This window comes from Moschus berezovskii, chromosome X (assembly GCF_049115385.1).
Source record: "Moschus berezovskii isolate FMDL1 chromosome X, NW_MosBer_1.0, whole genome shotgun sequence".
In the NCBI taxonomy this organism is placed as follows: Eukaryota; Metazoa; Chordata; class Mammalia; order Artiodactyla; family Moschidae; genus Moschus; species Moschus berezovskii.
The window spans coordinates 46,262,337-46,406,515 of NC_142488.1; the positions used below are offsets into that span (position 1 = coordinate 46,262,337).

At 40.5% G+C, this 144,179-nt stretch overlaps 1 protein-coding gene across 2 annotated transcripts; it reads right to left on the reverse strand.

The window, feature by feature from the left end:
* Nucleotides 1-15,928: 15,928 nt before the first annotated feature.
* ZC4H2 (zinc finger C4H2-type containing) lies at nucleotides 15,929-95,345 on the reverse strand. Of its 2 annotated transcripts, XM_055393533.2 has the most exons (5): nucleotides 95,193-95,345; nucleotides 40,528-40,699; nucleotides 38,504-38,676; nucleotides 37,522-37,684; nucleotides 15,929-17,359 (listed from the first exon to the last, which is right to left on the reverse strand). In XM_055393533.2, exons 1-5 carry the CDS (start codon nucleotides 95,243-95,245, stop codon nucleotides 17,246-17,248), a joined length of 675 nt encoding a protein of 224 aa, XP_055249508.1. In that variant the 5' UTR covers nucleotides 95,246-95,345; the 3' UTR covers nucleotides 15,929-17,245. The 2 variants fall into 2 exon arrangements, with proteins under 2 accessions (XP_055249508.1, XP_088690037.1); XM_088833911.1 differs by lacking the exon at nucleotides 37,522-37,684.
* Between the last annotated feature and the right edge of the window lie 48,834 nt (nucleotides 95,346-144,179).

The window sequence follows — 144,179 nt, forward strand, 5'->3', positions numbered from 1 at the left end:
ACACTGCCTATAAAAGCTCCAGAGAAATTCCTAGATATATTTCTATTATTATCATTTTCTATTTATTTTTTATTTTTTAATTTTAAGTCCTCTATTACTCCTTTAATTTTTATTTTTATAACCTACTGTTACCTTGCAAAAAAAAGACTCTGTTTTTAAAACAAATTTCATATATATATATATATATTATAATCTTTGTGATTTTGTATTGTTTATTTTTCTAATATTGTATTTTTGAGAGTCTAACCTCTACTCTGGATTTTTAATCTTTGCTTTTTGGTATTTGTTATCTATTTTGAACCATTAAGAATCCAATCTTCAGACCCATTTTTACTTGGGAGTGTGATTACTGGCTTGATTGCCCTCTCCCCCTTTTGAATCTCCTTTTCCTCCCATAGGTCACCTCTATCTCCTCCCTCCCCCTTCTCTTCTCTACCCAACACTGTGAATCTCTTTGGGTATTCCAGACTGTAGAGAACACTTAGGGAACTGACTACTGGCTAGATCTGTCTCTCTTCTTTTGAGTTCCACTTTTCTCCTCCTGGTCACCTCTATCTCCTTCCTCCCTTTTCTCTTCTCTATGTAACTCTGTGAACCTCTCTGAGTGTTCCAGGCTGTGTAGAGCACACAGGGAATTGATTACTGGCTAGATTGCTCTCTCCCATTTTGACTCCCCCTCTTCTCCTCCTGGTCACCTCTATCTCGCTCCTCCCTCTTCTCTTCTCCATGTGAAACAGCAAACCTTTCTGGGTGTCCCTCATTGTGGAGAATCTTTTCTCTATTAACCTAGATATTTTATCATTGGTGCTGTATGGATAGAGAAGTCTTGAGGCTACTGTAAGAATAAGACTGAAAACCAGAGGCAGGAGGCTTAAGTCTAAAACCTGAGAACACCAGAAAACTCCTGACTCCAGGTAACATTAATCAATGAGAGCTCATCCAAAGGCCTCCATACCTACCCTGAAACTAAGCTCCACCCAAGTTCCAACAAGTTCCAGAGCAAGACATACCATGCATATTCTCCTACAACACAGCAACATAGACATGAGCTTTAATATACAGGCTGCCCAAAGTCACACCAAACCCACAGACATCTCAAAACCCACTACCAGACACTTCAATGCACTCCAGAGAGAAGAAATGCAGCTCCACCCACCAGAATAACAACACAAGCTTCCCTAACCAGGAAACACTGAAAAACAACTCGTCCAACCCCACCCACAGGGAGGAACCTCCACAATAACGAGGAACCACAAACTGCCAGAATACAGAAAGGCCACCCCAAACACAGCAATCTAAACAAGATGAAAAGGCAAAGAAATACTCAGGAGGTAAAGGAACAGGATAAATGCCCACCAAACCAAACAAAACAGGAGGAGATAGGGAGTCTACCTGAAAAATAATCCCGAATAATGATAGTGAAAATGATCCAAAATCGTGAAAACACATTGGCATTACAGACAAATAACCTGGAGACAAGGATTGAGAAAATGCAAGAAATGTTTAACAAGGACCAAGAAGAAATAAAAAAGAGTCAATCAATAATGAATAATGCAATAACTGATATAAAAAACACTCCGGAGGGAACCAGCAGTAGAATAACGGAGGCAGAAGGTAGGAGAAGTGAGGTAGAAGACAGAATGGTGGAAATAAATGAAGTAGAGAGGAAAAAGAAAAAGAATGAAAAGAAATGAACAACTCCAGAGACTTCTGGGACAATGGCAAACGTCCCAACATTCGAATCATAGGAGTCCCAGAAGAAGAAGATAAAAAGAAATGAATGAGGAAATCCTTGAGGAGATAATAGTTGAAGTCTTCCCTAAAATGGGGAAGGAAATAGTCACCCAAGTCCCAGAAATCTAGAGTCCCAAACAGGATAAACCCAAAGCTAAACACCACAAGACACATATTAATCATATTAACAAAGATCAAATACAAAGAACACATGTTAAAAGCAGCAAGGGAAAAGCAACAAATAAAACACCAGGGAATTCCCAAAAGGATAACAGCTGATCTTTCAATAGAAACTCTTCAGGCCAGAAGGGAATGGCAGGACATACTTAAAGTGATGAAAGAAAATAACCTACAGCCTAGATTACTGTACCCAGCAAGGATCTCATTCAAATATGAAGGAGAAATCAAAAGCTTTACAGACAAGAAAAAGCTGAGAGAATTCAGCACTAGCAAACCAGCTCTTCAATAAATGCTAAAGGATCTACTCTAGAAAGGAAACACAGAAAGATGTTTAAACTTGAACCCCAAACAACAAAGTAAATGGCAACGGGATCATACTTATCATTAATTACCTTAAATATAAATGGGTTCAGTGCCCCAACCAAAAGACAAAGACGGGCTGAATGGATACAAAAATAAGACCCCTATATATGTTGTCTACAAGAGACCCACCTCAAAACAAGGGACACATACAGACTAAAAGTGAAGGACTGGAAAAAGATATTTCACACAAACGGAGACCAAAAGAAAGCAGGAGTAGCAATACTCATAGCAAATAAAATAGACTTGGAAATAAAGGCTGTGAAGAGACAAAGGACACTACATAATGATCAAAGGATCACTCCAAGAAGAAGATATAACAATTATGAATATATATGCATCCAACATAGGAGCACCGCAATATGTAAGGCAAATGCTAACAAGTATGAAAGGGGAAATTAACAATAACACAGTAAGACTGGGAGACTTTAATACCCCACTCACACGTATGGATAGATCAATTAAACAGAAAATTAGCCAAGGAAAAATAAACTTTAAATGATACAATGGACCAGTTAGACCTCATTGATATCTATAGGACATCTCACCCCCAAAAATAAATTTCACCTTTTTCTCACGTGCACATGGAACCTTCTCCAGAATAGATCACATCCTGGGCCATAAATCAAGTCTTGGTAAATTTAAAAAAATTGAAATCATTCCAAGCTTCATTTCTGATCACAATGCAGTAAGATTAGATGTCAATTACAGGAAAAAAAACTATTAAAAATTCCAACATATGGAGGCTAAACAAGATGCTTCTGAATAACCAACAAATCACAGAAGAAATCAAAAAAGAAATCAGAATATGCATAGAAATGAATGAAAACGAAAACACAACAACAGAAAACCTATGGGGCACTGTAAAAGCAGTGCTAAGGGGAAGGTTCATAGAAATACAGGCTTACCTCAAGAAACAAGAAGAAAGTCAAATAACCTACCTCTCTACCTAAAGCAACTAGAAAAGTAAGAAATGAAGAATCCCAGGGTTTGTAGAAAGAAAGAAATAATAAAAATTAGGGCAGAAATAAATGTAAAAGAAGCAAAAGAGATCATAGCAAAGATCAACAAAGCTAAAACCTGGTTCTTTGAGAAGATAAATAAAATTGACAAACCATTAGCAAGACTCATCCAGAAACAAAGGGAGAAGAATAAAATCAACAAAATTAGAAATGAAAATGGAGAAATCACAACAGACAACACAGAAATACAAAGGATCATGAGAGACTACTATCAGCAACTATATTCCAATAAAATGGACAACTTGGAAGAAATGAACAAATTCTTAGAAAAGTATAACCTTCCAAAACTGAACCAGGAAGAAATAGAAAATCTTAATAGAACCATCACAAGCATGGAAATCGAAAGTGTAATCAGAAATCTTCCAGCAAACAAAAGCCCAGGACCAGACAGCTTCACAGCTGAATCCTACCAAAAATGTAGAGAAGAGCTAACACCTATCCTACTCAAACTCTTCCAGAAAATTTCAGAGGAAGGGAAATTTCCAAACTCATTCTATGAGGCCACCATCACCCTAATACCAAAACCAGACGAAGATGCCACACAAAAAAGAAATCTTTCACTTGCTTTCTCACTGGGATCCCTCCTTCTTATGGGATGGTTGGAGCAATCACATACTTGGAGCCTACAGGAGTGAAATAAAAGCAAGAAACAATGTCTTTCCTCTCTGAGTTTATAATCCACACGCAGCCTTTATAAAACCAGCCCTTACATCGGGGGCTTTATTTCATGCCAGTGAGTGAAAATCTGGAATGTTTTGACACATGGCTGATGATTTTTACTTAACAACCTGTTGTGTGGGGTTTGACCCGGGCCAAGCATATCTGCACCAGGGCTGGCACTATCCTCTGACCTTTATACTTTCATACCTTTCTGTGTGGAGGCTGATGACAAGACTTGTTCTAAGAAATCCTTTTGTCTCCTTCTTGAGAAAGTGGCACCAGTTAAGAGCACGTGGGTTATTGCTTTCCGTGGGTTTCCTTCTCCATCTTACCAGCAACCTCAAACATGGAGCCCATGTATTAAATTTTGCATTTTAGACGTTGTGCATTCCATCGGCATGATTCTTAGCACATTAAGGATCTTTACTCACTAACTCAAAACAGATACTATTCTTGAGTGTTTCTTTGCTGTGAATAGAATATCAATGTGCTGAAAGAAATTTTAAAAGGAAGCTTTTGCAGAAGATGTACTCTCTTCTACCTCCCCTAAAACTTGGACAGGATAGAAGAATATCCTATAATGAACTGGGTGCATGCTTAGTCTGTCTGTTTGCATTAAAATGACGGCTTCATACAGCCACACTCAGTCCCTACACTTTTCTGCTTCCCTTTGTGATGGTGAAACTTCAGAGTTTCTCCCAGGAATGAGACTTGCCTTGCAGTCACTCATGTGCAATTCTCTGTCGACATCATTGGGGATTGCCTGCCATATGGCTGAAAGCACACTTTGGCCCTTTGCTGGAAAAAAAAAAAGAAAACTACAAGCCAATATCACTGATGAACATAGATGCAAAAGTCCTTAACAAAATCCTAACAAACAGATTCCAACAACATATTTAAAAGATCATACATCATGATCAAGTGGGCCTTATCCCAGGGATGCAATATCCACAAATCAATCAATGTAATAACCACATTAACAAATTGAAAGATAAAACCCATATGATTATCTCAACAGATGAAGAAAAAGTCTTTAACAAAATTCAACTTCCATTTATGATAAAAACTCTCCAGAAAGCAGGAATAGAAGGAACATACCTCAACATAATAAAAGCTACATATGACAAACCCACAGCAAACATTATCCTCCATGGTGAAAAATTGAAAGCATTTCCCCTAAAGTCAGGAATAAGAAAAGGGTGCCCATGCTCAGCACTACTATTCAACATAGTGTTGCAAATTTTAGCCACAATAGTCAGAGCAGAAAAAGAAATAGAAGGAATCCAGATTGGAAAAGGAGAAATAAAACTCTCACTGTTCGCTGATTACATGATTCTCTACATAGAAAACCCTACAGACTCCACCAGAAATTACTAGAGCTACTCAGTGAAGATAGTAAAGTTGTAGGATATAAAATCAACACAGAGAAATCCCTTGCATTCCTACACACTAACAATGAGAAAACAGAAAGAGAAATTAAGGAAATAATCCCATTCACCCATTGCAACTTACCTTGGGTAAGAAATTTAACCACTTTGTGCCTCAGGTTTTTTAACGTGGGGATAATAATAACACATATATTTTAGGACTTCTGTGAAGGTTAAATGTGAGCATTATGTGAAGCACATAGTTCAATGCCTAGACCATAGTAAATGCTCACTCAATAAAGAGAAGCTATTATACTGTGGCTGTTTCAGGTCTGTCTTCACCCCAATGCATGTGTCACAGAGGGATATATATATTAGAAGGCATCAGGCCAAAAGCAGAGCTGTTGAGGATAATGGCAAGCCATGCTTTTTTAAAGGGATGTGGTGCCCTGCCAGAATAGCATTAGGCAGAAGGAATGCACTTCTATGTAAGCTTTTTTCTTGGGAGCACATTTATATTTGGGACCCCTAGGCTGCCTCTTTACTTTTTTCCTGGTGCTGCCATGTATGGACATCTATACCTTGCACCTTTTCAATGAATATAACCACCTGCCTGCTGTGGACACATCCCCTCTGCTTTCTGGATGGAACACAGACATCTCCTGGTGAGCAATGTGGTTAATTGCTCAGGATGTGAAAGAATGTCTGGAGTCAGGCTTGCCTGTAGGACCCAGAGGTCAAAAGCAGTGTCTCAGGCTCTTGGAGTTGTCAGGGTTATGGAATTTCAAGCCCAGAAACCTAGGATTAAGGTGATGTATGGAGGAGAAGGGTGGAGGCATAATTGCTGCTGCCCTGAATGTGCAAAGCAATGTGATGGAAGGTTCTGTAACAGGTGCACCACATCACCAGCAGTGGAGGCAGCTTCTGGCCTGATGGCAGAGTAAGTGGGTCAGGGCCAGATCTGATACTTCCCAGAGCCCCTGAGCATACTGTGAATTAGAAACAATAGGTGACATCTTCCCTTAGCACTACCAGAAAGAAAGAAGGCTTGTAGCACAGCTTGGCACAAAGGTTCAATAGGACGACTAACCATTCCAGCTTGCCTCGGTCTGAGGAATTTCCTGATTTGTGTTCGTTTATCACAGACCAGGAAATGTCACAGTAATCCAAGTCTATGCCCCAACCACTAATGCTGAAGAAGCTGAAGTTGAGTAGTTCTGTGAAGACATACAAGAGCTTCTAGAACGAAAACAAACAAACAAAAAAAGATGTCCTTTTCATCACCACCCTTATGGCAGAAATTGAAGAGAAAGTGATGATGAAAGTGAAAGAGGAGAGTGAAAAAGCTGACTTAAAATTCAACATTCAGAAAACTAAGATCATGGCATTTGGTCCCATCACTTTATGGCAAATAGATGGGGAAACAATGGAAAGAGTGACAGACGTTATTTTCTTGGGCTCCAAAATCACTGCAGATGGTGACTGCAGCAATGAAATTAAAATATGCTTGCTCCTTGGGAGAAAAGCTATGACCAACCTAGACAGCATATTAAAAACAGAGTCATTACTTCATCAACACAGAACTTTCTAGTCAAAGCTTTGGTTTTTCCCATAGTCATGTATGGATATGAGTTGGACCATAAAGAAAGTTGAACACCAAATAATTGATGCTTTTTAACTATGGTGTTGAAGAAGACTCTTGAGAGTCCCTTGAACTGCAAGGAGATCAAATCAGTCAATCCTAAATGAAATCAGTCCTGAATATTCATTGGAAGGACTGATGCTGAAGATGAAACTCCAATACTTTGACCACCTGAGGCAAAGAAATGACTCATTGAAAAGACCCTGATGCTGGGAAAGATTGAAGGCAGGAAGAGAAAGGCTGACAGAGGATGAGATGGCTGGACATCATCACCGACTCAATGGACATGAGTTTGAGCAAGCTCTGGAAGTTGGAGATGGACAAGGAAGCCTGGCATACTGCAGTCCATTAGGTCGCAAAAAGTCGGACATGACTGAGTGACTGAACTGAACTGAGGGATTTACCAGGAGGTAGGACATTCAGTTTTAAAACCAGAACAGTCATGGGCAAATTAGGACAAGTTGGTCACCCTAAGTAGAAGTGCAAAGCTGCCTCTCTCTCTGCATTATCATCTGTTCTACCTGGTGGTCTGCCAATTCGGCATAGGTAGGGAGATTAGTGAGAGCTATGCTGATGATTCAAGAGGTCAAATTATGCAGTGGGAATGCTAGGGAAGAAATCAAGGCTTTTAGGCAGAGAAGTAACATTACCAGGTAGATGTTTTATTGCCCCAATATTTTATTATGAAAAAAATTGCAGACACAGCAAATTTTACAGGTAGCACCCTATGTCCCCCCTACCTAAATCCTACAATTAACATTTTCCTGGACTTATTTTATCATATATCTATTCTTCTATCCATCCACCAATATGCTAAATTTCAATGCATTTAAAAATAAATTGTAGACATCAGTATGCTCTTCCAAGCATTTTTATGGTTTAATGGAGTCAGACAGACCCAAATTTGAAGGCACTTGACTTCTACCAGCTTAAAATTTTTCATCTCTAAGCTTTGACACTGAGTGTTGGTAGGAAGATTTGATTTGTTTACTTTATGAAACACTCAGATAATGCTTTCTATGTGCAATTCATAAACATTGTCTTATCTAATCCTAGGAACAATACAATAAGGAAAATTCTATTATTACCTCCGTTGTAATTATGAGGTTTCAAGAAGTTAATGAGCTCACTGAAAGTCACACAGTCAGCAAATAGCTTTGCTAAGAGCTGAATCCAGACTCTCTGACTTTGGTATCCATGCTCTTAGCCACTACACTATGCTGCCTCCCACAGTGACCAGTAAATTATGGACATACTATAAATGGTGACCCTTGCCTCTCCCTGCAACCTCATACAGTAGGTATTGTCTCCAGTTTACAGATGAAGAAACTGGAGGTTGGAAAATTTGTTCAAGAATGCACTGCTAATAAATAAAGGATTGGGGATATGAACTCAGGAACAATTGGCTCCTGGGTCAGTGTAATTTGCCTGTACTGCACAGTACAGAAATCACTGAACTGTACCTGAGCCTAGACTACTTACGGGGAATTTTTGTTTAGGGATGGCCTTCCTTCCTCAGTGATAGCAGAAAAGATTTTGGTGAAAAGAGGGGCTTCTGCCTAGTTCCCATGAGGGGCCTCTGTCTTTTTACAACCATGAAATAGACTCAGTGGCAAGTGGCAACAGAAACTTGGAATTTCATCAAGCTCCAGGAAAGGAACAATGACTCTCAGCTATCTGCTTTCCATCTGTGGGAAACCCTACATGGGGGTAATCCCTTCCCTACTGTGCCTTGTCTCCTCTTCCCTTTCTCTCCCTCCCTTCTCCTCCCCTTCCCTTTCTCTTCTTTTTTCCTTTCCTCTTCTTCCTCCCCCTCCTCCTCCCCATCTTCCTCTTCCTCCTCATCGTTGTCATCTTTGGCCTCTCAGGAAGCCAGTCATAATCATCATAATTTTCTTCCTCATCATTTACTAAGTGCTTCTCAAGTTCTGTTCTAAGCACTTTACATATATTATTAGCTCATTTAATCTTCACAACAATGCCATGAAGAGAGGACTACTACATGAGATATTGGAGGCCCAGAGAGGTTAAGTACCTAACCTAAGGGCACCTGGCCTTGAGTTAACAGACTTTCCAGAGTTCACCCTGGGAGATGTTGATCATTGCAAAGATGCTGATAATTGCTATGGGAAAGCTGAGGGCATAATATTAACAGTGAAATAAACTTTTAAGAACAGAATTGCTAAAATTGCATGGCCTTCTCCTGTGGAGTGAGCACCTATCCTCAGTGTAAAAGCAACCCATCTGGCACAAAGCATGTATACAATTCATCCTCATTGTGTCAAACATGTAAAGAGGGCCCCAAATCAGGTTATTTCCAGACTGGAAGGCCTGGGTTCTAGTTGTGGCTTTGCTCCTAACTTGCTAAGTGACTTCAGGTGAGTCAGTTCCCTTCTCTGGGTCTCATCTATAAAATATAATTCTACATGCTCTCCCAAACACTTCAATTCAGTTCAGTCGATCAGTCGTGTCCGACTCTTTGCGACCCCGTGAATCACAGCACGCCAGGACTCCCTTTCCATCACCAACTTCCAGAGTTCACTCAAACTCATGTCCATCGAGTCGGTGATGACATCCAGCCATCTCATTCTCTGTCGTCCCCTTCTCCTCCTGCCCCCAATCCCTCCCAGGATCAGAGTCTTTTCCAGTGAGTCAACTGTTCGCATGAGGTGGCCAAAGTACTGGCGTTTCAGCTTTAGCATCAGTCCTTCCAATGAACACCCAGGACTAATCTCCTTTAGAATGGACTGGTTGGATCTCCTTGCAGTCCAAGGGACTCTCTTTTTTATTTTTATTTTCATTGGAGGCTAATTACTTTACATTATTGTATTGGTTTTGCCATACATTGACATGAATCTGCACCGGGTGTACATATGTTCCCCATCTTGAACCCCCCTCCTCCCTCCCTCCCCATCTCATCCCTCTGGTTCATCCCAGTACACCAGCTCCGAGCATCCTGTATCATGCATCAAACTTGGACTGGCGATTCGTTTCACATATGACAATGCACATGTTTTAATACCATTCTCCCAAATCATCCCACCCTTGCCTTCTTCCACAGAGTCCAAAAAGACTGTTCTATACATCTGTGTCTCTTTTGCTGTCTTGTATACAGGGTTATCATTACATTCTTTCTAAATTCCATATATATGCATTAGTATACTGTATTGTTTTTCTTTCTGGCTGACTTCACTCTGTATAATAGACTCCAGTTTCATCCACCTCATTAGAACTGATTCAAATGTATTCTTTTTAATGGCTGAATATTACTCCATTGTGTAAATGTACCACAGCTTTCTTATCCATTCGTCTGCAGATGGACATCTAGGTTGCTTCTATGTCTTGGCTATTATAAACAGTGCTGCGATGAACATTGGAGTACATGTGTCTCTTTCAATTCTGGTTTCCACGGTGTGTATGCCTAGCAGTGGGATTGCTGGGTCATATGGCAGTTCTATTCCCAGGTTTTTGAGGAATCTCCACACTGTTCTCAATAGTGGTTGTACTAGTTTGCATTCCCACAAACAGTGTAAGAGGGTTCCCTTTTCTCCACACCCTCTCCAGCATTTATTGCTCGTAGACTTTTGGATAGCAGCCATTCTGACTGGTGTGAAATGGTACCTCATTGTGGTTTTGATTTACATTTCTCTGATTATGAGGGATGTTGAGCATTTTTTCATGTGTTTGTTAGCCATCTGTATGTCTTCTTTGGAGAAATGTCTGTTTAGTTCTTTGGCCCATTTTTTGAGTGGGTCGTTTATTTTTCTGGAATTGAGCTGCAGGAGCTGCTTGTATATTTTGGAGATTAATCCTTTGTCAGTTGCTTCATTAGCTACTATTTTCTCCCATTCAGAAGGCTGCCTTTTCACCTTGCTTATAGTTTCCTTTGCTGTGCAGAAGCTTTTCATTTTAATTAGGTCCCATTTGTTTATTTTTTGCTTTTATTTCCAATATTCTGGGAGGTGGGTCATGGAGGATCCTACTGTGATTTATGTCGGAGAGTGTTTTGCCTATGTTCTCCTCTAGGAGTTTTATAGTTTCTGGTCTTACATTTAGATCTTTAATCCATTTTGAGTTTATTTTTGTGTATGGTGTTAGGGAGTGTTCTAGTTTCATTCTTTTACAAGTGGTTGACCAGTTTCCCAACACCACTTGTTAAAGAGATTGTCTTTTCTCCGTCGAATATTCTTGCCTCCCTTGTCAAAGATAAGGTGTCCAAAGGTGCATGGATTTATCCCTGGGCTTCCTATTTTGTTCCATTGATCTATATTTCTGTCTTTATGCTAGTACCATACTGTCTTGATGACTGTGGCTTTGTAGTAGAGCCTGAAGTCCGGCAGGTTGATTCTCCCAGTTCCATTCTTCTTTCTTAAGATTGCTTTGGCTATTCGAGGTTTTTTGTATTTCCATGCAAATTGTGAAATTATTTGTTCTAGCTCTGTGAAAAACACCATTGGTATCTTGATAGGGATTGCATTTAACTTATAAATTACTTTGGGTAATATATTCATTTTCACAATATTGATTCTTCCAATCCGTGAACACAGTATATTTCTCCATCTATTAGTGTTCTCTCTGATGTCTTTCACCAGTGTTTTATAGTTTATTATATATAGGTCTTTTGTTTCTTTAGGTAGATATATTCCTAAGTATTTTATTATTTTTGTTTCAACGGTGAATGGAATTGTTTCCTTAATTTCTATTTCTATTTTCTCATTATTAGTGTATAGGAATGCAAGGGATTTCTGTGTTTTGATTTTATATCCGGCAACATTACTATATTCATTGCTTAACTCTAGTAATTTTCTTGTAGAGTCTTAATGGTTTTCTGTGTAGAGGATCATGTAATACACCACATTAACAAAATGAAAAATAAAAACCATATGATTATCTCAATAGATGCAGAGAAAGCCTTTGACAAAATTCAACATCCATTTATGATCAAAACCCTCCAGAAGGTGGGAATAGAAGGAACATTCCTCAACATAATAAAAGCTATATATGACAAATCCACAGCAAACATTTTCACCTCAATGGTGAAAAATTGAAAGTGTTTCCCCTAAAGTCAGGAACAAGACAAGGGTGCCCACTCTCACCACTACTCTTCAACATAGTTTCGGAAGTTTTGGCCGCAGCAATCAGAGCAGAAAAAGACATAAAAGGAATCCAAATTGGGAAAGAAGAAGTAAAACTCTCACTGTTTGCAGATGACAAGGGACTCTCCAGAGTCTTCTCCAACACCACAGTTCAAAAGCATCAGTTCTTCGATGATTAGCTTTCTTCACAGTCCAATCTCACATCCATACATGACCACGGGAAAAACCATAGCCTTGACTAGACGGACCTTTGTTGGCAAAGTAATGTCTCTGCTTTCTAATATACTATCAAGGTTGATCATAATTTTCCTTCCAAGGAGTAAGCGTCTTTTAATTTCATGGCTGCAATCAGCATCTGCAGTGATTTTGGAGCACAAAAAAATAAAGTCTGACACTGTTTCCACTGTTTTTCCATCTATTTCCCATGAAGTGATGGGACCAGATGCCATGATCTTTGTTTTCTGAATGTTGAGCTTCAAGCCAACCTTTTCACTCTCCTCTTTCACTTTCATCAAGAGGCTTTTTAGTTCCTCTTCACTTTCTGCCATAAGGGTGGTGTCATCTGCATATCCGAGTTTATTGATATTTCTCCCGGCAATCTTAATTTCAGCTTTTGCTTTTTCCAGCCCAGCATTCCTCATGATGTACTCTGCATATAAGTTAAATAAGCAGGGTGACAATATACAGCCTTGACGTACTCCTAGTCTGTTGTTCCATGTCCAGTTCTAACTGTTGCTTCCTGACCTTCATACAGGGCTATTAATGTGATAATTAAATGAGAATGTTGAAGAAGGTGCTTTAAGTATAAAGCATTTTACCAGTATAAGAACTAATTTCTTACTCTCTTCCTGTTCCTTCTCTCTCCTTCACCCACATCGTCTTTGTCTTTTACTCCATTTTGTTCCTTCTCTTCGTTTCTTTAGTCTCCTCTAACCAGGTCTCAGACCTGTCTAAATAACTGCTTTTAGGTAGAAGAAACACAGACTTTAAAGGCAGAGAGACCTAGGTTTGCCTCTTCCTAGTTTTTTGTTGGGCAACTACTTTCCCCTTTATTTGAGCCTCAGTTTTATCATCTGTAAAAAAGGACACACATAATGTAAGGTTGTTGTTGGATGATGTGGTAAGTTATTTGCAAATATGAACAACAATTCCTCCCATCTTTGACATGAATGCAGCTCCTCCTGTCAAGAGGTAGAGTCTCTTTTCCCTACTCCTTAAATCTGGGTTGGTTTTGTGACTTGCTTTGACCAGTAGATTACAGCAGCAGTTTTGCTGTATGACTTCTGGGTTTATGCAACAAAAGGCCTTGCAGTTTTGGTTCTCACCCTCTGGGAAGACTGCAGCCACATAAGAAAAAAAAAAAAACCCTCACTGTTCTACCTCGAAAGGGAGGCCCAATGAAGAAAGAAAGGAGGATAAAATGCTACAGAGGGAGTTGGGACGCCCAGGTAGCCCACAGCTGTTTCAGCCACTACAACTGAGGTACCAGATATGAGGGGGCATACATCTTTGTTCCTTCAGCCCCAGCCAAGCTGTCTGAGGTAACGCCACATGGAATAGAAATGAACCATTCACAGCAAGTCCTGCTCCAATTGGAGAATCACAAGCAAACAAATGATAGCTATTTTAACTTGCTAAGTTTTGGTTGATTGCTTTGCAACAAAAGATAGATGAGTTAGAAAAATTAAATGAAATAGTAACACCCCACCCAGTGGCTGGAAGATATAGGTGCTCAACATTTGATTATTCCCTTCTCATTCAGAGACTCTTGAGAGTCCCTTGGACTGCAAGGAGATCCAACCAGTCCATTCTAAAGGAGATCAATCCTGGGTGTTCATTGGAAGGACTTATGCTAAAGCTGAAGCTCCAATACTTTGGCCACCTCATGCGACGAGTTGACTCACTGGAAAAGTGTCTGATGCTGGGAGGGATTGGGGGTGGGAGGAGACGGGGACGACAAAGAATGAGATGGCTGGATGGCATCACCAACTCGATGGAGATGAGTTTGAGTGAACTCCAGGAATTGGTGATGGACAGGGAGGCCTGGCGTGCTGTGATTCATGGGGTTGCAAGGTGTTGGACATGACTGAGTGACTGAACTGAACTGATCTAAACTGAACTTCTCATTCAGAAGTGTTCCCTGGGAAATGGCTGATCTAACTATTTGTGCTACTACTGAATTGACAGATCTGACCTCCAGTGTGCCAAAGATGCAGAGCAATAACCACTTCTATACTTTACAGGGACCTACTCTGGCCAATATAGGTTAAGGTGTACTTCAAGTCACACAGCCAAGTGTCCTCCACTTGCACAGAGTGAGTTTAAGCCACCTAAATAGCAGTCTTATACCTGAACAAAATCTGAGATGGTGATGTCAGCTAAGACAAATGGTCTTTCTTTTTTTCTTTTAAATTATTTTTATTTATTTATTTTTGGCTGCACTGGGACTTTGCTGCACATGGGCTTTCTCGAATTGTGGAAAGCAGGGTTACCCTCTAGTTTTGGTTTGTGGGCTTCTCATTGCAGGGGCTTCTCTTGCCACAGAGCACAGGCTTTAGGGTGCCTGGGTTTCAGTAGTCATGGAACATGGACTTAGTTGCACCACGGCATGTGGAATCTTTCTGGACCAGGGATTGAATTCATGTCCCCTGAATTGCTAGGCAGACACTAACTGAACCACCAGGGAAATCCCAAATATTATTTTTTTGTGTGGCCATCCAATCAACCTGATGCCAGAGTTGCAAGGGGAAGAAGTACTTGCTATATGCCTGGCATTGAGTGCTTACTCCATGCCTGGCATTGCTCTCAACAATGCCAGAAATGGGTACTATTATTTTTTCCATTTTTCCAGATGACAACACTGAAACCAGAGAAATTTATGTCAACTGTTGGGTTTCTGGAAAGAACTGGGACAGTTTAATGTACAGAGTATTAACTAGGGTGACAATGGAATCAACACTTGTAGAAGAAAGGGGAAGAGAAGGAGGCAGTGCTTGACAGAAGGAGCTATTGAACTTCTGTGTGTGTGCTTAGTTGCTCAGTCATGTCTGACTCTTTGTGATCCCATGGACTGTAGCCCGCCAGGCTCCTCTGTCCATGGGGATTCTCCTGGCAAGAATACTGGAGTGGGTTGTCATGCCCTCCTCCAGGGGATCTTCCCAACCTAGGGATCAAACCCAGGTGTCCCGCATTGCAGGCAGATTCTTTACCAGCTGAGCTACCAACTCAGTCTTAATGGAAACCACAGTCCACCCATGGGGAGCTCTGAAGCTGGGATAGTGCTTCAGAGGTGTTCCCTATTATATCCCCATAGGGGACCAGGCCTTTATACTCCTGCATCAGTCACTGAATGCGCAGTTTCTGACTTCTAGTTCAGAGTTATTTCAACTTCTTCTTTGATAAAGCCATCCCAAAAGGGAGAAAAGTTTTTAAAAAATGACCATGGAGAAAAAGTAGGGGAAAGAATGGACTATGGAACCAGACAAATCTGAGCTCAAATCCTGAAATTTATCTTACTAGCTGTCTGTTTAACTCTGTACAAGTTACCTCTTTGAGCTTCAGTTTACATTTTTGGAAAATGGCAATAAGAATACTTAGCTTGAAATGTTGTTTTGAAAATCAAATACAAATCGTTTATACAAAGCATCTTACATAGAGACCTGACACAGAGTAGGCACTGAATAAATGGAAATTATTATAAAAAATAGCGTAAATTATTATGCAGTGATGTTCCTGATTTTCTTATTTATAGGATGTGATAAAAAAAAGAGTGAAGAAGATCTACCTAGAAGGGGAAAGGGCATTACATCTTCTCTATTACCTGGCACTAGTATGCACTGAGTCAGCATTTATTCCAATGAACAAATGTTTATTTAAAAGAATTTGTACAGACATAATGCTCTTACTTTCAAAGAGCAGAGGAAACTTCTATATATTATGAACACACAGACAATGTGGTAACTTAAAAATACAGTTAAGAAAAGAAGGAAAAATATCCTCCCATCCCCAGGCAGGGCCTGATACCTGAAGCCAACATTTTTTCAGTCAGTCCCAATCCCATCCCTTAAGTTTGAGAGGAAGAGCTATAGGGCTTAGGGGAAACTGGAATCTTTTCTTCTCAGAGGGAAAGTCACCTGCACTATTCACTGGAAAGGGAGTCACCAAAAGCTGACCTGTGCTGAGGTTGCCTTAGAGAAGAGAGCCAACCCAAGAGAGGGAGAGATGACTGAAGTAGAGGTCTCACCTACCTGCAAGGTAAAGTGACTGGCATTCACTTGAATCACAATCCATTACTCTGAACTCTAAGATACACCATTGGAGTAAAGTGCTAGAGTAATGATTTTGAACAAAAAGTAACACAAATGTCATCCTGGAGTCTCTCCAGCCTAACGCAGCCCCTATAGCAGAGCCCTCAGACCAACGACTTAGGAAACGAATTAGGCAGGACTTGCAGAGTAGGTCTGGCTCCTTGATTTCACTGTGGAGAATATCTACTAATAATTTTCAAAAGCTAGGGTTATTATTGGAGAAAAGTCCACAGATTTTAGGGTCCTCAGACACATAACCTGGTACCTGAGAACTTTAGTATATCTGGGAAACTGTCAGGGTAAGGGGTAATGGGGTGGTAAACTCTAATAAAACAGCTAGGCCTCCCAAATTAATACAAAAAGGAGAGCTTGTCCAAGCTACCTCTGGGCCTTGAGGATGAGATGAGGGTAGGAGTGGAGATGTAGGCACCAAACCTACTGGAAAGTTCAGAAAAAAGAATGTTTTCCCTTCAGAGCCTAAGGTAAAAGTACAGGGAGGGGGAACACGAACCTTCATCTGAAACAAGATATGGGACTACTCAGCCCTCAGGTCTTAGGCACTAGGCCTCAGAAGCAAGAGACAGAGAATCACATCTGGGATTTCTGCCCTTCCCTTGTCTCCTAACAAGGGCAGGGGTTAAAATGTGTGTGAGAGAGAAGAGATCTTCAAACACAACTCTCATTAGCACCTGAACAGCATCTCTTCCTAAACCAGAAACTCTGACAGCAAAAAGAAATAAAAGCAAAGTGAGAGGGGGGGTTGTGCTTCTATCACATTAAATAGAGGTGGGGAAGGGTTCTTTCACATGGAGACATCAATCACTCTGGTCAAAGAGAGGGGTTATGAGCAGCAGAGCTCTAAGTGTTCTCCCTCTCTTCATTCATCCTGCTTCCGTTTTGGCTTTTTGGGATTCCTGGACCGACTCTTGGCTTTGCACAGAGGGCATATAGGTGCATTCCGGTGAATTTGCTGATGACATGACAGGCAGGCCTGGTGGGAGACACAAGACAAAGAAAGTTAGTGGTTGGATTCTTTGAGGCCATGGTTCATCCTTCTGATCTCCAGGGGCTCCAAAAGCAGTTGTGATTTCCTGTTAGAAAGGAGCAGAAATCAACTAAGTGAGACCCAGGTAGGGAGATCTGTGATGGATGTAAGGGATGTAATGGATATAAGGGAGTGAGATTCAAAGAGGGGTATTTAGGAAGAATATCCAAAACTTGGCAATAAGGCAAAATGTGAATTGCATACCCATTAAGCATTATATTGAAGCATGGTCTATCAGGCCCACTCAAAGCTTATTTAATTCTCTAGGAAAGGTATCAGTAAACTTTTTTTGTAAAGGCCAAGATAATAAATATTTTAGACTTTCTTTTCAGGTCACATGATTTTAATTGCAACTACTCAGCTCTAACTGTTTCACATAAAGGAAGATATAGACAATATATAAACAAACAGGCATGTGTGAGGGCCAATAAAATTTTATTTATAAAAACAGGGAACAGGTCACACTTGACTTGTGGGTTCTGGTTTGCTGACTCTTGCTCCCTTTGAATATTTACTATTTTTTTTTTAATGCAGTTGATTTATAATGTTGTGTCAATTTCTGGTGTACAACAAAGTGATATATATATATATGTATATATATGATATGTATATATGCATATATATATATGTATGTGTGTATATATATACACGTTTCATGTTATTTTCCATTATGGTTTATTACAGGATATTGGATATAGTTCCCTGTGCTATGCAGTAGGACTTGGTTGTTTACCTATTTTATAGACAGTAGTTTGTGTCTGCTAATCCCAAACTCTTAATTTATCCCTGCCCCATCCCCTTGCCACTTTGGTAACCATGATTTTGTTTTCTATGTCTATGAGTCTGTTTCTGTTTTGAAAGTAAGTTCATTTGCTATCATATTTTAGATTCCACATATAAGTGATATCATATGGTATTTGTCTTTGTCTGACTTCACTTAGTATGTTAATCTCTAGGTCCATCCATGTGGCTGCAAGTAGCATTAAGTTCAGTTCAGTTCAGTTGCTCAGTTGTGTCGGACTCTCTGCAACCCCATGGACTGCAGCATGCCAGGCTTCCCTGTTCATCACCAACTCCCAGAGCTTGCTCAAACTCATGTCCATCGAGTCAGTGATACCATCCAACCATTTCATCCTCTGTTGCCCCCCTTTTCTTCCTGCCTTGAATCTTTCCCAGCATTAGAGTCTTTTCCAATGAGTTGGCCAAAGGATTGGAGTTTCAGCTTCAGCATCAGTCCTTCTAATGAATATTCAGGACTGATTTCCTTTAGGATTGACTGGTTTGATCTCCTTGAAGTCCAAGTAGCATTACTTCTGGCTGATAGTATTCTACTGTGTACATATACCACATCTTCTTTATCCATTCATCTGTCAATGTACACCTAGGTTGCTTTCATGTCTTAGCTATTGTAAATTGTGCTGCCATTAACATTGTAGGGCATGCATCTTTTCGAATTAGAGCTTTCTCTGGATATATGCCCCAGAGTCATATTGCAGGATAATATGGTAACTCAAATTTTAGTTTTTTTAAGGAATATCCATACTGTTCTACATATAGGCTGTGCCAATTTACATTCCCACCAATATTTCAGGAGGGTTCCCTTTTCTCCATACACTTTTGAGCATTTGTTACCTGTAGAAATTTTTAATTTTTTTTATTGAAGGATAATTGCTTTACAGAATTTTGTTTTCTGTCAAACCTCAACATGAATCAGCCATAAGTATACATATATCCCCTCCCTTTTGAACCTCCCTCCCATCTCCCGCCCCATCCCACAGCTCTAGATTGATACAGAACCCATGTTTGACTTTCCTGAGACACACAGAAAATTCCCATTGGCTATCTTTTTTACATATGGTAATGTAAGTTTCCAGGTAACTCTTTCCACACATCTCACTCTCTCCTCCCCACTCCCCAAGTCCATAAGTCTATTCTTGATGTCTGTTTTTCTGTTGTTGCCCTGAAAATAAATTCTTTAGTGTCTTTTTTTCTAGATTCCATATATATGGGTTAGAATGCGGAATTTATCACTTTGTGACACACTTCACTCTGTGTAATAGGCTCTAGGTTCATCCACCTCATCAGAACTGACTCAAATGTGTTCATTTTTATGGCTGGGCATTGTGTATATGTACCACAACTTATTTATCCATTCATCTGTCAATGGACATCTAGGTTGCTTCCATGTTCTAGCTACTGCAAATAGTGCCGCAATGAACAATGGTATACATGTGTCTTTTTCAATTCTGGTTGCATTAGGGCATATGCCTAGGAGTGGGTTGCTGGGTCATATGGTGGTTTTATTTCTAGTTTTTAAAGGAATCTCCATACCGTCTTCCATAGTGCCTGTATCAATTTACATTCCCACCAAAAGTGCAAGAGCGTTCCCTTTTCTTCACACCCTCTTCAGCATTTATTGTTTGTAGAATTTTTGATGATGGCTATTCTGACCGGTGAGAGGTGATACCTCGTTGTAGTTTCGATTTTCATTTCTCTAATAATGAGCGATATAGAGAATCTTTTCATGTGTTAGCCATTGGTATGTCTTCTTTGGAGAAATGTCTGTTTAGGTCTTTTCCCCACTTTTTGATTGGGTTCTTTGTTTTTTTGGCATTCAGTTGTATGAGCTGCTTGTATATTTTGGAAATTAATCATTTGTCAGCTGTTTCATTTGCTATTATTTTCTCTGATTCTGAGGGCTGTCTTTTCACCTTGCTTATAGTTTACTTTGTTGTGCAAAAGATTTTAAGTTTAATCAGGTCCAAATTGTTTACTTTTGTTTTTATTCCCACTATTCTAAGAGGTGGTTCTTAGAGTAATGGAACCTCTTGTGAAACCTGTATGCAGGTCAGGAAGCAACAGTTAGAACTGGACATGGAACAACAGACTGGTTCAAAATAGGAAAAAGAGTATGTCAAGGATGTATATTGAAACCCTGCTTTTTTAACTTATATGAAAAGTACATCACGAGAAATGCTGGGCTGGAGGAAGTACAAGCTGGAATCAAGATTGCCAGGAGAAATATCAATAACCTCAGATATACAGATGACACCACCCTTATGGCAGAAAGTGAAGAAGAACTGAAGAGCCTCTTGACGAAAGTGAAAGAGGAGAGTGAAAAAGTTGGCTTAAAGCTCAACATTCAGAAAACTAAGATCATGGCATCCTTTCCCATCACTTCATGGCAAACAGATGGGGAAACAGTGACTGACTTTATTTTTCTAGGCTCCAAAATCACTGTGGATGGCGATTGCATCCATGATATTAAAAGACACTTGCTCCTTGGAAGGAAAGTTATGACCAACCTCGACAGCATATTAAAAAGCAGAGACATTACTTTGCCAACAAAGGCTATGGTTGACTAAGTGACTGAACTGAAGAAGTGGTTCATAGAGGATAGTGCCTTGATTTATTTCATTGAGTGATCTGCCTGTGTTTTCCTCTAGGAGTTTTATAGTTTCTGGTCTTACATTTAGGTCTTTAACCCATTTTGAGTTTATCTTTGTGGATGGTGTTAGGAAGTGTTCTAATTTCATTCTTTTACATATCAGTTCAGTTCAGTCACTCAGTCGTGTCCAACTCTTTGAAACCCCATGAATCACAGCACGGCAGGCTTCCCTGTACATCACCAACACCCGGAGTTCACACAAACTCATGTCCTTCGAGTCAGTGATGGCATCCAGCCATCTCATTCTCTGTCAGCCCCTTCTCCTCCTGCCCTCAATCCTTCCCAGCATCAGAGTCTTTTCCAATGAGTCAACCCTTTGCATGAGGTGGCCAAAATATTGGCGTTTCAGCTTTAGCATCAGTCCTTCCAGTGAACACCCAGGACTAATCTCCTTTAGAATGGACTAGATGGATCTCCTTGCAGTCCAAGGGACTCTCAAGAGTCTTCTCCAACACCACAGTTCAAAAGTTCTATTCTTCGGCGATCAGCTTTCCTCACAGTCCAACTCTCACATCCATACATGACCACTGGAAAAACCATAGCCTTGACTAGAGGAATCATTGTTGGCAAAGTAATGTCTCTTCTTTTTAATATGCTATATAGGTTGGTCATAAGTTTCCTTCCAAGGAGTAGGCGTCTTTTAATTTCATGGCTGCAATCAGCATCTGCAGTGATTTTGGAGCCACAAAAAATAAAGTCTGACACTGTTTCCACTGTTTTCTCATCTATTTCTCATGAAGTAATGGGACCAGATGCCATGATCTTAGTTTTCTGAATGTTGAGCTTCAAGCCAACTTTCTCACTGTCCTCTTTCACTTTCATCAAGAGGCTTTTTATTTCCTCTTCACTTTCTACCATAAGGGTGGTGTCATCTGCATATCTGAGGTTATTGATATTTCTCCCGGCAATCTTGATTCCAGCTTGTGCTTCTTCCAGCCCAGCATTCCTCATGATGTACTCTGCATATAAGTTAAGTAAGCAGGGTGACAATATACAAACTTGATGTACTCCTTTTCCTACAACAACAGTCTGTTGTTCCATGTCCAGTTCTAACTGTTGCTTCCTGACCTGCATACAGGTTTCTCAAGAGGGAGGTCAGGTGGTCTGGTATTCCCATCTCTTTCAGAATTTTCCACAGTTTATTGTGATCCACACAGTCAAAGGCTTTGGCATAGTCAATGAAGCAGAAATAGATGTTTTTCTGGAACTCTCTTGCTTTCTCCATGATCCAGCAGATGTTGGCAATTTGATCTCTGGTTCCTCTGCCTTTTCTAAAACCTGCTTGAACACCTGGAAGTTCATGCTTCATGTATTGCTGAAGCCTGACTTGGAGAATTTTGAGCATGACTTTACTAGCGTGTGAGATGAGTGCAATTGTGCGGTAGTTTGACCATTCTTTGGCATTGCCTTTCTTTGGGATTGGAATGAAGACTGACCTTTTCCAGTCCTGTGACCATGCTGAGTTTTCCAAATTTGCTGGCATATTGAGTGCAGCACTTTCACAACATCATCTTTCAGGATTTGAAATAGCTCCCCTGGAATTCCATCACCTCCACTAGCTTTGTTCCTGGTGAAGCTTTCTAAGGCCCACTTGACTTCACATTCCAAGATGTCTGGCTCTAGGTGAGTGATCACACCATCGTGATTATGTTGGTCGTGAAGATCTTTTCTGTACAGTTCTTCTGTGTATTCTTGCCACCTCTTCTTAATATCTTCTGCTTCTGTTAGGTCCATACCATTTCTGTCCTTTATCGAGCCCATCTTTGCATGAAATGCTCCCTTGGTATCTCTAATTTTCTTGAAGAGATCTCTAGTCTTTCCTATTCTGCTGTTTTCCTCTATTTCTTTGCATTGATCACTGAGAAAGGCTTTCTTATCTCTCCTTGCTATTCTTTGGATCTCTGTATTCAGATGCATATATCTTTCTTTTTCTCCTTTGCTTTTCGCTTCTCTTGTTTTCAAAGCTATTTGTAAGATCTCTCCAGTTATTTTGCTTTTTTGCATTTCTTTTCCAAGCGTCTGGTCTTGATCCCTGTCTCCTGTACAATGTCACAGAAAAAGACAGTTTTCTTCCAGCAATCCCACGTCCAAGTAGAGGCGTCTGTGCGGGCGCAGGAGGGCCAAGAGGAGCTACTCCACGTTCAAGGTCAGGAGGGGCAGCTGTGAGGAGTTACCCCTCATCCAAGGTAAGGAGCAGCGGCTGTGCTTTGCTGGAGCAGCCGTGAAGAGATACCCCATGACCAAGGTAAGAGAAACCCAAGTAAGATGGTAGGTATTGCGAGAGGGCATCAGAGGGCAGACACACTGAAATCATAATCACAAAAAACTAGCCAATCTGATCACACGGATCATAGCCTTGTCTAACTCAATGAAACTAAGCCATGCCGTGTGGGGCCACCCAAGACAGGTGGGTCATGGTGGAGAGGTCTGACAGAATGTGGTCCACTGGAGAAGGGAATGGCAAACCACTTCAGTATTCTTGCCTTGAGAACCCCATGAACAGTAGGGAAAGGCAAAATGATAGGATACTGAATGAGGAACTCCCCAGGTCGGTAGATGCCCAATATGCTACTGGAGATCAGTGGAGAAGTAAATCCAGAACGAATGAAGGGATGGAGCCAAAGCAAAAACTATACCCAGTTGTGGATGGAACTGGTGATAGAAGCAAGGTCCAATGCTGTAAAGAGCAATATTGCATAGGAACCTGGAATGATATGTCCATGAATCAAGGCAAATTGGTAGCGGTCAAACAGGAGATGGCAAGAGTGAATGTCGACATTCTAGGAATCAGTGAACTAAAATGGACTGGACTGTGTGGATTTAACTCAGATGACCATTATATCTACTACTGTGGGCAGGAATCCCTCAGAAGAAATGGAGTAGCCATCATGGTCAACAAAACGTTCCGAAATGCAGTATTTAATGCAATCTTGTAGCTGTCCAGTTTTCCCAGCACCATTTATTGAAGAGGTTATCTTTGCCCCATTGTATATTTTCCTCCTTTGTCGAAAATAAGGTACCCATAGGTGTATGGGTTTATTTCTGGGCTTTCAATCTTATTCCATTGGTCAATATTTCTGTTCTTGTGCCAGTACCATACTGTCTTGATGACCATAACTTTGTGGTATAATCTGAAGTCAGGAATGTTGATTCCCCCAGCTCCATTCTTCTTTCTTGAGACTGATTTGGTTTTTCGGGGTCTTTTGTGTTTCCATATGAATTGTGAAATATTCTGTTCTAGTTCTGTGAAAAATGCCACTGGTCATTTGAGAGGGGTCACACTGAATCTGTAGAATGCATTTGGTAGTATAGTCATTTTCACAATATTGATTCTTCCTACCCAGGAAAATGGAATATCTATTTATGTCATCTTTGATTTATTTCATTAGTGTCTTATAATTTTCTGTGTACAGTTCTTTTTTCTCCATAGGTAAGTTTATTTCTAGATATTTAATTCTTTTTGTTGCAATGGTGAACAGGATTGATTCCTGAGTTTTTCTTTCTGATTTTCCATTGTTAGTATATAGAAATCCAAGTGATTTCTGTGTATTGATTTTGTATCCTGCAGCTTTGCTAAATTCACTGATTAGCTCTAGTAATTTTCTGATACTATCTTTAGGGTTTTCTATGTACAGAATCATGTCATCTGCACACAGTGAGAGCTTTATTTCTTCTTTTCTGATCTGGATTCCCTTTATTTCTTTTTCTTCTCTGATTGCTGTAGCTAGGTCTTCCAGAATTATGTTGACCAATAGTGTTGGAGTGGACACTCTTGTCTTGTTTTCCTGATCTTAGGCGGAATGCTTTCAGTTATTCACCATTGCGAATAATGTTTGCTGTAGGCTTATCATAAATGGCTTTTACTGTGTTGAAGTAGGTTCCTTCTATGCCCAGATTTTGAGGAGTTTTAATCACAAATGGGTGCTGAATTTTGTCAAAGGCTTTTTCTTCATCTATTGAGATTATCATACGGTTTTTATCTTTCAGTTTTTTAATATAGTGTATCACACTGTTTGATTTACATATATTGAATAATCCTTGCATTCCAGAAATAAACCCAACTTGATCATGGTGTTTGAATTTTTTGATGTGCTACTGAATTATGTTTGCTAAAATTTTGTTGAGAATTTTTGCATCTATGTTCATCAGTGATATTGGCCTATAGTTTTTTTTTTGTGTGTGGCATCTTTGTCTGGTTTTGGTATCAGGGTGATGGTGGCTTCATACAATGGGTTTGGAAGTGTTCCTTCCTCTGCGATTTTTTGAAATAGCTTTAGAAGGATAGGCATTAGCTCTTCTCTAAATGTTTGATAGAAGTCTCCTGTGAAGCCATCTGGCCCTGGGCTTTTGTTTTCTGGGAGATTTTTTTTATCACAGCTCCATTTTCAGTGCTTGTAATTGGGTTATTCATAATTTCTATTTCTTCCTGGTTCAGTCTTGGCAGATTGAACTTTGCTAAGGATCTGTGCATTTCTTCCAGGTTATCCATTTTATTGCCATATAGTTGTTCATAATAGTCTCTTATAATTCTTTGTATTTCTGCGTGGTCTGTTGTAACTTCTCCTTTTTCATTTCTAATTTTGTTGATTTGATTCTTCTCTCTTTTTTCTTGATGAGTCTGTCTAAAGGCTTGTCAATTTTGTTTTTTTTATCAAAGAACCAGCTTTTAGTTTTATTAATCTTTACTACTGTTTCTGTCATTTCTTTTTCATTTATATCTGCTTGGATCTTTTTTATTTCTTTCCTTCTACTATTTTTTTTTCTTCTTCTTCTTTTTCCAGTTTTTTCAGGTGCAAAGTTACATTATCTATTCAATGTTTTTGTTTGCTTGTTTGTTTCTTGAGGTAGGATTTTATTGCTATAAACTTTCCTGTTAGAACTGCTTTTGCTGTATTCCATGAGTTTTGAATTGTGTGTTTTCATTGTCATTTGATTCTAGAAATTTTTTGATTTCCCTTTTGATTTCTTCAGTAAACTATTGGTTATTTAGAAACATGTTGTTTAATCTCCATGTGTTTGTGTTTCTTACAGTGTTTTTTCTCTTGTAATTGATATCCAGTCTCATAGCATTGTGGTCAGAGAAGATGCTTGATATGATTTCAATTTTCTTATTTACTGAGACTTGATTTGTGACCCAATATGTGGTCTATCCTGGGGAATGTTCCATGTGCACTTGAGAAGTTGTATTCTTTTGCATTTGGATGGAAAGTCCTGAAGATATCAATGAGATCTATCTCATCTAATGTATCATATAAGACTTGAGTTTCCTTATTAGTTTTCTGTTTTCATGATCTGCCTATTGGTGTGAATGGGGTGTTAAAGTCTCCTACTATTATTGTGTCACTGTCAGTTTCTCCTATTATGTCTTTTAGTGTTTAAATTTTTATGTATTGAGGTGCTCTTATTTTGGATGCATGCTGCTGCTGCTGCTGCTGCTAAGTCACGTCAGTCTTGTCCGACTGTGTGACCCCATTAACGGCAGCCCACCAGGCTCCCCTGTCCCTGGGATTCTCCAGGCAAGAACACTGGAGTGCGTTGCCATTTCCTTCGCTAATGCATGAAAGTGAAAAGTGAAAGTGAAATCACTCAGTCATGTCCAACTCTTCACAACCTCATGAACTGCAGCCTACCTCCATGCAGGCTCCTCCATCCATGGGATTTTCCAGGCTAGAGTACTTGAGTGGGGTGCCATCGCTTTCTCAATTCGTTTTGTCTTCCTTTTGGATTGATCCCTTGATCATTATGTAGTGTCCTTCATTAATTCTTGTAATCTTCTTTATTTTAATGTCTATTTTATCTGATATGAGGATTGCTACTCCAGCTTTGTTTCGCTTCCCATTTGCATGAAATATATTTTTCCATCATCTCACTTTCATTCTATATGTGTCTTTAGGTCTCAAGTGGGTTTCTTATAGACAGTATATATATTGGTCTTGTTTTTTTTTATCCATTCAGCCAGTCTGTGTCTTTGGTTGAAGCATTTAATCTATTTACATTTGTAGTAATTATTGATATATATATGTTCCTATTGTCATTTTCTTAATTGTTTGGGGTCGATTTTGTAGATGTTTCTTCTTCCCATGTATTTCTTGGTTATATAATTCCCTTTAACATTTGTTGTAAACCTGGTTTGGTGATACTGAATTCTCATAACTTTTACTTATCTGAAAACCTTTTAATTTCGCCACCAATTTTTAAAAGTTAATTAATTTATTTTAATTGGAGGGTGATTACTTTAAAATACTGTAGCAGTTTTTGCCACATACTGACATGAATCAGTCATGGGTGTACATGTGTTCCCCATCCTAAACTTCCTCCTACTTCCCTCCCCATCCCATCCCTCAGGGTCATCCCAGTGCACCAAACCCTGAGCACTTTGTCTCATGCATCGAACCTGGACTGGCAATCTTTTTCACATATGATAATATACATGTTTCAGTGCTATTCTCTCAAATCATCCCACCCTCACCTTCTCCCACAGAGTCCAAAAGACTGTTCTTTACATCTGAGTCTCTTTTGCTGTCTCGCATATAGGGTCATCGTTACCATCTTTCTAAATTCCATATATATGCATTAATATACTCTATTGGTGTTTTTCTTTCTGACTTACTTCACTATGTATAATAGGCTCCAGTTTCATCCACCTCATTAGAACTTATTCAAATGCATTCTTTTTAAATAGCTAAGTAATATTTCATTGTGTATATGCACCACAGCTTTCTTATCCATTCGTCTGCTGATGGACATCTAGGTTGCTTTCATGTCTGACTGTTGAAAACAGTGCTGTGATGAACATTGGGATACACGTGTCTCTTTCAAGTCGTTTCCCCAGGGTGTATGCCCAGCAGTGGGATTGCTGGGTCATATGGCAGTTCTACTTCTAGTTTTTTAAGGAATCTCCACACTGTTCTCCATAGTGGTTGTACTAGTTTGCATTCCCATCAACAGTGTAAGAGGGATCCCTTTTCTCCACATCCTCTCCAGCATTTATTGTTTGTAGACTTTTTTGATAGCAGACATTCCTCCCTCATAGCTCAGATGGTAAAGCGTCTGCCTACAATGCAGGAGACCCAGGTTCGATCCCTGGATCGGGAAGATCCCCTGTAGAAGGAAGTGGCAACCCACTCCAGTATGCTTGCCTGGAAAATCCCAGAATTCAGTTGCAAAGAGTCAGACACTACTGAGCGATTTCATATACATACATACATACATTCTTCCCTGCATGAGATGGTACCTCATTGAGATTTTGATTTGCATTTCTCTAATAATGAGTGATGTTGAGCATCTTCTCATGTGTTTGTTAGCCATCTGTATGTCTTTGGAGAAATGTCTGTTTAGTTCTTTGGCCCATTTTTGATTGGGTCATTTGTTTTTCTGGAATTGAGCTGCATAAGCTGCTTGTATACTTTTGAGATTAATTATCTGTCAGTTGTGTCATTTGTTATTATTTTCTCCCATTCTGAAGGCTGTCTTTTCACCTTGATTAGAGTTTCCTTCGTTATGCAAAATCTTATAAGCTTAATTTGGTCCCATTTGTATATTTTTGCTTTTATTTCCATTACTCTGGGAGGTGGGTCATAGAGGATCCTGCTGTGGTTTATGTCAGAGAGTGTTTTGCTATGATTTTCTCTAGGAATTTATAGTTTCTGGTCTTACGTTTAGATCTCTAATCCATTTTGAGTTTATTTTTGTGTATGGTGTTACAAAGTGTTCTAGTTTCATTATTTTACAAGTGGTTGACCACTTTTCCCAGCAGCACTTGTTAAAGAGATTGTCGTTTCTCCACTGTATATTCTTGCCTCCTTTGTCAAAGATAAGGTGTCCATAGGTGCGTGGATTCATCTCTGGGCTTTCTATTTTGTCCCATTGATCTATATTTCTGTCTTTGTGCCAGTACCATACTGCCTTGATGACTGTAGCTTTGTAGGATAGTCTGAAGTCACGCAGGTTGATTCCTCCAGTTCCATTCTTCTCTCTCAAGATTGCTTTGGATATTTTAAGTTTTTTGTATTTCCAAACAAATTTTGAAATTGTTTGTTCTAGTTCTCTGAAAAATATTGTTCGTAGATTGACAGAGATTCCACTGAATGTATAGACTGCTTTGTGTAATATACTCATTTTCACTATATTGATTCTCTCAATCCATGAACATGGTGTATTTCTCCGTCTACTTGTGTTCTCTTTGATTTATTTCGCAGTGTTTTATAGTTTTCTACATATAGGTCTTTTGTTTCTTTAGATAGATTTATTCCTAGGTATTTTATTCTTTTCGTTGCAATGGTGAATGGAATTGTTTCATTAATTTCTCTTTCTGTTATCTCATTGTTAGTATATAGGAATGCAAGGGATTTCTGTGTGTCAATTTTATATCCTGCACCTTTACTATATTCATTGAGTAGCTCTAGTAATTCTCTGGTGGAGTCTTTAGGGGTTTCTATATAGAGGATCATGTCATCTGCAAACAGAGAGTTTTACTTCTTTTCCAATTTGGATTCCTTTTATTTCTTTTTCTTCTCTGATTGCTGTGACTAAAACTTCCAAAAACTATGTTGAATAATGCTGGGAAATGTTGGGGGCGGGAGGAGAAGGGGACGACCGAGAATGAGATGGCTGGATGGCATCACCGACTCTGTGGACATGAGTTTGAGTGACCTCTGGGAGTTGGTGATGGATAGGGAGGCCTGGCGTGCTGTGATTCATGGGGTCGCGGAGAGTCGGACATGACTGAGCGACTGAACTGAACTGAACTGAATGCTGAGGGTGGGCATCCTTCTCTTGTTCCTGACTTTAGGGGAAATGCTTTTAACCTTTCACCATTGAGGATGTTTGCTGTGGGTTTATCATATATGGCTTTTATTATGTTCAGGTATGTTCCTTCTATGCCTGCTTTCTGGAGGGTTTTTTCTTTTTATCATAAATGGATATTAAATTTTGCCAAAGGCTTTCTCTGCATCTATTGAGATAATCATATGATTTTTATCATTCAATTTGTTAATGTGGTGTATCACACTGATTGATTTGCGAATATTGAAGAATCCTTGCATCCCTGGGATGAAACCCATTTGGTCATGATGCATAATCTTTTTCATATATTGTTGGATTCTGAATGCTAGAATTTTGTTAAGGATTTTTGCACCTATGTTCATCAGTGATATTGGCCTGTAGTTTTCTTTTTTTGTGGAATCTTTGTCTGGTTTTAGTATTAGGGTGATGGTGGCCTCATAGAATGAGTTTGGAAGTTTACCTTCCTCTGCAATATTCTGGAATTGTTTGAGTAGGATAGGTGTTAGCTCTTCTCTAAATTTTTGGTACAATTCAGCTTTGAAGCCGTCTGGTCCTGGGTTTTTGTTTGTTGGAAGATTTCTGATTACAGTTTTGATTTCCGTGCTTGTGATGGGTCTGCTAAGATTTTCTATTTCTTCCTGGTTCAGTTTTGGAAAGTTATACTTTTCTAAGAATTTCTCCATTACTTCCAAGTTGCCCATTTTATTGGCATGTAGTTGTTGATAGTAGTCTCTTATGATCCGCTGCATTTCTATGTTGTCTGTTGTGCTTTCTCCATTATTATTTCTAATTTTGTTGCTTTGATTCTTCTTCCTTCTTTTCTTGATGAATCTGGCTAATGGTTTGTCAGTTTTATTTACCTCCTCAAAGAACCAGCTTTTAGCTTTGTTGATTTTTGCTATGGTCTCCTTTTTTTCTTTTTCATTTACTTCTGCCCTAAGTTTTATTATTTCTTTCCTTCTACTAACCCTGGGGTTCTTTATTTCTTCTTTTTCTAGTTGATTTAGGTGTAGAGTTAGGTTATTTATATGATTTTTTATCGTGTTTCTTGAGGTAAGCTTGTATTGCTATGAATCTTCCCCTTAGCACTGCTTTTCAGTTCAGTTCAGTTCAGTTCAGTTCACTCGCTTAGTCGTGTCCGACCCTTTGCGACCCCATGAATCACAGCACACCAGGCCTCCCTGTCCATCACCAACTTCCGAAGTTCACTCAAACTCATGTCCATCGAGCCTGTGATGCAATCCAGCCATCTCATTCTCTGTCGTCCCCTTCTCCTCCCACCCCCAATCCCTCCCAGCATCAGAGTCTTTTCCAGTGAGTCAACTCTTCACATGAGGTGGCCAAAGTATTGGAGTTTCAGCTTTTACTGAATACCATAGGTTTTGGATTGTCGTGTTTTCATTTTCATTCTTTTCTATACATATTTTGATTTCTTTTTTTATTTCTTCTGTGATTTGTTGGTTATTCAGAAGCATGTTGTTTAGCCTCCATATGATTGTATTTTAAATAGTTTTTTTCCCCCTGTAGTTGACATCTAATCTTATCACATTGTGATCAGAAAAGAGGCTGGAAATGTTTTCAGTTTTTTAAAATTTACGAAGACTAGGTTTATGGCCCAATCCTGGGCCATAACATTATCCTGAAGAATGTTCTTGGCCCAGAACATTATCCTGGAGAATGCTCCTTGTGTACTTGAGAAAAAGGTGAAACCTGTTGTTTTGGTGTGAAATTTCCTATAGATATCAAATAGGTCGAAATGGCTCATTGTATCATTTAAAGTTTGTGTTTCCTTGCTGATTTTCTTTTTAGTTGATCTATCTGTACGTGTGAGTGGGGTATGGTAGTCTTCCACTACTATTGTGTTACTGTTAATTTCCGGTTTCATACTTTTTAGCATTTGCCTTACCTACTGCAGTGCTCCTATGTTGGGTGCATATATATTCATAATTGTTATATCTTCTTCTTAGAGTAATCCTTTGATCATTATGTAGTGTCCTTCTTTGTCTCTTTTCATGGCCTTTATTTCAAAATCTATTTTATCTGATATGAGTATTGCTACTCCTGCTTCACTTTGGTCTCCATTTGTGTGAAACATCTTTTCCCAGCCCTTCACTTTCAGTCTGTATGTGTCTCTAGGTTTGAGGTCAGTCTCTTGTAGACAGCATATATAGGGGTCTTGTTTTTGTATCCATTCAGCCAGTCTTTGTCTTTTGGTTGGGGCATTGAACCCATTTACGTTTAAGGTAATTATTGATAAGTATGAAAAGGTTGGCTTGAAGCTCAACATTCAGAAAACAAAGATCGCGGCATCTGGTCCCATTACTTCCTGGGAAATAGATGGGGAAACAGTGGAAACAGTGTCAGACTTTATTTTGGGGGGCTACAAAATCACTGCATATGCTGATTGCAGCCATGAAATTAAAAGATGCCTACTCCTTGGAAGGAAAGTTATGACCAACCCAGATAGCATATTAAAAAGCAGAGACATTACTTTGCCAACCAAGGTCCGTCTAGTCAAGGCTATGGTTTTTCCCGTGGTCATGTATGGATGTGAGAGTTGGACCGTGAAGAAAGCTGATCGCCGAAGAATTGATGCTTTTGAACTGCGGTGCTGGAGAAGACTCTTGAGAGTCCCTTGGACTGCATGGAGATCCAACCAGTCCTTTCTAAAGGAGATCAGTCCTGGGTGTTCATTGGAAGGACTGATGCTAAAGCTGAAACTCCAATACTTTGGCCACCTCATGCGACGAGTTGACTCACTGGAAAAGACTCTGATGTTGGGAAGGATTGGGGGCGGGAGAAGAAGGGGACGACAGAGAAAGAAATGGCTGGATGACATCACCAGCTCGATGGACATGAGTTTGAGTGAACTCCGGGAGTTGGTGATGGACAGGGAGGCCTGGCGTGCTGTGATTCATGGGGTCGCAAAGAGTCGGACACGACTGAGCGACTGAACTGAACTGACTGATGATCCCGTTGCCATTTACTTTGTTATTTTGGGTTCGAGTTTATACACCTTTCCTGTGTTTCCTTTCTAGAGAAGATCCTTTAGCATTTGTTGAAGAGCTGGTTTGGTGGTGCTGAATTCTCTCAGCTTTTGCTTGTCTGTAAATCTTTTGATTTCTCCTTCATATTTGAATGAGATCCTTACTGGGTACAGTAATCTGGGTTGTAGGTTTTTCTCTTTCATCACTTTAAGTATGTCCTGTCATTCCCTTCAAGGCTGAAGAGTTTCTATTGAAGATCAGCTATTATCCTTATGGGAATCCCCTGGTGTGTTATTTGTTGCTTTTCCCTTGCTGCTTTTAATTGTTGCTGTTTGTGTTTCATCTTTTAAAATTTTATTAATAAGTGTCTTTGGGTGTTACACCTTGGGTATATCCTGTTTTGGACTCTCTGTGTTTCTTGGGCTTCAGTGTCTTCTTGCTTCCCCATTTTAGGGAAGTTTTCAACTATTATGTCCTCAAGTATTTTCTCATGGCCTTTCTTTTTGTCTTCTTCTGGGACTCCTATGATTCAAATTTTGGGACATTTAAGATTGTCCCAGAAATCTCTGAGGTTGTCTTCATTTCTTTTAATTCTTTTTTTCTTTTTTCCTCTCTGCTTCATTTATTTCCACCATTCTATCTTCCACCTTACTTATCCTATCTTCTGCTTCATTTATTCTACTGTTCTTTCCCTCCAGAGTGCTTTTGATGTCAGTTATTGCATTATTACGGCAACCCACTCCAATATTATTGCCTGGAGAATCCCATGGACAGAGGAGCCTGGCGGCCTACAGTCCATGGGATCACAAAGAGTCGGACACGACTGAGCGACTTCACTTTCACTTTCTTTCTATTGACTTTTTTAGTTCTTCTAGGTCCTTATTAGACATTTGCATCTTCTAAATCCTTGTTTCCAGACTATTTATCTGTAACTCCATTTCATTTTGAAGATTTTTGATCATTTTCCTATCATTATTGAGAATTCTTTTTCAAGTAGACTCCCTATCTCCTCTTTGGTTTGGTTTGTTGGACATTTGTCATGTTCCTTTACCTGCTGAATATTTCTCTGTCTTTTCATCTTGTTTAGATTACTGTGTTTGGGGTGGCCTTTCTGTATGCTGGAAGTATGTGGTTCCTCTTTATTGTGGAGGTTACTCCCTTGTGAGTGGGGTTTGATGAGTATCTTGCCAAGGTTTCCTGGTTAGGGGAGCCTGGATTGGTGTTCTGGTGGGTGGAGCTGAATCTCTTCTCTCTGAAGTGCAATGAAGTGTCCAGTAGTGAGTTTTGATGTGTCTATGAGTTTGGTGTGACTTTTGGCTGTCTGTATTTTAATGCTGAGGCAAATTAGCTTGGTATGTCTTGCTCTGAAACTTGTTGGCTATTGGGTGTAGCTTGGTTCCAGTGTAAGTATGAGGCTTTTGGATGAGCTCTTGTTGATTAATATTCCCTGGAATAAGGAGTTTTCTGGTGTTGTCAAGTTTTGTATTTAAGCCTCCTGCCTCTGGCTTTCAGTCTTATTCTTATAGTCGCCTCTAGAGTTCTGCATCCATACAGTACCGATGATAAAACATCTCCTCTCAAAGAGAATGGGCTGCCCTTCTTTGTGCCTGTTTTCCTATGCCAGCGTTCAGAAGTGGTTTTGTGGAATTTGCTCAGGGTTCATATGATCTTTTGATGATTTTGTGGGGGAGAAAGTGATCTCCCAATCCTATTCCTCTGCCATCTTAGGACTGCCCCTGGATGGGATCCATAGCACAAAGGTGATGACAAAGGGAAGATTAGTGAACTTGAAAATGGAGCAATAGAGACTATATAATCCAACCTTTGGGGCTTCCTTGCAGCCTCAGCTGGAAAAGAATCCACCTGCAATACCAGAGACCCTGGTTCGATTCCTTGGTCAGGAAGATCTGCTGGAAAAGGGATAGGCTAATCACTCCAATTCTTGGGCTTCCCTGGTGTCTCATCTGCTTGGGAGGGAGAAGATCAGCTTTTCCCAGACACGCCCACCAGTGCTGTAGCCTGTAGCCTCTCCATCAATTTTGAATGAGATCCTTGCCAGGTACTATAATCTTGGCTGTAGATTTTTCCCTTTCAATACTTTAAATATATCCTGCCATTCCCTTCTGGGCTGCAGAGTTTCTCTTGAAAGACCAGCTGTTAAGCATATGGGGTTTCCCTTGTATGTTACTTGCTGCTTCTCCCTGGCTGCATTTAATATTATTTCTGTGTGTCTTTGTCAGTTTGATTAGTATGTGTCTTGGCATGTTTCTCCTCGGGTTTATCCTGTATGGGACTTTTTGTGTCTCTTGGACTTGATTGACTATTTTCTATGTTGGGGAAATTTTCAACTATAATCTCTTCAAAGCTTTTCTCATACCCTTTCTTCTTCTGGGATCCCTATAATTCGAATGTTGGTGCATTTGTTATTGTCCCAGAAATCTCTGAGACTATTGTCAGTTCTTTTCATTCTTTTTACTTTATTCTGCTTTTTAGAAGTTATTTCCACCATTTTGTTTTCCAGCTCACCGATTTCATTCTTCTGCTTCAGCTATTCTGCTATTGATTCCTTCCATTTTTAATTTCAGTAGTAGTATTGTTTGTTTCTGTGTGTTTATTCCTTAATTCTTCTAGGTCTTTATTAATTGATTCTTGCATTTTCTCCATTCTGTTTTCAAGGTTTTTGATCATCTTTCAGTTCAGTTCAGTTCAGTCACTCAGTCGTGTCCGACTCTTTGTGACCCCATGAATCACAGCACGCCAGGCCTCCCTGTCCATCACCGACTCCTGGAGTTCACTCATCGATGGTGAACTCATCACCATCGAGTCGGTGATGCCATCCAGCCATCTCATTCTCTGTCGTCCCCTTCTCCTCCTGCCCCCAATCCATTACTCTGAATTATTTTTCAGGTAGTTTGCCTATTTCCTCTTCATTTACTTGGACTTCTGTGTTTCTAGTTTGTTCCTTCATTTGTTAGTATTTCTCTGCCTTTCCATTATTATTATTATTTTTAACTTATTGTGTTTGAGGTCTCCTTTTCCCAGGCTTTGAGGTTGAATTCTTTCTTTCTTTTTGTTTCTTTCCTCCTAAGGTTGGTCCAGTGGTTTGTGTAAGCTTCATATAGGGTGATATTGGTGCTGAATTTTTGCTTGGTTGTATTTTTTTCCTGCGATGGACAAGGCTGAGTGAGGCGGTAATCCTGTCTGCTGATGACTGGGTTTGTATTTTTGTTTAGTTTGTTATTTAGATGAGGCATCCTGCACAGGGTGCTACAGCTGGTTGGGTGATGCTTGGTTTTGTATTCAACTGGTTTCCTTTGTGTGAGTTCTCACTATTTGATACTCCCTTGTTTTATTTCTCTTGTAGTCTAGGGTCTTGGAGTCAGTGCTCCCACTCCAAAAACTCAGGGCTTGATCTCTCTCCAAAGACCAGCCTAGGTGCAATCTACCAAGAGGAATTTCACCCAAAATGAAAGGACCTTTACTTGAGTTCCAAAAGCCAGTGCGCAAGAACATAATGGAGATCTCTGACTCAGAGGAACCTCGGTATTGCCTGCCACGTGGACAGGCCTCCTTGGATTGCAACAGATAATTAGATGGTCGGTCCTTGGCAGTGGTCAGCAGAACTCTTGTAGAATATTTAATGATGGCCATTCTGGACAGTTTGTGGTGATGCCTCATTGTAGTTTTTACTTGCATTTCTCTAATAAATAGCGATGTTGAGCATCTTTCCATGTGCCTATTGGCCATCTGTATATTTTCTTTGGAGAAATGTCTACTGAGGTCTTCTGCCCATTATTTGATGGGATTGCTTGTTGTTTTGTTATTGATTGTATGAGCTATTTTTATATTTTGAGTATTAAGCCTTTGTTTGTCCCATCACTTGCAGATATTTCCTTCCAGTTCATATTTTGCCTTTTCATTTTTGTTTGTGGTTTCCTTTGTGGTACAAAAGCTTATAAGTCTGATTAGGTCCCATTTATTTTTGCTTTTACTTCTATTGCCTTGGGAGACTGACCTAAGAAAACAATGATATGACTTATGTCAAATAATTTTTTGCCTATCTTCTCATCTAGGAGTTGTATGGTATCATGCCTCATATCTAAGTCCTTAAGCCATTTTGAGTTTACTTTTGTGTGTGGTGTGAGGGAGTGCTCTAATTTCATTCTTTTACATGTTGCTGTCCAGCTTTCCCAGCACCACTTGCTGAAGAGACTGTCTTTTCTCCAGTGTGTAGTCTTGCCTCCTTGTTGAAGACATTGAACATAGGTATGTGGGTTTACTTCTGGGCTCTCTATTCTGTTCCATTGAGTATAAATACTGTTCCATTACATACTATACTATTTGACTATTTACTATTGATCAGGGTCCAGATTCTTTGACGTAATGTTGACAAGGCACAAATGATTTTGCCCAGTATAGATGTAAATTATATGTGTTCCAAAGAAAAGATAATCACAAAGATTATAGTTTTATTGTTCTATAGGACACTAACCATTTCTGGATTTAACACTGCAAACTTATTTCCACATTCCTTTCCTTTCCTGACTATATAATTATCTGTTCCTCTAATGCTTCTGGAACCAGATTTGTAATGCTCTTTGTTCCCTCATTAATGATATGCACTCACTATATATTTTCTGAGTCATGTTTCTAGCCTTTTGAAAATTATACTTTAGCAGAGCCCACTGACATTCCTGAATTCTAACTCTTCTGGGAATACAAGGCAAGACCAATGGGTCTCCTCTAGCACACACGACCCTTTCTTCTGTGTCCCAAACAAAAGCTGTTTTAGGAAGACCCCGAATAAGACCAAAGCCCCAGACCCAACTTTCTGTGGGGCTGCTTGAGGATAGCTTGCTTCCTCCACAGTCAATACACGGCTCACTCACCTTCATAGGTGGAGGCTGCTGCCTGAAGGTGGCTGTCTGTCGAGTGTCCTGCTTCCTAGCCACTTGGAGTTGTTGGGCTGCAGCGGCTGCGGCGGCCAAGGATTCAGGGATCGGGGGCTCCTGAGGCTCTGTCTGCCACTCCGCTTTCTGTTTCTCAAAGTAACTTTGGAGAAAAGAGACACTAGCTGGATCATTCTGAAAGCAAGGATAATCTTATCCCTCTTAAGGACTCCATGCTACAGAATCAAGAGGGTTGGGCTGTGGCTCACTGTAGAAAGTTCCTGCACCCTCTCCAGCACAAGGTTCTTCTCCATGCATACTAGGCCCTCTGTCTCTTGGGAAAGGTAATCTTCCTGCTCCTTGGCTCTGACAGATGCAGGAAAATCAAGAAATCACAGGGCTATCTAAGTTCTCAAAGGGCATTTGCCTACCCTCCATCCCAAGTTCCTCTGCAGCACTATTAAGTGTCCTCAGGCCTCTGGTGACATACCTGTAGAAATAAGGAGCTCATCACTTCCACAGGCAATCTGCTCTACCATAAGGAAGTTTGTTTTCTTCTACTGAACTGAACTCTGTGTCTCTTTAAAGTAAGCCTAATTCTTAACTCTGAATCTTAAGATAAAGTTCTAAGCTAGTCCCTGGAGGCCATGAAAGCCCACCCTTCTGTATTTTCAAAGGTTTCTGGACACCTCTTCTAGACCTTGACTTGACTTCTAGACCTTAAGAGCCACAGACACAGAGATACATAAAGTTCTAGACATAGTCCTATATTCTTAAAACTGCACAAAGAACTTTGAAAGCCATTTAGTAATTCTAGTCTAATCATCTGACAGTCCAACACAGAGACTTACCCAAGGTAATGCAGTAAGTCAGCCACTGACTGGCCTGGGGCTATGACAGGTTTTATGTGTGTATATATACATACATGTTTGTGTGTGCACATGTGCGTGTGTGTTGCAGGGACAGGAGGCAGGCAGCTTACTCCAAGGAGAGCTTCTCCTCCTCTTCACATAGGTCAGGGAGTCTCTGTAGGCCCAGAGTCATGCGCAGGGCATCCACATGTTCCTTCAGTGGCTTATACTCATCATGTAACCGCCGGGTAGACTCTAGCAGCTTGTTTAGGTCATTCTCAGACTGTTTGATAGTGTTTTCCATCTGGAACACAGAGTGAGGTAGGCACACAGAAAAAACTCCAAGATTCGCAGTGAGGCTTTACAGCTGAGTGTTTAAAAGCACAGGCTCCAGAGCCAGACCAATCTATGATCAACTCCTCAACCCACTACGTATTCTTTTGTGACTCTTGTCAAGCTTCAGTTTCTTCATCTATGTAATGGTGATAATAATAGTACCTACCTCATATAATCTTGGTGAAGATTCAATGATTGAACTGTTATAAGCTCTCAGTATAGGGGCTATCACAGAGTAAAGGCTCAGTTTTTTTTTGTTGGTGTTTAGTTGCTACGTCGTGTCCAACTCTTTGCTACCATATGGACTGTAGCGCACCAGGCTCCTCTGTCCATGGGATTTCCCAGCAAAAATACTGGAGTGGGTTGCCATTTCCTGCTCCAGAGGATCTTCCTGACCCAGGGATCATACCCGCACCTCCTGCATTGGCAGGCAGATTCTTTACTGCTGAGCCACCAGGAAAGCCCCCAAAGGCTCAATAAATGGTAATTATTATTCAAATATAGAACCTTAAAGGTGGAATGGTCCTTAGAACTCATGTAGTACACACACCACCACCATTTTACAGGTCAAAGAATTGAGACTCAGAGAGAAGAAGGAAGTTCCTCAGAGAAATGCTTCTCAGGAGCAAAGTCTAGAAATAGCCTCAGGGCTTCTCTCTCCCAGGCCAGTGGCTCTTCTCCTAGATTAGTGTTTCCCGAAATTCAGTTAACAGATAAGCAGCATCAGCTGGGAACTCATTAGGAATGCAAGTTCTCAGGTACCACTCCAGATATAAGCAATCAGAGATTCTGGGGTGGAGTCAAACAACCTGTGTTTTAATAGGACCTCTAGGTGACTTATGAGGCATGTTCAAGTTTGAGATCCACTGGTCCGATTATCAGCCCCTTTGTGACCCATATCTTGTTTTTTCTCTATCCTTGGTTAGCTGGTAGCAGAACTACCAACTCTCAATAAGCCCCTCATATCCTGTGATCTCGTGACACAGAAATCTCAAGTAACTATTATCCAAATTGCATTCATATTCCCTTTAAGATCCTACGCCTGGCAATATCAGGAAATAAATATTGCCAGATAAAAGAGTTTCCCAAGAATGGAAACTTAGTTCCTTCAAATGTAATTTAAAAACAAAACAGAACTATTTCTCATTATCATAGGCTCTAAGGGTTGGAAAGAGCCTTGCAGATCAGCACCTGCAATCTCCCTCCTGGTGAAGGAATCACCAATACCATTGCCCAAACAGGTGATCATCCACACTGTGCTTTAATAACTCTAAAGAGTGGGAAACCTATCACCTTAGCTGGCAGTTCATTCCTCACATTCTAAGAGTCTCCAAAAGAGAGACTCAAATGAGGGAGCTCCAGCTTGGTAGGCTGACAAAGATGATTCGTTTGGATAGTTGAAAGCTTTGGAGCCCTAAATTTAAGTTAGAGCCCAGAGGCATCTGCCTGCTCAGTCCCCCCCCCCCTCCAACCCCACCACCAGAGGCATCTGCCTGCTCTGCTTTTCCCCAAGGCTAGCTCTCATCTCCCAGACTCCCAGAATCAGAGCACGTCAGGGCTGAATAAGACCTCAGAAGTGACTGAATCCCTCTCATGACACAGAGAGGGAAAATGAGGCCCAGAGAGAAGGAACTTGTCCAGTCAGAGACACAACCAGGGCTGGATCTCACAACTCCTAGATTCTTCCATTTCACCACAGCCTAATGTCTACTCTTCTAAGTTGGCCACAGTCACATCTTGAGGAGAGGTCACAGCACTCACTACAGCCTATTCTTCCTCAAAGTGCCCAGAAATAGGCTTCAGGCAGCCAGTCACATACCACATTGATATCAGCGTGGATGAGTCGGAGTTCCTCCACATGGGCCATCTTCTCCTGTAGCAGGAGGTCCATCTCCTGCTTGTATTCCTTCAGGTGCCTCTCCTCTGATTCAAGGGCCTCAAACTCAGCCTTCAAACGGGTTTTGATCTTTTCCATCTGCAGGGTCTTGTTCCTGCAGTCCCGCAAATGGAGGAAAGAGATCAGCAGGAGGAGGAAGGAAAGGGGGGAATGGAGTACAGAGTTAGGCCCTGAGCCAGGGCTATCTTGTTAAGTCATCTTTCTAAGTTTCCCTCTCTTTAGGCAGAAGCAACCTGAAGATAACCCCACAAAGGTAGGGGATTCTTCTAACATAAAAGCTCAGTGAGTCTCAAAAATGGGTAATTGAGTTCCCTGATGGAGAATTTGCAAATGTGAGGCAGGTTTAGCTGTTAGATTGATTGAAGGGAGAGCATTTAGGGGACATGAGACAGAAATGCTAAACAGTCCCAATGAACAGGAAAGTCTCATACAGCAACATCCAGAAAAAAAAAAAAAAAAACAACTCTAGATAAGCATTACCCAATACATTTTCTACAATGAAGGAAATCTTCTGTAACTATGCTTTATAATACAGTAGCCACCAGGCACATGTAGCTTTGTTATTGTTCAGTCCCTCAGCCAGGTCTGACACCTTATGACCCCATGGACTGCAGCATGACAGGTTTCCATCTCCTTCACGATTTCCTGGAGATTGCTCAAACTCATGTCTATTGAATCGGTGATGCCACCCAACCATCTCATCCTCTGTCGTCCCCTTCTCCTCCTGCCTTCAATCTTTACCAGCATCAGGGTCTTTTCCAATGAGTAAAATCGCATTATGTGGCCAAAGTATTGGAGCTTCAGCTTCACCATCAGTCCTTGCAATGAATATTCAAGGTTGATTTCCTTTAGGATTGACTGGTTTGATCTCCTTGCAGTCAAAGGGACTCTCAAGAGTCTTCTCCAGCACCACAGTTCAAAAGCATCAATTCTTCGGCGATCAGCTTTCTTCACAGTCCAACTCTCACATCCATACATGACTACTGGAAAACCATAGCTTTGACTATACGGATATTTGTTGGCAAAGTAATGTCTGCTTTTTAATACACTGACAAGGTTTGGCATAGCTTTCCTTCTAAAAGGCAAGTGTCATTTAATTTCAGTCACCATCTACAGTGATTTTGGAGCCCAAGTAAATAAAACCTGCCACTGCTTCCACTTTTCCCCCTTCTATATTCCATGAAGTGGCAGATGCCATAATCATAGTCTTATGAATGTTGAGATTTTAGCCAGCTTTTTCATTTTCCTCTTTCACTTTCATCAAGAGGCTCTTTAGTTCTTCTTTGCTTTCTGCCATTAGGATGGTGTCATCTGCATATCTGAGGTTGTTGGTATTTTTCCTGGCAATCTTGACTCCAGCTTGAGCTTCATCCATTCTGGCATCTCCCATGACATACTCTGCATGTAAGTAAGTTAAATAAGCAGGGTGACAACATATAGCCTTGACCTACTCCTTTCCCAATCAGGAACCAGTCCATTGTTCCATGTCCAGTTCTAAATGCTGTCTCTTCTCCTCACACAGTTTTATCAGGAGGCAGGTAAGGTGGCCTGGTATTCCCATCCCTTTAAGGATTTTCCACAGTTTCGTGTGATCTACATGGTCAAAGGCTTTAGCGTAGTCAATGAAGCAAATGTAGATGCTTTTTTTTCTGGAATTCTCTTGCTTTTTCTATGGCCCATCAGATGTTGGTAAGTTGATCTCTGGTTCCTCTGCCTTTTCTAAATTCAGCTTATACATCTGGAAATTCTTGGTTGACATACTGTTGAAGTCTGGCTTGAAGGATTTTGAACACTGCCTTGCTGGCATGTGAAATGAGTGCAATTGTGCAGTAGTTTGAACATTCTTTGGCATTACCTTTCTTTGGGATTAGAATGAAAACTGACCTTTTCCAGTAGTGTGGTCACTGCTGAGTTTTCCAAATTTGCTGGCATATTGAGTGCAGCACTTTCTCAGCATCACCTTTTAGGATTTGAAATAGCTCAGCTGGAATTCCATAATTTCCACTAGCTTTTTTTGTAGTAATGCTTCCTAAGGCCCACTTGACTTCACACTCCAAGTTGTCTGGCTCTAGGTAAGTAAACACACCATCATAGTTATCTGGGTCATTAAGATCTTTTTTATATCATTCTCCTGTGTATTCTTGCCATGTCTTCTTAATGTCTTCTGTTTCATGTAGCTACTGAGTATTCAAAGTGTGGCTAATGCAAGTGAGGAATTAAATTTTGTTTAACTTTAATTAATCGATTAAACTTAAGTTTTAACAGTCACGTGGGAATAATGGCTCTGATATTGGAGCACACAACTCTATAGCGTCTCCTCATCAGTTCCAGAAGAGGCAGGGGGTGGGAAGAACAGCAGTTCATTTCTTTCCCTAGAAAAATAAAGCCTATTTCTGGTTGTTAATTCATAGTTGCATACCATCATGCTCAGTAATCCCACTTTATTCTAAGGAAATAAGTTAAGGAAGCAAAATGCTAATACATATGGGTATGTTTTCTGGTCTACAAGTGAAACTGGACTGTTCGACAGATACTAAAAGGAATCATTATGGAGACTTGTGACACAGAAAATGTTGAAGATACTCAGTAAAAAAATTTAAAAAAGGTATAAACACTAAGATGCAATTTCAAAATACACATGCATCTGACTAAACAAAATTGGCAAGAGTACAGTTTCAAGGCTCTTTGGGACCACTGAAGCCTGCCTAAGTGAAAGAGCCTTAAAATTTTGGAAGAAAGTCACTCTAGGGCACACTGTTGTCCTCCAACTTGCTCTCTACTTTCTGGTTCTCAGATTCGTCTAACCATTATCTATTACTCAGATTAGGTATCTCCTTTATTCTACCTCTCTAGCTGGCTTTCTCATGCGCCTCAGTCAATCCAGTTCAGTTCAGTCGCTCAGTCGTGACCGACTCTTTGCAACCCCATGAATCACAGCACGCCAGGCCTCCCTGTCCATCACCAACTCCTGGAGTTCACTCAAACTCATGTCCATCGAGCCTGTGATGCCATCCAGCCATCTCATTCTCTGTCGTCCCCTTCTCCTCCCGCCCCCAATCCCTCCCAGCATCAGAGTCTTTTCCAGTGAGTCAACTCGTCGCATGAGGTGGCCAAAGTATTGCAGTTTCAGCTTTAGCATCAGTCCTTCCAACGAACACCCAGGATTGATCTCCTTTAGAATGGACTGGTTGGATCTCCTTCCAGTCCAAGGGACTCTCAAGAGTCTTCTCCAACACCACAGTTCAAAAGCCTCAATTCTTTGGCGATCAGCTTTCTTCACAGTCCAACTCTCACATCCATACATGACCACTGGAAAAACCATTGCCTTGACTAGACGGACCTTTGTTGGCAAAGTAATGCCTCTGCTTTTTAATATGTTATCTAATTTGGTCATAACTTTCCTTTGGAAAGGTTAAAAGGATGGGTATTATTATCCCATTTGTAAACAAGGAATTGGGGGTACAGGATGGTAAGTTGCCCAAGACAAGAGAGCTAGTAAATGGGATGTTGGTGTTTGAACTCAGGACTCTCTAACACCACCCACTACTCCACACGGCCTGACGGGAGTTACCAGGCTAAAGGGCATAATAAACATATTGAGTTTTCTTGTGATCTCTGCTCAACTGCCTTACAGAGGGATGATAATGGTTTTTACTGGTCGATTAATCCACTATTTGGAGCCCCTCACATCTAGACTTCTATTCTCTTCCTCTAGATTACTCAGGGCTCCCTAGAGTCTCAGTCCCTTTGCCGGAAATTCAGGTTGGAGAATCTATTGTGGACCCTACAACTTTTGCAACAGTGTGAGAACTTCTTCAACATATTTTTTCTCCAGTTTTTGGGCCATCTGCTTGGTGGCTGTAAGATGTGACTAAAGGTAACCTCCTTCAAGAAGAATTAGGCCACACGCAGCACCTCCTAGGTTTGCTACAGCCAGAGCCCCTGTCCCCATGGTGGCCACTGCTGATCCGTGCCTCTACAGGAGAGACTCAATCAAAGGCAGTTTGGCCTTGGAGTACAAAATGAAGCAGGACAGAGGCTAACAGAGTTTGGACAAGAGAACACACTGGTCATAGCAAACACCCTCTTCCAACAATACAAGAGATGACTCCACACGTGGACATCACCAGATGGTCAACACCCAAATCAGATTGATTATGTTCTTTGCATCCAAAGATGGAGAAACTCTATACAGTCAGCAAAAACAAGACCAGGTGCTAGCTATGACTCAGATCATGAATTCCTTATTGCAAAATTCAGAATTAAATTGAAGAAAGTAGGGAAAACCACTACACCATTTAGGAATGACCTAAATCAAATCCCTTATGATTATACAGTGGAAGTGACACATAGATTCCAGGGATAAGATTTGATAGAGTACTGAAGAACTATGGATGGAGGTTCATAACACTTTACAGAAGGCTGTTGTCAAAACCATCACCAAGAAAAAGAAATGCAAAAAGGCAAAATGGTTATCTGAGAAGGCCCTACAAATTGTCAAAAAAAAAAAAAAAAAAGGAGAGAGAGAGAAAGGAAGCAAAAGGCAAAGCATAAAAAGAAAGATATACCCATCTGAATGCAGAGTTCCAAAGAATAGCAAGGAGAGATAAGAAAGCCTTCCTCAGTGATCAATGCAAAGAAACAGAGGAAAACAACAGAATGGGAAAGACTAGAGATCTCTTCTAGAAAATTAGAGATACCAAAGGAACATTTCATGCAAAGATAGGCATAATAAAGGACAGAAATGGTATGGACCTATCAGAAGCAGAACAAATTAAGAAGAGGTGGCAAAAACACACAGAAAACTATACAAAAAAATCTTAATGACCCAGATAACCACGATGGTGTGATAACTCACCTAGAGCCAGACTCCTGGAGTGTGAAGTTAAGCGGGCCTTAGGAAGCATCACTATGATAAAAGGCAGTGGAGGTGATTGAATTCCAGCTGAGCTATTTCAAATCCTGAAAGAGGATGCTGAGAAAGTGCTGTACTCGACATGCCAACAAATTTGGAAAACTCAGCAATTTCCACAGGACTGTAAAAGGCCAGTTTTCATTCCAATTCCAAAGAATGTTCAAAATACTGCACAATTGCAATCATCTCACATGCTAGAAAAGTAATGCTCAAACTTCTCCAAGCAAGGCTTCAACAGTATATGAATGGAGTATTTCCAGATGTACAAGCCAGATTTATAAAAGGCAGAGGAACCAGAGATCAAATAGCCAATATCCATTGGATCATAGAAAATGCAACAGAATTCCGGAAAAAAAAAAACAACAATTTACTTTTGCTTCATTGACTATGCTAAAGCCTTTGACTATGTGGATCCCAACAAACTGGAATATTCTTTAAGAGATGGAAATACCAGACCACCTTTCTTGTCTCTTGAGAAACCTGTACGCAGGTCAAGAAGCAACAGTTAGAACCAGATATGCAGCAACGGACTGCTTCCAAATTGGGAAAGGAGTACGTCAAGGCTGTATATTGTCACTCTGCTTATTTAAGTTATATACAGAGTTCAGTTCAGTTCAGTCGCCCTGTCGTGTCTGACTCTCCGCGACCCCATGAATCACAGCACGCCAGGCCTCCCTGTACATCACCAACTCCTGGAGTTCACCAAAACTCATGTCCACAGAGTCAGTGATGCCATCCAGCCATCTCATTCTCGGTCGTCCCCTCCTCCTCCCACCCCCAACATTTCCCAGCATCAGAGTCTTTTCCAGTGAGTCAACTCGTCGCATGAGGTGGCCAAAGTATTGCAGTTTCAGCTTTAGCATCAGTCCTTCCAATGAACATCCAGGATTAATCTCCTTTAGAATGGACTGGTTGGATCTCCTGGCAGTCCAAGGGACTCTCAAGAGTCTTCTCCAACACCACAGTTCAAAAGCATCAATTCTTCGGCGATCAGCTTTCTTCACAGTCCAACTCTCACATCCATACATGACCATGGGAGAAACCATAGTACATCATGCAAAATGCCAGACTGAGGAAGCACAAGCTGGAATCAAGATTGCTGGGAGAAATATCAATAACCTCAGATATGCAGTTGACTCCACCCTTTTGTCAGAAAGCAAAAAGGAACTAAAGAGCCTCTTGATGAAAGTGAAAGGGGAGAATGAGAAAGCTGGCTTAAAACTCAACATTCAAAACATGAAGATCATGGCATCTGGTCCCAACACTTCATGGCAATATATTGGGAAACAATGGAAACAGTGACAGACTTTATTTCTTTGGGTTCCAAAATCACTGTAGATGGTGACTGCAGCCATGAGATTAAAAGGTGCTTGCTCCTCAGAAGAAAAGCTATGACAAACCTAGATTGCATATTAAAATGCAGAGACATTACTTTGTCAACAAAGGTCCATCTAGTCAAAGCTATGGTTTTTCCAGTAGTCACGTATGGATGTGAGAGTTAGTCCATAAAGTAAGCTGAATGCCAAAGAATTGATGCTTTTGAACTGTAATATTGTAGAAGACTCTTGAAAGTCCCTTGGACTTCAAGGAGATCAAACCAGTCAATCCTAAAGGAAATCAATCTTTTTTTTTTGGATGCTTTATTTTTTAATTAATTATTCATTTTAATTGGAGGCTAATTACTTTACATTATTGGCTTATTACTTTACAATGTATTGGTTTTGTCATACATTGACATGAATCTGTTCCATGTGTACATGTGCAAGGATTATTCAATATCCACAAATCAATCAATGTAATAACCACATTAACAAACTGAAAAATAAAAACTGTATGATTATCTCAATAAATGCAGAGAAAGCCTTTGACAAAATTCAACATCCATTTATGATAAAAGCCCTCCAGAAGGTGGGAATAGAAGGAACATTCTTCAACATAATAAAAGCTATATATGACAAATCCACAGCAAACATTATCCTCAATGGCGAAAAATTGAAAGCGTTTCCCCTAAAGTCATGAAATCAATCTTGAATGTTCATTGGATGAACGGAAGCTGAAACTACAATATTTTGGCCACCTGATACGAAGAATTGACTCATGGAAAAGCTCCTGATGCTGGGAAAGATTGAAGGCAGGAGGAAAAGGGATCCACAGAAGATGAGAGGGTTGGATGTCATCACTGACTCAAGAAACATGTTTGAGCAAACTCCAGGAGCTCGTGATGGACAGGGAAGCCTGGTGTGCTATAGTCCATTGGGTCATAAAGTATTGGACATGACTGAGCGACTGAACTGAACTGAGATGATACATAGAGCAGTCTAAATTTCACTTATCCTTACCTCAGTTTACAAAAGGGATAACTGAGATTCAGAGTGATAAAGTGCCTCACTCTGATTCATACAGCCAGTCTGTGGCAGTGCTGGACCTAGAACCCATTTGTGCAGAACCATATTATGAAAGGAACATTGACTTTAGATTCAGAGAGAATAATTCCTGATTCTGCCTCTGACTAGCTATTTGCCCTTAGACAATAAGAATAACAACTATATTTATAATTTAATTATATTCATTGTGTACTGATTCTGTACCAATTATAGAGGGCTTAATGATACATTCATTCAACAAATACTTATGGAACGTCTATCACATGCCAACCACTGTACTAGCTGCTAGTGATAGAGCATAGAACAGGACAGTCTGTGGAGAAGAAGCTTCCTCTAATAAGGAAAATAGACCCTGAAAACGTGTGAAACAAAGTGATGAATAATATGGATGAGATGCAGATTGCAATGGAAGGACACACCAAAGCGTTCTAACACATTCTGAGGGGCACCACAGTCAAGGGGGAAGTCAGGGGAAGCTCCCCCTGAGAACCTGAGAATGTGACATCTAAGCTAAGACCTGGAGAATGTTTAGGAGGTAGCTGGTGGGTAGAAGATAGACACTGAGTAGAGCATTTCAGGCAGAGAGAATACTATTAGCAATGGCCCTGGATCTGAAAAGGATATGACACATTAGAGGAACTGAAAAAAGGTCAGTGTGGCTGGAACATCTACTGAAAAGGTGTGTGTATAAGGGGAGAAGGTGTCTGAGATGAAGGTAGAGAAGTTGCCAGAATACAGCCCGGGGACTGAGATGAGTTAGTACATTTATCTTCCTGAGAAGGGGCAAATGTTATAGAACTTTACCCAGCAGGAGAGTAACATAATCTGATTATCTCATTTCACTTCTCTCAACCCTGGTCTCCTCATAAGTAAAACAGGAATAATATAGCACTTACCTTTCACAGGTTGCATGGTAAGGGTTAAAAGAGCTAAGATAGGAAAAGTCCCCAAGCAGAGTATATGGCACATAGTGGGTAGTCAACAAATAGTACCTCTCCCTGCCCACACTGCCCATCTCTTCTGTTATGGCTATCTCCTTTACCATAGTGGTTTAAACTTTGTTATAAAGAGCCTACAATGGGTACAATGTATGTACAATGTATGTGTATGCATATGTGCACACGTATTCGCATGAGCAGCAAGGAATATTACCACTTACTAAGATTATAATAATAATCATTAGCATAAGAATAATGGCATTTTATAGGGCTGGCTCAAGCCTTCCTAATTTGTAATCAATTCAGTTAGTTCAGATCAGTCACTCAGTCATGTCCGACTCTTTGCGACCCCATGAATCACAGCACACCAGGCCTCCCTGTCCATCACCAGTTCCCGGAGTTCACTCACACTCATGTCCATCGAGTCGGTGATGCCATCCAGCCATCTCATTCTCTGTCGTCCCCGTCTCCTCCTGCCCCCAATCCTTCCCAGCATCAGAGTCTTTTCCAGTGAGTCAACTTGTCACATGAGGTGGCCAAAGTATTGGAGTTTCAGCTTTAGCATCAGTCCTTCCAATGAACAAGATACTAGCAATTAGTACTAAAATCAGGGGTGAGAAATCAGGGGTGAGAGGTCTCTCTCATTGATACTTTGTATAAATCAACATAGTATATCTTTCCCTGCTTGGGTGAGTGTCCTTTATCTAATCCTCCCTCCCCCATCCATGTCTTCCATCCATGTCCAATATTGCTTATAGACAACCCCGAGTTGTTGGACAGGATACACTGCAATCCAAGATTAAATCAAAATAAACCAAAGCTTTTCACCTGGTAGTGTCACAGTTAAAGTGTTGCCTGGAATTGGAAAATCAAAGGCACAAAGGCTTCCTTAAAGCACCATGGTATGTTCTCTCCTTGGGGAGGAGGACTGTCACCAGCAAAATGGTAAATTTTTCCTTTGAGTATGAGGCCCAGGGTAGCCACAGTCCAAGGTGTTTGGAGCCTTTTTCTATTGTCCACTGTGGCAAGAAATGCCAAGGACTGCAGACCCCAACTAAGGAGCAGAGGGGCTGACCCCTTGTTAAGAGAGGGAAGCAGAGTTATTTACTGCTATTTCTAAAGTCATTTTCTCCGGGTTGGGGGGCGGGGAGCCTGGCCCTTCCTTTAGTGGAGGGACAGCTGTATTACTGCAGCCTTTGATGGTACTACAGTTACCTCTTAGCAGTGGTCTATCCTGCTTATGGATATGCAATGGCTTCAGCACTGTTTGTTGTGAAGACTGTCCTTCCTTTGTCGGATTACTTTTTCACCTCTGTCAAAAATCACTTGGCTATACTTCTATGGGTCGATTTCTGGCTTCTCAATTTTGTTCCAATTATTTATATGTCTGTCCCTTTTTTTATATCATAAGATTCTTTTGGCTATTCTAGTTCTTTTGTCTTGTCATACAAATTTTAGAACACTTGTCTATATCTACCAACAATCTTTCTGGGATTTTGATGGGAATTTTGTTAAAATTTGTATATTGATTTGGGAGGATTGGTGTCTTTATTACATAGACTCATCTTCTAAACCCTGGACACAGTGTCCTTCTATTCAGATCTCCTTTGATTTCCTTTATTAGCATTTTGTAGTTTTCAGCAAAAAGTGCTATACATTTTTTGTTAAATCTTTGTCACACTTAGGTATTTCATGCTTCTGAATACTTGTAAGTGGTTTCATACTTTGTAATCATAGTTTCCACATGCATATTGCTATTTATTATGCTGATCTTAATTCTGCAATCTTGTTGACTCACTTATTACACATAGGAATTTGTTTTGTTTTTGACTTATCAGGATTTCCTACATGACAAATCATGTTATCTGAAAACAAGAACAGTTTTATTTCTCTTTCCATCATGTATTCCTTTTATTTACTTTCTTGTCTAACCTCTAGAGCTATATTGACTAGCAGTGCTGAGAATGGGCATCCTTGCTTTGCTCACGATCTAAGTGGGACAGCATTCATTCTTTCACAAGTGTAATGTTAACTAGCCAAAGTCTATTCGCAGATGTATTTTATTAAGTTGAGAAAGTACTCCCACTCCCACTCATAGTGTTTTAAAAGATTTTATCATAAATATGTGCTGAATTTTGTCAAGTGTTTTATCTGTATTTCTGGACATAATCATGATATTTTTCTTCCTTAGCCTTTTAATATGATATGTAACATTGATTGATTTTTGAATAACAAACTAGCTTTGCATCTCTAGAATAAATCTCTTTTAGTCATGGGGTCAATTCTTTTTATATATAGCCTAATTCTATTTGTCAATACTTTGATGACAGTTTTTACATCTATAATCATGAAAGATTTTAATTTGTAATTTCTTTGTACTCTCTTTACCTGAAATTGGTATCAGAACATTAAGACATAAAATTAAGATGTAAAAGACATAAAATTAAGATATAAAGATTAAGACATAAAATAAATGGAAATGTGTTCTTTCCAATTCTGCTTTCTGGAGAGACTATTAAGAGTTGAGTTTATTCTGTTTAACCATTTGGTAGAATTCTCCAGTGAAAGCAAATGGACATGGAAGTGCTGGTTCGGGGAGTTTTAAAATTAAATTAAAAAAAATAATTTTCTAAATAGTTTCAGGGTTATTCAAATTATTTATTCTATATTGGATGAGTTGTGGTAGTGTTTTTTTGAGAATTGGTCCATTTCATGTAATTTGTTTAATTTACAAGACTAGAGTTGTTCAGAGTATTCCCTTGCTATTCTTTTGAAGTCTGTGGGTTTAGTAGTGATATCTTCTGTTTCATTCCTGATGTCCATAATTTGTGTCGTCTCTCTCTTCTGTTTGTTAGTTTTGTTAGAGGTTTTTCAAATGATCAGCTTTCTGTTTAATTGATGTCCCTATTGTTTTCTTCCTGTTTTGAATCATTGATACCTGCTTCTATTTGTATTATTTTCTATTTTCTGCCTGCCATAGGTTTGTTTGTCTCTTCTTTTCCAGTTAATTGAGGCGGGAGCTAAGATTATTGATTAGAAGTATTTCCTCTCTTCTAAGTATTTGGAGCTCAAATTTCCCTCTCACCACTGCTTTTGTGGCATCCCACACATTTTGATATGTTTCATTTTCATTTTTGCTCAGTTCCATGTATTTTTAGTTCCCTTGAGACTTCACCTTTGACACATGCATTATTTTAAAGTGTTTTTTATATAATTCAAATATTTATAGATTTTCCTGGTATTTTTTTCCTGATTTCTATTTTGAATTTATTAAGGTCAGAGAAAACACTCTGTATTTCCACTCTTTAAATCTGTTAACCTTTTTTTTTATATTCCAGAATAACATCTATCTATATTGGTATAGATCTATCTATATTGGTATGATCGCCAAAGAATCGATGCTTTTGAAATGTGGTGTTGGAGAAGACTCTTGAGAGTCCCTTAGATTTCAAGGAGATCCAACCAGTCCATTCTAAAGGAGATCAGTCCTGGGTGTTCATTGGAAGGGCTGATGCTAAAGCTGAAACTCCAATACTTTGGCTACCTCATGCGAAGAGTTGACTCACTGGAAAAGACTCTGATGCTGGGAGGGATTGGGGGTGGGAGGAGAAGGGGACGACAGAGAATGAGATGGCTGGATGGCATCACCGACTCAGTGGACTTGGGTTTAAGTGAACTCCGGGAGATGGTGATGGACAGGAAGGCTTGGCGTGCTATGATTCATGGGGTCGCAAAGAGTTGGACACGACTGAGCGACTGAACTGAACTGAACTAATATTGGTATACGTTCCATGAAAACTTGAAAATTATGCATATCCTGTTGTTGAATGGAGTGTTCTATAAACGTTAGTTAGATTCTGTCATTGATGATGTTGTAGAGCTCTATACCCTTGCTGATTTTCTGTCTAGTTCTGTAAAATGAGAGACGTATGTTAAAGGCTCCAGCTATAACTGTAGCTTTGTCTCTCTCCTCTTTTGGTTCTAACAGATTTGTCTCACATATTTTACAGTTCTATTGTTGGTGTATACCCATTTAGGACTGCTAGGTTTTCCTGGCAGATAGACACTTGTGTCATTACCTAATGTACCTCTTCACACGCCAGCAAAATAATGTGCAAAATTCTCCAAGCGAGGCTTCAATGGTACGTGAACCAAGAATTTCCAGATGTTCAAGCTGGATTTAGAAAAGGCAGAGGAACAAAGACCAAATTGCCAACATCCATTGGATCATAGAAAGCAAGAGAATTCCAGAGAAAGCATCTATTTTTGCTTCATTGTCTACACTAAAGTCTTTGACTGTGTGAATCACAACAAACTGTGGAAAATTCTTCAACAGGTGGGAATAGCAGACCATCTTACTTGCCTCCTGAGAAAACTGTATGCAGGTCAAGGAGCAACAGTTAGAACCAGATATGGAACAGTGGACTGCTTCCAAATTAGGAGAGGAGTATGTCAAGGCTGTATATTGTCACCCTGCTTATTTAACTTATATCCAGAGTACCTCATGTGAAATGCTGGGTTGGATGAAGCACAAGCTGGAATTGAGATTGCTGGGAGAAATATCAATAACCTCAGATATGCAGATGACACTCCCTTATGGCAGAAAGCGAAGAGGAACTGATGATCTCTGGATGAAAGTGAAAGAGGAAAGTGAAAAAGCTGCCTTAAAACTCAAGGTAAGATCGGGCCCCTCCCGAGTTCTGGTCTGGAAGCAGTTTGTCTGCACCTTATCGGGACCTTCTGTTGAGAGACAACTGATGCAGATGGTTACTATCATGCCTGATTGGGTTTGAACAAGACATATCTGTGATCTCTGTGCAGGCCTGGGAGCTGGCACTTAGGGACCTCTGATATACATGACGTGAGAAGAGGGAACACCAAGTTCTTATCTGTCCAGCTGGCTCAAAGCTGTTAGGATGAGCCCTGTAGCTAGATGAAGGTCACCTCTATCTCTTCCCTCCACTTCTCTTCTCTACCCAACAATGTGAATCTCTTTCGGTATTCCGGGCTATGTAGAACACTTAGGGAACTGATTATTGGCTAGAACTGTCTCTCTCTCCTTTTGACACCCTGTATTCTCCTGTTGGTCACCTCTATCTCCTTCCCCACTATTCTCATCCCTATGTAACTCCGTGAACCTCTCTGAGTGCTCCAGGCTGTGGAGGGCACATAGGGAATTGATTACTGACTAGATTGCTCTCTTCCCTTTTGACTCCCCCTCTTCTCCTACTGGTCACCTCTATCTCCCTTCTCCCTCTTCTCTTCTACATTTAAATCAGCGAACCTCTCTGGGTATCCCTCACTGTGGAGAATTTTTTCTCAATTAACCTAGAAGTTTTATCATCATTGCAGTATGGATGGAGAAGTCTTGAGGCTACTGAAAGAATAAGACTGAAAACCATAGGAGGAGGCTTAAATCCAAAACCTGAGAACAACAGAAATCTCTTGACTCCAGGGAACATTAATTGACAAGAGCTCATCCAAAAGCCTCCCCACCAAGACTGAAACAAAGCTCCACCCAAGAGCCAACAAGTTCCAGAGCAAGATATACCACGCTAATTCTCCAGCAATGAAGGAACATAAATATACAGGCTGCATTAACATACAGGCTGCCCAAAGTCACCCCAAACCCATAGACACCTCAAAACTCACTACTGGACACTTCATTGCACTCCAAAGAGAAGAGATCAAGCTCTACCCACCAGAACACCGATGCAACCTTCCCTAACCAGGAAACCTTGACAAGTCACTCGTCCAACTCCACCCACAGGGAGCAAGCTCCACAATAAAGAGGAACCACAAACTTCCAGCATACAAAAAGCCCACCCCAAAACACATCAATCTAAACAAGATGAAAAGGCACAGAAATATTCATCTGGTAAAGGAACATGATAAATGCCCACCAAATCAAACAAAAGAGGAGAAGATAGGGAGTCTACCTGAAAAATAATTAAAAATAATGATAGTAAAAATGATCCAAAATCTTGAGTTACAGGTAAATAATCTGGAGACAAGGATTGAGAAGATGAAAGAAATGTTTAACAAAGACCTAGAAGAAATAAAAAAGAGTCAATCAATAACAAATATGCAATAACTGAGATAAAAAACACTCAGAAGGGAACCAACAGTAGAATAACGGAGGCAGAAGATAGGATAAGTGAGGTAGAAGATAGAATGGTGGAAATAAATGAAGCAGAGAGGAAAAAAGAAAAAGAATTAAAAGAAATGAGGACAACCTCAGAGATCTCTGGGACAATGTCAAACACCCCAACATTCAAATCATAGAGCCCCAGAAAAGAATACAAAAAGAAAGGCCATGAAAAAATACTTGAGTTGATAATAGTGGAAAAATTCCATCACACGGGGAAGGAAATAGCCACCCAAGTTCAAGAAACCCAGAGAGTCCCAAACAGGATAAACCCAAGGCAAAACACCACAAGACACATATTAATCAAATTAACAAAGATCAAACACAAAGATCACATATTAAAAGCAGCAAGCAAAAGGCAACAAATAATACACCAGGGGATTCCCATAAGGATAACAGCTGATCTTTCAATAGAAACTCTTCAGCCTAGAAGGGAATGGCAGGACATACTTAAAGTGATGAAAGAAAATAACCTACAGCCCAGATTACTGTACCCAGCAAGGATCTCATTCAAATATGAAGGAGAAATCAAAAGCCTTACAGACAAGCAAAAGCTGAGAGAATTCAGCACCACCAAACAAGCTCTTCAACAAATGCTAAAGGATCTTCTCTAGAAAGGAAACACAGAAAAGGTGTATAAATTGAACCCCAAAAAACAAAGTAAATGCAATGGGATCATACTTATCAATAATTACCTTAAATGTAAATGGGTTCAATGTCCCAACCAAAAGACACAAACTGACTGAATGGATGCAAAAGCAAGACCCCTATATATGCTGTCTACAAGAGACCCACCTCAAAACAAGGGACATATACAGACTGAAAGTGAAGGGCTTGAATAAGATGTTTCACACAAATGGAGACCAAAAGAAAGCAGGAGTAGCAATACTCATATCAAATAAAATAGACTTTGAAATAAAGGCTTTGAAAGAGACAAATAAGGACACTATATAATGATCAAAGGATCATTCCAAGAAGATATAACAATTATAAATATATATGCATCCAACATGTGAGCACTGTAATATGTAAGGCAAATGTTAACAAGTATGAAAGGGGAAATTAACAATACACAGTAATAACGGGAGGATTTAATACTCCACTCACATGTATGGATAGACCAACTAAACAGAAAATTAGCAAGGGAACACAAACTTTAAATGATACAATGGAACAGTTAGATCTAACTGATATTATAGGATATTTAACCCCAAAGCAATTAATTTCACCTTTTCCACAAGTGCACATGGAATCTTCTCCAGGATAGATCAAGTCCTGGGCCATAAATCTAGCCTTGGTAAATTCAAGAAAATTGAAATCATTCCATGCCTCTTTTCTGATCACAATGCGATAAGATTAGATATCAACTACAGGGGGGAAAAAAAACCTAATAAAAATAATACATATGGAGGCTAAACAACACGCCTCTGAATAACCAAGGAATCACAGAAGAAATAAAAAAAGAAATCAGAATATGCATAGAAATAAAGGAATGAAAATGAAAACACAACAACTCAAAACCTATGGGACACTGTAAAATCAGTGCTAAGGTGAAGGTTCATAGAAATACAGGCTTACCTCAAGAACAAGAAAAAAGTAAAATAAATAACCTAACTCTTCACCTAAAGCAACTAGGAAAGTAAGAAATGAAGAACTCCAGGGTTAGTAGAAGGAAAGAAATCATAAAAATTAGGGCAGAAATAAATGCAAAAGAAACAAAAGAGACCACAGCAAAAATCAACAAAGCTAAAAGCAGGTTCTTTGAGAAGATAAATAAAATTGACAAACCATTAGACAGACTCATCAAGAAACAAAGGGAGAAGAATCAAATCAACAAAATTAGAAAAGGAAATGGAGAAATCACAGCAGACAACACAGAAATACAAAGGATCATAAGAGACTATGATTAGCAACTATATGTCAATAAAATGGACAACTTAGAAGAAATAGATACATCCTTAGAAAATTATAACTTTCCAAAACTGAACCAGGAAGAAATAGAAAACCTTAACAGACCTATCACAAGCATTGAAATTGAAACTGTAATCAGAAATCTTCCAGCAAACAAAAGCCCAGGACCAGACAGCTTCACAGCTGAATACTACCAAAAATGTAGAGAAGAGATAACACCTATCCTACTCAAACTCTTCCAGAAAACTTCAGAGGCCAAACTCATTCTATGAGGCCACCATCACCCTAATACCAAGACCAGACAAAGATGTCACAAAAAAAGAAAACTACAGGCCAATGTCACTGATGAACATAGATGCAAAAATCCTTAACAAAACTCTAGCAAACAGAATTCAACAACATATTAAAAGATCATACATCGTGTCCAAGTGGGCTTTATCCCAGGTATGCAAGGATTCTTTAATATATGGAAATCAATCAATGTAATACACCACATTAACAAATTGAAAGATAAAACCCATATGATTATCTCAATAGATGCAGAGAAAACCTTTGACAAATTTCAACATCCATTTAAGATAAAAACCCTCCAGTAAGCAGGAATAGAAGGAACATACCTCAACATAATAAAAGCTATATATAACAAACCCACAGCAAACATTATCCTCAATGGTGAAAAATTGAAAGCTTTTCCCCTAAAGTCAGGAGCAAGACAAGGGTGCCTATGCTCAGCAGTACTATTCAACAGTTTTGTAAGTTTTAGCCACAGCAATCAGAGAAGAGAAATAAATAAATGGAGTCCAGATTGAAAAAGAAGTGAAACTCTCACTGTTTACAGATAACATGATCCTCTACACAGAAAATCCTAAAGGCTCCACCAGAAAATTACTAGAGCTAAACAATGAAAGTAGTAAAGTTGTAGGATATAAAATTAACACACAGAAATCCCTTGAATTCCTATACACTAAAAATGAGAAAGAGAAATTAAGGAAACAAATCCATACACCACTGCAATGAAAAGAATAAAGTACTCAGGAATACATCAACCTACTGATGAAAGAAATAAAAGAGGACACAAATGATTGGAGAAATATACCATGTTCATGTATTGGAAGAATCAATATAGTGAAAATGAGTATACTACCCAAAGCAATCTATAGATTCAATGCAATTCTTATCAAACTACCAATGGTATTTGTCAGAGACCTAGAACAAATAATTTCACAACATGTATGGAAATACCAAAAACCTCGAATAGCCGAAGCAATCTTGAGAAAGAATGGACATGAAGAAATCAAACTGCCTGACTTCAGGGTATACTACAAAGGTACAGTCATCAAGACAGTATGGTACTAGCACAAAGACAAATATAGATCAATGGAACAAAATAGAAAGCCCAGAGATAAATCCACCACCTATGGACACCTTATCTTTGACAAAGGAGGCAAGACGATACAATGGAGAAACGACAATCTCTTTAACAAGTGGTGCTGGGAAAAGTGGTCAACTACTTGTAAAAGTATGAAACTAGAACACTTTCTAACACCATACACAAAAATAAATTCCAAATTGATTAAAGATCTAAACGTAAGACCAGAAACTATAAAACTCCTAGAGGAAAACATAGGCAAAATACTCTCTGACATAAATCACGGCAGGATCCTTTATGACCCATCTCCCAGAGTAATGGAAATAAAGGCAAAAATAAACAAATTGGACCTAGTTAAACTTAAAAGCTTCTGCACAACGATGGAAACTATAAGGTGAAATGACAGGCTTCACAATGGGAGAAAATAATAGCAAATGAAGCAACTGACAAGGAATGAATCTCAAAAATATACAAGCATCTCATGCAGCTCAATTCCAGAAAAATAAACACCCAATCAAAAAGTGGGCCAAAGAGCTAAACAGACATTTCTTTTTTTTTTTTTTAGTAATTATTTTTTATTGGAGGCAAATTATTTTACAATATTATATTGGTTGGTTTTGCCATACATTGACATGAATTCGCCCCGGGTTTACATAAGTTCCCCCTCCTGAACCCCCCTCCCACCTCCCTCCTCCCTTTATCCTTCCTCTGGGTCATCCCCGCATGCCAGCCCCGAGCATCCTATAACATGCATTGACCCTGAACTAGTGATTCATTTCACATATGACAACATACGTGTTTCAATGCCATTCTCCCAAATCATCCCACCCTCACCCTCTCCCACAGAGTCCCAAAGACTGATCTATACATCTGTGTCTCTTTTGCTGAGACATTTCTATAAGAAGATACACAGATGGCTAACAAACACATGAAAAAATGCTCAGCATCACTGATTATCAGAGAAATGCAAATCAAAACCACAATGAGGTACCACCTCAGGCCAGTCAGAATGGTTGATATCAAAAAGTCTACAAATTATAAATGCTGGAGAGGGTGTGGAGAAAGGGGAACCCTGTGACACTGTTGGTGGGAATGCAAACTAGTACAGTCACTATGGGGAACAATGTGGAGATTCCTTAAAAAAAAAAAAAACTGGAAATAGAACTGCCATCAGTTCAGTTCAGTTCAGTTCAGTCGCTCAGACGTGTCCGAATATTTGCGACCCCATGAACCACAGCACGCCAGGCCTCCCTGTCCATCACCAACTCCCGGAGTTCACTCAAACTCATTTCCATCGAGTCAGTGATGCCATCCAGCCATCTCATTCTCTGTCGTTACCGTCTCCTCCCACCACAATCCCTCCCAGCATCAGAGTCTTTTCCAGTGAGTCAACTCGTCGCATGAGGTGGCCTAAGTATTGGAGTTTCAGCTTTAGCATCAGTCCTTCCAATGAACACCCAGGATTGATCTCCCTTAGAATGGACTGGTTGGAGCTCCTTGCAGTCCAAGGGACTCTCAAGAGTCTTCTCCAGCAACACAGTTCAAAAGCATCCAATTCTTCGGCGATCAGCTTTCTTCACAGTCCAACTCACATCCATACATGACCACGGGAAAAACCATAGCCTTGACTAGACAGACCTTGGTTGGCAAAGTAATGTCTCTGCTTTTTTTTTTTTTTTTTGAACTATCTTCTTTCACAGCTTTCCATTGCCTTATATTTTATTTTATTTTTTACCTTACATTAATATATTGGTTGGTTTTGCCATACATGGACACGAATCCGCCCCGGGTGTACATGTGTTCCCTTTCTTGAACCCCCCTCCCACCTCCCTCTTCCCCATATCCTCCCTCCAGGTCATCCCCGTGCACAAGCCCCGGGCATCCTGTATCATGCGTCGAACCTGGACTGGTCACATATGATGTCTCTGCTTTTTAATATGCTATTTAGGCTGGTCATAACTTTCCTTCCAAGGAGCAAGCGTCTTTTAATTTCATGGCTGCAATCAGCATCTGCAGTGATTTTGGAGCCCAAAATATAAAGTCTGACACTGTTTCCACTGTTTCCCCATCTATTTCCCATGAAGTGATGGGACCAGATGCCATGATCTTCGTTTTCTGAATGTTGAGCTTCAAGCCAACTTTTTCACTCTCCTCTTTTACTTTCATCAAAAGGCCTTTGAGTTCCTCTTCACTTTGTGCCATAAGGGTGGTGTCATCTGCATATCTGAGGTTATTGATATTTCTCCCGGCAATCTTGATTCCAGCTTGTGCTTCTTCCAGCCCAGCGTTCCTCATGATGTACTCTGTATATAATTTAAATAAGCCGGGTGGCAATATGCAACCTTGACGTACTCCTTTTCCTCTTTGGAACCAGTCTGTTGTTCCATGTCCAGTTCTAACTGTTGCTTCCTCACCTGCATACAGGTATCTCCAGAGGCAGGTCAGGTGGTCTGGGATTCCCATCTCTTTCAGAATGTTCCACAGTTCATTGTGATCCACACAGTCAAAGGCTTTGGCATAGTCAATGAAGCAGAAATAGATGTTTTTCTGGAATTCCTGCTTTCTCAATGATCCAGCGGATGTTGGCAATTTGATCTCTGGTGCCTCTGCCTTTTCTAAAACCTGCTTGAACATCTGGGAGTTCACGGTTCACATATTGCTGAAGCCTAGCTTGGAGAATTTTGAGCATGACTTTACTAGCGTGTGAGATGAGTGCAATTGTGTAGTAGTTTGAGCATTCTTTGGCATTGCCTTTCTTTGGGATTGGAATGAAGACTGACCTTTTCCAGTCCTGTGGCCATTGCTGAGTTTTCCAAATTTGCTGGCATATTGAGTTCAGGACTTTCACAGCATCATCTTTCAGGATTTGAAATAGCTCAATTGGAATTCCATCACCTCCACTAGCTTTGTTCATAGTGATGCTCTCTAAGGAACACTTGACTTCACATTCCAAGATGTCTGGTTCCAGGTGAGTGATCACACCATCGTGATTATCTTCATCATGAAGATCTTTTTTGTACAGTACTTCTCTGTATTCATGCCATTTCTTCTTAATATCTTCTGCTTCTGTTAGGTCCATACCATTTCTGTCCTTTATCGTGCCCATCTTTGCATGAAATGTTCCCTTGATATCTCTAATTTTCTTGAAAAGATCTCTTGTTTTTCCTATTCTGTTGTTTTCCTCTATTTCTTTGCATTGATCACTGAGGAAGGCTTTCTTATATCTCCCTGCTATTCTTTGGAACTCTGCATTCACATGCTTATATCTTTCCTTTTCTCCTTTGCTTTTCACTTCTCTTAGAAGCAAGGTCCGATGCTGTAAAGAGCAATATTGCATAGGAACCTGGAATGTTAGGTCCATGAATCAAGGCAAATTGGAAGTGGTCAAACAGGAGATGACAAGAGTGAACGTAGACATTCTAGGAATCAATGAACTAAAATGGACTGGAATGGGTGAATTTAACTCAGATGACCATTATATCTACTACTGTGGGCAGAAATCCCTTAGAAGAAATGGAGTAGCCATCATGGTCAACAAAAGAGTACAAACTGCAGTACTTGGATGCAATCGTAAAAATGACAGAATGATTTCTGTTCGTTTCCAAGGCAAACCATTCAATATTACAGTAATCCAAGTCTATGCCCCAACCAATAATGCTGAAGAAGCCGAAGTTGAACGGTTCTATGAAGACCTACAAGACCTTTTAGAACTAACACCCAAAAAAGATGTGCTTTTCATTATAGGGGACTGGAATGAAAAGTAGGAAGTCAAGAAACACCTGGAGTAACAGGCAAATTTGGCCTTCGAGCACGAAATGAAGCAGGGCAAAGGAATAGAGTTTTGCCAAGAGAATACACTGTTTATAGCAAACACCCTCTTCTAACACCACAAGAGAAGACTCTACACATGGACATCACCAAATGGTCAACACCGAAATCAGACTGATTATATTCTTTGCAGCCAAAGATGGAGAAGCTCTATACAGTTAGCAAAAACAAGACCTGGAGCTGACTGTGGCTCAGATCATGAACTCCTTATTGCCAAATTCAGACTGAAATTGAAGAAAGTAGGGCAAACCACTAGACCATTGAGATATGACCCAAATCAAATCCCTTACGATTATACAGTGGAAATAAGAAATAGATTTAAGGGAGTAGATCTGATAGATAGAGTGCCTGATGAACTCTCGACGGAGGTTCATGACATTGTACAGGAGACAGGGACCAAGACCATCCCCATGGAAAAGAAATGCAAAAAAGCAAAATGGCTGTCTGAGGAGGCCTTACAAATAGAACTGCCATACCACCCAGCAATCCCACTGCTGGGCATATCCACCAAGGAAACCAGAATTGAAAGAGACAAGTATACCCCAATGTTCATCACAGTACTGTTTACAATAACTAGGACATTGAAGCAACTTAGATGTCCATCGGTAGATGAATGGATAAGAAAAGTTTCATATATATATAAAGGAATATTACTTAGCCATTAAATATAATGCATTTTAATCAGTTCTAATGAGGTGGATGAAACTGGAGCCTATTATACAGAGTGAAGTAAGTCTGAAAGAAAACCACCAATATAGTATACTAATGCATATATATGGAATTTAGAAAAATGGTAAGGGTGACCTTATATGTGAGGCAGCAAAAGAGACACACATGTAAAAAAGTCTTTTGGACTCTGTGGGAGAAGGTGAGGGTGGGATGATTTGAGAGAATAGTATCGAAACATATATATTATCATATGTGAAACAGATCACCAGTCCAGGTTCAATGCATGAGACAGGGTGCTCAGGGCTGGTGCACTGAGATGACCCTGAAGGATGGGATGGGGATGGAGGTGGGAGGGGCATTCAGGATTGGGAACAAATGTACACCCATGGGTGATTCATGTCAATGTATGGCAAAAACCACTGCAATATTGTAAAGTCATTAGCCTCCATTTTAAATAAATAAATTAATATTAAAAAACAAAAATCTAAGATCATGGCATCTGGTCTCGTTACCTCATGGCAAATAGATGGATAAACAATGGAAACCGTGACAGACTTTATTTTCTTGGGCTCCACAATCACCACAGATGGTGACTGCAGCCATGAGATTAAAAGGCACTTGCTCCTTGGAAGAAAAGCTATGACAAACTTAGACAGTGTATTAAACAGCAGAGGCATTACTTTGCTGACAAAGGTCCATCTAGTCAAAGCTATGGCTTTTCCAGTAGTCATTTATGGATGTGAGAATTGGACCATAAAACAGGCTGAGCAACGAAAGATTGATGCTTTTGAACTGTGGCATTGAAGAAGACTCTTGAGAGTCCCTTGAATTACAAGGAGATCAAACCAGTCAATTGTAAAGGATATCAATCCTGAGTATTCACTGGAAGGATCGATGATGAAGCTGAAGCCCTAATAGTTTGGCCACCTGATGCAAAGCACTGACTCATTGGAAAAAACCTGATGCTGGGAAAAATTTAAGGCACAAGGAGAAGAGGACGACAGTATGAGATAGTTGGATGGCATCACCGACTCAATGAACTTGAGTTTGAGCAAGCCCTGGGAGACGGTGAAGCTCAGGGAAGCCTGGCATGCTGCAGTCCATGGGGTTGTAAAGAGTCAGACATGACTGAGAGACTGAATAACAACAGTGTACCTCTTGTGTATACCTAGATGCTCAGATAGTAAAGAACCTGCCTGAAATGCAGGAACCTGGATTCAATCCCTGGGTTGGGAAAATGCTCTGGAGAAGGGAATGGCCAGCCACTCAAGTATTCTTGCCTAGAGAATTCCATGGACAGAGGAGCCTGGCGGGCAACAGGCCATGTTGTCACAAAGAGTCAGACACAGCTGAGCAACTAACACTTTTACTTTGGGCTTCCCCGGTGGCTCAGATGGTGAAGAATCTACCTGCAATGCAGAAGACCTGTGTTTGATCCCTGGGTCAGGAAGAAACCCTGGAGAAGGGAATGGCTACCCACTGCACTATTCTTGCCTGGACAAGAGGAGCCTGGTGGGTTACAGTCCATGGAATCCCAAAAAGTCAGACATGACTGAGTGATTAACACTTTCACTTTTCAACGTATCTTTCTGTTCTGTACCTAGTAATTTTCTTTGCTCTGAAGTCTACTTTATCTGATGTTAACAAATCCATTCCTGTTTTCCTTGGATTACTGTTTGTACAGTATATCTTCTTCCACTCTTCCAATATACCTATATCTTTATATGGAAGTGAAATCAGCATATAAACAGCATATAGATGGGCCATAGTTTTTAATCATCCTGGCTAATAAGTATTTGGATTGCATTATTTAGGCCATTTATGCCTAGTGCCCTTATTAATAAGTTAGGACTTAAGTGTATAACTTTTGTTTACTGTTTTATCTCTCTCTTAATTTAGTCTCTGTTTTTTTTTGTTATTATTTTCTTCCTATGTTTAATTGAACATTTTATGAAATTACATTTTATCTAAACTATTTTTAAGTATACCTCTTTCTATAGTATTTTAGTGGTTGGTCTAGGTATTATGGGCTTCCCAGGTAACTCAGAGGTAAAGAATCTTCCTGCCAATGCAGGAGCTACAGGAGATGTGTGTTCAATCCCTGGGTCAGGAAGATCCCCTGGAGAAGGAAATGGCAAGCCACTCCAGTATTCTTGTCTGGAGAATCCCAGGACAGAGGGGCCTGGTGGGGACCAGTCCATAGGGTTGCAAAAAGCTAGACATGACTTAGCAACTGAACAACAATAACAACATCCTTTTCGAATCAGTGGGTGTACATCTCTTGACAAATATGAAGAGTCTTCAGCCATCACTGCAAACAGTTTTTAGTTTCACCCTATTTTTCCTCTGTAGACAAGGCCTTCTTATTTTCTAATTCTTCTTCCTTTTGACTTCCTTCCCTTGTATCCCCATTCCCTACATCATGTATACCCCAGATAGCAACCACTGAAAACTATTTAATGCCTATTTGTTGTATTGCATGTGTTTTTCTAAAGTGTAAATTATTGATAAGGAGAGAACTGTCTGTTGATGTGTGGGGCTGTGCTCCCTCCCTGTTAGTTGTATGGCCTGAGGGTACCCAGTCCTGGAGTCTACAACTGCTATGGTAGGGCTACTTGGTGACCTCCAAAAGGGCTTATGTCAACACGCACCTCCCATGACTGTGGCTGTCAGTGCCCTTGTCCCTGTGGCAGGACACTGCCAACCCATGCCTCTACAGGAGACCCTCAAACACTCACAGGCAGGTCTCGTTCAGTCTCCTAAGGAGTCATGGCTTCTTTCCCCCACATCCTGGTGCTTACAAGGGTTTCTTTATGTCCTCTAAGAGTCTCTGTTTCCCCCAGACATGTGGAAGTCCTGTGATCAAATATCATTGTCCTTCAAGGTCAGATTAACTTGGAATTCCCAGTCCCTTTGCTGGATCCTCAGGCTGGGAAGGCTTATGTGGAGCCTAGAAACTTCAAAAGAGTAGGGAACCTCTTTGGTCTTATTATTGTTCTCCAGTTTGTGGGTTGCCCACCTGGAGGGTATGGCATTTGATCTTGATTGTGTCCCTCCTACTGTCTTGTTGCAGCTTCTCCTATAATCTCACAAACTCCAGAATGAAAACCACCATCACAGAAAGCTAACCAAAATAATCACATGGATCACAGCCTTGTGTAACTCAGTGAAGCTATAAACCATGCCATGCTGGGCCATGTAAGACAGACAGGTCATGATGGAGAGTTCTGACAAAACATGGTCCAAAGAAGAAGGGAATGACAAACCACTTCAGTATTCTTCCCTCAGGAATCCAATGAACAGTATGAAAAGGCAAAAAGATATGATACCAGAAGATAAGCCCTCAAGGTCAGTAGGTGTCCAGTATGCTACTAGGAAAGAATGGAGAAGAGGCTGGGCCAAAGTGGAAACAACGCTCAGTTGTGGATGTGTCTGGTGGTAAAAGTGAAGTCCAATTTTGTAAAGAACAATATTGCATAGAAACCTGGAATGTTAGGTCCACGAATCAAGGTAAATTGGATGTGGTCAAGCAGGAGATTTCAAAAACAAACATCGACATCTTAGGAATCAGTGAACTAAAATTGAAGGGGATGAGAAAATATAATTCAGACAACCATTATATCTATTACTATGGGCAAGAACCCTTTAGAAGAAATGGAGTAGTCCTCATAGTCAACAAGAGTCCAAAATCCAGAACTTTGGTGAAATCAAAAAACCAACAGAATGATCTGGTTCTTTTTTTTCCAAAGCAAGACATTCAACATCACAGTAATTCAAGTCTATACCACAAACACTGATGCTGAAGAAGTAGAGGCTGATTGGTTCTAGGAAGACCTATAACACTTTCTAAAACTAACATCAAGAAAAGATTCTTTTTCATCATAGGGGATTGGAAAGCAAAAGTAGGAAATCAAGAGGTACCTGGAATAACAGGCAAGTTTGGCCATGTTATGACCAACCTTGATAATATATTAAAAAGCAGAGACATCACTTTGCCAACAAAGGTCCGTCTAGTCAAGGCTATGGTTTTTCCCGTGGTCATGTATGGATGTGAGAGTTGGACTGTGAAGAAAGCTGATCACCGAAGAAATGATGCTTTTGAACTGTGGTGCTGGAGAAGACTCCTGAGAGTCCCTTGGACTGCAAGGAGATCCAACCAGTCCATTCTAAGGGAGATCGATCCTGGGTGTTCATTGGAAGGACTGATGCTAAAGCTGAAACTGCAATACTTCGGCCACCTCATGCGACGAGTTGACTCACTGGAAAAGACTCTGATGCTGGGAAAGGTTGGGGGCAGGAGGAGAAGGGGACGACCGAGAATGAGATGGCTGGATGGTATCACCGACTCTGTGGACATGAGTTTGAGTGAACTCTGGAAGTTGGTGATGGACAGGGAGGCCTGGCGTGCTGTGATTCATGGGGTCGCGGAGAGTAGGACACGACTGAGTGACTGAACTGAACTGAACTGAACTTGGCCATGGATCCAAAATCAAGTATGGCAAAGGCTAACAAAATTTTGCCAAGAAAACACAGTGGTCATAGCAAACACCCTCTTCAAACAACACAAGATACAGCTCTACACATGGACATCAGCACATGTGAAACTTGAAATGAGATCGATGATATTCTTTGCAGCCAAAGATGGAGAAGCTCTATACAGTCAGGAAAAAAAAAGACCTAAGGTGACTGTGGCTCAGATCATGAGCTCTTTATTGCAAAACTGAAGCTTAAATTGAAGAAAGTAGTGAAAACCACGAGACCATCCACGTACTGCTTAAATGAAATCCCATGTGACTATACAGTAGAGGTAACAAATAGATTCAAGGGATTAGATCTGATAGAGTGCCTGAAGAACTATGGATGGAGGTTCGTAACACTGTACAGGAGGTGGTGACCAAAACCATTCCCATGAGAAAGAAATGAAAGAAGGCAAAGTAGTTGTCTGAGGAGGTTATACAAGTAGCTGAGAAATGATGAGGAGCTAAAAGGGAAAAAAAAAAACACAAAAACTGAATGCAGAGTTTCAGAGAATAGCAAAGAGAGATAAGAAAGCCTTAAGTGAACAATGCAAAGAAACAGAAGAAAACAATAGAATGGGAAAGACTAGAGATGTCTTCAAGAAAATTGAAGTTACCAAGGGAATATTTCATGCAAAGATGGGCACAATAAAGAACAGAAATATCAAGTACCTAACAGAAGCAGAGGAGATTAAGTAGAGGTGGCAAGAATACACAGAAAACTGTACAAGAAAGTCTTAATGACCCAGATAAACATAATGGTGTGGTCACTCACCTTGAGCCAGACATCCTGGAGTATGAAGTCAAGTGGGCCTTGGGAAGCATCACTACAAACAAAGCTAGTGGAGGTGATGGAATTCCAGTTGAACTATTATCCTAAAGATGATGCTGAGAAAGTGCTGCACTCAATATACCAGCAAATTTGGAAAACTCAGTAGTGGCCACAGGACTGGGAAAGGTGAGTTTTCATTCCAATCCCAAAGAAAGGAAATGTAAAAGAATATACACACTATCATACAATTGTGCTCATTTCACATGCTAGCAAAGTAATATTCAAAATCCTTCAAGTTAGGCTTCAATAGTACATGAACCAAGAACTTCCAGATATACAAGCTGGATTTAGAAAAGGAAGAGGAACCAGAAATCATATATGATTGGATCATAGCGAAATCAGGGGAATTCCAAAAAATATCTATTTATGCTTTATTGACTACACTAAAGTCTTTGACTGTGTTCAGTTCAGTTCAGTTTAGTCTCTCAGTTGTGTCTGACTCCTTGTGACCCCATGCACTGCAGCACGCCAGGCTTCCCTGTCCATCACCAACTGCCAGAGCTTGATCAAACTCATGTCCATTGAGTCGGTGATGCCATCCAACCACCTCGTCTTATGTCGTCCCCTTCTTCTCCTGCCTTCAATCTTTCCCAGCATCAGGGTCTTTTCAAATGAGTCAGCTCTTCGTATCAGGTGGCCAAAGTATTGGAGTTTCAGCTTCAGCATCAGTCCTTCCAATGAGTATTCAGGACTGATTTCCTTTAGGAATGATTTATTTGATCTCCTTGCAGTCCAAGGGATCCTCAAGAGTCTTCTCCAGGACCACAGTTCAAAAGCATCCATTTTTCAGCAGTCAGCTTTCTTTATAGTCCAACTCTCATGTCCATACATGACTACTGGAAAAACCATAGCTTTGACTAGATGGACCTTTGTCAGCAAAGTAATGTTTCTGCTTTTTAATATGCTATCAAGGTCTGTCATAGCTTTTCTTCCAAGGAGCGAGTGTCTTTTAATTTCATGGCTGCAGTCACCATCTACAGTGATTTTGGAGTCCCCCCAAATAAAGTCTGTCACTGTTTCCATTGTCTCCCCAACTATTTGCCATGAGGTGATGTGACCGGATGCCATGATCTGAGTTTTTTGAATTTTGAGTTTTAAGCCAGCTTTTTAACTCTCCTCTTTCACTTTCATTAAGAGGTTCTTTAATTCTTCTTCATTTTCTGCCATAAGGGTGGTGTCATCTGTTTATCTGAGGTTATTGAAGTTTCTCCCGGCAATCTTGATTCCAGCTTGTGCTTCTTCCAGCCCGGCATTTCATATGACGCACTCTGTATATAAGCTAAATAAGCAGGGTGATGATATGCAGCCTGGATTTACTCCTTTCCCAATTTGGAACCAGTCTGTGCTCCATGTCCAGTTCTAACTGTTGCTTCTTGACCTGCATACAGGTTTCTCATGAGGCAGGTAAGGTGGTCTGTTATTCCCATCCTTGAAGAATTTTCCACAGTTTGTTGTGATCTGCAGACAAAGGCTTTGACATAATCAATAAAGCAGATGTAGATGTTTTTCTGGAACTATGTTGCTTTTCCTATGAGCCAATAGATTTTGCAATTTTGATCTCTGGTTCCTCTACCTTTTCTAAATCCAGATTGATCATCTGAAAGTTCACGGTTCATGTACTGCTGAAGCCTGGACCACATCCTTGACTGTGTGGATCACAACAAAATGTGGAGTATTCTTAAAGAGATGGGAATACCAGACCACCTAACCTGTCTGCTGAGAAATTTGTATGCAGGACAAAAAGCTACAGTTATAACTGGACATCAACAGGACTGGTTCAAAATTAGGAAAGGAGCATTTGTAGACTCTGTATCATCACCCTGCTTATTTAACTTCTATGGAGAGTACGTCATGCAAAATGCTGTGCCGGATCAGATTGCCCAGAGAAATATCAACAACTTCAGATAAGGAGACAATACCAATCTAACGACAAAAAGCAAATAATAACTAAAGAGCCTCTTGATGAAGGTGCAAGAGGAGAGTGAAAAAGCTGGCTTAGATTTCAACATTCGAAAAAACAAAGATCATGGCATCTGGTCCCATCCCTTCATGGCAAATAGTTTGGGAAAATGTGGAAACAGTGACAGACTTTATTTTCTTGGGTGCCAGAATCACTGCAGATGGTGACTGCAGCCACAAATTTAAAAATTGCTTGCTCCTTGGGGAAATAAAAATAGCTATGATGAGCCTAGATGGCATATTAAAAAGCAGAGACAACTGTTTGTTGACAAACATTTGAATAGTCAAAGCTTTGGTTTTCCAGTATTCATGTATGGATATGAGAGTTGGACCAAATAGAAGTCTGAGAAATTGATGCTTTTGAATTGTGGTGCTGGAAAAGATTCTTGAGAGTCCCTTGGTCTGAAAGGAGATCTAACCAGTCAGTCCTAAAGGAAACCAACCCTGAATAATCATTGGAAGGTCTGATGCTGAAGCTGATGCTCCAATATTTTGGCTACCTGATCCAAACACTCAACTCTTTGGAAAACGCTCTGTTGCTGGGGAATATTGAGGGTAGAAAGAGAGGGGGACGACAAAGGATGAGATGGTTGGATAGCATCACTGACTCAATGGACATGAGTTTGAGCAAACTCCAGGAGATAGTGAGGGACAGAGAAGCCTGGTGTGCTGCAGTCTATGGGGTTGCAGAGTCAGACATGACTTAGTGACTAAGCAGTGAACAACAAAGGGGAGAAAAGGAGAGGGAAAGATAAAATCTATCAGCCTATTCATCTATAGAGATCTCTAGATATTGTGAGTGTTATGGACTAAATCTTGTTCTTCCAAAATCTGTACGTTGCAGCCCTAATCCCAAACGTGGGTCAAGTTTAGAGGGAGTGCTTTAGAGAGATAATTAAGGTTAAATGTAGTCATAAATGTGGGACCTTCATCCTATTGGAGTGATGCCCTTATCAGAAGAGGAAGAGATATCAGAGGTTGCTTTCTCTCTCTACATGCACAGAAGAGAGACCATGTGGAGACATAGCAAAAACGTAGCTGACTATAAGCCAGGAAGAGAGCCCTCACAAGAAAGTAAATTTGCTGGCACTTTGACCATGGACTTCTAGCCTCCAGAGCTATGTTGTTTAAGACACCCAGTCTGTGATATTTTGTCTTGGAAGACCAAGCAGATTAACACAGATTTCAGTACCATGAAGTGAAGTACTACTTTAATAAAAATCTAAAAATGTAGAAGTGGGTTTGGAAGTAGGTGATGAGTAGATGCTGACAGAGTTTTGAGGTACATGCTAGAAAAAGCCTATATTGCCTTTCAGTGACTGTTACAAACTGGAGAAAAGTTCATCCTTATTATAAAGTGGCAAAGGATTCAGCTGAAATTTGCTCTAATGTTTTGTGAAGGTAGTAACTGTGCTCAATGAAATTAGATATTTAGTTGAGGAGATTTTTAGGCAAAGTGTGCATGTGAAGAGCAGCTGATTATAGTGAAATGCAAGAGGAGAGAGATAAATCAAAAGAATCATTAAACAAGAGGAACCAGAATTTGAATATTTGAAAAATTCTCATTCTATCCACATTGCCAAAAATATAAAGCATGTTCTGGAGAGAACACCCAGGATGTGCCTAGAAAACCACGCCCTGAGGAGACTACTCATGATTTTAATTAGGTATCTCAGCAGAAGTCAGGAATAGAGATGGGATTATGCAAACACAGACACTGTCAGCGTGGACCAGGGGAGAATAGAGGGGATGAAGTAAAGGGAAGAGTTTGGAATCTATAAGGCAGGACAATAGAGTTATTTAGCTGTAAACATGCTTCATCCTTCTAGTAAGGAATGGCACCAAAGGTGATTTAGAGGTCATCAGGGCTGCAATTCCCACCATTGGATCTAGACCTAACAGACCCTGGAGGGAAGGCTGTTGCCTCCTTAGTTTCAGTGGGCCAGGCTGCCTCTGACTAGTGCCTCAGGAGAAAAATGACAGCAAAATGCTGAGAGGGTGGGAGTGATACTGCCCAAGGCATCCAGCCAAAGATTATTCTCCAGCCTGAAAACTCTAAAGAAATTTGCCTTGTTAGGTTTTGCACTTTCTTGAGATCTATCATTCCTCTCTTCTTTCTGATTTCTCCCTTTACAAAAGGGAATGTTTTTCCTATGCCTATCTTACCATTATATTTGGGAAGCAGATCATTTGTCTGATTTCACAGCTGGAGAGGAATTTTGCCCTTTGGATGAATCAGACCTCAAGTCTCATTGAACCCTAAATTAGATAATATATAGATGAGTCTTTTGACTGGGCATATGTGCTGGAATGCATTAAGACAGTTGGGGCTGTTGGGAAGGGATGAATGGATTTTGCATGTGAGAAATACATGCATTTGGTAAAAGTCATAGGGAAGAATGTTACGGAATGTATTGAGCTCCCTGATGTACGTATGTTCAAGCCCTAAACCCCAAAGTACTTCCAGGTACTTTGAGAAAAATTTTAGGGAGGTATAAGGTTAACTTCCAAAATATTTGGAGAGAGAATTTTTAGGGAAGTATAAAATTAAATGAGGTCATCAGAGTAGTGCCCTAACCTGGTAGTATTGACATCCTTATAAGTGGAGATAGGGACACATGAGCTCTTTCTATCTCCACACAAGACCAGAGGAGTGGGTATATGAGGACACAGGGAAGAAGCAGTCATTTACAAGGAAAGGAAGAGAGCCCTTACCCCAAATCAGAATTTCTGGTATCTATATCATGAATTTCTAACCTCCAGAATTGAGAGAGATTAAAGGTCTGTTATTTAAGACACTCAGAATATCCTTTGTTTCTTTGTGGCAGAGTAAGTTGACTAATTCTCTCTCTCTCACACACACACACACACAGTATAGACTAATAATACCATATAGGTTTCACATGGCACTCTGATGTTAAGATCCAGGATTCTTTGCTTCTAATGTGGCCACTTACCACATTTTATCTGTCTACCCTTTCAAGGATAGACTCTCACTTTGCTTCCATTAGTCCCCTGTACAAGCAATACTTTGATGAATATTCTTGTACTTGTCTGATAAATTTGGGGGGGACTCTATCCAAGGAATGGCAAATCCGGGGCACAGTTAAGGTATATTCTTATTTTATCTAAGTAGCGCCAATTTGCTGTACATAATATCTACACCATTTCACACTCCTTTTAATAGTGCATAAGGGCACCTGTACCTGTGCTTGCACTCAGAAAGGAGGAGCAGTGGGGAAGCTTGGTTGGAGATCTGTAACAGAATACACCCTGAGCTGGTCTCCTTTCTCTCTTAACCTCTGCCTGACTCAGCTAGCAGCTCTATCCCACCACCATCAAGATATGATTAACCAAATTATCATGCTCTGCCCACCTCCATTCCCCATCCCTGATCTCTGGGGGTCAAACAGAAATTTATCTGAAGTTCTCTGTATCGGTTCAGTTCAGTTCAGTCACTCAGTCGTGTCTGACTCTTTGCGACCCCATGGACTGCAGCATGCCAGGCTCCCCTGTCCACAACCAACTCCTGGTGCTTGTTGAAACTCATGTCCACTGAGTCAGTGATGCCTCTCTGTATACATTTGGGCAATTGCAGTGAAGTCAAACACTCAGCACAGATAGCAGCCAAGTGATTCACATACAGCAAGTAGGATTCACAGACAAGTGTAGGTAGAACCTGAGCACATGTGAAACCCCAGGCTGGGAAGGACCTTCGAAGGCATTTGCTGTCCCTTTCCCAACCACTGCTTAAGTGTTTTCTATAATATATCACTTCCAGTGTTCAGTTAGGTCTTCCTTGAACAACTTAGCCACAGATCTCTCATCATTTCTTAAGACAATCCATTCCTTCTATAGGCAGTTCCAACAATTTGAAACCCTAGGGCCACACACAACACAAATGCTCCTTGGCCCACCAAATTCATCCTCCCCTCCCTCCATAATAATAGAACTTCTTATTGTCATCTGGGTATGTGACACCTGGACTAAGGGCTATATTTCTGTCTCTCCTTTGTAGCATTTTCTGGCCACGTGACAGTTTTCTGGCCAATGGAATGAACACACATGCAATATATGCAACGTCTAGGTTATGACCCTAAAGGGAAGGAGTATGCCATTCACTTCCCCTTTGCCCTCTTCCCATTGCCTACTATGTATACACAATATCAAACCATCTTCAACCACGTAGATGAGGGCTACACCCTGTACATGGTGATGCAACAAAATAAAAAAAAACCTGAGTCCCCAACATGGAATAACCACGGAAAACACAGGCAGCTTGTTCCAAGACTGATAATGTGAGGAAAAAATGAATGAATTTCTGTCTTGTTTTAGCCACTGTTAATCTGGAACCACATTGGGTTAGCTTTACTAATATATATCTTGATTAATTTGGATACTGTATTTAATTGATTCTAAGATGTCATTGGACATAAGGTACACATTATCTTACGGACTACCAAGAGAGAAATGATACCAATTATATTACAACAAAATGCTTGCTTTTAATTTTAATGTTCAAGACTCTGATGCTGGGAAGGATTGGGGGCGGGAGGAGAAGGGGATGACAGAGAATGAGGTGGCTGGATGGCATCACCAACTCAATGAACATGAGTTTGAGTGAACTCCGGGAGTTGGTGATGGACAGGGAGGCCTCGCGTGCTGTGATTCATGGGGTCGCAAAGAGTCGGTCACGACTGAGTGACTGAACTGAACTGAATAGTTGTTGAAAGAGCTCTGGTAGACTGATTTAAAAAAAAAAAAAATTTAAATCAGACTTTTCCAGCCTGATTCATTTCTCATATATAATAACGTTTTATTTCAAGGAAAAACCACGATAAAATCTTTTTGAAGATAATTTAATGGCAGTTAAACTCAACATACAGTCACAGTCATACATATAATTCAATTATATGAAGGGATGATAATGTGAACAGTCATGATCAAGTTCATATGTGTTTATGCATGTTCAATAACACAATTCCCTCTTGGCCATCAGCAGTTATAAAGTAGAATTGTATTTAAGACACATCCTGACTTTAGTTTCTTTTAAATATAAAATATGTTTGTAATTAATGGTAAAATCTGGTTCTCTAAAACCAAATTTAGGGGATAACATTGACTTCCACTCTATTCATGACAGAGTAACAGGAACCAGATTCTCCATCTCACCCTTGAAAAACTAAAGCAAAACAAATAAAATCACCAAGACAAAAATATATGAAAAAGTGGGGTTCAAGATACTGGACATCAGGCAAGTAAGGTCAGTGACCTCTGAGAAGTGGAAAAGCTTAGATTAACCTGAAGATTGCTGTATCCTACTGCCTAGAGAGCCTTTGACTGTGTGGATCACAATAAACTGTGGAACATTCCGAAAGAGATGGGAATACCAGACCACCGGACCTGCCTCTTGAGAAACCTGTATGCAGGTCAGGAAGCAACAGTAAGAACTGGACATGGAACAACACACTGGTTCTAAATAGGAAGAGGAGTATGTCAAGGTTGTATATTGTCACCCTGCTTATTTAACTTATATGCAGAGTACATCATGAGGAACACTGGGCTGGAAGAAGTACAAGCTGGAATCAAGATTGCTGGGAGAAATGTCAATAAGCTCAGAAATGCAGATGACACCACCCTTATGGCAGAAAGTGAAGAGGAACTCAAAAGTCTCTTGATGAAAGTGAAAGAGGAGAGTGAAAAGGTTGGCTTGAAACTCAACATTCAGAAAACAAAGATCATGGCATCTGGTCCCATCACTTCATGGGAAATAGATGGGGAAACAGTGGAGACAGTGTCAGACTTTATTTTTTTGGGCTCCAAAATCACTGCAGACGCTGATTGCAGCCAGGAAATTAAAAGACGCTTACTCCTTGGAAGGAAAGTTAATTGCCGAAGAATTGATGCTTTTGAACTGTGGTGCTGGAGAAGACTCTTGAGAGTCCCTTGGACTGCAAGGAGATCCAACCAGTCCATTCTAAGGGAGATCAATCCTGGGTGTTCATTGGAAGGACTGATGCTAAAGCTGAAACTCCAATACTTTGGCCACCTCATGCGATGAGTTGACTCACTGGACAAGTGTCTGATGCTGGGATGGATTGGGGGTGGGAGGAGACGGGGATGACAGAGAATGAGATGGCTGGATGGAATCACCGATTCGATGGACATGAGTTTGAGCCAACTCCGGGAGTTGGTAATGGACAGGGAGTCTTGGCGTGCTGTGATTCATGGGGTCGCAAAGAGTCGGACACGACTGAACGATTGAACTGAACTGAACTGAACTGCCTAGAGAAGTCCTCTAATCTGCAAGGCAGAGACAGGGAACTCAGACAGAGCCTGGCCATCTCCCTCAACAGAGAAATGGAGTTATGAGTCTGGGGATGCCAAGTCATCTGGAGTTTGCAGGAAAGAGTATTGGAGAGGGAAAACTTGTGTAGATAGAGAATGGTTACAATTTTCAGAGGATTCCCCCCCCTCCAAGTTCTCACTGAAATACTGATCAGCATATGTATGTAAGGAAACTAACTATCTGAAGACAAGGAAACAACTACCTCAAATATTAGAGGAAGCAGTGATCAGATCCCACAAAGGCCTGAGAACAGTGACTGTTCCAAACAACCAAGGTAGACAAATTCACAATTTATAAGACATTAGAATACAAAGATAAGTTCTGCCCAGAATGAGCTCTACACTAAATGCTGCTATGTGTACGTGGATGCTAAGTCACATCAGTCGTGTCTGACTCTTTGTAACCCCAAGGACTGAAGCCTGCCAGGCTCCTCTGTCCATGGGATTATCCAGGTAAGAATACTGCAGTGGGTTGCCATGCACTTCTCCAGGAGATCTTCCTGATCCAGGGATTGAACTCGAATGTGTTATGTTACCTGCACTGCCAGGTGGGTTCTTTACCAATAGTGCCACCTGGGCAGCCCTAAATGCTGCTATGGTCCCACCTAACTAAGCTGAAAAGCAAGGCCTGGAAGGATAAAACTGATTCCAAATGTCTTAATGGCATGCCAGAACAAATTTCAAGAATATTTATAGGAATGCAAATATACGCAGAGACAAAGTAAATTTCAAAATGTCTGATATCTAACCAAACTTTGCCAGGTGTGCACTTAAGCATGAATAATGCACTTCATAATGTTGAGAATAATAAGTTAAACTGACCAAGAAATAACATGGTTGATAGAATTAGTAGCTAAAAATACTAATAGTTATTATAAACGTATTTCATATATTCACAAAGTTTGAAGAAATATTAGCCACATTAAGTAGAGATGAGGGAAAGATGAAAAAATTCAAATATAAAAATATTTAAATATGAAAACTACAATGACTGCAATGAAAACTGCATTAGTCAATTTAGACAATAAAGCAGAAAAGATTAATGAACGTGAAGGCATACCAATAGAAAGTCTCCCAAATGAAATATATTAGGGGAAAAAAAGATTAAAAAAATAAACAGCATCAGCAAACTGTGGGACAACTTCAAGTGGCTAAAAGTACATGCAACTGGAGATCAAGAAGGAGAGAGAAAAGAAAAATAATTGAAGAATTAATAGCCAAAAATGTTTCAAATTTGATGAAAACAACACACGCACCAATCCAAAATGTTAAAAAATCTTGAGCATAGGAAGCAGAGAAAAATTACACCAAGTCATAACACAATGAAATTACTCATAACCAGTGATAAACAGAAAAACTTCACAGCAGCTTGAGGAAAAAAAGGCATGATAGCCACAGGGAAACGAATGATAGAAGCAAGATGGCATATTATTTTTAAAGTACTGGAGAAAAAAAAATCCTCTACCAATATACAATTTTTTACACACTGAAAATAACTTTTAAAAACAAAGGTAAAATTAAAACTTTTAAAGACATAGAATATCTGAGCTGCTATATCATCAGCAAAGCTGCTCCATGATAAATGTTGAAAGATGTCCTTCAAACAGAAGTAAAATGATAGCAGAAGAATATTGAGCACTGAACTTGAAAATAATATAATGATTCTTTTTCTTGTTACTCAAATTAATTTAAAAAGATAATCAACAGTTTAAACCAAGAAGTGCAACAATGTAAAAGCACAGAGACCAGAAAGGGAGAAACAAAAATACAACATTGTAAGCTTTTTTTACACTATATATGCAGCAGTATGAGATCACTTGAAGATAAACTGTGACAAGTAAACTACTAAAACAATTTAAGAAAAACCAAAACACAGAAATAGCTTAAAAGTCAGAAAAACAGACCAAATAAAATATACAAAAGAAGGCAGAAAGGGAGGGAAAAGGGAACAAAAAACAGATAAGATAAATGGAAAACAACAAGGTGGTAGATATCAACAAACATGTTAAATATAAATGGTCTGCTGCTGCTGCTGCTGCTAAGTCACTTCAGTCGTGTCCGACTCTGTGCGACCCATAGACGGAAGCCCACCAGGCTCCCCCGTCCCTGGGATTCTCCAGGCAAGAACACTGGAGTGGGTTGCCATTTCCTTCTCCAATGTGTGAAAGTGAAAAGTGAAAGTGAAGTCGCTCAGTCGTGTCCAACCCTTAGCGATGCCACGGACTACAGCCCACCAGGCTCCTCCATCCATGGGATTTTCTAGGCAATAGTACTGGAGTGGCTTGCCATTGCCTTCTCCGATAAATGGTCTAAACCCCCTCAATTAAAAAGGAGATCATCAGATTGGAAAAAAACAAACAGATAAACAAACCAAACTGTGGACTGCCCATAAAAATCCTACTTTAAATATAAGGAAACAAATAAAGAGGAGAATACTAACACTAACTAACACTATTCAAAAGAAAGCTGTCTAAATGGAATCTGGTGTCTTGGAAATGCTACCAAAGTCTCAGTGCAGGCATTTTTTGTAGAAATTGAGAAGTGGAATCTAAAACTTAAACGGAAATGCAAAGGGCCTAGAGTAGCCAAAACAACTCTCAAGAAGAATAGCAAAGTCAGAGAACTTACACTGCCTTAATTCAAGAATTATTTTAAAGCTGAAGTTTTCAAAACAGGTGAAGTATAGATATAAATGTACAAAAGTAGACCTGTGGAGCAGAATAGAGTCCTGAATAAACCCACAAATATATGGACAACTGTTTTTAATGATGCAAAGGCAGTTCTGTGGAGAAAAAAATCACTTTCTCACCAAATGGTCCTGAAACAACTGGATATCTACATGCAAAGACAAACAAGCAAAGGGCTTCAAACTATACTTTGCATCATACACAGAAATTAAGTGAAAGTGGATTGTGGGCCTATATGGAAAACCTAAAATTCCTGGAAGAAAATCTTTGTGACATTGGCTTAGGCAAAGATTTCTTTTATATGATACAAAAATCACAATCTGTAAAAGAAAGTACTGATGAGCAAGACTACTTTATCAACTTTACAAACTTCTGCAATTCAAAAGACACTCTTAAGAGGATGAAAAGACAAGCTGCAGACTGGGAGAACATTTTTGGAAGGCATGTATCTGATTAAAGAAAAGAATACACATGATTCACAGTAAGTAAACAAATAACCCAACTGAAAAATGGGTGAAAGGTTAAACTGAAAAATGGCAAAACGTTTCAATAGAAACTTCACCAGAGAAGATGGATGAGTGGAAAATAAATGCATGAAGAATATGCTCAACAGGATTAGAAACTGTAACCTTCACATTCTGCTTCTAGGGATGGAAATTGCCACAATCACTTTGGGAAACAGCTTTTCTGTTGTTCAGCCACTCTGTGTCTGACTCTGTGACCCCCATGGACTGCAGCATGCCAGGATTCCCTGTCCTTCACCATCTCCCAGAGTTTTTTCAAACTCATGTCCATTGAGTCAGTGACGCCATTCAGCCATCTTGTCCTCTGTTGTCCCCTTCTCCCCCTGCCTTCAATCTTTGCCAGCATCAGGGTCTTTTCCAATGAGTCAGCTCTTCGCATCAGGTGGCCAAAGTATTGGAGTTTCAGCTTCAACATCAGTCCTTTCAGTGAATATTCAGGGTTGATTTCCTTTAGGATTGACTGGTTTGATCTTCTTGCTGTCCAAGGGATTCTCAAGAGTATTCGCCAATGTCACAGTTCAAGGGCATCAATTCTTCAGCACTCAGCCTTTTTTATTGTCCAGCTCTCACATCTGTACATGACTACTGGAAAAATCATAGCTTTGACTATACAGACCTTTGCAGGTAATGTGGTGTGTCTGCTTTTTAATACACTGTTTAGGTTTCTCATAGCTTTTCTTCCAAGGAGCAAGCACCTTTTAATTTTATGGCTACAGTCACCATCCACCGTGATTTTAGAGCCTAAACAGCTTTGCATTAGCTTAAAAAGTTATAAAAAAACCCAGAAATTTCATGCTAGGAATCTAACCAGGAGAAATGAAAGCACATTTCCAAACAAAGGCTTATATGCAAAAGATCAGAGCAGCATTCATAAGAGCCAAAAGGTGGAAACAATCCCAGTGTTCATGAACTGATGTAAGAATAAGCAAAACACGGTATAGTCGTACAATGAAATACTGTTTGCCAATAAAAAAGAAAGAAATACTCATACATGGTACAATGTATATGAGCCTAAAAAAACAATGTTTTAAGTTATGTGCAATGTCCTGAAAAGGAAAATATATAGAGACAGAAAGTATATTACTAATTGCCTGGGCCTGAGGGTGGGAATAGAGATGGACTGAAATTGGACATAAAGGGATCTTTAGGGGATGCTGGGAATGCTCTAAAATTGTATTGTGGTGATAGTTGCACAACTGTGTAAATTGACTAAAAGTTACTGAATTGTACACTTAAAATTATATACTTGAAATGGATGGTTTCTATGGTATGTAAATCACTACTCAGTAGAGCTGTTAAATATATATCCCCCAATGACTTCTTACTGTACCCAGGATTAAGTCTAAACATTCATCACTACCTGAACCCAAATTCTAAGCTGTTTCTACTCCTCTGATCCTGTTTTCCCAGGAGGATGAATGACTTGTCCAAAGGCTTCTATAGAGGAAACAGATATTTACATGAATTTGCACAACTGAGGTACCCAGGGGGAATAAGTGGACTAATGATGAAAACAAACAAACAAACAAACAAAAAAAAAGAAATGAGGACTTGTTACCCTTGTGTTTGATTGCCTTTATTATGCCATTCAGGCTTAGGATCTAATGCTCAGCCTTCCCGGCTCTATCCAACAACTGAGATAAGATTAAGTTTAAGTAAAAGTCATGAGTTACAAGCTGGAATCAAGGTTTCCAGGAGAAATAACAACCTCAGATATGTGGATGATATCACTCTAACAGCAGAAAGTCAAGAGGAACTAAAGAACCTCTTGATGAGGATGGAGGAGGAGAATGAAAAAGCCAGCTTAAAATGCAATATTAGAAAAAAGAAAAAAAAATAAAAACTAAGATTATGGCATCTGGCCCCACTTTATGGCAAATAGGAGAAAAGGTGGAAGCAGTGACAGATTTCCTCTTCTTGGGCTCTAAAATCATTGCAGATGGTGACTGCAGCCATGAAATTAGAAGATGATTGCTCCTTGGCAGGAAAGCTATGACAAACCTAGACAGCGTTTTAAAATGCAAAGACATCACTTTGCCAACAAAGGTCCGTATAGTCAAGTCTACGGTCTTTCCAGTAGTCATGTATGTTTGTGAGAGCTGGACCATAAAGAAGGCAGAATGCCGAAGAACTAATGCTTTCAAATTGTGGTGCTGGAGAAGACTCTTGAGAGTCCCTTGGACAAGGGGATCAATTTTAAAGGAAATCAATCCTGAATATTCATTGGAAGGACTGATGCTGAAACTCCAATACTTTGGCCATCTGATGTGAACAGCCAACTCATTGGAAAAGACCCTGATGCTTGGAAAGATTGAAGGCAGAAGGAGAAGAGGGCAACCAAGGATGAGATGGCTGGATGGCATCCTCAATGCTATGGACTTGTGCAAACTCCGGGAGGTGGTGAGGGACAGGGAAGTGTGGTGTGCTATAGTGTATGGGGTTGCGAAGAGTCAGGCATGACTTGGTGCCTGAGCAGCAAAAACAAGAGCCTTCTACAAACTGACACTATACCATATTTCTCTGTAAACCTCACGTCATCTATCACACTGCTTTGGCCATAAGCAGGGCTCAACAATTACACATTTGGAGTGACTGCAATGAATATAAATAGGTGGTATGTCCAAGGTACTTATTGTAATTTCAGTAGTCTCAGAGAAAGAAAGATATTACTGTGGGTGAGGGACTTTAATTCATTCAGTTAACATTTATTAAGAATCTATAAGCTCATAAGGGTAGTGTCATCTGCATATCTGAGGTTATTGATATTTCTCCCAGCAATCTTGATTCCAGCTTGTGCTTCTTCCAGCCCAGCATTCCTCATGATGTACTCTGCATATAAGTTAAATAAGCAAGGTGACAATATACAACCTTGACATACACCTTTTCATATTTGGAACCAGTCTGTTGTTCCATGTCCAGTTCTAACAGTTGCTTCCTGACCTGCATACAGGTTTCTCAAGAGGCAGGTCAGGTGGTCTGGGATTCCCATCTCTTTCAGAATGTTCCACAGTTTATTGTGATCGACACAGTCAAAGGCTTTGGCATAGTCAATGAAGCAGAAATAGATGTTTTTCTGAAACTCTCTTGCTTTCTCCATGATCCAGCGGATGTTGGCAATTTGATCTCTGGTGCCTCTGCCTTTTCTAAAACCTGCTTGAACATCTGGGAGTTCACGGTTTACATACTGCTGAAGCCTGGCTTGGAGAATTTTGAGCATGACTTTACCAGCGTGTGAGATGAGTGCAATTGTCCGGTAGTTTGAGCATTCTTTGGCATTGCCTTTCTTTGGGATTGGAATGAAGACTGACCTCTTCCAGTGCTGTGGCCACTGCTGAGTTTTCCAAATCTGCTGGCATATTGAGTGCATCACTTTCACAGCATCATCTTTCAAGACTTGAAATAGCTCAACTGGAATTCAAGCACAAGCTAGAATCAAAATTGCTGGGAGAAATATCAATAACCTCAGATATGCAGATGATACTACCCTTATGGCAGAAAGTGAAGAGGAACTCAAAAGCCTCTTGATGAAAGTGAAAGAGGAGAGTGAAAAGGTTGGCTTGAAGCTCAACATTCAGAAAACAAAGATCATGGCATCTGGTCCCATCACTTCATGGGAAATAGATGGAAAAATAGTGGAAACAGTGTCAGACTTTGTTTTTTTGGGCTCCAAAATCACTGCAGATGCTGATTGCAGCCATGAAATTAAAAGACGCTTGCTCCTTGGAAGGAAAGTTATGACCAACCTTGATAGTATATTAAAAAGCAGAGACATTACTTTGCCAACCAAGGTCCGTCTAGTCAAGGCAATGGTTTTTCCCGTGGTCATGTATGGATGTGAGAGTAGGACTGTGAAGAAGGCTGATCGCCGAAGAATCGATGCTTTTGAACTGTGGTGTTGGAGAAGACTCTTGAGAGTCCCTTATACTGCAAGGAGATCCAACCAGTCCATTCTAAAGGAGATCAATCCTGGATGTTCATTGGAGGGACTGATGCTAAAGCTGAAACTGCAATACTTTGGCCACCTCATGCGACGAGTTGACTCACTGGAAAAGACTCTGATGCTGGGAAAGGTTGGGGGCGAGAGGAGAAGGGGACGACGGAGAATGAGATGGCTAGATGGCATCACCGACTCTGTGGACATGAGTTTGAGTGTACTCCGGGAGTTGGTGATGGACAGGGAGGCCTGGCGTGCTGTGGTTCATGGGGTCGCGGAGAGTCGGACACGACTGAGTGACTGAACTGAACTGAACTGAACTGATAAGCTCCAGGAACTGGGAATGAATTCGGTGTTGAGAATGGTTTTATTTAATAAAAATAGTTATTGTCTATCATCTATCTATCTATTTATTGGTACCTATTGTGTTCTAGCAACTGTTCAGTTCAGTTCAGTTCATTTGCTCAGTCGTGTCCATACTAGGCACTTAGTAGTCTATCTAATTTAATCCTCATCACAACCACAGAAATAGGTATGTTTAGCTTCATTTTTACAGATGAAGAATTTGAGGCTGAGAAAAGTACAGTGGCTTCCCAGGTTGCTCAGTGGTAAAAAATCCACCTGCCAATGCAGATGATTCTGGAGACACAAGTTTGATCACTGAGTCAGGAAGAATCCCTGGAGTAGGAAATGGCAACCCACTCTGGTAATCTTGCCTGGAAAATTCCATGGACAGAGGAGTCTGGAGGGCCACAGTTGAAGTCGCAAAGAGTTGGACACAACTAAGTGACTTAACAGGCATGCATACATGCACGAAGTTCAGTGACTTGCCCAACATCACAGAGCCAGGAAGTGGAAAATTCAGTGTGCTTAGCCTAATGACCTTTCCATCATTCCCAGGAACTTTCCCCATGATATATTTCAAGCCATGAAAAGAAAGCCAGTGGGGTGAATCCTGTTCTGGATAAGTCAGTCACCAATTTTAAGGGTGAAATAAGACACATTATGGAACCTCTTGGAAGGTCTATCTTTATGAGAAGCAAGACTCAGTGTAGCCTTGCAGAGAGTTGTTGGATGACTCCATGAGATGGAATCTGTTGAATGTTTGGCCCTACAAGTGAGGAAAGCATCCAAGTCATTAAAGACTGGACTTTACATGGAAAATTTCCTAATGAAGTCCTCCCAAGGGGAAAAGGTGCAGCTGCCACGTTCATAGAATCCTAAGAAATTCCAAAAATACATCCTTAGGGTTTCTCGCAATCACTAGTGTTACAGTCTCACTTAAATGTTGAACCAAGATTCCTGACCTCCAGGCCACAGCCTCTCCCGACAGAGTCCTAGGCCAAATATTCAGTTTGGCTAACTTCTTTCAATGGTTCTTTGCTTATTAATGTGGAGAAGGAAGGGTAGAGAGCAGGAGATGTTCTAGAGAAATGGATGATCCACTCCTGGGACAAACATGCCAGGTTCATCTGTCACCCAGCTTGAGAGGTGACTTAGCCCCAAGACTCACTCAACAAGCAGAGTAGGAAAGCTGAGACCTGTAAGACCTGAGGATGGGCAGACCAAGAGAAGACCCTGGCTAGTTGAGATGGATGGAAAACTGCTGATTTATTGATGAGATAAGGGAATGGTGGGAAGTGGACATATCCAGAGTTATATAGGTATAACCCACCAGGTCTAATTAGCACAGTGGTTTTTCCAAGTATGTTCCCTTGCAATGCAGCAACAACATTGCTTGGGAACTTGCTAGAAATGCAGATTCTCAGGGCTTCTACTGAATCAGAGATTTTAGAGATGTGAGCCAGCAACCTAGGTTTCAACCACCCTCCAGGTTTGATAACCACTGTGCTAGTATTTCAGATACACAAAGTCAGAGAGGGAAGAATAATTCCAGGTTTAGTGATGGGGGGTTACTTACTACTGATGGAGGAGACTAGGAAAGGAGACTGTTTGGGGGTGAGGATGGGGATAAAGTTGAGAGTTCTGTTGGGGTCTATTTGAGATGCCTGTTATATATCTTGTGGGGTTGCTTAAGTGGGAAGCTGGATATGTGACTATAAAATTCAGGGGAGAGATCAGAACAATTCACCTTAATTCTAAGATTCTTTAGAACACATCTAATTCATCTTAGTGGTCGTCAGAGACTATCTCAGCCCTGGGTATGGCCCAGAACAGATGCTTGGTAAATATCACTGAATGAACAATAACAACATAAAAAGAAGGAGCCAGCAGGAAGGCTATTCTAGTCTGATGAAAACACTGCCTAAGTATTGAGTATTCTTCCATTTAATATCTATTTGCTTACCTGGGAAAGCAGCTACTGTTGGAAAATCAGTATTCTTAGAACGATTCATCTTGAAGACTTTCTTATAGCTCAACACCAAATGTCAATTTCCGTGCATTCTCTCTCCTGTAGTGAAAATTGGCTTAACTTGCTTATCCCTTAGTCCCAGAGTTCCCAGCTGTTCCATGACATATTTTTAAGTGAGCATTGGGGCTGAAAGTGAGTTAGTTTTCAAGCCAGATGATAGTGAAGCCTGTTGAAGATGCCATAGTAATGAGGGAGGGAAGGAAGGAAGGAAGGAATGGAAGACAGGAGAAAGGGAGTCAGGCAGCGGAATACATATTAATTCAAAATTTTACCGTAAGGTAGAATAACTTGAGTGCTATAATAAATCTCCCCACGGAAGCCCAAAGGGGTAATGATTCATTTGTATTAGGGAAATTGAGAAGGATTTGAAAAAGAAAGTGGTGTTTGTTTTGGGTCTTCCTTGAAGAATAAGTAGGATTTAAAGGCTTAGAATAAGGGAAGGGCACTAAGAATGAGGGATCCACATTAGGAAAGGCCTGGAATAATGGAAATGTATGAAACAGTGAGGAATGTCTGTGTGAATAAAGAATAAGGTGAATGAAAATGAGTGGTAGTAGATAAAATTGGAAAAGTGGGTCTGGGCCAGACTTGTTGGGGATAGGGGCATGAATATTACAGCAACAATTACAGACAAATGTCTATGGACATGCAGTAAGAAATGATTTATACTGAGAAATGAATCTTATATTGTAACCCAATAAACACAAACACCGATTGAAAACTAAACAAATTTTCCACAGAGAATATCTACTATTTTTTATGCAACACATACTGATATTTTCTATCTCATTTTTTTACAAGTGCTTCTAGCAACTAATTCATTTCATAGCAAATGGTTCATAATCTGTGTTTTGAAAAATACTGCTACAGACAATGGGGAATCAGTGAATGTGTCTGAGGAATAACATAGCAACTCCAGTGCTTTAGGAAAAGAGTTCTCACAGCAGTTGGATGGAATTAAAAATCAGGGGAAGAATGAAGATAGAAGCAATAGAAGCAATTCTATAGGTGGAAATGGATATAACACTGCAATTATCCAAGCTGGTCATGATGAATGCCTAAAACAGGACAGTGAGTGTGGAGATGGAGAGTAGGGTAAGAATCTGAGCCAGATGTTGAAGGTAGAAATAGTGGGATTTGCTAACCGATAAAAAGTGAGTTATAAAAAAGAAAGGATAGCCAGCATCAACATTCAGGTTTCAGTCTCAGGTAACTGTGTAGGAGAGTGATGGCATTAAACAAGGGGTTTAGTGGGAGAAGCTGATTGGGGCAGGAATAGACAAAGTTTTAAGAGTTGGTCGACTTCAGCTGTGTCTGTGGAAAAGCCAGGTGGACAAGCCCAGTAGACTGTCTGATATATCAGGCCGAAACTTGGAAGGAAGATAGGGGGTAGAAATTGGAGATTTGGACATAATATTTGAAGCCATAGGAGTACAAGAGGTAACTCATGAAAATGTGTAGAGAGAGAAGAAAGAAGACCCAGAGCAGGAACTTAGATTTAAGAGGATCTACTTAACACTACAATATTTACTTCCAAAATAAGTGTTTCCCTTCTTAAGTGAAGAAAGCTTATGGTGTATGGATATGTGTACATTTGGGGCATGGGTGTCTGCAATGTGTCTGTATGGGTGGCATGTGCATGTTCAGGAGATATTAGTATGCATTTGGGGAGCTGGTGAAGTGCCCTGGTTGCTCTAGTGGTGGCTGCACTCACATTCTTTGCCTTGTGGCTTCTTTTCCTTTCCTTCCCTGTTTTCCATCTTCCCTCTTTTGCCCTATTCTTCCCTTCCCCTTTCCACATATCCACATGCTCTTTCATCACCACTTGGAAGCCCAAGGAATTGATGGGCAAAATAGACCGGTGAAGGATTTGGGGGCTGAGATCTGGAACATAATGTTGAAGTGTGGTTTGGATTAAAAGGAAAGACAGGGCTGTGAGCATGGTGTCAGAAGCATTAGTGGGGAATGGTCTGTGGTGATATTTTCCACTTCAAATTCTGCCATCAGTGTGTGGGAATGTGTTTGTGTGTGTGACTACAAGTGTGTATATTTGTGTGACTGTGCCTGGAGGAGTGTCTGGCTTTCAGCTTGACTTAATCAGATTTTGGGGTGGTATTATCTTCATCACTGGGCTTCTGTGGTGGTTCAGATGGTAAAGAATCTGCCTGTAATACAGGAGACCTGGGTTCCATCCCTGGGTCGGGAAATTCCCTGGAGAAGGAAATGGCAACCCACTCCAATATCCTTGTCTGGAGAATTCCATGGACAAAGGAGCCTGGTGGGCTACAGTCCGTGGGGTCATAGAGTTGGACATAACTGAGCGACTAACACTTTTACTTTTCATCCTTATCACTACTACTTCAGCAAAGAAGCAAAAGTATTTTTTTTTAACAACAAAAAAGGCTACTTATAAGGATTTAGGATTAGAGTAGCTGAAGAATTATGGATAATGGTTAATCAGATTATCAGCATTTGTTGAAATGCATATGCCAAGTGAATAGGAGAATATATTCTCTCTTCCTTTCCTAGCTGTGTGACCATAGATAGGTTACCTACCCTCCCTGAGCCTTAGTATCCTTTCTGTAAAGTGGGGATAATAATTCATACCACAGATTCCCATTAGCAAGATTGAGTATTAAATGAGCCAAAATGAGCTTCAAAGCTAGTAGGTGTTCAACCAATGTTGGTTCTTTTCTCCAGTTCCTTCTAACCCTTCCTTCTCTCCACTTATAATACATGTTTTACTTGTCCATATGTGAACATCAAGTATGTATTTGTAGTACTTTCCCCATTTTAAATTCTTAAACCAAGTGATATAACCTTTGCATTTCTGTAAAATTGTCAAAAAGCAGGTTAATTTAAAACACTTTCGGTACATACATAGCTAGAATTATGTCTTCTTTGTGAATTGACCCTTTCTCATATAGTTCAGTCATGTCATTTAATTGCTGTATTTAGACCATTTATATTCAACATAATTATTGATATGTTAAGGATAAGTCTGCCATTTTATCTTTTGTTACCTGTTTTTTCTCTCTGTTTTTAGTTTTTTTCTTTTCTTTGTTCTGCATTCTGTGGGTGACTTGAACATTATTTTGAATTCCATTTAATGTATCTACATTTTTTTTAAAGTATAGTTGATTTGCAATATTATATTAGGTTCAGGTGTACAACATAGTGATTCAATATTTTATATATTATATACCATTCAAAGCTATTATAAAATATTGGCTATAATTCCCTGTGTTTTACAATCTATGCATCATATTTATTTTATACATAGGCTTCCCTGGTGGCTCAGAGGTTAAAGCATCTGCCTTCAATGCGGGAGACCCAGGTTCGATCCCTGAGTCGGGAAGATCCCCTGGAGAAGGAGACGGTAACCCACTCCAGTATTCTTTCCTGGAGAATCCCATGGACGGAGAAGCCTGATAGGCTACAGTCCACGGGGTCGCAAAGAGTCGGACACGACTGAGCGACCTGACGGACAGACGGATTTTATGTCTCTTATTCCCCTACCCCTTATCTTTCCCTTCCCCTACTTTCCTCTCCTACTGGTAACCACTAGTTTGTTCTCTATATTTGCGAGTCTGTTTCTATATTTGACTATGTTCATTGGTTTCTTTCATTTTTTAGAATCCACATATAATAGACAACATACAGAATTTATATCCTCAAAAAGCTAAAAATGGAACTACCATATGATCCAGGAATTCCACTTCTGTGTATATAATATAAAGAAAATGAAAACACTAATTTGAAAAGATATATGCACCCCTATGTTCATAACATCATAATTTACAATAGGTAAGATATGGAAGAAACCTTAATGTCCATCAACAGATGAATGGATGAATGGATCAGTAAGATGGAATTTTACCTCCCTTTTACATTTATTTACACTCCCTGTTCATAATATAAATGTCTTAAATATTTCCTCTACACACATTCAGAACAACATGAGACAGTGTAATAAATTATGATCCAATCATCAAACAAGACAACTCAAGAGGAAAAGAAATTCTGTTGTATTTACCCAGGTTTTAGTCTACTATGTTCTTTCTTCCAAGTTTCCTTTTAACATTTCTTTTAAGATTTACTTTAGTCCTGCTTATAAGATAGACATCCTACTGATAAATTCCCTGTTTCCTTTCATCTAAGAGTATCTTGAATATCCCTTTATTCCTGAAGATTATTATCACTGAACATAGGATTCTTGGTTGATTCTTTTTTCTTCAGCACTTGAAAAATGTGCTACTTCATGCTAGGGCCTCATCACTTTCTGATGAGGAATCTGCTGATTTTCTTTTTTTTCCCTTTAAGGTTGTCAACCACAAGTTGGCACTTTTCATGGGTGCTTGCCATCTACCTCTACAAGGATTAAATCATGTGCTCCTGCAGCGACTGACCTACAACACCCCCTGAAGGACTTCAGGATGGAGAGCAGTAATCTTTGGATGAAGATCAGCTGCCTCACAACCTGCATGCTGGAAAATATACAATTTAAAGGACTATCTCCAACCTGGATGAAAGGGCTTTTAATCAGGTACTCTTAACTAGCTAATGCACAGTGAAAACTGAAGGGAAAATGACTCTTGGATTAATTCCCACTTCTAAAGGCCCCTACACCAGACTGTTCTATAGAGAGGACTGCTGATCTCAAGCTCACCTTAAAACAATGTTAAAACACAGGACACTACCAGGATGAGAAAAAGACATCAAAAGTAGACAGCTTACACAAGATTCTAGACCTGATTCATATGATAATTATATGTTTACTTGATTTCTTAGACCTCTGCACATAAATCAAATGTTTTTCTACCATGGACACAATCCTATGCTTATTTTAAAGGTCAATCCAATTGTTGGGTTGTGGCAAATTACCTGTGTCTAGTACTTCCAGATTATCTTGGTGTATTTCTCCACTCCAAGACTCTAATTGGATGCCCCTTAAAAAACTTTATTTCTGCCCTGTTCAGTCTACTCTTGATATTGCTAGGTGAGCTCTTCTCAACTGGTCAATTAATAATGCCTGCTCTGACCCTGGTCATTGCTCAAGCTCAGTCAGAGCAACAAGCAAAAATTCAGCCAAGGAATAAAACTTCCCACAATTATGGGATGGATTTATGTGGTTAACACCAGATTGTGGTCATTTAAGATTTAAGCAATCCCCCCCACCCTGCTTTATCTTGAGAACAATTAAATTATGCTAAGGATAAGCAGCCTAGTGACACTAGGAAATTGGATTGGGAGCCATATAGACAGTGAAAATATATAATTTCCCTGAAAGGTAAAGTTTGGTACAGGATAAGAATAAGTAAGAAGATCTGAGGATACAGGGGGCTGCACCTAATGGAAGTTCCTGGCTTCTTACTTATGACTTTAATAATATTGCTAGTTATGTTATTTGTACTTTGCCTGTTCTACAAGATTATTGCTTCTTGTTTGACCAAATGTGTGACTGAACCTCCAATGAAAATAATGATGACTAGGTAAATTGAAGCTGTTGATCAAATATTCTGTATGTGATTAACAATTATAATAATGTAATTCTATATATGGGAAGATACAAAAAGGGGAAATTTTCCAGGACTGTAACAGCTTAACTAAGACAAGTTAGTCCAGAGACCTTTGATTACTGTTGATAAGACCTAGTCCAGTAACAGCACATTGAGTGGCCTGCCTGAAAAATCTTCTTGAGACCTGAGAATGAACCTTCCTAGCAATGTGTGACAAAATAGTCATGAAATGCCTTCCAAAGTATGGCTGAATTTATAACCATGAAGGGGCCCTGTCAACCACAAATTGGCCCTTCCTATTGGTGCTTGCCATCTAACTCTACAAGGATTAAATCATGTGTTGCTGCAGCTGCTAACCTCTAACACCCTCTGAAGGAGTTCAGGGTAGAGAGCAGAAATGAGGCATTTTGTGTTCTAGGAAACTGGCAGGACAGGTCTTCAGATAGTTAGATACTCTCAGGAGCTGATTTTATGAGCCCGATTCTTGTATCTCCTCATATTTAGAAAAGCCCAAAACTCCTTCATGGTCAACAATTGTTTCTCGTGACTAGCAAAAGCTTCATGAGACCAGCAAAAACTTTCTACAAAAAATATGTGCTTGATGGCATGTACTCTCTCCTTTACCAAAATCACATGTATACTGTCTTTTCCCCCTACCTCTTTGGAGCAGTTTCTCAGAGCTATATGAGGTGCTGTCTCCAGGGGTGAAGTAATCATATTTCCCCAAATAAAACTTAACTCATAACTCTCATGTTGTGCCATTTTTTAGTCGATAAGGTATATATAAAATATTATTTCTTTGGCTGCTTCCTAGATCTTTTCTCTGCTTTTGTTTTCAGAAAGTTTACTTGTTGAATTGTGTCTTGGTATGAATTTCTTTGGGTCTTTCCTAATGATATTTGCTCAGTTTCTTGGATCTGGAGGTTTATGTCCTTTGCTCATTTGGGGAAGTTTTAAGCCACTGCTTCTTCAAGTACTTTTCTGGCCCTGCTTTACTTCTCTTCTCCGAGATTCTGTTGACATGAATGTTAGATCCTTCGTTATAATGCCACAGGTCTGGAGGTTCTGGCTCTGTTCAATTCCTTCTTTGCTTTTTTTTTTTTTTTGCATTTAATTTCCTTCTGTTGTTCAGATTGGGTTATTTCTTTGTTTTATGTTTAATTTGTCTGATTCTTTCCTCTGTCTTCTCCATCTTGCTGTTGAGCCTCTTCATTGAGTTTTTAAGTCTTTTTTTTTTCCAGTTTTCAAACTTCCATTGGTTTTCTTTGCACTTTACATTTCTTTGTTGAGACTTTCTATTTAAATGCTGAGATTGTCTATTTTATCATTTGTTGCAAGTGTGATGCATTTGCTCCCTGAAGCATTTTTATGATGGCTACTTTAAAATCCTTATCGGATAATTCTAACCTCTGTGCCATCTCAATGCTGCTGCTGCTGCTGCTGCTGCTAAGTTGCTTCAGTCATGTCCGACTCTGTGCGACCCCATAGACGGCAGCCCACCAGGCTCCCCTGCCCCTGGGATTCTCCAGGCAAGAACACTGGAGTGGGTTGCCATTTCCTTCTCCAATGCATGAAAGTGAAAAGTGACAGTGAAGTCGCTCAGTCGTGTCTGACTTTTAGAGACCCCATGGACTGCAGCCTACCAGGCTGCTCCACCCATGGGATTTCCCAGGCAAGAGTACTGGAGTGGGGTGCCATCACCTTCTCCGATCTCAATGCTAGCATCTGTTTACTTTCTCTTGCCACTGAAATGGATAATCTTGGTATGTCAAGTGATTTTTTTTTCAATTAAATTTGGACACTCCAGATCTCTTTTAATACTTTGGTTTTTGCAGGCCTTCTCTGACATGCTACTTTTGCAGGGAAGAGGGGCAGCATAAGTCCAGGTTATCCACTGGGTCTCTGATTGACATCCAAGTTGAGGAGGGGCTCTTTGCTATTGCTGGTTGGGGATGAGAGTTATGGCCTCTCTATGGGCCTCCTAGGATCCTATCCCAGCTAGTAGTGGTAGGAATGCCAGGTTTACCACTGGTGAGAGTGGAAGTCATGCCTCTCCATTTGGTCTCTACTAAGATGGGTCACTTTTCCTTGCTTCCAACTGTTCATTTTCTTGGGGTTGGGTAGGATTCTTTTAAAGTCTGTTAAAAATAAGTCTATTATTAACTACATTGTTATTATGAGAGTTGACCTTTACCTGCAACAAGGTGTCTCACTCCCTATATCCTGATCATTTTGCAGAAAAGAAAATGCAACACATGCCCCCTCTCTACCTTTTACTAGACCCTCCATGACATAGAGTTGGAAGCCCAGAGCCTCTGCACACAAATGGACTGGGTTTCTGTCAAAATCTGGTATTTTCAAATGGTTTGGTTCTGGAAAAGTTACTTAAATTTTCTGAGCTTCCATTTTCCCAGTTGTAAAGGAAGTGTAGGAAGTTTCATGATTCTTGCAGAGTGTAGGTCAATCGGCTTGGTAAATAATAGTTCCCTTCCTTTTACTCTCCAGAAGAGGTAGAGATATAGTCCCTGCAAAGGACAACAAAGACAAAGTGCTTCCCCACCACCATCATCACGTGTGAATCTCATCTAAGGCATTCACGCCAAGGGTTAAATCTCTTGATCAAACCCTTATTTCTTAAAGGGACACACTTGATATTCTCCCCCATTTTTCTTCAGGTTTCTAAAAAAACATTAAAGAGAGACTGCTCGATTCAAGTCACCCTTAGAAGAAGGGTGGAAGCCGAGGCAGAGATGGGTAGGTGGGGGACAAGGGGTCTTGGCAGAGAAGAGCAGAGGAAGGAAGGCCCAGTGTTGGCCTAGGCAGTTCACTCAACCAAAGTTATTATGTTCTGAGCAAGGACAGTATCATCCTCTAGCCAATGCCACTCCTGGAGAGACAGGGGAGGGGATGTAGGCAACACCCACTTTGCCAACACACCCATCAACCCATCACCTCTGGGTCCTGAGAGCAACTTCCAGTAAGTGGAAACTGCCTCCCCAGTCTCCACCACTCCCGCCCCTCTCCCCTCCCCGAGCACCTGGTAGAAGAGGAAGAAAGCGGTGAGTGAAAGCAAAAAATACACAAGAGGGAGTGCTCTCTGTCCTCTCAGTGAGGGCCTTGCATAAGATTCCTCCTTATCCCCAGCTGCTGCCACCAGCCCCTGATGCGTTGGACTCTGCTCTTAAAAGGCTCAGCAGAGCTCGAGGTCCTGAAGTTGAACAGAAGACTGAAAAGAATCTAGATTCATAAAGAGCAAGGAGCCAAATACACCTTGGAGCCAATCAACACTTTAGAGAATAATGGGTCCAAGAATGCCATACCCCTAACTCCCACCCTAGAAGAATAAAGCTGTCTTGGGACCAACACTCCTGCCATCCCCGCCACACATACACACGCGCGCACACACACATACCCACACACACACACACACCGCCACCCCCCTTTCCCCCACACACACTGTGTGTCTCAATCTGGCTTTCTCAAACACATCTGACAAGAGATCCCTCTCGGTTAGTCTGTTTCTCTGCCTCTCTCTCTCTGCTAGTCTCAGTTCTGACTCTCCCCTGCCTCTTTCCCATCCTTGAATTCCATAGTGAATGGGATCCTCTCCCGTCCCTCTCCGCAAGTAGCCCAACAATAGATACTTTCCGTAGGTAATAGCCCTCTCCGGTAGTGAGGGATTTGTGGAGCTTCGGAGGGGGACTTGGGGGGCACTGCAATGTTGCACTTACCTGATCTCTTTAATGCTTTCCAATTTGCACATGATTTCCTGCTCATCTGCCATGCTTTTCACTCTCAACTTCACGTGCTGAGAAATACACAAACACACAAACCAAGGGATACAATAGACACAATGTAACCACCTCCTCTCGGCAGGAGGCTCTGAGCCTGTGCGGTAGGGACGTGGAGAAGGCCTGGGAGCTGTAGTCCACAGCTTCGGGACCAGCCAGGCAACGCAGGGGCCTGCAGGACTACAACTCCCAGAAGGCCAAGCGAGACATTCCTGTTTCTCTTCCTGCAGCCGCACTTTAAGTCAATTTGTCACCGATGATTGTGTCAAAGTTTGCCAGGAGTACAAAACAATAGTGATATTCCTTTGGGCGGTGCGCGGAAAAAAATGAGGAAGAAATACCACAGAAGGCCACTGAACAGATGAGAGACATACTCACATCCCGCAGGGGCCCCTCACGCTAACAAAAGCGTGCCAGGTGTCGCTCATTAGTGGACACTGGGACTGGAGAGAAACTCTTCAAGTAACATTGCTTCTGAGAGATTGAGTGTTCTGGCAGCCGTCTGGGAACTACTGGCTTTGGCATTCAGATGGAGATGTAGTGGAAGTGAAGAAGAGGCGAAGGAAGGAGGGAGCAGCTGCTATAGCTGAAGGATGGGGAGGCGGTGACCTCCTTCCTTCCTGCCCTCCATCCATTCTAGTTACTGAGTTCAGACTTTGCCAGTCAACAAAGGAGGTACTGGGGACAGTACTGGGTGGATACTGGGGTTGGCACCGGGGTGAGGCAACAATAAATAAAAGCAAGTCCTTGCCTTTGAGGAGCAGGAGAGTATGAAAAATAGCCCATTAATTAAAGTGCATTGTGCTGTCATAATACAGAAATGGATAAAGTGTAATCTGAGCAGAGAAGATGTAAATAGGTCTCCAAAGGTAACTGAGAATTTTCCAGTCCATTGAGGAGGACTGACTTTCCAGGACAGGGTACAACACATACAGAAAGGAAAGGGCAAGTAGGCCAAGGTGTCTGAAATGCAAGGTTTATAAATATATGGAGTGCAGAGGAGGGAAAGAGAAGTGGGGAGATGTACCTGGAAAAGCTAGGTTGGAACCAGGTTGTGAAATGCCTTTAAATCCAAACTTGAGTTTGGATTTAATCATATAGGCACATATATGTCACACATTTATTCAGTGTGTTAAATAATACCAAGTTATTTTATGTTTCAAAACACAGGAGTGGATGTCTTAGGGAAGTGACTCTAGAGGCAAAGAGGTGAATGATTTGGGGGAGATGAGCGCATGTAACAAGAGGTAGTTGTTCAGAGAGGATGGACACGCCCAGAGAGTTGGGTTTTGGACAAATAAAGGATTTTGACTCACTTCCAACTAAAAGTAAGCTGGAGTTCTTTCTAATTGATCTTGCCGTTTCTTTTTCTGGGCGTCAGTTTCCTCATCTGAAAAATGGACCTACGAAGCCACACCTCAAAGGCTTGTTGTGAGTACTCAATGAGATCATTCCCAGATGGTGCTAAATACAAGGCTTGCTGTACTGGGGAGCTGGAGAATAGTGGGACATGAGTCTCAGGACATTCTGGATATCCATACTGAGTTTAAGAGTTCTCTAGAGAAATAATTGAATCCCTGATCTTCTTTGGATCCTAGACATAATAACTTTACAACCAGGAAATTCTCCCTGGTATCCAGCCAAAAAATTTCCTGGTGGTCTTGAGGATCCCTGTCTTGTAGTACCACTAGAAAGCATCTTAAGACTATTAAGTTGGTTGCTCACAAAGACTGTGGGTCTGAGCTACTACTGTACCTTATAGTCCAAAGCCAAGGCTGCAGTCCTGTTCTATAAGAGGAGGGGGAAGGGAACAAGGCCATGTAAGTTCCTGGAATGTATCTGATACTATGCTAAGAGCTGTATGTATATTCCCTCATTTCATCCTCTCAATCACTGTGAAGGTGATGAGTAGATTTACCCCTTTTTACAAGGAAAAAAAAAATGACTCTGGAAAAAAATGACTTACTTAAATGACAAAGTAAGTTACAAAGCTAGAGCCTGGGAACAGGTTGAACCAGGGGACTTTGGAATATCTATGAAAAAATATGAAGAACAAAAGTAAAATGGGATCTTAAATGTATATATTTATGTAAAAAATTGCTTTATAATTAACTCTGATTTGAAGAGAAATGGAGGATGTGTATAGGGGTTTTGGGGAACTTATTTAGGAATGGCCTCTGAGGTTTTAAAATATTTCTCTCCTTCTGTCGTCCACTTCCTTCTAGAATCGTTATCTCATGCTATTTTCACATGTCTGGCAAGGGTCTAGATATGGCTTTGTATGTTTCAATTAATGTGTTAATACCTTTACACTATGATTTTCAAAGAAATTTGGCCAGTTTCTTTCAAGCCTCACCAAAACCCTATTTCACAAAGAACCAGGACAAGAGAGGCAATGGACTTATCCATGGTAACCCAGCCTGTCTGACAAAGAAATATAAGCCTTGACTCAGGGACTTGTGCTCTTTCCATAGTCCCATACTGGATGTATCAAGCTGCTGTGCCCCCACAGAATCCAAATGGCTCTGTTACTTCAGCTAAATAGTACACTCCAATACAGGGAGCCTGCAGAAGACCAAATATGTTCCATCTTTGCAACCCAAGAACATCAAAGTTAGATGACAGTTACTCTAGGTAAAGGGGGCTTGAGCACTTGGAGCTTAGAAGAAGCTTTGTGCTATTTGTAATAGTTAAGGTATCCAACTAAGGAAAGGGTTCATAAGTGTTGCAGCTGTCATGGATTTGTCTTGGTTTCTTAGCCTCTTTATCAACATGTGTCTCACCTGCTCCTTGCTGAATGCTATGAAACCCAAGCTAGTTGTGAGAGGAAGGAAAATGTTACAGATAAAGAGAAGATAATAGAAAGAAACCTTACCTTCGGCTCTATCTCCTGAAGTAGCACTTAACACATTATCTTCAAGACAATCTGTTAGCCTTATAGTAAGAAGTGTTCAATTACTGTTCAATTACTCTCAGTTGATTAAAAAGCCCTTTAATGGATGAAAGAATATTTTAGAGCTGTGCTAGAAGTGAGTTATAATGTGTTATTTTCTTAGAAAATATTGATTGATTTGAGGTAGTAGAAATAAATGCCATAGTTCTATCAGGATCAACCTTGTCCTTATTGCTAAGAAACAGGTAAGGAGGCAGGATATGTTGGGATGAATATTATTAAAATACAAGGAAATAGCAAAGGGGAAGCCAGCCAGTTTCTTCTTAACCTGATATTTTCAGGGAACAGATCGAGATTTAAATAGTGGAGACCAGAATGTTTGAGTTCATATATCTTTCCCTTTGTTTCAATAATGAACTGAACTAAGAGAGGAGGCAGAGGTGCAACAACAGCTTTCAATCTGAATTAATTTTCAAAAAGTGCTGAAAAAAAATTTCAGAGGGAGGAACACTCTGAAGCTCATTCTAGGAGGCCACCACCACCCTGAAACCAAACACACACAAAGATATGACAAAAAAGAAAATTATAGGCCAATATCACTGATAAACATAGATATAAAACTCCTCAAAAAAAAATACTAGCCAACAAAATATAACAACATATTAAAAGAATAATACACCATGATCAAGATATTTATCACAGGGATACAAGAATTCTTCAATATACACAAATTAGTCAATGTGATACACCATATTAATAAACTGAAGAATAAAAACCATATAATCATCTCAATAAATATAAGTTAAAGTCGCTCAGTTATGTCCAACTCTCTGTGACTTCATGGACTATACAGTCCATGGAATTCTCCAGACCAGAATACTGGAGTGGGTAGCTTTTCCCTTCTCCAGGGGACCTTCCCAACCCAGGGATGGAACCCGGGTCTCCTGCATTACAGGTGGATTCTTTACCAGCTGAGCCACAAGGGAAGCCCAAGGGTACTGGAGTGGGTAGTGTATCCCTTCTCCAGCAGATCTTACCAACCCAGGAATCAAACTGTGTTCTACTCCATTGCGAGTGGATTCTTTACCAACTGAGCTAACAGGGAAATATCATCTCAATAGATATAGAAAAATCTTTTCATAAATTTCAACACCCATTTCTCCCAGCAATCTTGATTCCAGCTTGTGCTTCCTCCAGCCTAGCGTTTCTCATTATGTACTCTGCATATAATTTAAATATCAATAACCTCAGATATGCAGATGACACCACCCTTATGACAGAAAGGGAAGAAGAATTAAAGAGCCTCGTGATGAAAGTGAAAGTGGAGAGTGAAAAAGTTGGCTTAAAGCTCAACATTCAGAAAACTAAGATAGTGGAATCCGGTCCCATCACTTCATGGGAAATAGATGGGGAAACAGTGGTTGACTTTATTTTTCTGGGCTCCAAAATCACTGCAGACAGTGATTGCCATGAAATTGGAAGACCCTTACTCCTTGGAAGGAAAGTTATGACCAACCTAGACAGCATATTAAAAAGCAGAGACATTACTTTACCAACGAAGGTCTCTCTAGTCAAGGCTGTGGTTTTTCCTGTAGTCATGTATGGATGTGAGAGTTGGACTATAAACAAAGCTGAGGACTGAAGAATTGATGCTTTTGAACTGTGGTGTTGGAGAAGACTCTTGAGAGTCCCTTGGACTGCAAGGAGATCCAACCAGTCCACCCTAAACGAGATCAGTCCTCGGTGTTCATTGGAAGGACTGATATTGAAACTGAAACTCTAATACTTTGGCCACCTTATGCGAAGAGCTGGCTCATTTGAAAAGTCCCTGATGCTGGGAAAGATCGAGGGCAGGAGGAGAGGGGATGACAGAGGATGAGATGGTTGGATGGCATCACTGACTCAGTGGACATAGGTTTGGGTAGACTCCAGGAATGGATGATGGACAGGGAGTCCTGGTGTGCTGCGGTTCATGGAGTCAAAAAGAGGCGGAAATGACTGAGTGGCTGAACTGAACTGAATACCCATTTATGATAAAAACTCTCCAGAAAGTGAGCATAGAGGGAAACTAACTCAACATAGTGAAAGCCATATATGAAAAAACACACAGCAAACATCATTCTCAATGGTGAAAAACTGAAACCATTCCCTCTATGATCAGGAAGAATACAAGCATGTCTATTCTTGCACTATTATTCACCATAGTTTTGGATGTCTGAGCCATGGCAATCAGGGGAGAAAAAGAAATAAAAGGAATCCAAGTTGGAAAAAAAGTAAAACTGTGACTGGTTTCAGTTTACATGAAAACTACACGTTTTCATAGAAACCATTACATAGAATGCTTCATAGAAATATTCATAGAAACTGTTGCATAGAAACGGCTTCCCTGGTGGCTCAGATGGTAAAGAATCTGCCTGCAATGCAGGAGAACTGGATTTTATCCCTGGATTGGGAAGATTCCCCTGAAGGAGGGCATGGCAACCCACTCCAGTATTCTTGCCTGGAGAATCCCAAGGACAGAGGAACCTAGTGGGTCACAGTCCATGGAGTCTCAAAGAGTTGGACACAACTGAGCAATGAAGCACACCACATACATAGAAAATCTTAAAAAGACCACCAGAAAACGACTCAGTTCAGTTCAGTTGCTGAGTCGTGTCTGACTCTTTATGACCCAATGAATGACAGCACGACAGGCCTCCCTGTCCATCACCAACTCCCGGAGTTCACTCAAACTCATGTCCATCGAGTCAGTGATGCCATCCAGCCATCTCATTCTCTATCGTCTCCGTCTCCTTACACCCCCAATCACTCCCAGCATCAGAGTCTTTTCCAGTGAGTCAACTCGTCGCATGAGGTGGCCAAAGTATTGGAGTTTCGCTTCAGCATCAGTCCTTCTAATGAACACCCAGGATTGATCTCCTTTAGAATGGACTGGTTGGATCTCCTTGCAGTCCAAGCGACTCTCAAGAGTCTTTTCCAGCACCACAGTTCAAAAGCATCAATTCTTCAGCGATCAGCTTTCTTCACAGGCCAACTCTCACATCCATACATGACCGCGGGAAAAACCATAGCCTTGACTAGACGGACCTTGGTTGGCAAAGTAATGTCTCTGCTTTTTAATATGCTATCTAGGTTGGTCATAACTTTCCTTCCAGGGAGTAAGCATCTTTTAATTTCATGGCTGCAATCAGCATCTGCAGTGCTTTTGGAGCCCCCCCCCCTCAAAATAAAATCTGACACTGTTTCCACTGTTTCCCTATCTATTTCCCATGAAGTGATGGGACCAGATGCCATGATCCTTGTTTTCTGATGTTGAGCTTCAAGCCAACCTTTGTACTCTCCTCTTTCACTTTCATCAAGAGACCTTTGAGTTCCTCTTCACTTTCTGCCATAAGGGTGGTGTCATCTGCATGTCTGAAGTTATTGATATTTCTCCCAGCAATCTTGATTCCAGCTTGTGGTTCTTCCAGCTCAGCATTCCTCATGGTGTACTCTGCATATAAGTTAAATAAGCAGGGTGACAATATACAACCTTGACCTACTCCTTTTCCTCTTTGGAACCAGTCTGTTGTTCCATGTCCAGTTCTAACTGTTGCTTCCTGACCTGCATACAGGTTTCTCAAGAGGCAGGTCAGGTGGTCTGGGATTCCCATCTCTTTCAGAATTTTCCAGTTTATTTTAAGCCACACAGTCAAAGGCTTTGGCATAGTCAATGAAGCAGGCATAGATGTTTTTCTGAAACTCTCTTGCTTTTTTCATGATCCAGCAGATGTTGGCAATTTGATCTCTGGTGCCTCTGCCTTTTCTAAAACCTGCTTGAACATCTGGGACTTCATGGTTCACATATTGCTGAAGCCTGGCTTGGAGAATTTTGAGCATGACTTTACTAGCGTGTGAGATGAGTGCAATTGTGCGGTAGTTTGAGCATTCTTTGGCATTGCCTTTATCTGGGATTGGAATGAAGACTGACATTTTCCAGTCCTGTGGCCATTGCTGAGTTTTCCAAATTTGCTGGCATATGGAGTGCAGCACTTTCACAGCATCATCTTTCAGAATTTGAAATAGCTCAGTTGGAATTCCATCACCTCCACTAGCTTTGTTCATAGTGATGCTCTCTAAGGCCCACTTGACTTCATATTCCAAGATGTCTGGCTCCAGGTGAGTGATCACGCCTTCGTGATTATCTTGGTCATGAAGATCTTTTTTGTATAGTTCTTCTGTGTATTCTTGCCACCTCTTCTTAATATTTTCTGCTTCTGTTAGGTCCATACAATTTCTGACATTTATCGAGCCCATCTTTGCATGAAATGTTCCCTTGATATCTCTAATTTTCTTGAAGAGATCTCTAGTCTTTCCCATTCTGTTGTTTTCCTATATTTCCTTGCATTGATCACTGAGGAAGGCTTTCTTATCTCTCCTTGCTCTTCTTTGGAACTCTGCATTCAGATGCTTATATCTTTCCTTTTCTCCTTTGCTTTTCACTTCTCTTCCTTTCACAGCTATTTGTAAGGCCTCTTCAGATAGCCGTTTTGCTTTTTTGCATTTCTTTTCCATGGGGATGGTCTTGGTCCCTGTCTCCTTTACAATGTCACGAACCTCTGTCCATAGTTCATCAGGACTATCTATCAGATCTAGTCCCTTAAATCTATTTCTAACTTCCACTGTATAATCATAAGGAATTTGATTTAGGTCATATCTGAATGGTCTAGTGGTTTTCCCTACTTTCTTCAATTTCATTCTGAATTTGGCAATAAGAAGTTCATGATCTGAGCCACAGTCAGCTCCTGGTCTTGTTTTTGCTAACTGTATAGAGCTTCTCCATCTTTGGCTGCAAAGAATATAATCAATCTGATTTCTGTGTTGACCATCTGGTGATGTCCATGTGTAGTGTCTTCTCTTGTGGTGTTGGAAGAGGGTGTTTTCTATGCCCAGTGCGTTCTCTTGACAAAACACTATTAGCCTTTGCCCTGCTTCATTTAGTGCTCCAAGGCCAAATTTGCCTGTTACTCCAGGTGTTTCTTGACTTCCTACTTTTGCATTCCAGTCCCCTATAATGAAAAGGACATCGTTTTTGGGTGTTAGTTGTAAAAGGTTTGTAGGTCTTCATAAAACCGTTCAACTTCGTCTTCTTCAGCATTACTGGTTGGGGCATAGGCTTAGATTACTGTAATATTGAATGGTTTGCATTGGAAACGAACAGAAATCATCCTGTCGTTTTTAAGATTGCCTCCAAGTACTGCATTTTGGGCTCTTTTGTTGACCATGATAGCTACTCCATTTCTTCTAAGGGATTCCTGCCCACAGTAGTAGATATAATGGTCATCTGAGTTAAATTCACCCTTCCCAGTCCATTTTAGTTCACTGATTCCTAGAATGTCTACGTTCACTCTTGCCATCTCCTGTTTGACCACTTCCAATTTGCCTTGATTCATGGACCTAACATTCTAGGTTCCTATGCCGTATTGCTCTTTACAGCATCGGATCTTCCTTCTATCACCAGTCACATCCACAACTGGGTATTGGTTTTGCTTTGGTTCCATCCCTTCATTCTTTCTGGAGTTATTTCTCCACTGATCTCCAATAGCATACTGGGCACCTACCAACCTCGGGATTTCCTCCTTCAGTATCCTATCATTTTGCCTTTTGATACTGTTCATGGGGTTCTCAAGGCAAGTATACTGATGTGGTTTGCCATTCCCTTCTCCAGAGGACCACATTCTGTCAGACCTCTCCACCATGACCTGTCCGTCTTGGGAGGCCCCACACGGCATGGCTTAGTTTCATTGAGTTAGACAGGACGGTGGTCCTTGTGATCAGATCTGCTAGTTTACTTTGATTCTGATTTCAGTGTGTCTGCCCTCTGATGCCCCCTCGCAATACCTACCAACTTATTTGGGTTTCTCTTACCTTGGTTGTGGAATATCTCTTCACAGCTGTTCCAGCTAAGCGCAGTTCCTATACCTTACCTTGGACGTGGGGTAGCTCTTCTCGGCCATGCTTCTACTCTTGATCAGTTGCACTGGAGCTGGCGTCTCTCATGTCTACGCCGCCCGAGCTGGCGGAGTTGGCAAATTTGTGGGATACAAAATTAATACAAAGAAATCTCTTTCATTCCTCTACACCAATAATGAAAGATCAGAAAGAAAAATTAAGGAAACAATTCCATTTACTATCATACCAAAAAGAATAAAATACCGTAGAATAAGCCTCCCTAAAAGACATGCACTTAGAAAACTATAGGATACTGATGAAAGAAACCAAAGACAACACAAACAGATGGAGAGACATACCATGCTCTTGGACTGGAAGAATAAATATTTTGAAAATGACTATACTACCCAAAGCAGTTTTCAGATTCAGTGCAGTCTCTATCAAATTACTAATGGCATTTTTCCCACAAAATTAGAGCAAAAATTTTTACAATCTGTATGGAAACACAAAGACCCCGAATAGCCAAAACAATCTTTGTGTGTGTGTGTGTGTGTGTGTGCTGATCTTCATTGCTATGCTGGCTTTTCTCTAGTTGCCGTGCACAGGCTTCTCATTGCAATGTCTTATTTTGTTGTGGACCATGGGATCATAGGCTCTAGAGGATAAGGGTTTCAGTAGTCCTGGCACATGGGTTCAGTAGTTGTTACTCCTGAGTTCTAGAGCATAGGCTCAATAGTTGTGGTGCACAGGCTTAGTTGCTACAAGGCATGCGGAATCTTCCCAGACCAGGGATCAAATTCAAGTCTCCAGCATTGACAGGTGGATTATTTACCACTAAGCCACCAGGGAAGCACCCAAGGCAACTTGAGAAAGAAAAACAGAAGTGGAGAAATCAGGGTCCCTGCCTTCAGACTATGCTACCAAGTTATGGTAATCAAGGCAATATGGTACTGGCACAAAAGCAGAAACATACCAATGAGAGAGGATAGAAAGTCCAGAGATAAACCCATGCACTTATGGTCACTTAGTATCTGACAATGGAGGCAAGAATATACAGTGGAGAAAAGACAGTCTCTTAAATAAGTGGTGCTGTGAAAACTGGACAGCTACATGTAAAAGAATGAAATTAGAAAACACCCTTACATGATATACAAAAATAAAATAAAAATGGATTACAGACCTAAATGTAAGACTGGACACTATAAAATTCTTAGAGGGAAATATAGACAGAATAGTCATTGACATAAATCATAGCAAAATCTTTTTGATCCATCTCATAGAGTAATGAACATAAAAACAAAACTAACCAAATGGATTCTAAATAAACTTAAAAGCTTTTGCACAGCAAAAGAAGCCACAAACAAAATGAAAAGACAAACCTAACAATGGTAGAAAATATTTACAAATGAAGCAACTGACAAGGGATTAATCTTCAAAACATAGAAACAGTTCATGCAGCTCAATTTCAAAAAACACACAACCAAATGAAAAAAAATGGGTGGAAGACATCAATAGCCATTTCTCCAAAGAAGACATCAGTCCAGTTCAGTTCAGTTCAGTCACTCAGTCGTGTCCGACTCTCTGCGACCCCATGAATCACAGCACGCCAGGTCTCCCTGTCCATCACCAACTCCCAGAGTTCACTCAAACTCATGTCCACAGAGTCGGTGATGCCATCCAGCCATCTCATTCTCTGTTGTCCCCTTCTCCTCCTGCCCCCAACCTTTCCCAGCATCAGAGTCTTTTCCAGTGAGTCAACTCATCGCATGAGGTGGCCAAAGTATTGCAGTTTCAGCTATAACATCAGTCCTTCCAATGAACACCCAGGATTGATCTCCTTTAGAATAGACTGGTTGTATCTCCTTGCAGTCCAAGGGACTCTCAAGAGTCTTCTCCAACACCACAGTTCAAAAGCATCAATTCTTTGGCGATCAGCTTTCTTCACAGTCCAACTCTCATGTCCATACGTGACCACGGGAAAAACCATAGCCTTGACGAGACGGACCTTTGTTGGCAAAGTAATGTCTCTGCTTTTGAATATACTATCAAGGTTGGTCATAACTTTCCTTCCAAAGAGTAAGCATCTTTTAATTTCATGGCTGCAATCAGCATCGGAAGTGATTTTGGAGCCCCCAAAAATAAAGTCTGACACTGTTTCCACTGTTTTTCCATCTATTTCCCATGAAGTGATGGGACCAGATGCCATGTCTTTGTTTTCTGAATGTTGAGCTTCAAGCCAACCTTTTCACTCTCCTGTTTCACTTTCATCAAGAGGCTTTTGAGTTCCTCTTCACTTTCTGCCATAAGGGTGGTGTCATCTGCATGCCTGAAGTTATTGATATTTCTCCCAGCAATCTTGATCCCAGCTTGTGCTTCTTCCAGCCCAGTGTTCCTCATGATGTACTCTGCATATAAGTTAAATAAGCAAGGTGACAATATACAGCCTTGACTTACTCCTTTTCCTATTTGGAACCATGCTGCTGCTGCTGCTAAGTCACTTCAGTCGTGTCCGACTCTGTGTGACCCCATAGATGGAAGCCCACCAGGCTCCCCCGTCCCTGGGATTCTCCAGGCAAAAACAGTGGAGTGGGTTGCCATTTCCTTCTCCAATGTGTGAAAGTGAAAAGTGAAAGTGAAGTCGCTCAGTCGTGTCCGACCCTTAGCGACCCCATGGACTGCAGCCTACCAGGCTCCTCCATCCATGGGATTTTCTAGGCAACAGTACTGGAGTGGATTGCCATTGCCTTCTCCGATTTGGAACCATACAGATAGTTAAAAAGCACTTGAAACGATGCTCAATTTCACAAACTATAGTTGTTGTTTTTCAGTCCCTAAGTTGTGTCCAACTCTTTGCAATCCCATGGGCTGTAGTATGTCAGGCTCCTCTGTCCTTTACTATCTCCCAGAGTTTTCTCAAACTCATATCCATTGAGTCATTGATGCCATCAAACCATCTCATCCTGTATCGTCCCCTTCTCCTCCTGCCCTCAATTCTTCTCATTATCAGGGTCTTTCCAAAGCGTCGGCTCTGTGTATCAGGTGGCCAAAGTATTGGAGCTTCAGCTTCAGAAACAGCCCTTCCAATGAATATTCAGTTGATTTCCTTTGGATTGACTGTTTTGATCTCCTTGCAGTCCAAGGGGCTTTCAAAAGTCTTCTTCAGCAGCCCAGTTCCAAAACATCAATTCTTCTGCAGTCAGACTTCGCTATGGTCCAACTTTCAGATGCATACATGACTACTGGAAAAAATATAGCTTTAATTATATGGACATTTATGTCAGCAAAGTAATCTCTCTGCTTTTAACACACTGTCTAGGATTGTCACAGCTTTATTTCTAAGGAGCAAAAATCTTTTACTTCCATGGCTGCAGTCACCATCTGCAGTGATTTTGGAGCACAAGAAAATAAAATCTGTCACTGCTTCCAATTTTTCTCCTTCTATTTGCCATGAAGTGATGGGACTGGATGCCATGGTCTTGGTTTTTTGAATGCTGAGTTTTAAGCCAGGTTTTCCACTCTCATCAAGAGGCTCTTTAGTTTTCTTTGCTTACTGCCATTAAAGTAGTATCATCTGCATATCTGAGATTCTTGATATTTCTCCCAGTAATCTGGATTCCAGCTTGTGATTCCTTCAGCCCAAGATTTTGCTTGATGTACTCTGCATTTAAGTTAAATAAACAGGGTGACAATATACAGCTTTGATGTTCTCTTTTCCCAATTTTGAACTACTCCATTATTCCATGTCCAGTTCTAACTGTTGTTCCTTGACCTCCATACAGGTTTCTCAGGAGGCAGGTGAGGTGATCTGGTATCCCCATCTCTTTAAGAATTTTCCTCAGTTTGTTGTGATCAACATAGTCAAAAGTTTTAGCATAGGCAATGAAATCGGAGAAGGTAATGACAACCCACTCCAGTACTCTTGCCTGGAAATTCCCATGGATGGAAGAGCCTGGTAGGCTGCAGTCCATGGGGTCACGAAGAGTTGGACATGACTGAGTGACTTCACTTTCACTTTTCACTTTCATGCATTGAAGAAGGAAATGGCAACCCACTCCAGTGTTCTTGCCTGGAGAATCCCAGGGATGGGGGAACCTCGTGGGCTGCCGTCTGTGGGGTCATGCAAAGTTGGACAGGACTTAAATGACTTGGCAGCAGCAGCAGTCAGTGAAATAGAAGTAGACGTTTTTCTGGAATCCCTTTGCTTTCTCTATGATGCAACAAATGTTGGCAATTTGAGCTCTGTTTCCTATGCCTTTTCTAAACCCAGCTTGAACATCTGGGAGTTCTCAGTTCATGTACTGTTGATGCCTAGCTTGAAGGATTTTGAGCATTACCTTCCTAGCATGTAAAATGAGCACAATTGTATGGTAATTTGAACATTCTTTTGCATTGCCTTTTTTTGGGATTGGGATGAAAACTGACCTTTTCCAGTCTTGTGGCCACTGCTGAGTTTTCCAAATTTGTTGACATACTGAGTGCAGCACTTTAACAGAACCATATATCAGGATTGAAATAGCTCAGCTGGAATTTTATCACTTCCCCTAGCTTTGTTTATAGTGATGCTTCCTAAGGCCCACTTGACTTCACACTCCAGGATTTCTGGCTCTAGGTGAGTGACCACACCATCATGGTTATCTGGGTCATTAAGATTTTTTTATATAGTTTTTCTGTGTATTCTTGCCTTTTCTTCTTAATTTGTTCTGCTTCTGTTAGGTACTTACTTGCCATTTCTATCCTTTATCATGCCCATCCTTGCATGAAATGTTCCCTTGGTATCTCCAGTTATCTTGAAGACATCTCTAGTCTTTCCCATTCTGTTGTTTTACTCTATTTCTTTGCATTGTTTACTTCAGTTCAGTTCAGTTCAGTCGCTCAGTCGTGTCCAACTCTCTGCGACCCCATGAATCACTTAAGTCTTTTTAAAAAAAATCTCTCCTTGCTAATCTCTGGAAGCATTCAATTGTGTATATCTTTCCCTTTCTGCCTTGCCTTTCACTTCTCTTCTTTTCTAAGATATTTGTAAAGGATCCTCAGACAATTACTTTGCCTTCTTGCATTTCTTTTTCTTTGGGATGGTTTTGGTCCCTGCCTCATGTACAGGGGTAGGAAACTCCATCCATAGTTCTTCAGGCACTCTATCAGATCTAATCCCTTGAATCTATTTGTAACCTCCACTGTATAGTCATAAGGGATTTGATTTAGGTCATACCTGAATTTTCTAGTGATTTCCACTACTTTCTTCAATTTAAGCCTGAATTTTGCAATAAGGAACTTATAATCTGAGCCACATTAAGCACCCAGTTTTGTTTTTGCTGTGTGGATAGAGCTTCTCCATCTTCAGCTGCAAAGAATGTAATCAATCTAATTTTGATTTTGACCATCTGTGGAGTTGTGTCTTGTGTTGTTGGAAAAGAGTGTTTGCTATCACCAGTGAGTTCTCTTGGTAAAATTCTGTTAGCATTTGCCCTGCTTCATTTTGTACTCCAAGTCCAAACTTGCCTGTTACTCCAGATATCTTGACTTCCTACTTTTGCATTCCAATTCCCCATGATGAAAACGACTTCTTTTTGGTGTCAGTTCTAGAAGGTCTTGTACATTTTCATAGAACCATTCAACTTCAGCTTCTCAGCATTAGTGGCTGGGGCACAGACTTGGATTTCTGTGGTGTTGAATGGTTTGCTTTGTAAATGAACCGAGAGCATTCTGTCATTTTTTAGATTGAACACAAATACTGTATTTCAGACTCGTTTTTTGACTATGAGAACTATTAATTTTTTCTGAGTTTTTCTTTCCCACATTACTAGATATAATGATCATTTGAATTAAATTTGTCTGTCGCTAAGTCTCTTCAGTCATGTCCATCTCTTTGTGACCCTATGGACTCTTACCCGCCAGGCTCCTCTGTCCTTGGGATTCTCCAGGCAAGAATACTGGAGTTGGTTGCCATGCCCTCCTCCAGGGGATCTTCCCAACTCAGGGATTGAACTCATGTCTCTTATATCTCCTGCATTGTCAGGCCAGTTCTTTACCACTAGCACCAACTGGGAAGCCCTATTCTGGTTCATTTTACTTTCAGTTCAGTTCACTTCAGTCACTCAGTAGTGTCCGACTCTTTGCGACCCCATGAATCACGGCACACCAGGCCTCCCTGTCCATCAACAACTCCCGGAGTTCACTCAAACTCATGTCCATCGAGTCGGTGATGCCATCCAGCCATCTCATTCTCTGTCGTCCCCGTCTCCTCCCGTCCCCAATCCCTCCCAGCATCAGACTCTTTTCCAGTGAGTCAACTCGTCGCATGAGGTGGACAAAGTATTGGAGTTTCAGCTTTAACATCAGTCCTTCCAATGAACACCCAGGATTGATCTCCTTTAGAATGGACTGGTTCTATTCCTTGCAGTCCAAGGGACTCTCAAGAGTCTTCTCTAGCACCACAGTTCAAAAGCATCAATTCTTCGATTTACTGTAGTGATCCTTAAAAATAATCAGTGTTCACTCTTATCATATCCTGCTTGTCCACGTCCAATTTACTTTGATTCATAGACCTAACATTCCAGATTCTCATGCAATATTGTTCTTTACAGCATCAGATTTTACTTTTACCACCAGGCATATCTACAACTGAGCATCATTTCCATTTTGGCCCAGACTCTTTATTCTTTCTGGAGCTCTTCCCAGGAGTATATTGGACACCTTGTGACCTGAGAGGCTCATTTTCTGGTGCCCTATCTTTTTGCCTTTTCACACTGTTCATGGGGTTCTCCAGGGAAGAATACTGGAGTAGTTTGTCATCCCCTTCTCCAGTGGGCCTCATTTTGTCTGAACTCTCCCCTATGAGCCATTCATCTTGGGTGGCCCTGCTTAGCATGCCTTATAGCTTCACTGAATTGTATAGGCCCTTTATCATGACAAAGCTGTGATCCATGAAGAGGGCAAAGAACGTAATCTATCTGATTTTGGTAATGACCATCTGGTGATGTCCATGTGTAGAGTCATCTCCTGTGTTGCTGGAAAAGGGTGTTTGCAAACTCTGCTAGCTTTTGCTCTGCTTCATTTTAGTCTCTAAGGCCAAACTTGTCTGTTGCCCTAGGTATCTCTTGAATTCCTACTTTTGCATTCCAATCCCCTATAATGAAAAGGACATTTTTCTTTTTTGGTGCTATTTCTAGAAGGTATTGTAGGTCTTCATAGAACCTGTCAACTTCAGCTTCTTTGGCATTAGTGATTGGGACATAGGCTTGGATTACTGTGATGTCGAATGGTTTGCCTTGGAAACAAACTGGGATCATTATATTGTTTTTGAGATTGCACCCAAGTACTGAATTTCAGAGTCTTTTGTTTAGTATGAGGGCTAATCCATTTCTTCTCATGGATTCTTTCCCACAGTAGTAGATATAATGGTCATCTGAATTAGATTCACTCCTGCCCATCCATTTTAATTAACCAATTCCTAAGATACTGATTGTCAATCTTGCCATCTCCTAAACTTGACCATATCCAAATTACCCTGATTCATGGACCTACTATGCAACGTTGTTCTTTACAGCACTGATCTTTACTTTCACCACCAGACACATCGATAGCTGAGTGTTGTTCCCGCTTTGGCCATGCATTTCATTCTTATTGAAGCTATTAGTAATTGCCCTCAGAGAAGGAAATGGCAACCCACTCCAGTACTCTTGCTTGGAAACTCCCATGGATGGAGGAGCCTGGTAGGCTGCAGTCTATGGGGTCACTAAGGGTCGGACACGACTGAGTGACTTCACTTTCACTTTTCACTTTCATGCATTGGAGAAGGAAATGGCAACCCACTCCAGTGTTCTTGCCTGGAGAACCCCAGGGATGGGGGAGCCTGGTGGGCTGCCGTCTATGGGGTCACACAGAGTTGGACACAACTGACGCAACAGCAGTAATAATTGCCCTTCACTCTTGGAGCCATGAAATTAAAAGATGCTTACTCCTGGGAAGGAAAGTTATGATCAACCTAGATAGCATATTAAAAAGCAGAGACATTACTTTGCCAACAAAGGTCCGTCTAGTCAAGGCTATGGTTTTTCCCGTGGTCATGTATGGATGTGAGAGTTGGGCTGTGAAGAAAGCTGATTGCCGAAGAAATGACGCTTTTGAACTGTGGTGTTGGAGAAGACTCTTGAGGGGTCCTTGGACTGCATGGAGATCCAATCAGTCCATCCTAAAGATCAGTCCTGAGTGTTCATTGGAAGAAATGATGCTGAAGCGGAAACTCCAATAATTTGGCCACCTCATGCGAAGAGCTGACTCATTGGAAAAGACCCTGATGCTGGGAGGGATTGGGGGGGCAGGAGGAGAAGGGGACGACAGAGGATGAGATGGCTGGATGGCATCACTGACTCGATGGACATGGGTTTGGGTAAACACCGGGAGTTTGTGATGGACAGGGAGGCCTGGCATGCTGTGATTCATGGGACTGCAGAGTCGGACACGACTGAGTGACTGAACTGAACTGAACTGAACTTCCCCAGTAGCATATTGGACACCTTCCAACCTGCGAGGCTCATCTTCTGGTGTCCTGTCTTTTGCCTTTTCATACTATCCATGGGATTTTCCAGGCAATGCTAAACTAGAGTAGTTTTCCATTTCCTTCTCCATTGAATCATGATTTGTCAGAACTCTTCACTATTACCCATCTGTCTAGGGTGGCCCTGCATAACATGGCCCATAGCTTCACTGCATTACACAGCCCCAGTGCCATGAAAAGGTTGTGATCCATAGTGGGGTAACTAAATGTTAGATAAATGCAAATCAAACTACAATGAGGTATCACTGCACACCGGTCAGAATGGCCATCATTTTAAAAAATCTACAAACAATAAATGCTAGGGAGGTTGTAGAGGAAACTGAACCCTCCTACTGTTGGTGGGTATGTAAATTGGTGTAGCCAATATGCAGAACAGTATGGAGGTTCCTTATAAAACCAAAAATTGAATTATCACATGACCCTGCAATCTCACTCCTTGGCATATACCCTGTGAAAACCATAATTTGAAAAGATACATGCTCCCCAATGTTCATTGGAGCACCATTTACAATATCCAGAAATATGGAATCAACCTAAACATCCATCAACATAGGAATGGATAAAGATGATGTGGTACATGTACATGATGGAATATAACTCAGCCATATAATGGAATGAAATAATGCCATTTGCAGAGATGTGAATATACCTAGAGACTTCCCTAGTGGCTCAGACAGTAAAGCCTACAATGCGGGAGACTGGGGTTAAATCCCTGGGTAGGGAAGATTGCATGGAGAAGGAAATGGCAACCCACTCCAGTATTTTTGCCTGGAAAATCCCGTGGACAGAGAAGCCTGGTAGGCTACAGTCCATGGGGTCACAAAGGATTGGACATGACTGAGCGACTTCACTTTCTTTTCATACAGAGTGAAGAAAGTCAGAAAAAGCAAAATAAATACTGCATAATATCACTTATATGTGGAATATAGAAATAATGGTTCAGATGAACTTATTTGAAAAGCAGAAATAGAGATGCAGACATAGAGAAATACTTATGGTTGTTTAGGAGGAAGGGGAGTGAGATGAATTGGGATATTGGGATTGACATATTACAGTACTAGGTATAAATAGATAGCTAATGTGAACCTACAGTATAGCACAGAAAACTCTAATCCGTGCTCTGTGGTGATCTAAATGGGAAAGAAAATCTGAAAAAGAAGGTTTCTATGTATATGTATAACTGATTCACTTTGCAGAACAGCAGAAGCTAGTACAATATTGTAAAAAAAAAAATATACTCCAATAAATTAATGAGTGCTGCAAAATATTGTTTCTCAAGTCATGTTTCTTAACATTTCTAGGAGAAAAATGAGTAATTTAGTCAAGAAATATTTATTGTGTAACTTTTGTGCCAAGTATGATCCTAGGAAGCAGAAATCCCATAGCAGATATGACAGACATAGGCCCTTCCCTCACCAAGTTTGTAGTTAAAGAGACTAGTTATTACAAAGATTGCACACGCACACATAAGTGTACAGCTATATCCAGCAATTAGTGATTGGAAGAAGTCTCAGTTCTGTGAGCACACAAAATCAAAGAACCAACTTGGTCCTAGCAAGTAGGAAAGGGAACAGTAAGGGGAAACTTCCTGAAGGAAGAGTCCTGAGGGGAGACTAGACAGGAAAGGAGAGAAGGAACAAGAGGCATCAAGGATTCCTTCATTCAATCAGTCGTTAAGTACGTCTTGCCTGCATGCTAAGTTGCTTCAGTTGTTTCTGACTCTTTGCAACCCACTGGACTGAAGCCCACCAAGCTTCTCTGTCCATGGCATTTCCTAGGCAAGAATACTGGATTGGATTGCCATTTCTTTCTCCAGAGGATCTTCCCGACCCAAGGATTGAACTGGCATCTCTTATGTCTCCTGTAATGGCAGAGAGTTTCTTCACCACTAGCACTACCTGGGAAGCCCAAGTACTTCTTAGGCATCTGCCATTTACTAGATATTCTTCTAGGTACTACAGATGTAGTGGTTTTCATATATTAATTCAGTTAGTCATTTTAGTCACCCTACCACGTATTACTATTACTGCCCCATGTTATAGAAAAGGAAGCTGAGGCACAGAGAAATTATGTTCCCCAGAATCACTCAACTAATAGGTAGCAGAACTGGGATTTGAATTTAGACAGTCTGGCTCCAGAAGTCATGCTCTTAACCACTATGTTCTATTGCTCTTCTCATGAAGCTTGCTTTATAGTGGGAGCTACTAGAAAATAATAATGGAAATACATATGGTGATTTTAGGTAAAGATAAGACTGATAAATTAAAAGAAGATAATGGAGGAAAGTGAACCCATCCATACTGTTGGTGGGAATGCAAACTGGCACAACCACTGTAGTATGGAGGTTCCTTAAAAAACTGAACAGAATGGAGGTTCATTAAAAGTCTGAAAATAGAGCTACCATATGTTCCAGCAACCCCTCTCCTGGGCACATATTCAGAGAAAACGATGATTCAAAAATTTACGTGCACCCCAATGTTAATTGCAGCACTATTCACAATAGCCATGGAAGAAACCTAAATGTCCATTAACAGAGGAATGGATAAAGAAGATGTGGTACATATATACCATGTAATATTACTCTGCCATAAAAAGAACAAAATAATGCCATTATCAGCAACATGGATGGACCTAGAACTTCTCATAGTGAGTGATGTAAGTCAGACAAAGACAATTACCATATGATATCACTGATATGTGAAATCTAAAAAAGGCTACAAATGAGCTTATCTACAAAACCAAAATAGAGTTACAGACGTAGAAAATAAACTTATAGTTACCAGGAGGTAAGGGAGGGAGGATAAATTGAAAGACTGGGATTGAAATGTTCACACTTCTATATATAGAATAGATAACTAATAAAGACCTATTATATAGCACAAAGAACTCTGTTCAGTACTTTTCAATGGCCTATATGGGAAAAGAATCTAAAACAAGTGGATATATGTATTTGTATACAAGTTCACTTTGCTGTACATCTGAAACACAACATTGTAAATCAGTTATACTCCAATAACAATTTAAAAAAATAAATAACATTTTTAAAAAGAAGATAACAGAATAGAGTGGTGGTAAAAGGAGAAATGTTTAACATAGATTGTTCAGAAAAGGGTTCTTTTCAAAGATGACACTGAAGTAGAGACCTGAGAAGTAGTCAGTCACATGGTGATCTGGAGAAAGTGTTCCAGGCAGAGGGAACCAGTAAAGTGATTCTAAAGCAGGAACATGCTTGGCCTATGAAAGACAGTAATCAGAAACCTGACGGGAATAGTAATATATTGAGAGGAACAGTAGTATATTGAAGAGGTAGGCAAAGACAAACGGTATCTTGTAAATCATGGTGAGGATTATGGATCTTATTCTAATTATGATAGGAGGCAGTTGAGAGTTTTAGCTAGGGGAGTAACATTCAGTTCAGTTGAGTTACTCAGTCGTGTTTGACTCTTTGTGACCTCATGGACTGCAGCACACCAGGCTTCCCTGTCCATCATCAACTCCCAGAGCTTGTTCAAACTCACGTCCATCGAGTTGGTGATGCCACCCAACCATCTCATTCTCTGTGGTCCCCTTCTCCTCCCGCCTTCAGTCTTTCCCAGCATCAGGGTCTTTTCCGATGAGTCAGTTCCTCACATCAGGTGGCCAAAGTTTTGGAGTTTCAGCTTTAGCATCAGTCTTTCCAGTGAATACTTAGGATTGATTTCCTTTATGGTTGACTGGTTTGATCTCCTTACAGTCCAAGTGTCTCTAAAGAAACTTCTCCAACACCACAGTTTAAAAACATCAATTCTTTGGTGCTCAGCTTTCTTTATGGTCCAGTTCTCACATCCATACATGACTACTGGAAAAATCAGAGCTTTAACTAGACAGAGGGTGGCATAAGCCCTCTTGGAGGAGGTCACCATTAGTCCCACCATAGAGCCACTGAGCAGACAACACACAAACTGGGGAGTAAAATTATCAAGTTTTTAAAGATCATTTTGACTGCTATGAAAATAAATTGTACTGGGACAACAATGGAGGAGGAAAACCAGCCAGGAGATTATTGCAAGTATCCAGGAAATAGATGATGGATTGAAAAATAGACTGGTGGGAAACATATTATTGGATGTATAAACTGATATGAATAGGACATGGATGGGATGAGGAGGTACAAAGGTAAAGATAGGGATATCTAAAATGATTCCTGGATATTTAGCCTATGTAATAGTGTAGTGCTCTTCACTGAGACAAGAAAGACTGGAAGATAACCATAGGACAACAGAATTGGAAGGGTCCCACATGTTGCACATGGAAAAACTAAAGAGTATAAATTTTAAGTGATCTTCCTGGGGTCAACCAGTGAGTTAGAGGCAGAGATAGATAGTCACATTTTCACGCTCTGCCAGAAACTTGTATGTCCTTCATCCCTTCAGTTAAACTAGCCTAATAATTCATATAATGGGAGGTGCTGCTACTGCTGCTGCTGCTAAGTCACTTCAGTCGTGTCCGACTCTGTGTGACCCCATAGACGGAAGCCCACCAGACTCCCCCGTCCCTGGGATTCTCCAGGCAAGAACACTGGAGTGGGTTGCCATTTCCTTCTCCAATGTGTGAAAGTGAAAAGTGAAAGTGAGGTCAGTCAGTCGCGTCTGACCCTTAGCGACCCCACAGACTGCAGCCTACCAGGGTCCTCCATCCATGGGATTTTCTAGGCAAGAGTACTGGAGTGGCTTGCCATTGCCTTCTCCGAATGGGAGGTGAGGGAGAGTAATTGAAGCCTTAACCAAGATTGTCTTTGTAGATGAGAACTGTGGGTGATTAGCATATAATTTGCATCTGCCTACCTGGATTCTGCTAGGTATTTTCAAGCAACGTTTCAATTGAGATTCTTGATGTATTTTTATGATTTACAATTCCTTCTTTACTATATTTTTAATTGGAGGATGATTGCTTTACACTATTGTGTTAGCTTCTGCCATTGATCAAAATGATTCAGCCATAGGAATACATATGTCCCGTCCACTTGAATCTCCATCCCAACTCCCACCCCATCCCACCCCTCTAAGTTATTACAGAGCATCTGGTTTGAGCTCCCTGCATCATACAGCAAATTCCCACTGGCTATCTACTTTACATATGGTAATATATGTGTTTTAGAGTTACTCTTTTAATTCGTCCCTCACTTTCCTTCCTTCAGTGTGACCACCAGTCTGTTCTCTATACCTGCATCTCCATTGCTGCTCTGAAAATAGGTTCATCAATACCATCTTTCTAGATTCCATATATATCTGTTATATACAATATTTGTTTTTCTCCTTCTTATTTATTTCACTCTGTGTAATAAGCTCTAGGTTCACCCATCTCATCAGAATTGACTCAAATACATTCCTTTTTATGGCTAAGTAATATTCTATTGTATATGTGTACCACAACTTCTTTATCCAAACATCCATAGATGGACATCTAGGTTGCTTTCACGTCCTAGCTATTGTAAATAGTGCTGTGATGAACACTGAGGTACATGTTTCTTCTTCAATTATGGTTTCCTCAGGGTGTATGTCCACAGTAGTGGGATTGTTGGGTCATATGGCAGTTTCATTCCTATTTTTTAAAGGAATATCCATGCTATTCTCCATAGTGGCTGTATCAATTTACATTCCCATCAACAGTGCAAGAGTTGTCTTGTTTCCACATCCTCCCCAGTATTTATTGTCTGTAGATTTTCTTGATGATGGCCCTTCTGACTGGTGTGAGGAGATACTTCATTTTAGATTTGATTTAGATTTTTCTAATAATGAGCAATGTTGAACATCTTTTCATGTGTTTATTAGCTGTCTGTATGTCTTCTTTGGAGAAATGTCTGTTTAGGTCTGCCCACTTTTTGTTTTCCTAGTAATGAGCTGTATGAACTATTTGTATATTTTGGAGATTAATTGTTTGTCAGTTGTTTCATTTGCTATCATCTTCTCTCATTCCAAGGATTGTCTTTTCACTTTGTTTAGTTTCCTTTGTGCAAAACCTTTTAAGTTTAATTAGGTCCCACTTATTTATTTTTGCTTTCATTTCCATTAATCTAGGAAGCTGGTCATAGAAGATATTGCTATGATTTATGTCAGTGAGTGTGCTGCCTATGTTATCCTTATGAGCTTTATATTTTCTGGCTTTATATCTAAATCTTTAACCTATTTTGAGTTTATTTTTGTGTATGGTATTAAGTGGTGTTCTGATTTCATTCTTTTACATGTAGCTGTCTGTTGTTTCATTCTTTTACATGTAGCTATAAAGAACCACAACTCCCCTGTCTGGTTTCATTCTTTTATATGTAGCTGTCCGCTTGTTGAAGAGGCTCTTTTTTCACCATTGTATATTCTCACCATCTTAGTCAAAGATAAGGTGCCCAGAGGTGCGTGGGTTTATCTCTGGGCTTTCTATCTTGTTCCTTTGGTCTATATTTCTCTTTTTGTGCCAGTAACACACTATCTTGACCACTGTAGTTTTGTAGTATTTTCTGAAGTCCGAAATGTTGATTCCTCCAGCTCCATTCTCCTTTTGTAAGGTTTCCTTTGCTATTCAGGGTCCTTTGTGTTAAGTGTTAGTCACTCAATCGTGTCTGACTCTTTGCAATCTCATGGACTGTAGCCCACCAGTTCCTCTGTCCAGGGAATTCTCCAGGCAAAAATACTGGAGTGGGTAGGCATTCTCTTCTCCAAGGAATCTTCCTGATCCTAGGATCAAACTCAGGTCTCCTGCACTGTACACAGATTCTTTACCATCTGAGTCATGTGTTTCCATACAAACTGTGTTTTTTTGTTCTAGTCCTGTGAAAAATAATATTGGTAGCTTGACAGGGATTACATTGAATCTGTGGATTGCCTTGAGTACTATAGTCATTTTCACAGTATTGATTCTTCCAATCCAGGAACATGGTATATCTCTCCATCTGTCTATGTTGTCTTTGATTACTTTCATCAGTGTTTTATAGTTTTCTACATACAGGTCTTTTGTCTCTTTAGGTAGGTTTATCCCTAGGTATTTTATTCTTTTTGTTGCAATGATGAATGTGATTGTTTCTTTAATTTCTCATTCTGATTTTTCATTGTGTATAGGGATTCAAGAGATTTTTGTGTATTAATTTTACATCCCGTGACTTTACTACACTCATTGATTAGCTCTAGTAATTTTCTGGTGACATCTTTAGGGTTTTCCATGTATAGTATTGGGATTCCCTGGTAGCTCAGCTGGTAAAGAATCTGCCTGCAATGCAGGAGACCCTGGTTAAATTCCTTGGTCAGGAAGATCCACTGGAGAAGGGATAGGCTACCCAGTCCAGTATTCTTGGGCTTTCCTAGTGTCTAGGTGGTAAAGAATCTGCCTGCAGTGTGGGAGACCCTGGTTTGATCCGTGAGTTGGGAAGATCTCCTGGAGGAGGGCATGGCAACTCACTCCAGCATTCTTGCCTGGAGAATCCCCAAAGACAGATGTGTCTGGTGGGCACATGGGGTTGCAAAGAGTCGGACATAACTGAGTAAGTAAGCAAAGCACAGCACATGTATAGTATTATGTCATCAGCAAACAGTGAGTTTTACTTCTTTTCCAAACTGGATTTCTTATATATGTTTTACTTCTCTGATTGCTGTGAATAAGGCTTCCAAAACTACGTTGAATAGTAGTGGTGAGAGTGGGCACCCTGGTCTTGTTTCTGTTCTGAAAGGAAATGCTTTCACTTTTTTCACTATTGAGAATAATGTTTTCTGTGTGTTTGTCATTAATTGCCTTTATTACGTTGAGTTATGCTCCTTTTATGCCTATTTTTTGAAGAGTTTTTATCATAATGGGTATTGAACTTTTCATAAAAGTTCTCTGCATCTATTGAGATTCTCATATGGTCTTGTCTTTCGACTTGTTAATATGGTGTATCACACTGATTGATTTGCATATACTGAAGAATCCTTGCATCCTTCGGATAAAGCCTACTTGATCATGATATAGAATCCCTTTTGTGTGTTGGATTATTTTGCTAGAATTTCGTTGAGCATTTTTGCATCTATGTTCATTAGAGTTATTGGCCTTTAATTTTATTTTCTTTTTGTGTCATCTTTGTGTGGTTGTGGCTTCAGGGTAACGGTGGCCTCATGGAATAAGTTTTGGAGTTTTCCTTCCTCTGCTGTGTGTGAAGTTGTTTTGGTTGCGTCTGACTCTTTACACCCCCAATGGAGTATATCCCACCAGGCTCCTCTGTCCGTGGATCTCCCAGGCAAGAACTGGAGTGGGTTCCCATTTCTATCTCCAGATAATATTCTCAACCCAGGGATCAAACCCATGTCTCTTGTGTCTCCTGCATTGGCAGGAGGTTTATTTTCCATTGTTTCCACCTGGGAAGCCCCACATCCTTCAAGTTCTTGACATTAAACACCCAAGGTAGGGAAAGGCTGGAGAGGAACACAATTAATTCCAGAATTTGTAAAGAAAACAATGGAATATATTGAGAATCATTGAACTCATACATTTGAATAAGAACAAAATAAATGTTTACTATCCATTAACCTACAGTGTATGGGGTCACAAAGAATCAGACACAACTGAACAAACAGAACTTTCAAATTCAACCTATGTTAATATAGAAAACAACCATAAAACGTCTGTATCAACTTCTAAGTGCCAATAACTCAAGAATTAGTATAAACCCTTAGTTTCTCTTTTAATTATATCTAAATTTCTTTTACTTCTGATTCTGTTGATCTCTACCCTGGAATTGGTTGTCTTATTCAATTCAGTTCAGTCGCTCAGTCGTGTATGACTCGTTGTGACCCCATGAAATGCAGCATGCCAGTCCTCCCTGTCCATAACCAATACCCGGGGTTCATCCAAACTTATGTCCATTGAGTTGGTGATGCCATCAAAACATCTCATCCTTTGTCGTCCCCTTCTCCTCCTGCCCTCAATCTTTCCCAGCATCAGAGTCTTTTCAAATGAGTCAGCTCTTTGCATCAGGTGGCCAAAGTATTGGGGTTTCAGCTTCAACATCAGACCCTCCAATGAACACCCAGGACTGATCTCCTTTAGGATGGACTGGTTGGATCTCCTTGCAGTAAAAGGGACTCTCAAGAGTCTTCTCCAACACCACAGCTCAAAAGCATCAATTCTTCAGCACTCAACTTTCATTATAGTCCAAATCTCACATCCATACATGACTACTGGAAAAACCATAGCCATGACTAGATGGACCTAGTGGCAAAGCAACGTCTCTGCTTTTTAATTTTCTGTCTAGACTGGTCATAGCTTTCCTTCCAAGGAGTAACGGTATTTCAAGTTCATGGCTGCAATCACCATCTGCAGTGATTTTGGAGCCCAGAAAACTGAAGTCAGCCACTGTTTTCACTGTTTGCCCATCTATTTGACATGAAGTGATGGGACCGGATGCCATGATATTGGTTTTCTGAATGTTGAGCTTTAAGGCAACTTTTTGACTCTCCTCTTTCACTTTCATCAAGAGGCTGTTTAGTTTTTTTTTTTCATTTTCTCTCATAAAGGTACTGTCATCTGCATATCTGATGTTACTGATATTTCTCCTGGCAGTTTTGATTCTAGCGTCTGCATCTTCCAGCCCAGCATTTCTCATGATGTACTCTGCATATAAATAAAATAAGCAGGGTGGCAACATGCAGCCTTGACATGCTCCTTTTCCTTTTTGGAACCAGTCTGTTCTTCTGTGTCCAGTTCTAACTGTTCTTCCTGACCTGCATATAGGTTTCTCAAGAGGCAGGTCAGGTGGTCTGGTATTCTCATCTCTTTCAGAATTTTCCACAGTTTATTGTGATCCATACAGTCAAAGGCTTTGGCATAGTCAATAAAGCAGAAATAGATGATTTTCTGGAACTCTCTCGATATTTTGATGATCTAGCAGATGTTGGCAATTTGATCTCTGGTTCCTCTGCCTTTTCTAAAACCAGCTTGAATTTTAAAGTTCACGCTTCACGTATTGCTGAAGCCTGGCTTGGAGAATTTTGAGCATTCCTTTACTAGCGTGTGAGATGAGTGCAATTGTGTGGTAGTTTGAGCATTCTTTGGCATTGCCTTTCTTTGGGATTGGAATGAAAAGTGACCATTTTCAGTCCTGTGGACACTGCTGAGTTTTCCAAATTTGCTGGCATATTGACTGCAGCACTTTCACACCATCATCTTTTAGGATTTGTAATATCTCCACTGGAATTCCATCACCTCCATTAGCTTTGTTTGCAGTGATGCTTTCTAAGGCTCACTTGAGTTCACATTCCAACATGTCTGGCTCTAGCTGAGTGATCACACCATCGTGATTTTCTTGGTCGTGAAGATCTTTTTTGTACAGTTCTTCTGTCTATTCCTGCCACCTCTTCTTTATATCTTCTGCTTCTGTTAGGTCCATACCATTTCTGTCCTTAATCGAGCCCATCTTTGCATGAAATGTTCCCTTGGAATCTCTAATTCTCCTGAAGAGATCTCTAGTCCTTCCCATTCTGTTGTTTTCCTCTATTTCTTTGTATTGATCGCTGAGAAAGGCTTTCTTATCTCTCCTTGCTATTCTTTGGAACTCTGCATTCAGATGCTTATATCTTTGCCTTTATCCTTTGCTTTTTGCTTCTCTTCTTTTCACAGCTATTTGTAAGGCCTCCCCAGACAGCCATTTTGCTTTTTGCATTTCTTTTCCATGGAGATGGTCTTGGTCCCTGTCTCCTGTACAATGTCACGAACCTCCGTCCAGAGTTCATCAGGCACTCTATCTACCAGATATAGTCCCTTAAATCTATTTCTCACTTTCACTGTATAATAATAAGGGATTTTATTTAGGTCATATCTGAATGGTCTAGTGGTTTTCCCCACTTTCTTCAATTTAAGTCTGAATTTGACAATAAAAATTAATGATCTGAGCCACACTCAGCTCTCATTCTTGTTTTTGCTGACTGTATAGAACTTCTCCATCTTTGGCTGCAAAGAATATAATCAATCTGATTTCGGTGTTGACTATCTGGTGATATCCATGTGTAGAGTCTTATCTTGTGTTGTTGGAAGAGGGTGTTTGCTATGACCCGTGCGTTCTCTTGGCAAAACTCTATTATACTTTGCCCTGCTTCATTCTGTACTCCAAGGCCAAATTTGTCTGTTACTCTAGGTGTTTGTTGACTTCCTACTTTTGTATTCCAGTCCCCTATAATGAAAGGACATCTTTTTGGGGGTGTTAGTTCTAAAAGGTCTTGTTGGTCTTCATAGAACCGTTCAACTTCAGCTTCTTCAGCATTACTGGTTGCAGCATAGACTTGGCTTACTGTTACAGTGAATGGTTTGCCTTGGAAACGAACAAAGATCATTCTTTCATTTTTGAGATTGCATGCAAGTGCTGCATGGTCAACTCTTTTGTTGACCATGATGGCTACTCCTTTTCTTCTAAGGGATTCCTGCCCACAATACTTGATATAATGGTCATCTGAGTTAAATTCCCCCATCCCAGTCCATCTTATTTTGCTGATTCCTAGAATGTCTATGTTCACTCTTGCCATCTCCTGTTTGACCACTTCCAATTTCTCTTGATTCATGGATCTAACATTCTGGGTTCCTATGCTATACTGCAAGGAGATCCAACCAGTCCATTCTAGAGGAGATCAATCCTGGATGTTCATTGGAGGGACTGATGCTAAAGCTGAAACTGCAATACTTTGGCCACCTCATGCGACGAGTTGACTCACTGGAAAAGACTCTGATGCTGGGAAAGGTTCAGGGCGGGAGGAGAAGGGGATGACGGAGAATGAGATGGCTGGATGGCATCACCGACTCTGTGGACATGAGTTTGAGTGTACTCCGGGAGTTGGTGATGGACAGGAAGGCCTGGCGTGCTGTGATTCATGGGGTCATGGAGAGTCGGACACGACTGAGCGACTGAACTGAACTGAACTGATGCAATATTGCTCTTTACAGCATCGGACCCTGCTTCTATCATCAGTCACATCTACTACTGGGTGTTGTTTTTGCTTTGGCTCCATCCCTTCATTCTTTCTGGAGTTATTTCTCCAGTGATTTCCAGTAGCATGTTGGGCACCTACCGACCTGGGGAGTTCATCTTTCAATGTTCTACCCTTTTGCCTTTTCATACAGTTCATTGGGTTCTCAAGGCAAGAATACTGAAGTGGTTTGCCTTTCCCTTCTCCAGTGGACCACATTCTGTCAGACCTCTCCACCATGACCCGCCCATCTTGGGTGGCCCCACATGATATGACTTAGTTTCACTGAGTTAGACAAGGCTGTGGTCCGTGTGATCAGATTGGCTAGTTGTCTCTGATTGTGGTTTCAGTGTATCTGCCCTCTGATGCCCTCTCGCAATACCTACCATCTTACTTGGGTTTCTCTTACCTTGGACGTGGGGTAGCTCCTCTTGACTGCTGCTTCGGACCTTGTTGTCTTATTACTTCAGTTCAGTTCAGTTCAGTCATTCAGTCATGTCCAACTCTTTGCGACCCCATGTACTGCAGCATGCCAGGCCTCCCTGTCCATCAGCAAATTCCTGAGTTTACACAAATGGATACAATGGATACATCCAATGGATGTTGGCAATTTGATCTCTGGTTCCTCTGCCTTTTCTTAATCCAGCTTGTACATCTGGAAGTTCTTGTTACATGTACTGTTGATGATCAGCTTAAAATATTTTGCTAGTATGTGAAAATGAACACAGTTGTACAGCAGATTTAATATTTTTGGCATTGCCTTTCTTCGGGATTAGAATGAAAAATGACCTTTTTTTGTCCTGGCCATTGCTGAGTTTTACAAATTCACTGGCGTATTGAGTGCAGCACTTAAACAGCATCATCTTTTAGGATTGGAAATAACTTAGCTTCACAGCTGGAATTCCATCACCTCCACTAGCTTTGTTCACACGCATGCTTCCTAAGGCCCACTTGACTTCACACTCCAGGATGTCTGGCTCTTGGTGAGTGAACATACCATCATGATTATCCGGGTCATTAAGGCCTGTTTTATTCTGCTCTTTGTATTCTTGCCACTTCTTCTTAATCTCTTCTGCTTCTTTTAGGTCCTTGCCGTTTCTGTCCTTTATTTTCTTGGGCTCCAAAATCACTGTGTACTGTGACTGCAGTCAGGAAATTTAAAGACTCTTGATCCTTGGAAGAAAAGCTCTGACAAAACTGGACTGGTCATAGCTTTCCTTCCAAGGAGTTACGGTATTTCAAGTCCATGGCTGCAATCACCATCTGCAGTGATTTTGGAGCCCAGAAAACTGAAGTCAGCCACTGTTTTCACTGTTTTCCCATCTATTTGCCATGAAGTGATGGGACCGGTTGCCATGATCTTGGTTTTCTGAATGTTGAGCTTTTAACCTATTAAAAACCAGATACATCACTTTGCCAATATAGGCCTGTATAATTAAAGCTACAGTTTTTCTGGCAGTCATGTACAGACGTGAGATTTGGACCATAAATAGGGCTGAGCACTGAAGAATTGATGCTTTTGAATTGTGGTGCTGGAGAAGACTCTTTAGAATCTCCTGGACAGCAAGGAAATAAAGTCATTCAATCCTAAAGGAAATCAACCCTGAATATTCATTGGAAGGACTGATGCTGAAGTTCCCATACTTTGGACACCTGACGCAAAGAGCCGACTCATTGGAAAAGACCCTGATGCTGGGAAAGATTGAGAGCAGGAGGAGAAGGGGGTGACAGAGGAACATATCATTGGATAGTATCACCAACTCAATGGACATGAGTTTGAGCAAACTCTGGGAAATAGTGAAGGACAGGGAAGCCTGGCATGATGCTGTCCTTGTAGTCACGAAGAGTCATATATGACATAGTGACTGAATGACAATGAAGCAGTGAAAGTATTCTCATAGGATTCAGTTTATATTCTTGTTCTGACATTCATAAACTTAATCCTGTGAGAATACTTTCACTGCCTCATTGTCGTTCAGTCACTATGCCATCTGACTCTTCATGACTGCATGGACAGCATCATGTCAGGCTTCCCTGTCTTTCACTATGGGATATATGTATACCTATGGCTGATTCACATATTGCTGAAGAATGGCTTGGAGAATTTTGAGCATGACTTTACTAGCGTGTGAGATGAGTGCAATTGTGCAGTAGTTTGAGCATTCTTTGGTATTGCCTTTCTTTGGGATTGGAATGAAGACTGACCTTTTCCAATCATGTTCAACCAGGTTTTAGAAAAGGCAAAGGAACTAGAGATCAAATTGCCGACATCCGCTGGATCATGGAAAACGCAAGAGAGTTCCAGAAAAACATCTATTTCTGCTTCATTGACTATGCCAAAGCCTTTGACTGTGTGGATCACAATAAACTGTAGAAAATTCTTCAAGAGATGGGAATAACAGACCACCTGACCTGCCTCTTGAGGAATCTGTATGCAGGTGAGGAAGCAACAGTCAGAACTGTACATGGAACAACAGACTGGTTCCAAATAGGAAAAGGAGTACGTCAAGGTTGAATATTGTCACCCTGCTTATGTAACTTATATGCAGAGTACATCATGAAGAACGCTGGGGTGGAAGAAGCACCAGCTGGAATCAAGATTGCTGGGAGAAATATCAATAATCTCAGATATGCAGATGACACTACCCTTATGGCAGAAAGTGAAGAGGAACTCAAAGGCCTCTTGATGAAAGTGAAAGAGGAGAGTGAAAAGGTTGGCTTGAAGCTCAACATTAAGAAAACAAAGATCATGGCATCTGGTCCCATCTCTTCATGGGAAATAGATGGGGAAACTGTGGAAACAGTGTCAGACTTTATTTTTTTGTTCTCCAAAATCACTGCAGATGCTGATTGCAGCCATGAAATTAAAAGACGCTTACTCCTTGGAAGGAAATTTATGACCAACCTAGATAGCATATTAAAAAGCAGAGACATTAATTTGCCAGAAAAGGTCCGTCTAGTCAAGGCTATGGTTTTTCCCGTGGTCATGTATGGATATGAGAGTTGGACTGAGAAGAAAGCTGATCGCCGAAGAATTGATGCTTTTGAACTGTGGTGTTGGAGAAAACTCTTGCGAGTCCCTTGGACTGCAAGGAGATCCAACCAGTCCATTCTAAAGGAGATCAATCCTGGGTGCTCATTGGAAGGACTGATGCTAAAGGTGAAACTCCAATACTTTGGCCACCTCATGTGATGAGTTGACTCACTGGAAAAGACTCTGATGCTGGGAGGGACTGGGGGCAGGAGGAGAAGGAGATGACAGAGAATGAGATGGCTGGATGGCATCACTGACTCGATGGACACGAGTTTGAGTTAACTCTGGGAGTTGGTGATGGACAGTGAGGCCTGGTGTGCTGTGATTCATGGGGTCGCAGAGTTGGACATGACTGAGCAAGTGAACTGAACTGATGGCTCATTCATATTGCGGTTTGACAGAAAACAACAAAATTCTGTAAATCAGTTCAGATTGGTTCAGTTGGAGCAAAAAAAAAATAAAGTCTGACACTGTTTCCACTGTTTCTCCATCTATTTCTCATGAAGTGATGGGACCAGATGCCATGATCTTAGTTTTCTGAATGTTGAGCTTTAAGTCAACTTTCTTACTCTCCTCTTTCACTTTCCTCAAGAAGCTTTTGAGTTCCTCTTCACTTTCTGCCATAAGGGTGGTGTCATCTGCATATCTGAGGTTATTGATATTTCTCCCAGCAATCTTGATTCCAGCTTGTGCTTCTTCCAGCCCAGCGTTCTTCATGATGTACTCTGCATATAAGTTACATAAGCAGGGTGACAATATACAACCTTGACGTACTCCTTTTCCTCTTTGGAACCAGTCTGTTGTTCCATGTCCATTTCTAACTGTTGCTTCCTGACCTGCATACAGGTTTCTCAAGAGGAAGGTCAGGTGGTCTGTTATTCCCATCTCTTTCAGAATGTTCCACAGTTTATTGTGATCCACACAGTCAAAGGCTTTGGCATAGTCAATGAAGCAGAAATAGATGTTTTTCTGGAACTCTCTTGCTTTTTTCATGATCCAGCAAATGTTGGCAGTTTGATCTCTGGTTCCTCTGCCTTTTTAAAACCAGCTTGAACATCTGGAATTTCACGGTTCACATATTGCTGAAGCCTGGTTTGGAGAATTTTGAGCATGACTTTACTAGCATGTGAGATGAGTGCAATTGTGCAGTAGTTTGAGCATTTTTTGGCATTGCCTTTCTTTGGGATTGGAATGAAGACTGACCTTTTGCAGTCCTGTGGCCACTGCTGAGTTTTCCAAATTTGCTGGCATATTGACTGCAGCACTTTCATAGCATTATCTGTCAGGATTTGAAATAACTCCACTGGAATTCCATCACCTCCACTAGCTTTGTTTGCAGTGATGCTTTCTAAGGCTTACTAGGGTTCACATTCCAACATGTCTGGCTCCAGGTGAGTTATCACACCATCGTGATTATCTTGGTCGTGAAGATCGTTTTTGTACAGTTCTTCTGTGTATTCTTGCCACCTCTTCTTAATATCTTCTGCTTCTGTTAGGTCTATACCATTTCTGACCTTTATCAAACCCACTTTGCATGAAATATTCCCTTGATATCTCTAATTTTCTTGAATAGATCTCTTGCTTTTCCTATTCTGTTGTTTTCCTCTATTTCTTTGCATTAATCGCTGAGGAAGTCTTTCTTATCTCTCCTTGCTATTCTTTGAAACTCTGCATTCAGATGCTTTTATCTTTCCTTTTCTTTTTTGCTTTTCACTTCTGTTCTTTTCACAGCTATTTGTGTGCCTCCTTAGACAGCCATTTTGCTTTTTTGTGTTTCTTTTCCATGGGGATGGTCTTGGTCCCTGTCGCCTGTACGATGTCACAAACCTCCGTCCATAGTTCATCAGGCACTCTATCTATCAGATCTAGTCCCTTAAATCTATATCTCACTTCCACTGTATAATCACAGGGCATTTGATTTAGGTCATATCTGAATGGTCTAGTGGTTTTCCCTACTTTCTTCAATTTAAGTCTGAATTTGGCAATAATCCTTCAAGAAAAAAAAGTGATACCCCTACAGATCAGGATCACAAATTGAGATCTAAAAATGGGCACCAAGGGTCTGCATATTTTATTGTGACCAAAGATCTCCCTGTTGAGTTAGTAACTGAGGCTAGAAAGAATCAGATGCAGGGGATAAAATACGCCATTTTTCAGAGGCAAGGGATAAAATATGCCATCTTTGAAAGGCTTGTAAGTGGTGACCCTGTGGTACACTCCAGTCATTGGTGGTACTAGAGCTATAAAAGCCATATAGTGCACTAGAGTAATTGCATTCTTTCAGTTTCCTCCTTTTTAAAATTTATTTTTTATTTGGAGAAAAATTGCTTTGCAATGTTGTGTTGATTTCTGTCATAGAACAAGACAAATCAGTCCTGTATTCCTTAAATAATAAGTGCTCATGCAAAGATATATTTGGTTGCCAGTTACAGAAGTTAACTCAAGTAAAGAGAGGTTATTGTAGTGAGATAGTAGAGAATCTTGTGGAACCCAACTGTGGAAACTCAAATATGGCCCATTTTCTCAAAACATCTGCTCAAAAATTCTACTTCTTCTTGCAAACCAGCTTCCTCTTATTTATCAGAGCTGATCATCAATTTTTCATAACTGATAATAGCTATTCAAAAATTAAAGTTTTTTTCCTTCAGTCTACATGACTGACTGTACCAGGTAGACATTATTTTAGCAGCAATAAGCAATAAATCTGCTCTTCCATAGTTGTTCAGGCAGTAAAGAATCTGCCTGCAATGCAGGAGACCTGGGTTTACTCCCAATGTTGGGAAGATTCCCTGGAGATGGGGATGGCTACCCATTCCAATATTCCCACCTGGAGAATTTCATGGACATAAGAGCCTGGTGGGCTATAGTCCACTGGGTCTCAAATAGTCATATACACTGAGTGACTCAGACACACACACAGAAACAGGAAATACAACTATAGTGATTTAAACAAATAATTTTTTTTTCATCTAACAAATGTAGATGTAGGGGGTTATTAGAGCCAAAATTTCAGTGATCCTCCTCACATGGTTGCAAGATAGCTGTGGCTTGAGTGCCAGCCATCTTATCCATAATCATGGGAAGAAAATTCTGAAAAAGGAAGAAGAAAATGCTATTTTTGCCTCTCTTCATCAGGAAAGCAAAGCATCCCCAAAAGTGCTTATCTAAGTTGTCCTTACATTTTATTGGCCATAACTAAGTCTTATGGCCACCCCTAGCTACGAAAGAGACTTGATAAGTGAGCCAGGCACATTATTGCACTAAATAAAATCTCAGTTCTGCTAGCAAAGAAAAGTATGATAATGGATACTACATTATAGCTAAATCTCTGCTACTATGTCCTGCTAGCTCAGCTCCCTGAAGTATGCAACCCAATCTCTGTTCAGCCTAATCTAAACCACTGTACAAGCCAGGGAAATAAGGAAACATAGTGAGAATGGCCAGTTTGTTCAGACTGTGGCTAGGGAATATAAGAGGGAATATAGAAGGGTGTATGTAGTAGGCAGACTTCTAAGAGGGCCCTCAATGATCCCTGCCTCCTGGTATCCACTTTCTTGTGTACTCCCCTCCTTTTGAGTGTGGGCTTGTCCAAGTAATTTGCTTCTGAAAATAGAATATGGTCAGAATCATGAGATGTCTTTTCCAATATTAGATTATAGAAGAGTGTCACTTATATCGTGCTAGCAGGCTCTATTGACTTCTTAGATTGCAGCTTTGATGAAACATGCTGTCATGATGAAAAAGCTCATGCAGCAAGCAACTGAGAGCAATATCTGGTTAACACAAGGAAATGGGGCACCCACACTTCAGTCCAACCTTGAGACGGCTATAGCCTAGCTAAGACATTGATAATTGCCTGTGAGAAACCCTGAAGTGGTATACCCAGTTAAGCTGTGCCTGGATCCCTGACTTACAGAAACTGTGAGATAATACATGTGAGCTGTTTTAAGTTGCTAGATTTGGAAGGAAATTTGTATAGAAAAAAAAAAAGATACAAGAAGGAAATGATGGACATCTCTAGAACATCAAATTTTCTGCCATGGACTACCAAACAATGATTCAGATATTTTCTCATCTACTTTTCCTTCCCAAGCTGTCTGCTTGTGTAGAGGAAACACTTTAAAGAAGTCTAAAAATGGAACTGAATAAAGATAGGTGAATGAGTTCTCCATCTCTGGTGGTATTTGACCAAGAGTTACATGACCATCTATTAGAGATTTTATGGGAAGGATTCAGGCTTAATATGAGTAGTTGTACCAGATCAGTGCTTTCTATTTTTTACATTTATGGTATATCGAGTATAAATAAGAATGTGGTCAAAGGTTACTAGTTAATCAATCATCTTGAGGGTAAAAGTGGTTAAGTATCTCGGCACACCTGTCATTCATTTGTGGCTCACACTTGTGCTTTTAATTTGAAAGCTCAAGATTATATGACTTAAGGTTTTCACAATAGTTGGATTCTCTGGGGCAATAGTTTCCATGGTGTGATCCCTGAGGATCACATAACCTGAAAACAATGCAGACTCTTCAGTTCAGTTCAGTTCAGTTGCTCAGTCATGTCCAACTCTTTGAGACCCCATGAATCGAGCACGCCAGGCCTCCCTGTCCATCACAAACTCCCGAAGTTTATCCAAACCCATGTCCATCGAGTTGGTGATGCCATCCAGCCATCTCATCCTCTGTCATCCCTTTCTCCTCCTGCCCCCAATCGCTTCCAGCATCAGGGTCTTTTCCAATGAGTCAACTCTTCGCGTGAGGTGGCCAAAGTATTGGTTTCAGCTTCAGCATCAGTCCTTCCAATGAACACCCAGGATTGATCTCCTTTAGAATGGACTGGTTGGATCTCCTTGCAGTCCAAGGGACACTCAAGAGTATTCTCCAGAAGTTGCTTGTATATTTTTCTCAACAAAAAAATGTAAAGTAATTAGCCTCCAATTAAAATAAATAAATAAATAAAAATAAAAAATACAACAACAAAAATAACAATAAAAATTAAAAACTATATCCCCAAAGCAAAAAAGAAAAGAAAAGAGTCTTCTCCAACACCACAGTTCAAATCATCAACACTTCAGTGCTCAGCTTTCTTTGTAGTCCAAATCTCACATCCATACATTCCTACTGCAAAAACCATAGCCTTGACTAGATGGACATTTAATGGCAAAGTAATGTATCTGCTTTTTAATATGTTATCTAGGTTGGTCATAACTTTCCTTCCAAGGAGTAAGCGTCTTTTAATTTCATGGCTGCAATCACCATCTGCAGTGATTTTGGAGCCCCCAAAAATAAAGTCTGACACTGTTTCCACTGTTTCCCCATCTATTTCCCATAAAGTGGTGGGACCAGATGCCATGATCTTAGTTTTCTGAATGTTTAGCTTTAAGCCAACTTTTTCACTCTCCTCTTTCACTTTCACCAAGAGGCTTTTGAGTTCCTCTTCACTTTCTGCCATAAGGGTGGAATCATCTGCATATCTGAGGTTATTGATATTTCTCCCAGCAATCTTGATTCCAGCTTGTGCTTCTTCCAGCCCAGGGTTTCTCATGATGTACTCTGCATATAAGTTAAATAAGCAGGGTGAAAATATACAGACTTGATGTACTACTTTCCCAATTTGGAACCAGTCTGTTGCTCCATGTCCAGTTTTAACTGTTGCTTCCTGACCTGCATATAGGTTTCTCAAGAGGCAGGTCAGGTGTTCTAGTATTCCCATCTCTTTCAGAATTTTCCACAGTTTATTGTGATCCACACAGTCAAAGGCTGTGGCATAGTCAATGAAGCAGATATTGATGTTTTTCAGGAGCTCTCTTGCTTTTTAAATGATGCAGCGGATGTTGGCAATTTGATTTCTGGGTCCCTTGACTTTTCTAAAACCAGCTTGAACATCTGGAAGTTCACGGTTCATGTACTGCTGAAACCTGGCTTGGAGAATTTTGAGCATTCCTTTACTAGAGTGTGAGATGAGTGCAATTGTGTGGTAGTTTGACCATTCTTTGGCATTGTCTTTCCTTGGGATTAGAATGAAAACAGCCCTTTTCCAGTCTTGTGGAAACTCCTGAGTTTTCCAAATTTGCTGGCATATTGACTCCATACTTTCACACCATCATCTTTCAGGATTTGAAAAAGCTGAACTGGAATTCCATCACCTCCAGTAGCTTTGTTTGCAGTGATGCTTTCTAAGGCCCACTTGATTTCACATTCCAGGATGTCTGGCTCTAGGTGAGTGATCACACCATCTTGATTATCTTGGTAGTGAAGATCTTTTTTGTACAGTTCTTCTGTCTATTCTTGCCACCTCTTCTTAATATATTCTGCTTCTGTTAGGTCCATACCATTTCTGTCCTTTATCGAGCCCGTCTTTGCATGAAATATTCCCTTGGTATCTCTAATTTTCTTGAAGAGATCTCTAGTCTTTCCCATTCTGTTGTTTTCCTATATTTCCTTGCATTGATCACTGAGGAAGGCTTTCTTATCTCTCCTTGCTATTCTTTGGAACTCTGCATTCAGATGCTTATATCTTTCCTTTTCTCCTTTGCTTTTCACTTCTCTTCTTTTCACAGCTATTTGTGTGCCTCCTTAGACAGCCATTTTGCTTTTTTGCATTTCTTTTCCATAGAGATGGTCCTGATCACTGTCTCCTGTACAATGTCATGAACCTCTGTCCCTAGTTCATCAGGCTCTCTATGAGATCTAGTCCCTTAAATCTATTTCTCACTTTCACTGTATAGTCATAACGGATTTGATTTAGGTCATATCTGAATGGTCTAGTGGTTTTCCCTACTTTCTTCAGTTTAAGTCTGATTTTGGCAATAAGGAATTAATGATCTGAGCCATAGGCAGCTTCCAGTCTTATTTTTGCTGACTGTATAGAACTTCTCCATCTTTGGCTGCAAAGAATATAATCAATCTGATTTCGGTGTTCACCATCTCGTGCTGTCCTTGTGTAGAGTCTTCTCTTATGTTGTTGGAAAAGGGTGTTTGCTATGACCATTGTGTTCTCTTGGCAAAACTCTATTAGCCCTTGCCTACTTCATTCTGTACTCCAAGGCCAAATTCGCCTGTTATTCCAGGTGTTTCTTGACTTCCTACTTTTGCATTCCAGTTCCCTACAATGAAAAGGACATCTTTTTTGGGTTTTAGTTCTAAAAGGCCTTGTAGGTCTTCATAGAACGATTCAACTTCAGCTTTTTCAGTGTTACTGGTTGGAGCATAGGCTTGGATTACTGTGATGTTGAATGATTTGCCTTGGAAACGAACAGAGATCATTCTGTCGTTTTTGAGATTGCATCCAAGTACTGCATTTTGGACACTTTTGTTGACCATGATGGCTACTCCATTTCTTCTAAGGGATTCCTGCCCAAAGTAGTGGATATAATGGTCATCTGAGTTAAATTCACCCATCCCAGTCCATGTTAGTTCACTGATTCCTAGAATGTCTACGTTCACTCTTGCCATCTCCTGATTGACCACTTCCAATTTGCCTTGATTCATGGACCTAACATTCCGGGTTCCTATGCAACATTGCTCTTTACAATATTGGACCTTGCTTCTATCACCAGTCACATCCACAACTGGGTTTTTTTTTTTTTGGTTTGGCTCTATCCCTTCATTCTTTCTAGAGTTATTTCTCTACTTACCTCCAGTAGCGTATTGGGCACCTACTGACCCAGGGAGTTCCTCATTCAGTATCCTATCATTTTGCCTTTTGATACTGTTCATGGGGTTCTCAAGGGAAGAATACTGAAGTGGTTTGCCATTCCCTTCTCCAGGTGACCACATTCTGTCCGACCTCTCCACCATGACCCGCCCGTCTTGGGTGGCCCCACATGGCATGGCTTAGTTTCACTGAGTTAGACAAGGCTGTGGTCCATGTGATCAGATTGGCTAGTCGTCTGTGATTATGGTTTCAGTGTGTCTCCCCTCTGATGCCCTCTCGCAACACATACTGTCTTACTTGGGTTTCTCTTACCTTGGATGTGGGGTATCTCTTCACAGGTGCTCCAGCAAAGCACAGCTGCTGCTCCTTATCTTGGATGAGTTCGCCCCATCCTGACCTTGAACGTGGAGTAGCTCCTCTCGGCCCTCCTGTGCCCGAGCAGCTGTGACTCATGCAACATGGGGTTGCTCCTCTCGCCTGCTACTCCTGACCTCAGACGTTGGGTAACTCCTCTCGGATGCGACAGCACAGGAGTGGCCGAGAGGAGCTATCCCATGTCTGAGGTCAGGGGAGGCGGCCGAGAGGAGCTACCCCATGCAAACTCTTAGTCCCACTCTAAATCTGCTTAATCAGGAACTCTAGGATTGAGGCCCAGCAATCCATGTTTCACCAAACTCTCCAGACAAAACTTGAGCTTAAATCTTTACACTTGAACTTTCTGACTATATATTGGAACTCAGTTACATCATCCATAAATTTGGCCGAATAAGGCATTCAGTTCAGTCGCTCAGTCGTGTCCGACTCTCCACGACTCCATGAATCACAGCACGCCAGGCCTCCCTGTCCATCACCAACTCCCGGAGTTCACTCAAACTCATGTCCACAGAGTCAGTGATGCCATTCAGCCATCTCATTCTCTGTCGTCCCCTTCTCCTCCCGCCCCCAACCTTTCCTAGCATCAGCCTTTTCCAGTGAGTCAACTCGTTGCATTAGGTGGCCAAAGTATTGGAGTTTCAGCTTTAGCATCAGTCCTTCCAATGAACACCCAGGATTGATCTCCTCTAGAATGGACTGGCTGGATCTCCTTGCAGTCCAAGGGACTCTCAAGAGTCTTCTCCAACACCACAGTTCAAAAGCTTCAATTCTTCGGTGATCAGCTTTCTTCACAGTCCAACTCTCACATCCATACAAGGATTAAATGATATAATATTTATAACATGCCTGATATAGTGATCAACACACAATAATAGGCATTATTATTGAATGTTAATTCTATTCTTCCGGACAAAAATAAACTGAATTTATTTTAGAGAGCATTTATGAACATATCCTGCAGTTTATAAATTGCATACAAGGATAAAGAAGAAAAAATCACCCTTAGTTTTACTTTGTAAAGATTTTCACAGTCAACATTGCAGTGCATATCACTCCAGTGTTAATTATACACCCAGTTGTACTTACAATAAACTATAATTTCTAATTTTGAGTGATGACTATATACTGCCATCCCTTGATTGTCTGCTAGACTGTGGATCATTGATCGCAAAATAAAATTCCAAACTAGTTTCCTTCTACCACATAGCATGTGCATGTGTTACCTTTTCCTGCCGTCAATTAATATTGTTTGAAATTCATTTTCATACTGGCTTAAGAGAGACAAGCTGCAAAGAAATCAGGGCTTGTATTACAGACCACACTAGGAATGAGACTCATATTGCGGAAAACTTTATCCGTCTCCATGAAGGCAGAGCTCTGAAAATGTATCTTTCAGCACCTACTATATTCATGGCAACTTATTTAATGAAAAGGTGAATCAGACACACTCATCATAGAGATTCCAGTTTACTAAAGGAGTAAGATAATTATATTGAGAATTTCAATATAGGGCAGGTCAATTCAATTTAATTCAATAAGAATTTACAGACCATATACTATGTGGACATCTAGCTAAATCCTAGGACACAATGATGAATAAAATGTTATTCCAATCCTCAAGGAGCTCACTACTTAATGGAGACAAGGAATATACACATCACAGATGTTGGCTGGGCCAGCTTTATTCACAGAGATCTTGGAAAAATTGTTTTTGGCCTCTGTTGTTACAGGATATATGAGCTCCTGATTCTCCCCATGATTTCTGTGATCACCTGTGGGGCTTACACGTTCTTGCTTTCCTCAGGCTCTGGCCTATAGCCACTGTATGTACACATGTTGTCTGTGTTTTACTCCAATACAATTTATACACAGAGCTCAACGCTTCATTAGTTTTCACAAGAAATCCATCGACAAAAATCTTTTCATGAGTTCTAGACTTCATTACAGAGAAGGCAATGGCAAGCCACTCCAGTACTCTTGCCTAGAAAATCCCATGGATGGAGGAGCCTGGTAGGCTGCAGTCTGTGGGGTCGCTATGGGTCGGACACGACTGAGCGACTTCACTTTCACTTTTCACTTTCACACATTGGAGAAGGAAAAGGCAACCCACTCCAGTGTTCTTGCCTGGAGAATCCCAGGGACGGGGGAGCCTGGTGGGCTTCCATCTATGGGGTCACACAGAGTCGGACACGCCTGAATTGACTTAGCAGCAGCAGCAGCAGCAGCAGCAGCAGACTTCATTAAAGATTTGGAGGTAAAAGGGAAAGCTCAGAACACAGAACATGTGGCTTTCAGCCATCTTCTTTTTCCTCTTCTCATATCATCTTGTATCCCTCTCCCTCCCAGACTGCTCCTTTAGTTCCAAACACTTCCTCCTCTAGTATGCAGAGCACATATGTACCTCTGGCTTTTCCTTACTAGCTTGCCTACCCCAAACCATAGAAGATATGCAGCTAAACAAACAGCCTCCTTTTTAGTTTTTTTTTTTTTTTAATTTCTTATTTAAAAATTCTTATTGGAGTATAGTTGATTCACAATATTGTGTTAGTTTCAGGTGTACAGCAAAGTGAATCTGTTTTACAAAGACATATATCCACTCTATTTTAGATTCTTTTTTTCATATGGGCCATTACAAGGTATTGAGTAGAGTTCCCTGTGTTATACAGTAGGTCCTTGCTGCTGCTGATAAGTCACTTCAGTCGTGTCCAACTCTGTGCGACCCCCTAGATGGCAGCTCACTAGGCTCCTCTATCCCTGGGATTCTCCAGGAAAGGATACTGGAGTGGGTTGCCATTTCCTTCTCCAATGCATGAAAGTGAAAATTGAAAGTGAAGCCGCTCATTTGTGCCCGACTCTTAGTGACCCCATGGACTGCAGCCCACCAGGCTCCTCCATCCATGGGATTTTCCAGGCAAGAGTACTGGAGTGGGTTGCCATTGCCTTCTCCATTACATAAATTAGATGCAACATTTCTATAAAGCTAAAACTATTCCAAAATAAATTTTTAAAAATAGCCTCCAATTAAAATAAATAAATTAAAAACAAAACAAAAAATACCTAAATAGATTTAACTTTAGAATAAATTCTAAAATTAAAAAAAAAATTCAAAAAAAGTGCACAAATGAAACAAAATGTTAATAATTGATAAATCTCAGTGATATTAGTATCTATTTGCTATATAGTAGTGTGAACATGTCAATCTCAATATCCTATTTATCCCTCCTCCCTCGCTTAACCTCGGTAACAATAAATTTATTTTCTACATCTGTAACTCTACTTTCGTTTTGTAGATAAGTTCACTTGTAGACTTCTTAGATTCCACATATAAATGATATCATTTGATATTTGTCTTTGTCTGACTGACTTCACTAAGTATGAGAATCTCTAGGTTCATCCACGTTGCTGCAAATGACATTATTTCATTCTTTTCAATGGATTTGTAATATTCTATTTCATAAACTAGTCACATCTTCCTTATTCATTCCTCTGTTTATTGACATTTGGATTGCTTCCATGTCCTGGCTATTGTGAATAGTACTGCAATGAACATTGGGGTGCATGGATCTTTCTGAATTATGTTTTTTTTTTTTTTCCGGATATATGCTCAGAAGAGGGATTACTGGATCATATAGTAGCTCTATTTTCAGTTTGTTAAGGAACTTCCATACTGTTCTCCATAGTGGCTCTACCAGTTTGCATTCCCCCCAACAGGGTAGAAAGGTTCTCTTTACAATACACCCTCTCCAGTATTTATTGTTTGTAGATTTTTTGATGAAGGTCAGTCTGATTGGTGTGAGGTGATACTTCATTGTAGTTTTGATTTGCATTGATCTAATATGCTAAAGCTGAAACTCCAATACTTTGGCCACCTCATGAGACGAGTTGACTCACTGGAAAAGACTCTGATGCTGGGAAAGGTTGGGGGCGGGAGGAGAAGGGGACGACGGAGAATGAGATGGCTGGATGGCATCACCGATTCTGTGGACATGAGTTTGAGTGAACTCCGGGAGTTGGTGATGGACAGGGAGGCCTGGCGTGCTGTGATTCATGGGGTCGCGGAGAGTCGGACACGACTGAGCGACTGAACTGAACTGAACTGAACTGAATAATTAGTGATGTTGAGCATATTTTTATGTGTTTTTAACCATCTATATGTCTTCTTTGGGAAATGTCTATTTGGACCTTCTGCCCTTTTTTTATGGGGTTTTTTGACTTTTTTATATTGAGCAACATAAGCTGTTAGTATATTTTGGAGATTAATCCCTTATTGGATTCCTTGTAAATATTTTCTCCTATTCTGAGGGTTGTCTTTTCAACTTGTTTATGGTTTCCTTTGCTTTTAAGTTTAATTCAGTCTGAATTATGGACATCACCAGATGGTCAACACCGAAATCAGATTGATTATATTCTTTGCAGCCAAAGATGGAGAAGCTCTATGCAGTTAGCAAAAACAAGACCAAGAGCTGACTGTGGCTCAGATCATGAACTCCTTATTGCCAAATTCAGACTTAAATAGAAGAAAGAAGTGAAAACCACTAGACCATTCAGATATGACCTAAGTCAAATCCCTTATGAATATACAGTGGAAGTAAGAAATAGATTTAAGGGTCTAGATGTGATAGATAGAGTGCCTGATGAACTCTAGACGGAGTTTCGTGACATTGTACAGGAGACAGGGACCAAGACCATCCCCATGGAAAAGAAATGCAAAAAAACAAAATGGCTGTCTGAGGAGGCCTTACAAAAAGCTGTGAAAAGAAGAGAGGTCAAAAGCAAAGGAGAAAAGGAAAGATATAAGCATCTGAATGCAGAGTTCCAAAGAAGAGCAAGGAGAGATAAGAAAGCCTTCTTCAGCGATCAATGCAAAGAAATAGAGGAAAACAACAGAATAGGAAAAACAAGAGACCTCTTCAAGAAAATTAGAGATATCAAGGGAACATTTCATGCAAAGATGGGCTCGATAAAGGACAGAAATGGTATGGACCTAACAGAAGCAGAAGATATTAAGAAGAGGTGGCAAGAATACACAGAAGAACTGTACAAAAAAGATCTTCATGACGAAGATAATCATGATGGCGTGATCACTCACCTGGAGCCAGACATCTTGGAATGTGAAGTCAAGTGGGCCTTAGAGAGCATCACTACTAACAAAGCTAGTGGAGGTGATGGAATTCCAATTGAGCTATTTCAAATCCTGAAAGATGATGCTGTGAAAGTGCTGCACTCAATATGCCAGGAAATTTGGAAAACTCAGCAGTGGCCACAGGACTGGAAAAGGTCAGTCTTCATTCCAATCCCAAAGAAAGGCAATGCCAAAAAATGCTAAAACTACCACACAACTGCACTCATCTCACACGCTAGTAAAGTCATGCTCAAAATTTTCCAAGCCAGGCTTCAGCAATATGTGAACCGTGAAATTCCAGGTGTTCAAGCAGGTTTTAGAAAAGGCAGAGGTACCAGAGATCAAATTGCCAACATCCGCTTGATCATGGAGAAAGCAAGAGAGTTCCAGAAAAACATCTATTTCTGCTTCATTGACTATGCCAAAGCCTTTGACTGTGTGGATCACAATAAACTGTGGAAAATTCTGAAAGAGATGGGAATCCAAGACCACCTGACCTGCCTCTTGAGAAACCTGTATGCAGGTCAGGAAGCAACAGTTAGAACTGGACATGGAACAACAGACTGGTTCCAAATAGGAAAAGTAATACGTCAAGGATGTATATTGTCATCTTGCTTATTTAACTTATATGCAGAGTACATCATGAGGAACGCTGGGCAGGAAGAAGCACAAGCTGGAATCAAGATTGCTGGGAGAAATATCAGTAACCTCAGATATGCAGATGACACCATCCTTATGGCAGAAAGTGAAGAGGAACTCAAAAGCCTCTTGATGAAAGTGAAAGAGGAGAGTGAAAAAGTTGGCTTGAAGCTCAACATTCAGAAAACAAAGATCATGGCATCTGGTCCCATCACTTCATGGGAAATAGATGGGGAAACAGTGTCAGAATTTATTTTTGGGGGCTCCAAAATCACTGCAGATACTGATTGCAGCCGTGAAATTAAAAGACACTTACTCCTTGGAAGGAAAGTTATGACCAACCTAGATAGCATATTAAAATGCAGAGACATTACTTTGCCAACAAAGGTCTGTCTAGTCAAGGCTATGATTTTTCCCGTGGTCATGTATGGATGTGAGAGTTGGACTGTGAAGAAAGCTGATCACCGAAGAATTGATGATTTTGAACTGTGGTGCTGGAGAAGACTTTTGAGAGTCCCTTGGACTGCAAGGAGATCCAACCAGTCCATTCTAAAGGAGATCAATCCTAGGTGTTCATTGGAAGGACTGATGCTGAAGCTGAAACTCCAATACTTTGACCACCTCATGCGTCGAGTTGACTCACTGGAAAAGAGTCTGATGCTGGGAAGAATTGGGGGTAGGAGGAGACGGGGACAACAGAGAATGAGATGGCTGGATGGCATCACTGACTCGATGGACATGAGTTTGAGTGTACTCCGGGATTTGGTGATGGACAGGGAGGCCTGGCTTGCTGTGATTCATGGGGTCGCAAAGAGTCCGACACGACTGAGCAACTGAATTGAACTGAACTGAACTCATTCTGAATTATTTATTTTTATTTTTAATTACTGTAGGAACTGGATTAAAAAGATCTTGCTGCATTTTATGTCATAGATTGTTATACATATCTTTTGCTCTAAAAGTTTTATAATATCTGGCCTTACCTTTAGGCTTTGAATTCATTTTGAGTTTATTTTTGTGTATGGTTATGAAGTGTTCTAATTTCATTCTTTTACATGTAGTTGTCTAGTTTTCCCAACACCAGTTATTAAAGAAACTGTTTTTTCTCTGTTGTGTATTCTTGCCTGTTTTGTTATAGATTAGGTGACCATAACTTCATGGGTTTTTCTCTGGACTTTTTATGCTGTCTCATTGATAAATATTTTTCTTTTTGTGCTAGTTCCATACTGTTTTGATGACTATAGCTTTTTAGTATAGTCTGAAATCATGGTGCTGAATTCTTCCAGACTTGTTTTAATTTCTCAAGGTTGCTTTGGCTATTTGGCATGTTTGTATTTTCATACAGATTGTTGACTTTTGTTCTAATTCTGTGAAAAATGCCATTGGTAATTTGATAAGATTTGTATTGAATCTGTGGATTGCTCTGGGTAATATATTCATTTAATGATATTGATTCTTCTAATTCAACAACATGGTCTATCTCCATTTGTTTGTGTCACCTTTTGTTTGTTTCATCAGTATTTTATATTTTCCTGAGTACAGTTGTTTTGTCTCCTTAGGTAGATTTATGCCTAGATATTTTATTCTTCTTGATGCAGTGATAAATGGGATTGTTTCCTTAATCTTTCTTTCTGATTTTTCGTTCTTAGTGTATAGGACTGCAAAAGATTTTTGTGTAATAATTTTTATCCTGCAACTTCACCAAATTCACTGATGAGCTCTTGTAGTTTTCTGGTAGCATCTTTAGGATTTTCTATGTATAGTATTATGTAACCTGCAAACAGTGACAATTTTTCTTCTTTTCCAATTTAGACCCCCTTTATTTATTTTTCTTCTCTGATAGTCATGGCTAGGACTTCCAAAACTATCCTGAATAAAAGTAAAGCCTCCCTTTAAAATGGATCACTTTCCTCGCAAAGGCAGTTATGTTAATATTTGTTTCTGCATTAAATCTGTACATAAATGTATTAGTGTGGTGGACCTTGTTAACTGTTTTCCCAATACTGATTCCCCACTTTTACCCTTGCCAACAGACCCCTAAATTTGTTCTGGGAGGCAATATAAGAAGCTCCCAGGCAAAATATTTACTTTCCAACTTCCTTAAAGCCAGAGTAGCCAATGCATCCAGGTTTGGTCAATGATCATAAGGGGGAATCAGCCTGCAAGGATCCCAGGAAAGCTTTTTTTTTAAAAATCCTAATAAAAGGCACAGATGGAGCTGGTGCTGCCATCTCACCTCAAAAAAGGCCAAGGAAAAGGTCCATCTGAAATAACGTCTTCACCCCTGGTCTGATCAACTATGGTTGAGTTATGGCAACAATGTAATAATATAGCAACTCTTATTGTAGTCATGGGGGTGTAGTCACGAGGAGAGGAACTGAGAACTCTTCCCCCTTTATAGTCCTCTACATTTTATTCTCTCTTAATGTAGATTGTGGAGTGGAGGAACAGGATAAGTGGATCAGGATTCCTAGTGAGAGTTTTCTAGTAAATAATCCCATAGGCACCTGATGAAAAAAATTAGAAGATGATTCATACTGGGGGCATGAAGAGATTTTGTTGATATTGGCTAGATTACCTAAGAGTGCCTTAATTTTGCCTAACATTTCCCCTTTAATTGTTCCCTTAAGACAGAACAAATTAAAAAAAAAAAGGTAAACAGATCACCATGTTATTATTATCAGTGAGACCTGGGTCTTATGTGTCCAATACAAAGTTCTTATAAACCTGATTTGAAGTGCATGAGTGACAGAAATTTGAAGTCTAAAAGAG

Coding starts and splice junctions, on each gene's coding strand:
- ZC4H2 (XM_055393533.2), bottom strand. CDS start 95,245: ATGGCAGATGAGCAGGAAATCATGTGCAAATTGGAAAGCATTAAAGAG. Junction 40,700..95,192: donor GAAAGCATTAAAGAGATCAG/GTAAGTGCAACA, acceptor GCGGGACTGCAG/GAACAAGACCCTGCAGATGG. Junction 17,360..37,521: donor AGCAGCCTCCACCTATGAAG/GTGAGTGAGCCG, acceptor GTCTCCCACCAG/GCCTGCCTGTCATGTCATCA.